Source organism: Catharus ustulatus, chromosome 8, assembly GCF_009819885.2.
Source record: "Catharus ustulatus isolate bCatUst1 chromosome 8, bCatUst1.pri.v2, whole genome shotgun sequence".
Taxonomy (NCBI): domain Eukaryota; kingdom Metazoa; phylum Chordata; class Aves; order Passeriformes; family Turdidae; genus Catharus; species Catharus ustulatus.
In genome coordinates, this window is record NC_046228.1 from 28,956,711 (window position 1) to 29,085,281 (window position 128,571).

Consider the following 128,571-nt stretch of genomic DNA (forward strand, 5'->3'; position numbering starts at 1 on the left):
TAATGACTAGGCTTGTCTCACTGTGAACAACAAAAAGACCTTTGGATTGACAATTGCCTTCACCCAAATCCAAACAGTTCTATGGCCGAGAACAAACATTATACAGTCTGTATAAAAACAACAAAAATAAAATAGAGCAAGACAGGAGGTTGGGCTTTTTCAGTGACCAAAGACACTGATGTCACTTTGTGGTGCTCATGCATAGCAGCCTCTAATGCAAAGGCAATCAAGGCAGAGTTGGCAACAGGTGGTTATGGAGAAGGCAGTCAGCTAAATCACATCCATCATCCAAAATACCCAGCTAAGGATGAAATATATGATCACCTAAATTTTGGAAAAAAACTCAGAGGGAAAAATACTGCCTTAGGTGAATGACTCTTTCAGCAAATACATGTGGATTAAAACAAATACCCCACAGCCTGTTTTCTTCCCACTGCTGAAGACTGCAGACACTCATCATCCCTTTGGGTGGATGCACCTCACAGAACAGTCATTTCTACCCAGAGAAAGTGACTCACATCGAATGGCTGATTACAAGGACTTAGGAGTTTTGGGCAAACTGGAATTCCCTGATTCATTCCCTCTATTTCTGTTTGCAATTGCAGGTACCACTTTGCTTTGGAAGAGGGCAGGGTCTTTGCCCCTTTCTCGATTACAGTGACCCCCTGTGATGTCCCCATTGAATGGAGCATACTTGTGTACAAGCCTCCACCAGGAAAAGCAACACCAGGTAAAGCCTTCAGTCTGCCTAAAGAGAGGGCAAGGAAAGCATAAATTACTCATAGATAACTGTGTTACAGGAAATTTCCCACAAGCCTAAACATTTTGTAGTTTCCTCCTTTAAATTGCCAAGGACTGACCCAGTCTCCATGTGTGAAACATGGAAACCCATCAGATCTTGCCCTCAACACAAATAAATTAAGGATTACATATGAAAATGTCTACATAAAAGGTTAATATTTGGGAACAACTGCAGGTCTTCCAGGCTGCACAGACCAACTTCATAAGCTCTTGGTATTGGGCCAAACTTCTCTCTGCTGCCTCAGTTATTTTTCTGTGGCTTTGAGACAATTATTTGCTCCCTACGTGAAGCAGAGAAGATTTAGCCATTTATTCTCACCACATCTACCATGGCAGTGGGTACTATACTGCCTTTGCCCTAAAAGGCAATTCCTTTCTCTTGCATGATTTTTAAAATTACTTTTTCAAACAGAAAAATCTAAAAGCTGCCATTAACAAGTTATTACGTGTCAAACAGGTACACCTGACTGAGGAATTCAAATTATACTCCTTTGGATTTATAAGTTTTCCCTCTTCATGAGACAATGGCCTAAAACCAACCCAAAGAAAAAAACCTATCATAGAAATAATGAGTCTCCTTAAAGTACTCTAAGAGACAGCAAACAGAAGAAGAAAATTGTAGGGGCATCAGGCATGATAAAAGCCATGCTTTTGCAAGTTGTGGTTTCCTAATTATAGTATTTTTGAAAACATAATTCTACAGCTGCACTGCTAAAATAAAAGCTTCTCAAATTTTATTTTAATAAATTGCCAGTAGCAACATATTTTTACTAAAACATATTTTTAGTTCTAATTGCTGCTTTCAAGAAGAAAATATAATGTTCCCTAACATTAGGGATGTATGATATGCTTTATTTCACATCTTTTAAAAGAGAAGTTACAAATCTGCTTTTTGCCTGCAGGTGACCATGATACACAAGAGGTCTCCAAATCTCAGAAGACTTCAAGCATAGCATCCACTATCTTCAACTACAAGGGGAATTCTGTAGAGACTTACATGGGCATGTCTTCCCATTCTGCCCTTTTCCTGCTCGAGTTCTTGTCCACCGAGCGAGACACACACATCACCGTGTACCTAACAACTGACACCACGTCTGGGCACCTCTACCCAGAGCTGCCAGCAGATCCACGCATAGATGTGATTGGCATTGGCCACTCAACCGTGACTCTGACCTGGAAACACAGCCCTTCTGTCTTGCAGCACAGGGAAAGCATCCAGTACTGTCTCCTAGTTAATGAAAAGCACAACTATAAGAGCCTGTGTGCTGCTGAGACAGCCATCAGATCCTCTGGGATGAAGCTGCCGCCCACCTTGGCTCTGTCCCTCTCTCCATACCTTCTTGAGCCGCAGCAGGTGATGATACTGTCCAACAGTGAACTGAGCATCATCAACAAAGTGAGCAGTGGGGAAGTCAGGCAGGTGTGCATGGGCACCAAGAACACTTACACAGTGCCCAGCCTCAGCCCCAGCACTCAGTATTACTTCGATGTTTTTATTGTCAATCTCCTTACAAATGCCAGCGCTGCATACACCGGGACATTTGCCAGGACCCTGGAAGAACCTGAACCCAAGGTGACAGAGCTGAAAGATGGCAAAGTGATTCATGTGGTCCTGGATGGCAAAAAGCAGAAAATCTACAGTCTGCAGTACCAGGCGAGGCACAAGAAAATCCACTTCACCTTTCAGTTGTGTCGGGGCCAAATACGGGTTCACATAACAAGAAATGGCAAAACAGTGGTGTCTGAAAATCTCTCTGGGCTGAGGCATTTCTCCCTGAAGGGGAAGCTGCTGGACACCTATTTGGTGCAGCTGAGGTCCACAGAGGAATTTAACTCTTCTGTGAAGGTACAGGCATCCCCCCATTTCCACAAGCCCTTATTCCCAGTTCTTCCAGAGAGTTTAAAAATCAAATCTTTCAGTAAACTGAGAACATGCAGGTCTGTGACCATTGCCTGGCTGGGAACACAAGAGGAGAGCAAGTACTGTGTGTACAGAAAAAGGATTGAAGAGGATGAGATCTGGAGGGAACTGCAGAGTGCAGACAGGTGCTCTGGGCCTGAATCTCGGCACAAGTCAGAGAAAGTGCTGTGCAAGTACTTTTATGATCTAAACCTCCAGCGAGCCGTCACCACAGAGACCATCAAAGGGCTGGAGGCAGGGACACTCTACTTGTTTGATGTTTATCTCTTTGGGCCATCTGGCATCCCTGTCAGGTATCACAGCAAAGTTGTGAAGACCAGGAAAAAATGTTGAATGTTTTAAGGGGAAGTTTTGAAGTGAGTGAATGAAGGTTATTATCAAAATCTATACCAATCCAAGTCAAAGCCCCTGCAGTTTGAACTACGCTGACAAACAAAAACTTTAAAGCCGTAAAATTCTAAAGCAAAACACATCCTAGATAATGACACCTCTCCTGTGTAAGATGTGGTGCATTTTTTATTTCCCTCATTCAAACATTAAAAACAGAGTTGTGAAACAAACTCATACACATGGAAATAAAATATCCCAGGAGTACCCATGAGAAATAGATTGGTTACCTAAAACACTTCTGAAATCCAGCACAGAAGTGAAGGGGAAATGCCTCACAAGAAGCACACATCATTTTTCAAGTCCCAGAGAGTTTTCCACTTTCTGTAACTCATGCAGCTAATGAGGCACTGAGAGACCCCACAAATCAGACTGCTCTTGAGAAACAGATTCCTCCCTGCTTGAACAAGAAAGGAGACAAAAAGAAATTGAAAAAGCGGTGGAACTTATGTATAGCTCCGCACACTGAGTAAAGCAGGCTGAACTACATCTTCCCTTATTACCTGCATGCTTTGATTTCATTCCTACAGAGAAACTGTGCTTGGTTAGAAACAGACAAAATTCAGGCCAGGAGCTGGCTCTGGATCCAGCTTTTCTGGGGAAGGTACAAATTCACTGCTGTGCTACTGCCCACAGAGGAAAGCAGCAACTGAGGAATCTTACCATGGAAAGGTTTACCATCTATAGCCTCTGATATCAAGCCCATGTCTATGATTCTGTGACTCCTGACTGTAATATATTCATTATTTCCATCCTTAAGCCAGCCTATATCAATGAAAGCATTGCTTTGAGAAAAATTAAATGTGATTTTCCTACAAAATGTCATGGAGGGAAAATATTTGTAGTAAAAATTCTGACAAATGCATTTTGGTTGTCTTGTTTCCTTGATTATCATCAGTATATGACATGAGACAGTGTAGAAAAAACAAAAAAAAGAAGAAAACAAAATCTTCATAAAATCCCTAAGGTTCATCTTCAATTATCAGTGGAAAGTATTTTGCATGTAGGCTCTTGGCAGGCCTGGAATTTACATACAAAGAGATACAATAGATTCACTAACCCAAAGGTTGCCAAAGAAATCTTGCCCATCGTATTCTTTCTCCTCTACAATTACACTAAATACATACATAAATGATTAAATCCACTATTGTGTATTTGAGTCGTTCTCTTGCAAATCAGGGTCATCAAAGTCACAGTTTACTCTGAGCAGTCATTACATCCAGGCATGTTTGGAGCCCTTGGTCAGGGTGGAATCAGTCCTGTGTGCAGGCTGAGGGCTGTGTTTGCTGCTCAAACAGCCCTGAGCACCCTGTCCAGGGCACACTGGGGCTGCTCAGCCCCAGGTGAGGGGCTCAGGCCTCCCCAGGGATCAGCTGTGATATCTGGGCTTGGCTGGGCTTTGAATTCCTGCAGGCACTGTTCTGGACTGAGCAGGAGCCCCATGCTCTGCAGCCTCCTGCCCACACTCCACAGCCTTTTGGCTGATGGCAGGGGCTGGCAGCTGCTCTGCCTTCCTTCCAAAGCAGGCCCTCGCTTCATTTGCCTCCTGCCAAAAATAGTCTGAGCTCAGAGAGGTCATCTTCACTTAGAAATCTCAATGTTTTCTGCCTCCCTTCTCAATTTCAGGCATCTATATTGTGGATGAATTTCACTTAGCTGCCCTCCAACTGACTGCAATAACAGCCATAACTATATCAGAGGAAGAGCAGGAAGATCTGTCTAGCTGCACATACAATATATTCTTAATCCCCTGCCCTCAGTGTGTCAGAGCATTAACCCTTGCTTTTGCCCCCCATATAGAAATAACACAAAAGTGCTTTGGAAGAAGGTACATTGGCACCTTGACCAGTACCCGTGTTTCTGCTAAAGCAGGTTTTCTACAACAGAGCTGGCCTTAGGCTTCTCAGTAATATCTTGGTTTAGGGCTGTAGTTAAGAGGTGTGAGGAAGGAGAGCCTGAAGGAAGGCAGAGAGCTGAGCAGTCAAAGGTGGCACTGAAGCAAAGGCTTGGTGTTGCACCAAGCTGACTGACAGTCAAGAGCCTGTAAGGAAGGAGTTCAGATTTGGAGAACAGCAGCTATTTCAGAGGGACTTTGAAAAGAACCAGGAGATTCTCCTCTTCCCAGATTCCCCAGCTCCTCTTTACTGCTCTCCCTGGCCATTGCCCCGTGCAGAGGACTGGCTGAGGCAGAGCCCAGCGGGAAGCTCTGAAGAACACAACTTACTGGTCCTGCAGCCAGGCTGGGAGCCAAGCAGGGCAGGGGCCACTGGTGCTGCTGGGAGGGCTGGTGCCAGTCCCTCACTCACAGGAGGAGCTTTCTCCCACACACACCAAGGCCCTTGCACTCAGGAGAGAGCTCAGCTGTAGAGAACATGCTGTTCTGTCAAAAGCCATCACCTCTGACACGAGTAGAGCAGGAACCTGCCCTCCAGGTAGCAGCCCACTTTGCTCATGTGTGCAGCCAGCCATGCTCTGTAACAGAGCCCAGGAGCAGCAGGGAATATTCCTCTCCACTGATCTTTCCACTGTGATTGTGCCTGTGTGCACCAGGCTGCAAACATATATTCAATTCACTCATGCCCAGACCCTGCTCCTCAGGTGGCCTCCGAGTGCACTGTGGTGTAAGCTGGGTTTCAGTCCTGACTGCTGTCCTGAAAGTTTCAAAGGTTTATCCACAACAAAACCAAAGGTGCTGCATTACACCCTTGGTGCTCTTCCCACCCCTACCAGGCAGCTGCTTGTGTGCACAGCTCTCCATCTTCAGCACTCAAGTCCTTTCCTTCCAAAGCTCTTCGGCATCTTTCCTCTTCCCCTCCTTCCCGTTGGACTAGTCCCGGCCATGTCTGACCATAAACCTTTCCCAAGCCACCTCCTTTCTTGTCTTCTTTCTTGCTTCCTGCAGTCCTTCCTGCTCAATTTTTTAGGGGCTCAAATGCCTTCAGTTCAGCCTGTCCTAAGCTGCCATCAGCTCTTCCCATCCCCGCTGAATCTGAGTCACATTGGAATTGCAGATAAATTTTTTTGTGGATAACATTTTGGAGCAATGTTCTGGTCTTGTGCATAATTTAAATAAGTCATCAACATTATTATGAGGCCAAAACGTTTTCCCTGGTGTTCAGTAGTGTGTCCCAGTTTTTTTGTGTAATTCTAGCTAATGTATCTCAAGTCCTGTCACAGCTGAGATCAAAGGCCATGCATCTCCTCCCAGCATTTTTACAGAATTGCTTCCACTGCTAAGACATCCCCCGCACGTGGGAAGTGAGGGTCAGGGTACCAAAAGCAGAGCAAGCAAATAAGAGACAACAGGTTTAACTCTGCATCCACTTTCCCCGTGGGCTCAGTCTCACAAATCCAAACTTGAATTGGCAAAATGAAGGGCTGGTGTGTGAAACAGTGAAATAATAAAGTACAGGCCTAAGTTTACCATTGTGTGTTGCTGTTAGCCACAAACCAGAGCAATGAGGGCTCATCACCTTTCAGTGCTTCATACAACTGCTCCTGACAGAAACTTTGCAATGTGACCCAAGTCAGTAACTGTTAAATCTACACACTTTGAAAGATACTGCTGTCTAAAACCAGTGAGGAGGTTTCAGATACTGGATTCATGGACTAATGGCATTTGTGACTTAATATTTAACTGATAGCAAAAATTATCTATATTGTCATTCCTGTGCTCTTGCTTGTATTTAACAGCCCATTTATTCATTCCCTGTTGCTTTGAGTTTTCTAATAAATTTAGATACCCTTCTAAGTAGACCTGGTAGTTTAATAAATTGTTCCCTATCTGCCCACATTCAGGGATGCATTCACAGCTTTAGAAAAAAAAAGCTCAATTTCATCTTTGAATCTTGCAATTTCTTTTTCTGGCTAATGCTTTCTCACTTGTAAATCTACACACTTTGAAAGATACTGCTGTCTAAAACCAGTGAGGAGGTTTCAGATACTGGATTCATGGACTAATGGCATTTGTGACTTAATATTTAACTGATAGCAAAAATTATCTATATTGTCATTCCTGTGCTCTTGCTTGTATTTAACAGCCCATTTATTCATTCCCTGTTGCTTTGAGTTTTCTAATAAATTTAGATACCCTTCTAAGTAGACCTGGTAGTTTAATAAATTGTTCCCTATCTGCCCACATTCAGGGATGCATTCACAGCTTTAGAAAAAAAAGCTCAATTTCATCTTTGAATCTTGCAATTTCTTTTTCTGGCTAATGCTTTCTCACTTGGAATACTCCCTTCTAGCTTAAAAAAAATGTTAAAATATTCTTCCTACTTTGGCCTGTGGTGCCGAGGTGAAATCCTGCTCATTATTTGCTTTGAAAGACACAGAGCTGAAATGTTGGTTCACATGTACACACATCACCCCCAGTTTGGGCTTCCTTACTATTCCCTGTCGGGTGTTGTGGGTTAAGAATTTATGAGCCATGGACACTGCAGTTAAACATCCTGGCCACATGCATCTTTGCACAAGGCATTAAATCTAATACTGAAAATCAAACAGTATTAGCACTGACAGCAAGTGCAGACTAGTGACCCCAAAATGCCAAAGGCTTTCAGGTGCTGTTTGAGCAGCTGAAGCTCTCTGGCATTTAGAGACAAATGGATGCCTTGGCAGCTGATTAGTCATTCAGCAAAACAACCAACACAGGCAAAACAAAATAGATGGTGACTTTGGGGGAATGAACAAACGATGTGTGGTTGCTCATCAGTGTTACCTCTTTTGGCTGTACAGGACTGAGAAATCATCAGTGTAACAAAGCAGACAGGTCAGTGAGCTTCTCATGCACATCAACAGGGATTCCCTGAACAGCTCTGTCAAGGAATATTAAGCAACAGCATCGTAAAAAAAATAGATCAATTTACTACAAGAGGCAAACGGTGAGTGTGTCTCACTGCTGCAATACATTCCTCTGCCCAGAAACGCGATGGATGAGCCCGGGGCATCCTGGGCTGCCAAGCGCCGCCGGCAGGAGCTGCTGTGGCTCCAGCGGCAGGACAGCATCCCTGACTGCCAGGAGCGCATCCCTGACTGCCAGGAGAGCATCCCGAAATGCCAGGAGCGCATCCCTGACTACCAGGAGCGCATCCCGGACTGCCAGGAGCGCATCCTCAGCTGCCAGGAGCGCATCCCTGACTGCCAGGAGCGCATCCCTGACTGCCAGGAGGGCATCCCTGACTGCCAGGAGCGCATCCTCAGCTGCCAGGAGCGCATCCCTGACTGCCAGGAGGGCATCCCTGACTGCCAGGAGCGCATCCCGGACTGCCAGGAGCGCATCCCTGACTGCCAGGAGCGCATCCTCAGCTGCCAGGAGCGCATCCCTGACTGCCGGGAGCGCATCCCTGACTGCCAGGAGCGCATCCTCAGCTGCCAGGAGCGCATCCCTGACTGCCAGGGGCGCATCCCTGACTGCCAGGAGCGCATCCCGGTCTGCCAGGAGCGCATCCCGGACAGTCAGGAGCGCATCCCGGGCGGCACAAGGAACGCCGTGTTGCCACCAGAGCTGCAAACACGAGAGGGCACTCTCAGGCTGGAGGAGGAGCACAGTGTGCTTGATAAGGCTTATCAGGAACAAATATTTCAGCAAATTTCAGGAGTCAAGCATCTTTCTGATAAAATTTTTAGGAGGAACAGATAGAAGAAAAATCCAAAGAGCTCACATTTCAATTTATTTTTTTTTTTTTTTTAGTTTTTTAAGTCTTCCAAGCTTGAGGGATTTTTGTTAAATAAACCTAACAGACAAGGAATAGTAAGAGACAGGCACTTGCTAAAAGGACCAAAACACCAGTGCTCCCACTGCCTCTGAGATGTTCAGTCAATCACTAATAAGGCTAAATCTCGTATAAAATCGAAACACTGGTACTCAGGACTGTCACAGATTTCATGATGTCCAGGTGGGGAGTCTTATTTCAGGCACAATGTGCTCAGCAAGTTCCTATCAGAGGTACCCCATCTCTTCTCCTGTAGTGCCCTTGTGCTGAGGGAGATTCTCTGGAATATTACTTCCCTGACTCACCAACATTTAAGGACTTATCTCTCACCCATCTATTGAGTTGAATGTCCCATTTATGCTCTGGAAACAGACTCCAGTTTGTCAGGGGCTTGTTTTTTGGGGAATTTGGTCACTGACCTCCTAGCCTCTATAAGAGACTAAGGATTTGCTTACAGGGGCCAAGAACTATCCCAAAAAACCTGCAGACCCTGACCTATACTGCTTTTGCATTGAGGAAAGTTCTCTGAAATTCTGCTTCTCTACCTCAAGTATACAAAAGCATGTGAACAAGGACAAGGCTGACAGCAGAGGGGACCAAGGAAATAAGAGCCAGAGATGCTGTTTCCTTTTGCAGATGTTGGTATCACTGACACAAGAGGGGCTTTGAGAACGTGGCCCAGAAGGTCGGGTCCAAAAAGATTGTTTCAGACTCCCACAATAATTCCTTCTGAAAGCAGAACTCAGACTTCCAGGGGCCAGGGTGAAAGCAGAAGAAAACCACGAAGAATCTGAAAGTAATGAGGTAAAATCTGAATTTTTCAGAAGCTTCTAAGGAAACTAAGGGCCAAACCTGGATCTTCATTTTGCATCCAGGTCTCATTTTTATAAGTTGCCTACTGTTTGTCTGGACAGATTTCTCTGGAATGACATTCATTTTCAAGAGGGCCCGGCAGGAGCCTTGATAAGGGCTGCCAGTGGGATACATCAGTCCTGGCCCTTCCCACAGCATTTTCCAGGCACCAGCACCATGGTGGTAACTGATACCAGCAATTTTTTCATTCTGTTTCCAGCAGCAAGAAGATTATATTTGATTGAGCTTCACTACTGATTAATTTCTGTCTCCAGGGTTCTCTGCCAGAATACAAACCCACTAAGCCCCTAGAATTCCTTAGCCTGTGAGTCTTAGGAGAACTCAGCATGCAGTGTGTTTTCTGCCCCAAGACTATGATCCTAAGGAAATACTCAGTCTGAGTCTCCTTTAGAGGCCTCTGAAAATAACCACACACAGCCCACTGTCAAGGTAATGTGCTGTTAGACCTGGATCTCACATCTGACATATCTGCTACATGAAAAACACCACAAAACCAAAACAGGCCTCAAAGCAAATAGCCAAAATCTAGCTGCCCTGCTTTTCATTTTCCTCTGGGACATATGGTTCAAAATCAGCCCAGCAACACCCAAAGTGTCACTACCCAGCACAGCTGTGATGGTACTAGTGTTGGAAAAACTTCCGTTTTAAAGATAGGAAATAACAGTGCTGGGTCCCACACTTTTTGTGGAGGCAGGTGATGGTTTTAAAGAGATTAAATGCAGCTCCACACTGAGCTTAGGGCATGATCTGTCTCACCCTAGGCTGCAAACACGACCAGAGAGTTAGAGAAGAACTGTTGCTATTGCCTACAGTGATGACAAGTGCTCATCTCCTGAGGCTTCACCCACTGAACCCCATAATTAGGGAGTTAATCCCTTCTTTCCTTTCTCCATTCCTGATACACAGAAAGTGATCCTAAGCATGAGCTACTTGGCTTAACAGTATCTCAGTGTCATGACTCGGGGCCAGGTTCATGATTTTTAGGCATTTGGAGTTGACAGTTACTCATGACTGGGGCTTATGAGCTGCAGATCATGAGGGATCACAAAAGCAAGAACAGTTTGCTTACAGTGACAAACAGGAAGGCTCAAGATGTTTTCTGAATATGGTGGAAAGCCTTAACTTGAATTCTTTGGCCTTTTTTCCTCTAGAAGAATCCCAGCCAAAGAGGGAGCCAATATTAAGCTACTACAGTCAGTGACAAGTGCCTTTGAGGACAAGAGCCATCCACCCACAGAAAAGGATTCTTTTCTTTATCTACAACTCAAGGAAGGAAATGATTTTATTATTGGGTTATTATTGGGCCTAAAAAAATAGAGAAAATACTTCTATTCAGGCAGTTGGTTTCATATGTGGGCCAAACCCTCTGGTTTTGTAACATGGTACAGTCCTCAAAGCCAGATTTTCAAAAACAGAGTGCCAGTTTCTCAGCTCAGACTGAGAACCCACAAATTGGCCAGACCATCAGCAGTGCTTTGCAAATATTATCTCCTATTGGGACAAAATCTTTTCAAATCTGCCTGTAACTCAATGAAACCACAACAGTTACATCTGCAAACAATTTGGCCCACAATATTTTCCTCCCTAGTCATGCTTATGCAAAGGGAAAAAAATGCCACTTCTATAGTGATTACTTTATCCACATTATTCACATGTACTAATGCCCAATAGCAATAGAACTCTTTTCTAGAATACCCAGAAGAATGCAGAAAGGTGTTTTATTTGATGCCTTTCTTTCTTCCATATATATATTTCTACCTGGTTTCAAACAGAAATCAGGACATCCTCCCAAAAGAGAATTTCCACGAAGAAGCAGTCAATTCTAACTCCAAAATACAATATTCTATAGCTAAGCAGCAGACCAATTCACTTTGAAATGGAACTTCTCCAAAAGCAATGTCAGAACTCCCACTCATGCAAATGGTTTTTGTTTGCAAGGGTGGCTGTTCTTGAAGAAAGGACTCAACAATGGAATTGAAAGGTGATTCAGAGCTCTAAGTCTGGTGCTAGAAAGGATATTAGAGTAGAAATTTGCAGCTCACATTTTGTTGGGCGCAGACAGTTCTGACTAAAATAACTGACAATTACGTTATTCAATAGCCTTTGAAATTGGCAGCAAAGCTAATATTTCAGCTATTTGGATAAAACTGCTCCTTGTCTCTAGCGTATTGCTGTTTATTTGCCTCAACTCTATTAATTCCATCCAAAGCAGGTATTCAGAAAATGTGTGATAGCAGAATTGATCAGCCAAAACATACCGAACATTCTTTTCCAGAGGATTGCGAAATAGTTCATTAAGTGGTTCTTTTGCAACATCCTTTGGCTATGCTGTCCCTCCCACCAGCTCCTTATAAGAATCATAGAATTACATCTATTATTGCCCCACTACAGTTTCTTTCCCTACTGACTTGAGATAAATTGTCACAGAGTATTCTGAGTTGGAAAACGCTCAGAAGGATCCTCAAGTCCAGCTCTTAGGGCTGTGGAAGGGGTGAAAGTGAGGGGCACTGTTCACATCCAGCCTTACTGCATTTCCCACAGTCAGAGAGGCATCTCTCCATTTCCTGGAAATTGCAGCATTGTGGGAAGAATACAGGAAAAAAAACCAAAACCCCAAAGTTATATCACAAATCTGAATGTTGTATTCCCAATAGAATAAGGGTGAACAGCATTTGGCTTTTAGAAAATTACGGGTTACTGTCAGAACACAGCTTTGATTTAAGTTCTAGTTGGTTTGGTTCAGGCTTGTGTCCAAACCTTTTAAAAAACAGTTCAGTTAGAACAGTTAAAGGAAGTACTATGGGGTTTACTGTACTTTTTCTTTTAGCACTGAAATGTTTTGACTGGAAGCAATTAGGGTCATAAGCCTTTTTTTTTTTTTTATTACATGAATATTCAGGCCACAGTACTGATCCTGATGGGCCTAAGTGCAGCAATAAATGTGGTGGGTGCCCATTGTTTATTCTCACTCCAGGGTAACTGGACAATTTTACCATTAGGTGGCACCAGAGAATATTTGAACATTACCAGGAAGGACTATCAGAACTGGGGTCTGGGATAGTCCTAAGCAGATGTAAGCATGTAATTAAATATAGTTCTCTTTGCTATGCATATGAGCTCTTTAATTACTTACTACAAGTGATACACAGTTCATCAGAATGCACGTTGCAGCTACAGCCATGATTTATTAGCAAGTGGGTTTTAATCACACATGAGAAGCATTTAACATGAAATTGCCATACAGTTGGATTTAACCGAGATGAACGGCTTTGTAAAGTTTTATTTGTCTTACTGAAAAGAAAAATGTATTTCTGTCCAGACAATTCCAAATGTGGGCTGTTCAAAAAGATCTTTCAAGAGTCCCTGTGCGTATCTGGTATAATTCCAGCAACGTCTATGAATAATTTACCAGCTAATGAGCTCTTTTCTGTTTATGAAATAATACTCTTAAGAATAATAAGGCAGGGCATAAGCAGTAGCCATATGTTTCTTCTCAAGTTCTAGCCAGACAAATGACCTGAAAATTGCTGTAGCAAGAACTTCTAAAGCATATGGCTAAGTACAGGGAATTTGTTAACTTCTTGTGTCAGATCCAAGAGTTTCTAATTATCAACAAAAGATGGCATACCAACCCAATTACTCCTGATATATTCCAGTCAAAGGCAGATTCCAAGTAACCATAGCTGTGTGGGTGTATGTGGTTTGAAATAACAGGAATCACTGCAAATTTTGTGTAAATAAAAAAAGTAGACCCACAGATCACATCCAGACAAATGTGTCCCAGTGTGCTGAATGTACTTTCAACAGGAAGCAGGAATTTTTAGGCATTCCACCAACGCTGATTTCGAGCCACCATAAACTATTAGAGGTACATTTACTTCCCAGCACTACAGAAAACTCCAGCAACAACTTATTTTATTTGTCAGAGAGGAAAACAAATGCATCTTTCTTACATAACAACACAAAAATATGCCAAAGAGTTGAACAATTTTAAAAAAAAATTATTAATTGCAGATTGCTTTTTAAGACCAGATCTCCATCCAGCTGGATAAACACCAGGACACTGGTACAATAAGCATATTTCTGATACATCTGACTAAGCAACTGAGTCCAGTGCCATGTTCTTACTCACAGGAATCCTCAGCCCCAAACCCCTGGACACAATGTGTTTTCATACCATGCCTGAACCATAGAATCCCCAGCCATTCTACTTGACAGCAAGATGGAAAAGCAATGATATATTCACAACAATGGACCAGAACTCATAAAACCTCTAAGGGAAAAACATGAGGAACCCATTTGTACAATAAACAATATTTCATGTTCATACTAGAATTTATTACATCATCTTAAGAGCCATATAAACTGTCAGGGATTATTCCCACTGTACTGGGTCAGTGTGTCAATCCAGGTCAACAACAGCATATTCTTCACTGAGTTAAGAATGTTTCTGGGTTAATTTTATTTCAATCACACATCTTGCAAGGAAGGTAAAGGTCCACAGGTCGTTTCATGGTGAGTTTATGTTTGAATTCAGCATGTTGGAAGTCACTGCTTAGGTCCTTTATTATTTAGCTTCCAGCAACTGCGACTGTTCAAGGTTTCTGATGTGGGTGGTAATAAACATACAAAGTGCCAATTATCCATGGACAAGCCAATGACTGGGATGCTTTCCTCGTGGTCAGCCACAGCCTGCAGGCACGTCTCAGACCTAGGACCTCTTGGGTTGAGTTGCTCAATCCAGAGCAGATTTCATTCACTACAGTGCAGACCTCTGGCTTGCTCTAGGGGGAGTAAAGCCTGAGTAGAGGCTGCTGGAGAATCCTTAACAGGCCACTGGGCTCAGGATTTCCAGCCAGACAAGCTGGTCATGAGAGAGACTGGTCCATTCCAACAAAAGTAAGCAAAATCTATGGAAAATGATCCCCAAATACTTAGAACAGACTAAACATTAAAATAGCTACATGGATAAAATATGCTTAAGAGTCTAGAAATGCAATCTTTTCCTAATGGCTCATGTTTCGCTTGCACAAAACTGAAAAAACTCACCTATTTAACAAATCCTTCCTTTATTATACTGCCTTTAGGAGTAGTACCTGAGCTGTAAGAGTAAAAATAGGCATTTTTAAAAAGAAACACAACCCTGATCTAATTAACAGTATAAGAAAGAATGCAAGAGGTGAAAAATCCCATTTTGGACCTGCCTAAATTTCTATAACTATAGTAGAAAGATTCCAAAAGACGAAAAAGTCATTCTGAAATTTGCTCTGTCTGTGCTGAGTGAACATGACTGATGTATTTCTCTGAAACATGAGATTAAAACTAAACTGTTGTTCCTTATCATAGCAAATAATGCCTGGCACTGTTCATAGGCATTTCCAATATTAACCCACCTGTAAACCAAAGAAAACATTTTCTCACAGCTCAGGAATCACAGTGCCATGGCAGCTCATTTCTGAGACCTAGGAATGCTGCCTGTAAAACTTAACCTGGTGTGAGCACATGAAAGTTTTTCAATAATTAGCTATTGTTTTATCAGCTCCATGACAGAAAAAGAGGAGTTTTCACCAGAATAGCAATGGCATCTAACTGGCAATGCCACCTCAAAACCAGAATAAATATTAGTAGCCAAGAGGTTTTCTTAAGTGTCCTTATACAACTTTTTCCTACTAAATTGTGGGAAAAGTATTCAAAAACCTGTTGCCCCCAGTTAAAACACCTACTTTTAAGAAGGCAACAATCCACCTTCCGAAACACTATTCCTCACTGCATGTTATGTTCCACTTGTCAAGCTTTGTCTCTTTCTGGCTTGTGTATAACAGTCAAACACAAATTTTTATCTCCTTCTTGTACCATATTGTTGGGACTCATGCTTTCCTCCTGAAGTGCACTGTTTTACACACCATAGCTGGAAGTACCACTCCTTTCCAGCAAGAACTGTGAATTCAGTCAGTTAAGCCTATTGATTTTGGTGATCTTGTTTGTACACACGAAGCCAGTTTTAAGCACCACAGTGAACAATGCCTTTCTTTATCATCTCACACTGTCCACAATCACCCAGCTACCTTAATATCCAGGTATGTACACACAATCTGTCAGCTGCAGCTGCTTCAGAACCGTTGTGTCCCTGGCTTTGTGGTATTAGCCAAACATGGATGCTGTACCATGGGGTGCCTATCCCTAGGTATCTGAATCCTGCTCTCCCTCACCTCCTGAGGGACAGGATGTTGCAGGTATGTCTCTTGACCATTACACTCTGCAAGGGGATTCAAGAAGTCTGTTCTCTATATCAGTGCTCAGCATTGCTGCAGTAGCTGTTCATTCACTGGGGGGATTGCCTGTTGTAGAGTATTTTTGGTTTTTTTCAATATACAGTCATCACATACCTTCCATCTTCTCTCACCTCAAGTCCTGTATGCCCTTTGCCACTCCAGCACTGTGCAGCTTGTTACAGAAAATGGGTTCAGGAAAGGTACAGATTAGTTAAGGGAGCATCATTTGCAGCACAGCACCTGTACAGAACCCCTTGGACTGCAATATTCTCAGTTACACCTCATAACTGAGAGCCCTCATCTCCCTGCTCTTACATCACTCTGCAAAAATCACAATGCTCTTCCCTAACTCCAGCAGCTCCTTCTCAGGCATGATGGCTGTATGGAAGGGCACTGCTCTTGTAGCTGAAATCCCTGCTGCACCTGTTTGGCTTCATCTAGCTCAATGGTCTCAGCCAGTGGTTTTGTACTGGATTCAAAAGATTTATTTTAAATATCGTGACAGAGTCAGATAAGACACACTCAGCCCATTTCAGCATAAAATGCAAAACATTCCTAGAGCAAAATGTGCAAAACTCCCACAACTATTTAAGTTAATGATTGAAAGGCCTTCCCCTAGGGTTAACCAAGTCAAGTTAGTTATTCATCTCATTTAAAGGGCACGCACTAGGACCAAAAAGGAAGACTGTTGGATGATTTTGCATTTCATCCATGAAGAGCTGTGTATTATGACCACATAAAGAAATGCAATATGCTTCCAGAAAAGCACAATATTGCTCCATACTTTGGCATTTGTGACAGAGTGCAGCAAGCCACATACCTTGAAGGTACCCAGGCCTCTCAGATGGCTATAGGAGACACCTGCATACCTGAAACTGCTCTGGTGGCTGCTCCAGCTTAAACAGTATGGCATTCAGACAGAATGTAGACAAACTGTACATATAACAATGCATTACAAAGTTACTTGCATTTCATACCTCCTGTATAGACACCTTTATACATTATACCTATCAGGACTTGTGACCAGTAGTCCCAGCCAACTACTTCTCCAAACAGTGCTTAAAAAAATCAAATTTACTTTAATCCCAACATTGTTCCCAGCTTTGCAGAAAGACTAAACCATAGGTGAAGGTAACACTCTCCCTGTATAACTACTGCAGTAACTGACCACCCTAAAGGTGATCATGTTCTGAAAAAGATCCATTCAGGACTGTGTGCTATCCTGTGCCCACTACCTCCATCCTGCCATCAGTTGACTGCTTTTTTTAGAAAAAGGTAAAAGAAAGTCTCTAAGTCATGCAGCCCTGCTATCTTGGCCAACTGGAGAGTGTGCTGAAGGCAAAACCAATTATTCCAGATAAACAACCTTAAAATAAATTCTAAATATTGGACATTAATACTACATTATAGCTTAAGTTTTTCACATAATTCTAAAATGTCATAGAATCTTCTGGAATCTCAGGCTTTTCTTTACTCTTTGTAACCTATTCATGCAGCAAGATAGAGAGCATTCCTACATGATTAGTCTTGCTAACAAATCCATTTAGAGGCACCCGGTTTTTTTTAAGGGCAGTATAAATATTTGTTCAAAACTAAACAAAGCACAGGATTTTTTTTTTTACAGCAACTCTTCAAAAATTAGCATACTAGCATTTTGAGATTAAAGTATTTATTAGGCAAACTGAAGCACATGCTTCATGGCATTATCAAAGAGTATTCATCACGTTGAGATCTCTGGATCAGATCTTTATATATTTCACATGCAACGTCCTTTACTCCAACATATCTGCATGGAAACATCCAAGAGCAAAATGTATTCCTACATGTCCACTGGAGTTCTTGGACATTTACAGTCACTAACCTGACAAAACACTATTACAGACTTGTTTTAGGAATGTTATTCAGTCATTTCAGTGCTTCCTGTCTCTGCCTCTGTGGGCTAGTAAACTTGACTTGAACAGTTTGGTTGCATTAAACTAGCTTTCCTTGCCATTACTATGATATTTTTCTTTCTTGTGAGTACTGTGAGTCATTTCCTTAAATCTTTGCTGGTTTGGCTGCAGTCTTCAGGATAGTAGGAACTGCCAATGCTCCTCTTCTACTCCTGGTTTTAATTGTGCTGTGTGCAAGAACCATTTATCTGTTAGAGTAGATTTACCTCTTTAGTTGAAATAATTACATTTTTGCCTAATGCAAACCATTCAAGTTCAGTTATCGCCATAACTTCTTCAAAGGCATACAAGGTTCCAGTTGTTGAGGGTCTGAGCCCAACATTTTCTGACTGTTCTGATAAAACCCCTGCAGATAAGCAGTTGCTTCCCAAGCCTTTAGAAACATGGCCATACCACCCTATCCTTTCATGCCTTTGTTTAAACAGAATAAAAAGTAAGAAGTCTTTACATCTAATTATGCAAAGTCTGCCGATGCATTCTAATGGCTCAAATAGTCCTCTGTGTACTCCTAGGCCTTGGGCAGAGGAAAACACACACACACATAAAAATATAAAATCAGTATGTGAAAGACCCATCCAGGGAGCCCCTGTGGCAACTAGAGGCAGGGCATTAAACCACCTGCAACACAGAACCAACAGCCAACCAAGGCAGAGACAAAACACAAGGCTGAGACCAAGGGAAGCTCAAACCAGTGCTGATCTGGGCTAAGATTAAAAGAAGCTCCTGTTCCCATGGGAAGAGGGTGTGGGTAGGACCCTAGGGACTTCCCTAGGGTTCAAAGATGAGTAGTTGTGAGAAATAAAAACAACCATGTCCTAAGTGCTAAATATATCCAGGTGCTTCTTACAAAATAGTGACTCACCAAGGGCAAACAATTTTATAGTAATGAAATCACTCATTATACTTGTATGAAAGAAACCAAACAAAACAAGAAATCCTCAAATCTCTGTCTCCCATTTTCTGTTCAGTTGCTGATAGATACCTCAAGGCTAATCTCAGCAGCTATTAGCCTTTACTACTGAAGGGGAAGTGCATCAATTACTTCAGCCATTATATACAATATGAAAGGCTTGAACGACTGAGGGAACCTCTGCAGTGTAAAGGAGATTTTTTACTTTTTTTAGTTGAGGGACTACTATAATATTGAGTAAATCTTATCTGCTCACACAAACAGAAGAATACATTTTTTGAAATGCATCATTGTTCAATGCAGCATTTTAGCTATGCAGGACACTTACAAGAATGTACACTACACCATACACCAGTAATAGCAAACAAAAATAACCAGAATATTCCTAATAAAGAATGCTGATCCATTTGGAAATTGAATCCAGAAAACACTTTCACCTATCTGTAATTTTATTTCCATTAGTTTAGGAAGACAGAGAAAAAATGGCTTCAGTATATATTTTGTTTAAACCAAAGTATTAACTCCCCTTAATCGTAAACTTATACCGGAATTTAGTTCAGCTACCCTCTCCTTCAATAAAACCACTTTTCCCTGTTTGACACTTTATGTGAGTGGAATAAAAAGAATATAAACCACCTAAAAATCACCAGTGAAGATCACAGTGCAAAGAGCAAGTTTCAAAAGAGGAATACTTTTTCTTAATCCAGGAGAGCTTTTCTCCTGTGGCTTCTAAAGAAGACAGAGAACCTTTCTTGTTCTTAATTAAGGAAAGAACATGGTTATCAAGTTCAGGATTTAGGTTGGAAACCAACTTTTCCTTATTTAGAGATTTGTAATGCAGTTCCTTTGACAGCAATGTAGATGTAACCTGACATGACGAGGAGACTGACAGTGCGGGATTATTGCTCTCATTCTTTTTGGTTCTTTAGAGTGCCATACTCAATTCTAATTCATGCTTTTATTCACTAATTACTCTCCTTACAAATAAGCCAATATCAATTTTCTCTTTCTAATTGGCAATATTTAAATTTCTCTTTTTAGTGTTTTCTGATTAGATTTAGAATGTGAACTATGACTTTGCTTCTGAGAGCCAAAACAGACAGGTTTTGCTCTTGCCAGAAAGCGCCCGTGCCATTTCCAAGAGTGAAAATTCCTGGACTTCTGAGCCTTGTACATTTGTTTCTAATTCTCCTAACATTTCAGAAAATACAAGGTTCACATAATCCATCTGTTGAAAAATCTTCCAGAGATTAAGATGTTTAAAACTGTGTGGCTCTAATAAATAACAGTGTATATATAAAGTTATTCTGCACATTGAATGTTACCAAATGTTAACACCTCATGTATGATCAGTCAGACTTTTAAGCCAAGATCCAGTGGTTTTCCGTCATGTTCACCAAGACTTTATTTATTTCCCTGCTCATTCTCACAACCATTAATGGCTGTCTTTAAAATCCTTTGGTGTTGGGGGGTACTAGAAAACTGGAAAAGGTCAAATATAGTGACTGTCTGTAAAAAAGGCAGGAAAGGAACCAATAAATTCAAGACTAGTCAGTTTAATTTCTTCTCCCAGAAATATTCTGGAGTAAAAAAAGTAATTGAAGCAGGTAATTGGCATAGGTAACTTAATAACAAGAGCTATACACAGAAAATATAGCTATGACAAGAATAAATCCTACTAGACTAATGTGCTACTGCAACAAACCAGGAATGTCTGCAGACAGGGGAGCAGCAGCAGAGGCCATAACTCAGGACTTCAGCAGAGTTTAAATCCTATTTCCTGTAGCATTCCTATAAAATACAGCAAAAGTTGTCAATGACATAAAAATGTGCAATAAGCATCTCCTCACAGGACTGTTGTGACCATCAGGATGGAGGGATGTATCAAAATAGACAGATATTCTATACTGGACCTGTATCACTTCTGTGTTTCATTGATGATTCTAAAAGAAAAACGAAAGTATGCTGCTGAGGGGCTTAAAAACTGTAGCTGCAGAAGTATAGCATTAGTGCAGATATCAAAATATCAGGAAAACAATGCTTAAGAAAAACCAGGATTAAATTCATTTGGGACAAGTCCAGGAGACCATGCTGAGGAACACTACCCAACAGCAAAGCACACCAAAGAACAATTAGCTGGATGATGGCATTTGCAGAAAAGGACCTGGAGGTTACAGTTCATCAACACAAGCCAGTAATGCCATACAGACAGGATAAGCATAATAATGAATAATCAGGAGTACAGGTTGAGAGGCAGTTCTGTCCAGCACTGGTCAGGCCTCAGCTGAGGTACTGTCTCCATTTCTGTGCTTGTATTTCAAAAAGGATGTAGCTTACTATGGAAAGGGTTGCAGACCAACAAGAAATACAACCTCTGAGAATGAGCTGAAAGATTTGGCAATATCTAGCTTAATGAAGGTAACTCTTAAAGATTAATCAATGCTTGATAAAAGTATTCATAAGCACCAAAGTCTGATAGAAAGAAGAAATAATTCATTCAATGTGTCCATGGTGGACAGGACAAAAACTAATAGCTTTAAGTTGCAGCAAGAATAATTCAAGTTACTTATTAAAGGGAGAAAATACTTATTGATGGCAAGTGAAACACAGGAATTTCCTGGATAGGTCATGAAGACCTCATAGTTAGAAATTGTAAAGGAGTGAATAAACAAATATCTATCAGAAATGAACTCAGCATAGTTAGGAGATGAACGAGATAACCTTTTTGTGATCTCTTTCAATCTTTTTTTAATGGTTCCATGATTCTGTATTGCTAAAAAGATGGTTTGGAATTTTCTGTTATAAAAAGAATTTATCTGAGGAATTTCTAGGGTTGGAAAAGTTTTTGTAACAGCTGTGGAAGATGCTTTATTTATTTGCTGGTGGGTGCACAGTACTTTAGAACACGATAGAACACATTATATTATTCTGAGAAATTTAAGTTAATGGGACTCATTTGGGGAATATGGCATAACATCAAGAAAGACAAAATATTATATGCTCTTACTTCTGTAAAATAGTGAATGCAATAATGCCTTTCAAAAGACCACCAGCATGAATTTTTACTGGCGATAAACCTCTCTCAAATAACAAATCCCAAATTTAGCACCCATCCTAGAAAAGCATTTCTAGATGCTATCGATGATGAAAGAATCTGTGTGTGTGTGTATGTGTGTGTGTGGGTGTGTGTGTGTGAGGTGAGGGAAAGAGACCAGGTTGAAAAAAAGAAGGCAGAGAATATAGCAAAATAGACATGGTACACCAGAATGAGAAAGATCCTGTTATTCTTTTCTTTGATCAAGCAATTGGCCCAAGAAAAAATGTCCAATGTAAATTATATATGCCAAAGTCAACTTCAGCTGACGTTCTTTCTAGCCATTTGATCTTGTATCTGCCAACTTCCACCCATTCCCCCAATTTTATCCACATGTAATATTATGTAACCATTAAAAATGTGTTTTTCTACTTAGTTCAAGTTTTCTGTGTAAAAGCATTTTATTCTTCCCCTGCAATATACTAGGAAAATAAAATGTCATTTATTCAATTGAAGTGGTTCAGTACTGAATTTAACTACGAATAATAATTCCTAATCACTCTATCCGTTTAAAAGCATTTATATAGATTTCAATAGGAAATCAGAGTTTGCTTCTTTTTTTTTTAATCTAAAAGCACATTAAGAAAGGGTTATTTTCAGTGAATAAAAACTAAGTTGTGGACAAAATTCTTTTTAAGAGGTCTTTGATTGATTATATTATTTTTTTGGTTGCTGAAAAAATATTACTTCTGAGTTCAACTAACTGATGAGAAGTAAGGTTTCTGTGGCTGTATCACAGGAATGGGTGAAACACAAAGAAAGGGACCTCCTGGACTTCCTACACTGACAATCTCTGACTATAAATATCACTAATTTATGAGTGGAAAATACCCAAATACTTGTTTTGCTCAGAGGTGCTAAGCACCTGTAGATGTTGTGGATTGTAGCTTGTGCTGTCAACACTCATAACTTGTGAATATTTGGATTGTGCAACTCACAGAAGACACACAACTCCAGGTGTTGGTCTGGGGCGAGGCAGCACACTTCACTGAATTTCAAGTTGTTTTGGTAAGGACAATGTTCACCTTCCCATCTACAAAAAAAAAAAAAAAAAAAAAAAAAAAAAAAAGAAAAAAGAAAAGAAAAACAAAGTGGTTGATGACTGTAAACTTCTCAGCTGGGAAGGAAAAGACTTTCAATCTTTCCTGAGACTGCCCTGCACACCTGTAGTGAGATCACGCTGCAAGAAAATATTAAGAGAAAGGGAGATTGCACTGTTTTCAAGGCCTACATTCGTATTTTGTTCTAGTATTTTTGACTTTAGGCCCTTTATTTCCTGGAGCCATGGGAAATATCAGAGGATTTATCAGAGTGAGCAGTGTGTTGCCTGCAAGCTGCTGGCTACCATCCACAGAGGCTGAGAATGTCTCACTCTATGCATGTAATACACAGCTGGAATCATGGGTGTTGTAGAATTCATACTATCATGGAACTAAGTGGGAAATATGTGAAGACTCAGTAAGCCCAAACTGGAACCCTCTGAAAATGAGTGCATGTTGAGACTGGGCTTAGTGGAGGTCCCATCTACCTGGAGTACCAGCAAATCTCCTTACAAATGTTAGCATGGTCCTTCAAGCTGATGCTATCAATGAGGTGAGTCAGCTGTAATTTTTGTATTGGCATCCAGAGTGCATCCAAGTAACCTGGTCTGGCCACCATAAGCATGGATGCTCTACCTCTGGAGGAGAGAGGCATCTGCAGTACTGCAGTGTCAGGTACCATGTGGGATTCCAGGCCTAGTGCTGCTGGATTGTCTTCTATCTAACAGAGTGGAAAACAGTAGAAAGCAGTGATTAATTGAAACAGAAAGCTTTTGCTGGAGTGTGTGATAGGCAATTTTTTTTTTTTTTTTTTTTTTTTGATGAGAAAAGATTTTTGTGCTTCAGTAGAAACAAAACAGACCCAAAGAGACTGGGGTGTCTTTGTCCAGGTGATTTGGACAGTCACACTTGGGCAGTGCTGGGCCTCCCGGGCAATGTCGGGCTGCAAGAACAGCAAAATGCCACCGCTGCCACCAGGCCAGTGTGGCAGCTCATGCTAATATTCCCTCTACACCACTGCGTGCTTCTGGGCTCAAACTGTTTGCAAAGTAGTATGAACAGAGCCGGTGTACATCCAGCTGGGATTCTGGGTGTGGACAAGCCCAGCTTTGCTGGAAGTGGGGGATGCGTAACCCAGTCTCTTGCGGTGCAGCACAAGGCACTTCTCGCCTCGAGGAGAGGTCCGAGCGGGGAGCCAGGGCCCACCCCGGCAGGAGGGGATGTGCAGCCACAGCGACTCCAGGACACGCGGCAGAGCCGCGGCGAGCGGTCCCTGCCGCCCACACCGGCGCGGTTCGGGATCGGCTCCGGGCACGGCGGAACCCAGGACCGACACCCGCCTGTCCTGGGTCGCCCGGCCCCGCACGGTCGCTGCCGTCCCGCTCGCAGGGTCGGGAGCCGCCGGATGCGGCGGGACCCCGGCTGACAGGGCCATCCCGGCTGTCAGGGGACCTCAGCCGGCAGAGACCCCGGCCCAGCGCCCGGAGGCGGGGGCGGTGCCGCTGGGGGCGGTGGCATCTCCCCTGCCCTCCCCTGCCCTCCCCCCGCGCCTCCCCGCCCTCCTGCGGGGCCGCGGCGCTGCCCCCTCCCGCCGGGGATATCCCCGGCCCCTCCCCGGCGGGCGGCGGCCCAATGGAGGTGGGGATGCTGTGCGGGCTGCGGGCGGGCTGGGGGCGCCGCCGAGCCGCGGACGCCGCCGGGCCGGGGCCGCGCTCACTCGGCGGGGAGCCGCGGGCAGAGGCGGGCGGCGCCGGGGCTCGGTGCGGCGGCGGCTGGGATGCGCCGGCCGGGCGGCTGTGGGGGCAGATAGCGTCCCGCGGCGAGGCGGCCGAGTGGGGCCCGGGGCGGCGGCCGGCGGGCAGCGCCATGGCGGCGCAGCGCGACCCGCTGAGCGGGTACCTGCCCCAGCCGCTCTCCGACCCGGGCTCCAACAGCGAGCGCAGCGCCGACTCGCCCGCGCCCGGCTCCGAGGAGGACTCGGCCGGGCCGCCGCGGCCCCTGCACAGCCCCGAGTGGGGCGAGGAGCGATTCCGGGTGGACAGGAAGAAACTGGAGGCCATGCTCCAAGGTGAGGGCGGGCGGGAGCGGCGGCGGTGCCCGGGGGGCGCGGGGCGGCGGCGGCGCCGGGAGGGGCGAGAGGGGGCCCCGGCCCCCGCCGTGCCTTGTGCTGGCTCCCCATCCCCGCCGGAACGGGCGCCCCGTCCTGTCAGTCCCCTCCCGGGCGCTGGGTCGGCGGGAGCCCCGCGGGCCGGTCCCGGTGCCGGCTCCGGGCGCTGTCGTGGCCTCTCGGGCCGGGAAGCGGCTCCTCGTGCCCCCGGAGCGGAGCCGAGCTCCCGGCCCCGTAACCCGGGTGGCCGCCCCGATGCTGCTCCGGGCCGGGCTGGGTTGCTCGCGGCTCGTCCTGCGCCGCTGCGGCTCGGAGGGTCCCGTCGCTCAGAGTTCCGTCTGTGGGACCGTGACATCCCGCTGGGGCCGGGCGGTGCGGGCTCTCGGCTTTCGAGGAACGGGCTGGCGGGCAGGGAGCCGCTGGAGCCGCGCGTCCCGGCCGGAGCAGCGGGGACGGCTCCGCTGAGCTGACAGCGGCCGCCGCTGCCCTGGAACCGGCTCGGCCCTTGGCTCTGCTTACTGGGGTTTTTTGAAGTTTTTTTTTCCCTTCCTTGAGGCTACATATTTTATCCCAGTATGTTTTGAATTATCTGCTCTCAGTGGAAGTTACGTAGGCGGCTTTTGACAAAGCAGGAGTAGTAATTGCTGATTTTGTTGCTAAAGAGCACATGAGTAGGTTTGAACCAGTTGAGGATGCTGCTGGGCGGGATAATTCCCCGGGGTGTTCCCCGGCTGTCTGCTCTGAGGAGCCCGTGAGAACCGAGGTGGGTTTCAGGCCTTACAGTGTCAAATCTCAGGGTGTGTCTGGATGAACAAGAAGAGACCGGTGGTGCCTTCAAGAGGGCGCTTTTTCTTTTGGAACTACTGTTTTGTAAACATTTAATGTTACACTAGCATGGTAACTGACATATTTGTGTACATTTTCAGAACAAACAAACCCTTGACAAATGTTTCACCTGGCGTGTTACAAAGAAGCCATTTCAGCCACTTAGTGGAAACTTTAGGTGCTCCTTTCTGGAGCATCCCCTGTCAGGACACCTGCCTTCCTCCTTGCAGCAGTGAAAAGGGGGCAAGCAGGGGAACAGGAGCTGGTGGGTTGGGTTGGTCACTGAAGAGCTGCGGTTTGACTTGCTGACTACAACGATTGGAATTTTTTAAATTGAGATGCTCTCTCCTGGGGGTGAGTTAACCTTTAATCAGTTAATACTTCAGTGCTGGTAGAAGAATCTCATTATGTAATGCAGTAAAGAGAAAGGAATTTGGAGAAACAGAGCAGCAACAACTATTTATAAAGATGTGCTCGTTAGAAGTTCTGCAAGAAGGTGAAGGTTGCCTTAACTTTTTCCTCTAATGGCCAAATAAATTTCTGTTATCTCATCCCTCACACAGTCCTTTCTTCTACTGCCTGAGGTAGTAAGCATGAAGGGGTAAACAGAGCTCCCAAGCAGAAAACAAATACTGTATAGGTTGCCTTACCTAATAGTAACCACTGTCAAAATGTAAGATTTTTCTTTGCTCCTTTTTCAAATTTTATTTCTTATCTTTGTAAGAAGAATAAAGCAGTATAAATTATATGAATGATAGAGCATAGGTAAATGCAAGCCTAATACTGTCTGTTTTTTGATGTGAGGTTGCTGTTTGCCCTGTCTAGAATACACATTCTTCAGGTGCTGGTTTGAGGAGGATTTGTATCAGGTAGTTATCCTTGTGGTGGAAAGTATATGTTGTACTTGGGAATAAGTGGCTTTATGTGAAAACCTGAATTGTCTGGCTTACTGTTAATGCAAAAGTGCTTATGAGGGAACAAGAAGTGAGAAAACTGAATAGTTTGTTGAACATTGTCACCTTCTGTCAGTGTCCTCAGTTTCCTCTCTGTGCCTTATAGGTATTTGTCTCATCTCTTGAGCAACAAGAACCTCAAGCACCAAGCAGCTCTGTCAGGGAAAGCATTGTGGAGCCAGATCTGTAACTGGTACCCAGAAATTCAGAGTCAGTTGTGCTGCTGATTACAAACCAAACTTGATTTTGTTTTTTAACTTCTCCCACCATTCCCACCTTTTGTTTCTGCCCTTCTTTTGGGAATGGAAGCTTAGACTTGCCCTAGTAGGAAAGGGACAATGGAGAAGAAAGAGTGTGGACTATCTCCAGGGACAAACTTCTGTTAGATAATTTGTAGGGTTGTGTTCCTTTGGTTTCTAATACCAAATCCTTCACTGGAAGTTCTTAAAATATGCAGAAGTTGCATTGTGGAAGAGAAACATCTCTTCAAGTGATGATGAGCAGATTTCTTATTTCCAAAAGTTAGCCATTTTATATGTTTTGGTTTTTTTTAATTCAAGCTGGTGTAAATGCAGCTTTTTGTTAATATTAGATGCTAAAGACTCCTCTTTTGCTTTTACCAGCTACTAGATAGCTTGTTTACAGTTGGGAAAGTTACTTTTTAAATTTATAAAAAACTTGGAATATCTTCTATTGATCACCACACCTTTCTTATATTATGGAAGAGTGGAAATGTATTATATTTAGTTCAGTTGTCTTTAAAGCCAAGTTTGAAAGAGCATCTGTTAAAGGAACTGTAACTTATCAGGAAATGTTCTCATTCTTGCTTGGAGGTGCCTTGGTGTTTTTTTGGTTTTTTTTGCTCGTCAACATCTGTTGTTTACTGTGCTAATCATGAATGTAAGAAAAACTATCTGGGAGAAGGAATATGCAGCAGCTCCATGTTCAACTCAGTGTTTCTGCTACTTTTTGCATTGCTGAGTTTTATATGTGTTACTGCTGTGGTTATTTTCATCTTTCCCACAGTTGATAGTTTTGATAGTTCCTGGGGGCTGGGGCTGATCCCAGCAAGGCTCACCTGGGAATAGCAGACTCTGTAGCTCATGGGGCGCCTTCCTGTGAGATACTGAGTAACTGCACTAAGTGCTGCAGCAGGAACTCAGTAGCTCTCTTTGAAAAAAGAGGAGGTGCAGGTAGTTGGCTACCAGTTGTATCGTATGCTGAAATCAAATCTAAATTGAGGTGTCAGAAAATTTCAGTAGATTTGAGGATGCTTCTGCTACCTTTGTTTTTCTCCGCCCATTTTAAAATCATTGTGTTGGTATTTCCTGAATGGTTCTGTTTGGAATAGCAGAAATTGCAAAAGCTGTGGTAAACCTCTTGCAAATAAGAACCATTTTTTTTTCCTTGTGTCCATCTTCTTTGTATGACTGTTTTATTACTTGCACATAGATGACTAGACTCTTGTCCCATAAACAAATATCAGTCTTTACATCGGGGTGTAAGCTTTTATGCTTCATGTCTTCATCAGTTTGTTGGTGAATAGATACTTCTAGAATAATTGGTTTTTTCTAGGAGGTCATTATGACTTAAACAGATTAGCTGTTCTTTTCAGCAGTGGCATAAGATGGTATTTCCTAGTAGTCCAATTAATTACAGCTGCTCTGCACAAATTCTGGTAAATGCTCAGGTGATTTCATATTGTAGGATGATTTACTTAGTGCATGTTTGAGTGTCTGTTACCGTAGGAGCTGAGTATTATTGCAAAGATGCAGAACAGTAAACTTGGGAAAGCTGTCCAAAAAGTACAATCTGTCTGTTGATGTTGCAGCAATCAGTAGGCTTAGACAAGCTGGCCTTGAGCATTAAAAAAGACTCAAAACAAAGAAAGCAGCACCTTTTGTTTTGCTTGTGTGTCTCATTCTTGGTTAGAAAATGTTATGCCAGTCTTGAATTTTAAATAATCCCTTTTCTTTGTCATGTTCTTCAGCAGATGTAGAGGTTTTTTATGTGATATGTGTGGTTTAAGCACTCACAGTTAAATACTTTGTGATTTTGTAATATATTATCACACGATAGTAGTCTGCTAAAAAAACAAATCCGTTCTGCTTTTAATAAGAGTCTGAATCTAGCAATGGTGTGTGGGCCCATATTATATATGCCTCTTTCATTAAAGAACAAAACTGCTCATTAAAATTGTTTTTCTTCACTGTTTTGTATTTTTTATGCATCGTCTTTCACTTTGAGGACTCCTCAGGGTAATTTTAATTAGGGATCTAAAACTTTATAGGTGGTGGGTTTTTTGTTCTGTGTTTTTATTGGTTTTGTTGGGATTTTTTTTTTCCCTTATGAAGTAATTCAGCATATACTTGACTATTTGTTGGTAAGCAAACACATGAAGAAAAGCACAGACCTGCATGCCCAGGAAACTCTGAAGAGCGCTTAAGCAGCACAAGCACCCAGTTTGCTCCAGAGCTCATCTTACAGAGCAGGTTGTGTTGCTGCCAGGTGGGCACCTTGGGAAATAGCAGTGGGTTTGGTACTGGCTGTGTTGGTTATGTCACAGGCCAGCTGGAGTAGGCCAGCATTATAGGAATCATGTCAATCTGAGTTCATGTAATGTAGACTCAATTTCTAAAAATAATAGTGGATCACTGATTGCTTTCCAGGCAGTAAGGACACAAGTGCTGTAACAAGTTGGGTATGAGCAGTCAGTGCAAGCAGCTCACTGAGGTGCCTTTGTGAAGCTCTGTCCTGCCATTGCAATGTTGAGTGAGCTCTCCCCCATCCTAATCCCTCTGTTTTGGTGCTCTTTGCCCACCAAAACAAGCCCTATTTTTCTCAGGGGGAGGTGACATGAATACTTAGATAACTTTTGCACAGTTTAATCCAGGCGAAACTTACTGTAAATCAGTTGTTAATTCCTTTGCCTAAAGGTCACCCTGGGACCATTGTCAGATCTCGATTATACTTATGCAATGCCTCTTTCTGATGCCTGGTTGATAACCAGCTTTTGTTTGCTGATCCATCAGGTGAAACTTGTGTTTAAACAAGTATATTTTCCCTACTTAATGCATAACCGTTGGAAAGTTTACTTCAGTACTTTTCATAGTCTTCTGTACTAGTTTGCTTCATCTACAGCGAATGATAAATCGATCTGTGTGGCAGGCAAAACTTGGGGGAAGTGGAGGGGAGGGAGGAAAAGCACTTTTATTGGAATGTGCTAAAGAAGACAGAGATATTCTAAGAAACCCAGACTTCTGCTGAGTGCTACAGACACTGGTTTTATTAGAAGCTGGACCCTGAAAATATGAATTTTGAGCAAGTTGGCTGCTTAACAGGCAATTGTAATGTTCCTGTGATGGTGTCTGTGCAGGGAGGGGAAGTTCCATTTTAAATTTATTTTGGGGTTTTATGTTTAAATAGCTAAGCAGGAATTACTGATGTTCTCCTGGTTTCTTTTGAGTGTTTGAGATGGTGGCAGAAATCTGTACAATAAAAGTAAGTGTACTGTGATCTTTCAAATAATTAGTGTCCCTTGCTTCCAGCTGAAGTTAAAAATACTCAGAGTGCTGTTGATTTATACTCCTGTTTACAGTTCCCATGTCCCTCTTGGAGCTCCAAGGGTTGTGAACTATGTCTCATCTTTGACCAGATACATACTAAAATGTCTTATTCTTTATTCTAGTAGATCCTAACCACAGTTGCTTTTCCTAGAGGGGTAAAATGTGGGGAGTTTTCTACTAAATGGTGAGATTTCTGTTGGTGGTTTTTATTATATTTTGTTCCTTGTAATGTGTCAGCATAACCTATACAAGGACATAGCTGTGGGGAAATTGGAACCTTCCTAATAGCATTTACATTTGGTTTTTAGCTTATATATGTAGCAGGAAAAAAGAATTCAAGTTCTTTGTCAGGTTTTCAAATCCCCAAAGTGCTGAATAGTCTATTTCTACAAAAAATAAATACATGAAATGAATTTGTGTGACTTGTAGTTCTTGCATTCCACTATTAACAATTGTAATAATACCACTTTCTCAAGTTTCAGTGTTCAAGTAGTACAACGGACCATCATGGTTTGGCATGAGCTGCCGAGTTAAGTATTGCTGGCTTGCACATTCCTGTTGGTTATATTGTAATCTTTACCTCCACTGGAAAATATGTCCTATTTTGAGTACTCATTTCAGACTCTTGGCTTTATGCCTCTCAAACAATGAAACATGTTAGTTTTCTTTAATTTCATACCTGTTTTGACGCACTAATAGCTTTTTAAAACATTTTTACAGTAGTGACCTTTGCTGTGAAGATTCTGTGGTGACTTTCATGAACTTTGAGCTTAAAAACTAGTATGACTACATGAGTTGGAGTTCAGCTACAGAAAATACACACACCTAATAAGCTATCTGAAGGAACGAGCACTTGATTTAAGGGTTTCTTCTTTAAGATGCTATCTGTTAATCAGTGTTGGTTTCTAAAATAATTTTGACTTAAGCAATTCAAACCATTCTTTGAACATAGCCTCAGCTTTTGTTCAGCATTTGTTTTTGTTTCTTGTGTCTGGCTCAGACCAGTATGAGTGTATTGCATGAGGCAAAGTAACTCTTCATGTTTCGGTGGCTTTTATAGCTGATTTATGTAAAGATGTCTGCAGTGATAGTCTCTTTACTGGAATAAATAGTTCCATGTTGAAGTTCTATTGATGTTTAGGAGGAATGCTCCTGAGTGAGAGTGTTATCTCACTAGATAATACAGTCTGAGGAATCTGAGTAATCAATGAGCTCTCTCATGTGTGAAAGCAGTTTTTGGATATTAGGTGGAAAACTCTATGTCTCTGCAGAAAAAGATTGGTGTGATAGGAGATTGGAAACAAATATATAACTGTGAACAGTAGGTGTCTGAATAAGTCACTTGCCTAGTAGCATAACTTGTTTAAATTTTTCTGCTGCAAGCCAGATTTCATGGGAGAGGTTGATGGGCATATAGCAACACTGTTCTGTCCTAGCTGTTCTCCTGATGTGCAGCTCTAATGAAGTAGACACCAGGGCATAGGAACTGGGAAGGAACACCTTCGTGTGCCTGCAGGACTGTTCCTTTGCTGGGAAACCCATGTGTGTGGGTACAACCCTGAAGTGCCTGATGGTAATGCAGGGGTAGCAGACAAGTGAAACTGCAGGGTTGGGATTTCCCTGAGGCTGGAGAGGTGTGGTGGTATAGCTCTGGGGACTGGAGTCCTTCAGTGCCAGGGTCTTTAGGGTGCACAGAGTGGGGTGCTGAGGAGGAGGTGTTGCCCTTTATGTGGAGGAGTGGCAGGATTGCAGGGAGCTCTGCCTTGGAGCACACCACCAGCCATTTGAGAGTGCAGGGGCAGGAGTGCTGAGTGGTTTTACAGGTGGCTGCTGCAGACCATCTGATTGGGAAGAAGCAGCAGATGAGGCCTTCAAACAGCTGGAGGGAGGCTCCTGTTTGCAGTTGATCCCCATGGAGGAGTTTAACCCCCTCTGTTCCCTGCTGGGGTAGGAGCATGGCAGAACACAAGCTCTACAGGAGGTTTCTGGAATGCTTGTGTGACAGCAGGAACTGGTTTGCTGGGCTTTTGCCTTACTTGCAAGGAAAAATTAATCATGAATGTGAAGATGGAGGGTGACCATTTAGAGGGATCCTGGCAAACTAAAGAAATGCCCCAAAGGAATTTCATGAAGTTCAGCAAAAAGGGAACATGAAGTGCTGCACCAGGGGAGAAAATTGTCCCAGGTTGGGACCTGACATGCTGTGCAGCCCTGGTGAGACACATCAGGAGTGCTGGGTCCAGCCCTGGTTTCCCCACTGGCAAAGAGACATGAGCGCTCTGGAACAAATCCAGCAAAGGCCACAACACTACTGAGGGACTGGAGAACTGACACAGGAGGAGGGGCTGAGACATCTGCGATTGTTTAGCTTTAATCTTGAGGAGGCACAGGGAACACCGTATGAATTGTGTGTGTCACAGGATATAAGCAGATGGAGCCAGAGTCTTGTCTGTGGTGCTTAATGACAGGACAAGCAGAAAAAAAAGTCATTTTATGACTTTTCCCCTTTTTCTGAGAAGGAAATAATCCATAAAACCTGGAGGCATTCCAGTTTTTGCAGTTTTCAGCGCTGAAGCAAGGTCACTGCTGTCTATTTTGGACAGCAAAGAAATCAAAGGATTCTTAACTACAATTTCGATTGTTGAGTTAAAATAGTAAATCTGAGATTGGACTGTAATATTAAAGCATGGTGTTTATTAATGTTAGGTATTGAGGATGACTAAAAATACATTTTTAGGTAAATCCTTGATTAGATATCAGTATTAAAAATAGCAGTTTGCATCCTGAAGTGTTCTTCAGAGTTGATAAAATTGTGATTGAGTTAGGGGTCAGTTTATTTTCCCCAGGGCATTGAAAAACATCTGCTGGGAAAACTGGTCTGTACACCCCACCTTTAGCAGTCCTGGTGGGGTTTGGTGGTGCTGGTCCCCAGGAAGGTCCCTGCAGCCCCCAGGAAGGCAAGATGATGGCTGGGTCAGGCAGCTGCTGCCAGGGCAGGTCTTGGTTCTCATGCACATGAGGGGTGCTGGGGGCTGTGTTTTGAGTGCAGGTCGTGGTGTTGGGGTGCTCTGGCCCACGAGAGCACAGCTGGAGAGTCCCTGCAGCCTGGCTGGGCGAGCTGGGACCTGGATCTGCTATGGCAGCATCTGAGTGCTGCTGTTTGCTGCCTTCGGACAGCTTTTGAAATGACAGTCCTACAAGGATGCAGGTGTGGTTAGCTCTGTGTGCCTCTCACCTGCTGGAGGTTTTGCTGATGCTTTGTTGGGACTGGCTCCCTGGGATGGGATAATCTCACTGATGCTCAGTGGCAGAGTGGTGGGAGCTGCCTGTGGGCTGCAGTGGCTTTGCTGGTTCTGGTGGTGTAGTTCAGGGACACTGTGCTCTGGATCACACTGCATCCTCCTAAGCTTTGTGTTGTTGCTGATGGTATGTGAGCAAGCTGTGAAAACAGGACTTGGGAGTGCAGCTGGGATTGGAGCACAGTCCTGTTATCTCTATTGCTTGGATTCCATTGTGTAAACCACAGAAGGACATGTTGCTCAGTTTATCCTTCCTGGAAGTGTCTTCCTTGCACATGTGAGAACAAACAGGTGGTAACTTGTTCCTTAGGTTTATTTTCCTTCAAGGGTGAAAGGTTTTTTAAAAATACCTTTATAAATGTATCACTTGTGGTGAGAAAGACAATAATAGATGATGCATTTAAAAGGCATGAGATTTCCAGTCATTCTGACTGCCTCCCAAATGGCCAACTGCCAGCAGCTGTGTCTTGAATTTGGCATCTTGAGATCAACAGTTTACAAATGCTGTGGAGTAAAGCTCCTTTTTTATTACTTAGATTTTATTTTTTTTTAATGTCCCAGGTTGATATATCCTAGAACTTTCAAGATGAGATTTTGGCCCATTGTTTTAGGGGCTATGAACTTCTGGGGCACACTGGTCTCTTGAGGAGATGCTTTCCAGGACACCCACACAATAGTTAGCCATTGATAAGTGACAGTTTTGTATGCAGCTAAATGTTGTAGCTGTTACTATTTCTAGAAGGGCTCAAATGCAGCCTGGTAGAAGTTTTACTGGACTGGAAGGAATATTCTCTGGTTGCTGCTTTGAGGCTTTGAAAAAACTGCTTTTCTTTGCCATCTGATTTGACCTACTGAGCCTTTTCCCTGAGGTAGAAAGCTGGCCAGTGTTGCTGGTGCCAGCCACTAGGCAGCTGCATTCCCCATTCTGATGCAATTCCAGGGCTTACCTGGCCAGTAAAGGTTGCAATAAAGCTTGTGAAAAATACTCCTTATGTATGAAACTTGATAAACTTGTACGGAGAAACTTTTTCTCAAATATTAATGTATGAAAATAGTGAGTCTTCATTCCTCTTTTTTGCTTTTTGCCTGTTGGGAACATACAGATGCAAGGGAGGCATGAGCTATTCATTTTCCATTTACTAAACTTCTCTGCGGGCCAGGCCTGGGAGGCTTTGCAAAATCTTGGTTCCATTTTCCCCTAAAACTATGTGATATGAATCATGTCTGTAAGAATGGTTTTCGAGGAAAAATAAGCAGCAATCATTGTGCTTATGTGGTTATTGTCAGGCTGGCAGTGTGCAGATGCTGAGGAATGTTTATTATACTGGGGTGTTACAGGTACTTCCCCCATCTCATAGAAAAGTTTTTCTGGTTTGTTTCTTTGTTTTCCTGTGTGCCTGCCCAGCATGCTAAGAAGCTATGGGTTGATAATTTTTTTACTTCTTTCAGTCCTTCTCTACAGCTTTTTGAGTTGCAAAAATACCTTCTATTTGTAGGAGTTATAATGGCACAGGATTTTGCTGTAGCTGCTAAAATATTACAGAGGTTTTGAAAGCAAAAACTATAAATAAGAGTGCCAAGGAAAGAAAAAAATGAAGCCTTATTCCAAAGCATTCAAATGAAGTATATCTTCATGTTCAAATTATGTGCTTAAGAAGATTGAGCTATGTGTTTTCTCACTTACTTGGCACAAAGTATGTGTAAAAACATGAATGGTTGTCCATAGTAGTGATGAGATGACAAGCAGAACAAACCCAAAATGCCATTCTGCTGCTGGTGGAACAGCTCAGATCATGGGCTTCATCTGTTTAAACTTGGTTCTTACACTAGATTTCCTTGCAAGGGGAACTTGCAACATTTTTATAATCAAGCTGAGCTAAGTGTCTCTAGTACAACATATCTGAAAACTGATATTAAGCCAAGTAAATCTGGTCTGAAAGAAGCAATTTAAAAGATAACTGGAGGGAGAAATTGGTAACACTGATTTATCCTGTTGTTTTGAAGTGCTGCTTTTGTTTTCTGGAACATGTACCCATGTCTGTTCTTACCTCACACAGACACAGAGTGGGTCAGGAAGGGGACATCCCGTCCTGCCTCCCTGTTCATCCTGGAGCACATGGCACAGGACTGTGTCCAGCTGGGTCTGGAATATCTCCAGTGAGGGAGACTCCACTCCCTCTCTGGGCAGTGTCCCAGTGCTCGGTCACTGCAGTAAGGAGGTTCTTTCTCATGTTCAGATGGAACTTCCTGGGCATCAGCTTCTGCCTCTTCTTGTCTCCTGTTCTACCTTACTATATAAATCTTTAAATTTTTTTATTGTTTTGATAGTCTAAGGTACCATGGTGAGGTTACCACATATTTCAATGTTTTAAATAGATTTTTGCCTCTTCCTTTTTTGTTTATAAAACATTTTATAATTCTACATACAGGTGATGATTCTTTCCCCCATATTTTAAGCAAACTTTGGTTTGGGGAATGTGTTACCACTCTGAATTAGTGGTTTAACCATTAAGTATGCCTTTTACCTTATTGCCAGTCACTTTGTGTGAATGGAGGTCTTTGATTATGTCTGTTTTGATTGGCTCTGTTCTGTTCAGTCTCTATCTGCAAATAAATTTACGGCAGTGGAATATACAAGATTGGTAACTCAAGACCAAACATCTTGAGAGATGGAAAAAATGAAATCCATAATTCCAGAATAAATATTGAGTCCATTATAAGTGATGCAGTGAGGCATTTTTATGTTTAGTTACATCGATGTCTTCTGAAGATATTCCCCATGACCTTTGTGGTGTGATTGTGTTCCTTGAGGCTGCATAAACTGGGATGCAGAGTAATGAAACCAGGAGCTTTGATAAGGGAGTTCTTGTGCAGAACATTACACTGGTACAGAGCCATGGTAAGGGAAAGGTGAGCCATGTGCTGAACAGAAAGGGGTTTAAATCACCTGTGTTTAAAACCATATCTGTGTGTATAATACTTACATTTAAATGGAAAAACACTTATGTATTTATGTGTAATTGAAATGAAGGGTACATTTGCATGTCACCCATGCTGGGATATGGAAATACTTTGTTTCATTGGAGGAATATGAGACTTGTTCTTCCTTTTTCTGTATGGGTAAGCATGTCCATGGGTGAGAAGTGCTGCAGAGTGGTGAAATATTAAATTGCATTAGATGGCCTTTGTTTATATGCAGCTGGAGCAGTTAAAATAGCATTGATTTAAGGAGTCTGGATGTGGAATACATTTTTAAAATACTGTTTTATATAGTGGAAAAGAATCTTGGTATGTCTTTAGTGTTTTAGTTAAACAAACACAAGTGCTGTTTTTCCTTAGTAAATTTGCTTCCGGAGTGTGTATAAAGTAGTGGATAAGAAAGAATCTGGTTCTAATCTGTTCCATGGGCAGAAATGGTGAATAAATTTGATCAAATCTTTGGTTCTTTGTAAGCAATTCCTTTTTGAAATGCGAACATATTCTGCAGAATTTTCTTTTCTTCATCTATGTGGAAGACATTACCATCATTAGAGTGCAGAATACATGGATTCTCAGTATGTGTGAGATTTTTCAATGCACTAAACAATTGAACATGTAATGATGTTTTCTGAGTTGCTTAGCAGCACTCAGGTTTTTTACTTTAAGTGGTCTTCAGTGACATCTTTAGATTGTTCAGAGACTTGGCAGAAATAAAGAGTCATTCCAGTGTTTGAGACATGAGGAATCGCTTAAGCTGTGGAAAAAAATGAGTAGGCTATTGCAAAGTTTTGTATATATTTAAACATTTACAAACCTTTATATTCTGTGTTCTTGTAAATGTTTGGGGGAACTGAGTGCTAGAAGATTATTCTGCTGGTTTTTAAGTATAATTTTAGGTATTTATCACCTGAAAGATGTAAACTTAAACAACAGATAAATTTTATCCGACTGAAGTTTTTTTACATTAGTTTGTACGTCATTGGAGGTATGTTTTCTGTGTTTATGTAGAAAGCCAGGGGTTAGTGGTGTTTTGACTTGAGAATATAATAAAAATCAATTAAAATGTAAAATGTTAATGCACTTTTTTCCTTAGAGGATATCAGCAGCGTATTTGCAGGAATCTTTTCATTGGATGTCTCTCCTGTATCACTGCAGAGCTTCTGTTGGTACTGCCTTCCCTCTAGGCTTGAATAGCCAGCAGAGAGTTTGAGACTGGTTTTAATAATGTGTTAAAGAGTTAAGTGCTGTCAGCTTCGTGCTGCAGCTCTGTGCTGCCTGAGGCTGCTTTTGGTGTCTCTTCCCTGCTCCTGCTTTCTGCATTTCGAGTTAAAGGAATGCTCATCCTCCGAGTGCAGCAATGCTTGGATCTGGCTGCCGCAGGACTGAGCCAGGCGTGGGAGCAGTGAGTGGCTGAGTTAAAGGAAAGATTTACACAACTGCCCGTGCAGGTTAGCCAGAGCAGAGAGTTAGTGGAGGGCATCAGAGCCAAGTTTTTCAGACGGATAGGAAATTTTAAAGTGGGAAATCTCAGGACCCAAGAGGCAGAGGGAGACGTGACTAAGAGGATTATTAAAGTCCAGTAGCTTTGGATGTGCACAGGAAGAATCTCCCCATACATTGCACGGCAGCCAGGCACGCTGTCGGGAGAGGAACTGCTCAGTGCTTCTGTTCAGCCTCCTCTGCTCTCTTTCTTTTTGTAGTGTTTTATGGGAGGAGAGGAGGAGGAACCACTCACTAGCTCTGTTCTGCCCCTTCCCAGCAGCGTGATGGATTGAGATCGCTTGGAGCTTGGCATTTCTGCACCTGGTACCCAGACTTAGGGCTGCTCCTCCTCATGTGAGTGAGAGCAGGCAGGGAGAGCTGAGAGCCTGCAGGGGCAGGATGAACACAGCCTTTTCCCATCCTCTCCTGACTGCCCTTTCAGACAGAGTATCGATCATTGGTGAACATTACATTTGAGTGGAGGCTTTGCTATGTACCTACCCAGGATGGGTTCTTTGTGCTTGATGTGTGTCCCAAAACAGCCACTCTGGTTCATCAGGCCTGCTTCACTGGGGTGGAGGCAGTGGCAGGATAGTTGGAATATTTGGTATTTGAGTGCATTTTGTTTGCTGCAATAAAGCAAAGTCAGATGCCACACTGCATGTTGACTTCCATGTTAAAGATGTGAACTGGAGGAACATGGTGTGGAGCTGCTGGTCAGGTGTCAGCATGGATTTGCGTTTTCCTAAAGAGAAGACCCACAACTGTAAAAGAACTTTTGCAGTCTTCTGGATAACAGCAGAGACTTTAGGAGTGTAGTTGTGCAAGGGATTAGTATTGTGCTGTTTTACTCATCTTAATTACTTGCAAATGATTTAAAAATAATTGGGGGAATACACGTATTCATCAAGTAGGTCAGTTTTACCTGGGAGTGTGAAGGTAATGGTAAACTTAGAGATGGAACTTCTCATTTTGAAATGCTTTAAAGTCCTTAGTATTTAACATTTTGAAGTAATTTAACCTTACTTCCACCATTTTAATAATCAAAGGAGTAAGAATGTGCTCTTAATAGAGGCTGAGTAATTTTATATTCTGTAAAAGGATCAGCACAAGTGATCATATGGTTCTCTATTCTAATTATAAAATGTAATTATCTTTGTGGTATCTTGTGATTCCCAAGTGATGTAGTCTTCTCAAACATTCTGCTCTTGGGCTATATTTTTTTAGTTCAGAAATAGAAAGTCAATTTAACCTTTGAGGTAGTCCATGAGCTAAACCTTATTGAATTTAAAGTGAGAGTATCTCTACATTTTTAAATAGAGATGAAGAGGCTGTTTAGGAGGAAAACACCTTTTCTGGTAAGTTAAATAACTTTTAATTCAATTTTTTTTAATGTTCTCTAATGAAACTTGTTTGTTCTTTTCTAAGTGGAGGTTACTGCTGCAGGTGGATCCCAGGTCAGTTCCTTTTGCTGAAATGCAGACTGGTTTGGGATATTTCTGGCAAAAACTGGTTAATTACTGCAATATAGAGACTGAAGTGGACTGGACACCTAGGGGACTGATGTCTCAGCTCCCTGATGCTTTTTCTTCAGCAATGGAAGAATATTTTCCTTTTCTGGAGAAACCTCTCTGATCTGTGATCAAGTGGGCTCAATGTGGGCAGTGAGAGCTAGTTAACATTTTACTATGACAGCTTAGGCAACAGAAATTTGTTGATTTTTTTTTTTTTCTAAAACAAAGATTTTCTTCTGGCACCTTAAATTTGGTGATTATTTTTCATTAACTTACAGAAAAGATTTGTATCAATTTCTGCAAATTGATTTTGCCAAGGTTGTGGGTTTGTGGTAGCCAAGCAGTCTCATGATTTCAGGGTAGCAACTTAAAGAGCTGAAAAATATTTTATGGTGAAATCCGGTTAAGCTGTAACAGAATACCCAAATTCAAACAAAATCAAAACAGAAGAAAAAAATGCAAACAGGAAACGTTGCTTTTTTTGGCAGTCTTAATAATAATGGCTTGTGAACTCCAGAAATGGAGTACGCCCTCCAGACTTTCACCTCTGTTAGTTCTAGATGGTTTGGGATTTTTTTTCTTAATTATACATGGTTGAGATAGGCAGAGACTTTCAAGTCTAGTGAGCTTCTTTGACTGTAACTTCTGGCTGTTACAATGTCCCTTCCCTCCACAAGAGTAATTTATAAACTTACATGCTTTTCCTTACAGAACAATCTACTGGTCTCAATACCGCTCAATTAGTGCTAATTGTATGCAGTGCCTCATTGCTTTTAGTAATGTGCCAAAGAAAAGCAAACAATAGCCAAATTCTGTTTTAAGGAACAGCTCAAATAGTTGAAATAGCACTGGTAAAAAACTAGCATGTAGGAAGAAGCATAAATAAATTGATAAAGTCATTGTTGGCACATTAGGAAGCGCAATGCTGTCATGTTTATCTCGAGAACAGCGTGAATTGTGAAGATTGGAGCCACATCTGATGGGTCATACTTGTGCTATTGCATCTGTGCAATAAACTCTGTATGCAGTTGGTACTTCTGCATTATTTCTGAGCTCAAGATTAAGTACTATTGGTGGTATGTATTGTCATTAGAGTACGTAAGGTGCATGTATTTATAATTTTGGTATTTTAGAGTATCTGGATTTCAGTATCGGAAGGTGGTGGTTGAATCTTGGGCTTGCATTTCTCTGAGTGCATAGACTTTTTTCAACTGAAAAAACAGGCTTGGTATAAAAATCACCCACGTCCTCTGCAAACTTAGGAACTTGGAAAATTCCTAGGGATTAATTGCAACTCTAGGAAGACCCAGTTAAATAAAGTCAATAGTAGGAGGCTTTGCTTAATGCTTATCATGTGTGGGTAGGGCTGTGTTTGCCATTTTTCTGCAGGAGGCATAATGCAGTTTATTCTGAGTGGGCGCTTGCACTGTAGGGAGGATTTTTCTGGACTGGAAATGCCCATTCTCCCTGATGGTGTTTGTGTGTGCTGTGTGACAGCAGGGCTGAGCATGGCTTCAGTTCTCTGTATGGGGACTCATTTTACCCTTTCTCAATGCATTTGTGATGTAAGGTCCCTGACTCCATCAGTATAACTTAGCCTTTAACCTTCTTCCTCTTCCAGTGCAGTCTCCTGCTGTTTACTCTGCTTAAAGACTCCTGAAACACAAACTTCCCAAACATTCAGCAGAGGAACTAGAGCAGCAAGTCCTCAGTTTTTTCCCTTTCTGCTTGATTTTTAAGCTAATCCATTTTAACTGCAGGGAGAATGTATTTCTTCTGTTGGCTGCTTTGCACTGCACAAAGCTTTGGTTCACATTGTGGAACATCTTGAAATCTATATAATTGTAATGAAAGAGGAATGTTTGGAATCTTTTGTAGACAATTTCTTTTTTTTTTCTTTTTAAGCTTTCTGGATGGCAAGGAGCAAAGGCTCTCATGGCTTTTTTAACTTTTCTGTTCCTCAGTAGCAGGCATTTTCATATTCACAGACTCCATGATCTGTCTTCTCCTTCCCTTCTCAGGAAAATAATTGTTGGGTTGGCAATTTTGAGTAAAATACTTAGCCTGAAATTTTCAGTTCTCAGCTGGTGGTACAGCTTTGCTTTTATTTTTCTCCTGGCTGGTTTTGTGGCTTATTCAGCATTATTCCAGGCTTTGCATAGTTCTTGCAAACCTGTGGGAATACTGACCTGACTTTTTTGGTCCTGAGTTGCTCTATGTGATTAAAAAAACTGAAATAAAGGTCAGAGGCTCACTGTATTGAGAACAACATAGTTTAAGTGGTTCTTCTGTGGAGGGGTGGGGTTTGTTATATTATAAGAGGAAGAAGCATTAGACATTGTTTTGGGTTTGTTATATATATTAAATGTTTTCTCTATTTTTTTTAAGTTGCAAGTTAACTTGCAGAACTTCCAAGAAGTCTAAATCTCACCTAATATGTGAGATTTCTGAGGGCTTGATAAAGCAAAACTTCAAGGAAGTAATGGAGGACTTGGAAAACGACAGACTTTTCTGTAACTGTGATACTTGCCTGCATGCATTGCATTTTGGTGTTGAAAAATTGCATGACTTGAAATAGCTATCAGAGGGAAAGTGAGACTGAGTTACAGCATGTTCACCTCTTATGTAGATTGTGTGGTTTTTATTGGGGTGGTTTTGTTATTTGGTGGTTTTGCTATTCTTTGTTCATAATTTGCTACTATTATACATTGTGATAGACAGTGAAAAACGAAACCATTTTTTTCAGTATTTTTTAACTGGATCTGCTTAGGACTAGAAAAAGGCTTTGTTGTATGCTTTATTTTTGTTTTTAAAATGAACTACTAACTGGTGTTTACTGGGAGCAGTACCCAAAAGTGGGCACACATTGACCAATCTGTGCTCCATAGTGGTGATTGTTTTTCACTGAAATACAAAGCTAAGATCCCCTTGGCTGTCAAGTGGCAACAATGCCATTATATTTTTACTCTGCAGCAAAACTGAATGCTTGAGGCTTGGTTTATTGTTAATTCTGTTGAATGTAAAACACTCACATGGTTCGTTTTTGGTTGAAGAAACTATTGATGGCTATTGCAAACACATATATAGTCATTTTTTGTCAATGGGTAACTTGTTTCTTTTGCAGAAAGCTGACCCCAGTACATGCTTATTTATATCTGGGAATGCTGACTTTGAGCTACTTCCCCCTACTCTCAAGTGGACTGTATTTCCTTAGGAAGGTTTGCAGTTCAGAGCCCCCTTGCCTGTTTGAAACAAAACTGTTGTTTGGATTTAGGCGTTTGCACAGCGTTCTTGCTTTCCAGCATACAGATGTGGTTATTGTAAATTAAAAATACCCTGTTTGTATAACTGAATTGGAAGGACCTTATTGGAAGTGCCTGCTTGTGCTTTACATCATACGAGTCACACACAGGGATTTCTCGGGAGCAAATGTGGCTCCATAAATAAATAAAAGAGCCCTTTCTCCTATACTGGCTGTCTTTATCATTCCTAGCTAGAATTATTCTCAAGAGCAATCCTTCTAATATTCTCTGTGTATGGCCCTTGACTGTGCTTGTTTTTAAGGCTTTTGGATAATTTTCCTTTTGCCAGGCTTTCTTGATACTTAAGTTGATGTTTTATGCTAGTTATTTCTTGGTCTTTTTGTGAAGAATCTCATCAATACTTCTGTACCTGTTTCGTAAAAGCTTGCTTTCCTGTGGTTTCCAGTCTAGCTTATCTGCTACCATAGTAATCTAATTGTTGTCTAATTATCAGATGATACTTTAAGTTTTTTTTTTTTGTCCAAAAACTGGCTGTGGTTTTGGTTTTATTCACTATGGAGTCTTGAGAGCGACATTGATCATTAAATTGCTAAGTGTGTACCATGTCAGCTCAGCCTCAGCAGATCTGGATGTGTGCATTAATTATGTCAGTTAATTATGATTATTGCAAAGAACACCAATTACCAGGTAACAGGGCAAATAGCAAGGTTTGAAAGTAAACTTCATTTTTCTCTTTGGTTCACTGGCATTCCTTCCAGATTACTCAGCTTTCCATGTCACTTAAAAAGTGAATGTTTTGGCAAAAGCTTTATGAAAGCATGAAACACACGGGCAATATTTATAAAAAATGGGGTATTTTGCAAGTGCAGCGTGGTGAGAGATGTTACACAATGCTCAGCCCGCAGTGGTTTTTATGAATAGGTGGTAATGTCATTCTGTGTTTGGTGATAAGGTATTGTTTTTGTATTTGTTCCTGGAAAAGGAGTTGATCCTTGACGTATTGCAGAAAAAAAAATTGACAAACTTTTACGGAAAAGATCCAAATTGAGTAATCCTGAGCAAATGGTAAAACAGTCCTGAAAACAGCATTGCATGAAATCAGCTGCACTAACATCTTGCTATTTAAGCCTCTTTGTATTTGCAAAAATATGATATTTCTTGAGCTAAAGCCCCCATCAGGAACTGGAGGCAGAAGTGTGCCAAATATTAGTTCCTTACTTGTTATTGTTTATTTTTCTAGATTTTGGCAGAAATTGCACATTCTTTGTTTTAATTTTTCACTTCCCTGCACTTGACATTTTATATCCTTAAAGTTTACAAGTTTCTTTCCAGTTTATTTTGCATGAACTTAAGGGGTTTTGTATTGTATCAGCTTTCTAAGCTGGACTTTCCTGAGTCTTGAACATAATAAAGGGGAGTTTAATTTCAGAAATACTCAAGGTTTCTAGATAAATGAGTTGTGTAACTCTGAATTGCAGTTGTTTAAAACACAAAACAATGCTTTCTTGTTTACTTGTGGTCAGTAATTTAGCTTAAGCATTTCCTGCACTGTATCACAAGGTTGTTTAAATGCAGCTTTGTAGAGTTTTCCTGACTTATATATTTCTTGTAAACAACAGTTGTAGAAATAGCTTTGAGTTCATAAAAATACAAATTAGATAGCAGGGGGCCAGATGCTAGTCTTTGAGATTGTACACTGTAGTCAGTGATTTACTTGTGCTTGGGAAAAAAAGGAATCTGAGGATTTGAGTAACATATTTTGTGTAGGGCAACACAACTTCAACTCTCCACTTCCTGCCCAGTCCTTAAATGCCTCTCTCCATTTCATAAGGTTTGAATAAAAGGTTCAGGAGCCCACAAAGGCTGGCTTTCAAGTCTTGGCGCACACACTCCTAAGTGATGTTTATTTAGAGTTAGTCTGATGCCCACAGCAGTGTTGGGATAGGTTTGAGCAGTCCAGGCATCTGCTGGGGGTTTTACCCCTCTGCAGGGTTGCTTCCTGAGTACTGAAATGTGTGAATGAAGATTTCTCTCTCCTCGCAAGCGTAGCAGTTCAAAGGTGTTACCAGGACTTTACAGTCCCTTGGGAGTGTTTCAGCTGCCCTGTGGCAGGACCTTGTCTCTAGGAGGTGGAAATCACAAGGAATCCAATGGTTAATGCAGCTGTATTTCTAAAGATTCATCTGTTTAGAGATTTGGGGTGGAGGGACCATTGCATTTCTGTACATCTCCCCTGCAGCCAGAAGACATAGCTTGGAAACCAAGAAAAATGAACTTGAACATGTTAATGTATATGAAAGCATGGCCCAAAAATGCACACAGGGTTTGATTGCTGAGCTATACAATTGTTAACCTTTATTCCTATAAGATGTTTATTTATTTTTTAAATGCTGCAACATTTACATCCTTGGCTAATTTTTCTTATTTAAGATATGCCCAAATCTGAGAGGAGTCCCCATGTGAGGAGGGCTGACAGCCTAGATCAGTGCTTTAAGGTGAAGGGGCAGTTAAAACTTCTCACCCATGTGTAGCCTGTAGTGATGTGTGCTTCCAGCATGTCTGTGTTCAATCTCAGAAAGAGCTTTAGAACCTCTGAAGGACAAATCTCAATAGCATTGAGGTATTTGAATGAATATCACTGTATGTTCTGCCAGATAAGGTTTTGGTTTGGGTTTATTTTAACCTTTAGGTGACTGACTTGTGGTCTCTTTCCTTTGACACTGTCATACACAGCCTGAGCTCAATTTCTTAATACTTGATCCATCGTGCATTCTTTGGAGTGTAAAGCACTTCACAGTGAAACTGTAATGAATCTGCGACTTTGCTGCTTGCTTGTGTAGCTTGGAATTCCACTTGTACATGCCACCTTACCCTTGGTTTGGCAAGGATGCTCAGGATTTCTGGAAGAGTATATAGCAAACTAAATACAGTATCAGCATGGTTTATCCTCCTGTCGTTCAACTCCTCTTCCACTGTGGAGAAAATTGTTGTAAGTTTTCTGTAATTATTGGTGAAGATTAACGAGGAATAGATGGTGGAAGAATGTAATCATTGTTTACCTGAATTTCACAAGGATTTTCTACCATTCAGCACATGTTTCATAGAAGATTATTTACTTTGAAAAACTCATAATAATAAGAAATGCTACCAGTAGAAGTGCAGAATTTCTTGTGGAGTTTATTTTTTTGCCCAGAAGAGGCTCTGTCCTGGAGCTGGCTTAGAGCACTGTTTTTCTGGGCATACGCATCTGCTGTGTCTCAGTCTAGAACTCCTTATATCTACAGTGCTGCCTCAGTGGAAAAGCAGGTAGGATTTCCCAGGTGAAGTAATTCAATTTAGAGATTAAAACTAACATACTTGGTTTAATTTATTTTTGTTTAACACCCTAAAACCAGAATGCTTTTGCTTGTTTTAAGGTAGCTGTCCCCTTTTTTGCAAAACAGTCCACAATCCTAAATAAAAAGCTAATAGATTATTCTTAACACCTTATGCAGTCCACATCACCCATGGTGGCATAATTGGAGCTGGTATGGATACCAAGCTTCTGACCAAATTTTACCCCTGTCGTGTAAACCATTTTATCTTACTGCAAACTGTGTCTAGAAATCCTAATTATGCAGCTTGACATTCTTGATCCACTCTGAATGTGTATGTTTTTATTTACATGCATGTATGTAAATGGAATAATTTAATGCTTTGGCAGCTGTTTATAGCAGTTGTGTTTTTTAATGTGGGAGCTGTTCATAAGAAAAATTCATGTAGACGATGAAAATGTAGACATAAAACCAGCTGTGAAAATAAAACTTGTTCACCTTTACCAGAAGGTCTAGATTTCTGTTGTGCTTTGATCTTCTTACCTAAACAATTACTTCATTTCCTTAGTTTCTTAAAAGCAGAAAGATCTTGGTATTGTGAGTAAACTTGAGTTTGGAAAAGTAACTTATATCCCTATATTTTTGTGCTGATACATAATTTGGATTTCTTGCCTAGGAAGTGCATGGAAAAATGGGGGACAAGTTGGTGCACATTTTGTTGTGGTGATACGCAGCTCTAGACTGGGTGAATGGGTGAGGTTATTTCCTCTACTTCCACCCTTTGAGGGGGATCCATCCTACTCTCTCTTGACAAATCTGCTTTACAGTTTCCTCGGTGATGTTACTTGAATAAATTGTGTTGGTTCTTGGGTCAAACTGATGAACTTGCCTCCGTCAAATGCTATGTAGCTCATGACAGTATCCAAGAATAAACTGGCACCATTTCTTCCTGTCTTTAAAGCTACGAATTGAGACAGTGTATTCCTTAAAATGGGATGATGTGTTTAAGTGGAATTTTTACCTTTGTCTTCTTTTTTTGTTTTTTAATTAACTGAATGTATCAGTGCCTTGCCCCAGTGCTTATGCCTGCACTTACTTGAATTTATCTTATCCTTTTCTTCTTGGCTTTTAAAACTTTTTGTCCTTTGTTACTTAATTCTTGTTTATAGCTCAGTTATCCTTCTTATGAAGGGTTTAAAGGGGTTTACATTTTTCTGTATGTCAATTTAAGCTGGTGTTTTTCATTTAGGGGGAGTAAAAGATACAAAAAAGATCCAATTTACCTTTTGTAAATACTCAAGGCAACAACTGATGTCAAATGGGCACTACTTAAGTAGCTCGATCAGTAGTCTAACATATTACAGATTTAGTGTACAGGAGTGAATCAATTTTACCCTGAACTGGAAATCAACTGTTCTAAACTGAACAACACTCTGCTAGAATTCCTCTATTATCACATGCCTTAGAACCTGGAATTAAAATATAGCAAGAAGCCTGAATTGGATTTTTATCTGGGGAAGAATTTACATCTGATGCGATCAGTATATTTTGAAACTGATGAATGCAAAATAGAAGATGGCAGACATTCAAAATTCTTAGGTTATGGGAAAAGGAGATGCCAGGCAACCTGAAGTGTGTGGATTTGCACGAGTTACCAGCTGTGTGGATGTGCAGAAGCAGGAAAACAGACACCTAGAAAAGGGTTCATGACATATCATTTAAAAACTGAGGCTGTTGGGGCTTTTTTCTTCTGACAGAGACAGAAATTAAGAGTGAGTGGGTTTTGGACAGAAAAAGGAAACTCTTGTTTTGTTCTCCAAATATTCCAATTTCATCCAGGAAGCTGGAGAGTGTGGGGTTGGTTGAATTTTAGAAAAGCAGGAGACTTTGTAATTCCAAATAATGGAGGGGTTTTTTGTCTCTGTCAAATGTATTCCAAAATCTTGTTCAGCGTAATGGGTCCAGATACAGGCAGTGTCTCCTTACTGTTGGAAAAGGCCTTGGAGCTCAGTGTTTAACCTGCATTGCAACAGACTTAAACGGTTTCCTGTATAAAGCTTTGTCTTTGACTTAATCTTGGCTTCTCTCCTTTAACTCCACATCTGTGAATGACTCATAACAAGCAGCACCATCAGAAAAATATTGTGTACATTTTTATCCAAATCTGTAGGGTTTTTGTTTCTAATTATTTTACAGCTTTGCTGCACTCTCCCCTCCCATGCTATGAATCATGTAGTATCTGTGCTCAAACCTGACAAGAAAAGTGGTTGTGCATTGAGGGAAAGTTGAATGCTAAACAAATAGAAAGAATATCCCCAACCATCAATCTGCTGAGAGAAGAGCTTTTGTATTTGGCAGGTATCCTCTGTCAGCCCCCGGGGCACTTCTGATATTATGATTTTCTTTCCTCCTGTAAACAGTGAGTCCTGTTAAATGGATACTCTGGCTTGGAGGCAGAGTTGGATCTGTCAGGCACTGGCAGCAAGGGAGGTTCTGCCTCCAGAGGCACTCAAAGGCCTTTTTTTTTTTTTAGCTGTCACATCCAGTGACTCAAGGCAGAGATTTACATTTCTTATTTCTCCTGCCCTTTCATGAACACTTTGGCCCGTTTCCAGAGGTGTGACAGCGCAGGGACTGCTCACTCAACTGTCCTGTCCCAGAGTGTTTACAGTGGCCACGCTGAAAGGAAGGGGCACCCTGGGTCCTTGTCTTCCATATTTTAATTTTCCATACTTTTTAGGGAACCACTGCCCCCGTATTTAGTGTGGGTTGTGTTCATGGCAGCTCATGCACTAATAATAATGGGGGAGTCAGCTGAGGCAGGCAAGGTGAAAGAAGGGCTGTCACGGTGTTTTGGTCTCTGGAAGCCTGGAGTAATGGACGAGTGAGTTGCTGGCGTAAATATTCATAATTTTTATTGCTGTGCAGGGAAGTATTTTATAACAGCAGTATGGTATGTTGGTGAGATTTTCCTGCAGCTGCTAGAGCTGCCCATCTCCAGCTCTGTCCCCCAAAACTACCTCTCTTTGGGTAACAGGTCAAGGGAATTGATAGCATCCAAGCTGTGTTTGAAGTGGGAGAGCACTCTCGCAGCCTTCATGACTGGCTGTGTGCTACTGCTGTCAGGTTTTCACTACAAAGGATTTGGAACAAATTAATACAGTGTGAATTTTTTTTTCTGGCCAGCCTATCATTTTTGCTACAGAGTTCCAAATTTCCTGGGAAATTGAAATGCTGGAAGGCCTGTTTGGAGGTAGGGAGGCAATTAACTAACCTCCTTGATTGAAATATTAAGAAGCTAAACCACATCACATTTCCTTTACACCTCTCAGTATAGGTGATGCTTTTTGGATATGAATTATTTCATTTGGCATCTCTCAGGGAGCTGCTTGGCAAATAATGAAGCAAGACTGAGGTCACAGATGCTTTATTTATATATTTATATAGGCAGAAAAAATGCTTTATAAACATGAAAGTCATAGAATTGTTCTCTTCTGTTTTTATTGCTGTCTCCAGTATAATTTCAAAGATGTTCTTCTCAAAACTGGGGGAGCTGCAGTGCTTGAATGTACTTAATGTAAGGCTTTAATCAGGTTTCACTCATGCTTGATAGCAAGGGATCTTAACAAAGCTGTCTCATTATTGACTTCTTGATAGGCTCACTTGTAAAAAAGTGATTATCAGATGCACAGATAGAAAATTTCTGTCGTAAGAGGATCTAGAAATAGGGTGTACAACTTGGCTGTTACTTAGGTGTCAAAAAGCTGTCCTCATCCATTGATTAATATGGAAGAAAAATGTAGCTTTTAATTAAAAATCTGGGGATAATAGTGTAATTATTTGATGAAAATCAAGTCTTTCTTGCAATTCTGACCTTTCCCAGAACCTGGCAGCTGAGCACACTGTTTGCATGGATATTCTCCTTCATGGTACCATCCAAGTGGTTACAAACTTGAAATGAAAAACTTGTGTTTGTTTGAGACTCCTTACGCTTTCAGGAAATCCTGAGTGAAGTTGTGCTTTGTTTGGTTTTATTTTCTTGTTGACTTCAGTTGAATTTTATTAGTTAAGCAATTTCTAAAAAGCCCTCTGCTGATCCCAGAAGGGCCTTTGATTTATTCTGTCAATCATGGGAATGAAGACTTCAGTCAGGCTTTGAAAATTTGTTTGGAAGCATCAGCTGGCATATCTTCTGTAGGAAACAGCAAGAGTCCTTGAGTGCATCTGAAGGATGACGTGGGAGACTTCCAGGAATATTTTACCCAGTTAGAGAGATGATGGAGCATTTGTGGCTCTAACAGTGAACAAGTGGCAGCTAGTAGAGCTGTTTTAATCAGGTAATACAGTGCTGACAGCTACTCAGTTTCCCTGGCTTTTTTCTGGAGTGGCTGGCAGGAAGCAAAGCAGTCACTTCATTATTTTCATTAAACTCCCCAGTCCTGTGCCATGCACTTGCTGTGCCCCACATCACACCAGGCAGTGTTCTGTGGTTGTGGGCATGAGCTGCACCCACGAGTGCCTTGGAAAGGAGAGATTTCCACCAAGGAGAAAGGGGCTCCAAGAGCAACCCCAGCTTCACAGCCTGCCTTCAAGCTGTGAATTGTCTCTAAAAATAAATAAACAAACAGACTTATTTCTATGCAGATTCTTGGGAGACAATTTTATCCTTAAGGATAAATTTGTTTTGCTAAATTAGAAAAATCTGTTATCTAAAATTTGCAGTTATGTATTAAATTACTGATTTTAGATAGTTTTATAGTTATGCAACTCTTAAGATATTGATGGTGGAATGGACAAGGCAAGTGGCTTTCTGTATAACCTAATTATTTTTTCCTTTTTTCCCCTTTCTGTTTGTTTTTCCCCTTACCTTTCAGTCACCAAATCTGTCAGGTCCCTAGAAATGCTACGAGGAAATCTCTAGGAATATTTGTTGACAATCAATGTCTTTTTGGTCCTCAGAGTATGTGTGTATTTTTTTTTTCTTGCATTCTTTCCTGGCAATGCATGCAGATCTAGTGGAAGCAAGTGTAGTTTATTTTAAGCTTTTCCTTTTTCTGTGTTGCTGTTCCCTTTATTTGTCACAAATGATGGGTGGGTGAAGCTTTGTGAGTTTTGGTTGTAGAGCTGATTTAATCTTAATTTTAGTACCAATCTTAATTTTAGTATCAATGATTAAATTTTAATGTAGTATTCAGGGGAGCTGAGAAGTGTTTATTCTTATAAGTGAATGTGACTAATATTAAGGGGAGAATGAAGATGATGGATGTGTTACCTGTGTTTACAGTCACATGCTGATGACTTGGGCCTTGATCCAGGGAGCTTCCTCCAGCTGGCAAAGGGTTGTGAAAGAGCCGTGGACCCTGGCTGGCCAAGGGGCTCGTTGGCACTGCATTTCAGCTGCAGGGTAAAAGCACCCTGCACTCAGCCTGCTTTGTTCCCAGCACTGGCTTGGTCTGTCAGATGCTGGAGCACAGCTGGCCTCTCTGTGGATAGCTCAGCAGTTGTGTATTGAGTTCCTGCTAACTGCAGCAGATACAGTGGAACCCACCCAAAACGGTCCAGATATTTGACAGGCTACTTATTGTCATTTACTGAGCATGCTGAAATACTTCCAGTTCTTTTTTGGCTGCTCTAACAGAGGAAGAATGCTCTCTTATAAACATTGTAAGTTTCTATCATGGGGTGGTTTTGTTTGGAATTTTAAAATTTATCTGACTTCTTCATAAAAGGTGACACTTTTGCCCTCAGTCCAAGAGTCCTTTTGTCACAAGATATGTAGATAGTGGAGAGCTTCTGTGATATTCCAGATACCGTGTAGGTCTTGACTTTGTCATTGCTTTTTGTCAGCATACTGTATGGACAGGTATAGTTCACTTTTTTCTCATTTGTTGAATGTTCCTGTAATTTCTCAAGAATTTTGGAGCTTTTTTCCCTTTGCTCCATCTCCTTTGCTGACACCATTGGTTGACTCTGATTTGTCTATAGTGAGCATCCTCAAAACCTGAAGATTGCTCTGTATATAAGTTCAAGAGAATTTGAATGTCTGATTTTCATTCATAAACTCTGGAAAACTCCATGAAGTCACATAAAACTTGGAAATAGTGAGATTGCTGTATGTAACAGGTTATTTAATGAAGTTTATTGTAGTTAATGAAGTCAAAAGAATGCATAACCTTATTGAAAAAACAGTTAACAGTCTCAAATATTTGCATTTTTCATGCAGATTTCTTGCTTGTTTAAGCCTTGTTGCTTCTCTTGCCAGACTGTATATTTTGAGTTGTCTCTGTGACTTCTTGGTTCCTAAGCTGAAAACTGGAAGTGAGACTGGCTTTGCAATTACAAGAAAAATGGAAAATTGTTTTGTTTGGATTTCAGCAAATTCAATTTAAGGTCAGGTTTTTCTCTTTAACAATGTATGCTCTATCTTTTTATTCCTAAAGGCATATTTTCAGCAATTTGGCTTAGCTCTGTGGTCATGGGGGTGGAATTCTTTATCTTGGCTTGATATAAGCAAGCTTTCAGAGGATGTGTGGGTTAGTGTCTGACTTGGTGCACAGGAAAACACAATCTCTTTGTCAGGTGGTTTCTGGTTCAATGAAAGACGTTTTTGGTTGAGTTTCTTTGTGTATGACAGCAGCTTGGTAAATTTGAAGAAATAACTCAGGCTTTCAATAAATAACTGTCCATTCAATTTTATAAGTTAGGAGTAAATAAAAATCAACACTGTTATGTAGCTAACATGTTTCCATGGCAGTTTCAGAAAAAACTCAAACCTTAATAACATGAGGACACTCTTGACCTAAGTGTTGTGAAATCTTTCTCATTCGGTGCAAAGGAAAGGTAAAGGATAGTTGAGCTTTTACCTCTGGTGTATTATTCTACAGCTTCTTGAAATCATGTTTGTCTTAGCAAAATGAAAATATTGTCGTGTTACAGAGTATTTTGATACAAGGAATGATTTTTCATCATAGTTGAGAGCTGAAAAGCAGAACATGCTTTTTTGTTCTCTTAAAAATGTAGTCTTTCAATGCAGACAGAGGAAGGAGTTTTGACACTAATCAATGTAAAGGCAGTCACCAACTCAATCATACTCAGTTACTGAGTTTTTGATAACTTCAAGAGTTTGGAAAGAAACTGATGTTTGAGATCAGCAAAGTTACGGTAATTCATTTAAAGACCTGACTTAATCAGTGTATCTTGGGTTCCCTTCCTGTAAAATATGACCTGTATTGTAATAACTTTTTTAATAACTAAAATAACATCTGAAGTGAATGCTCAAATTCATTTTTTCCATGTGAACCTAGAAATTACAATTGGACCTTTTTATGATTTGGTGATTAAGTAGACAAATGGTGCACTTCATGGGTACCATAACAGTTAACACCTGTTTCAACTGTTCCATATTTGTATTGGATGGAACCTCAGCAACCCAATATGTCTTGAAAAGCAAAAACGTTAATATAAAATATTTCATGGTATGGAAGAAATTACAATAAACAGAGTATAGCTTAAAATATAAAATGCTTGTTATGCACATTTACATAAGTTTCATCTATATTTCTGAAACCAATGTAGCCACCTTGTGTTAAAGTAATCCTAGTTTTTCTGAGGGTTGGTTAAATGGTTATTCAATACCATCAAGTAAATACTGTTTTTTAAGAAAACAATATTTCCTGAGTTGGCAGAAATGAAACAATTTGTCAGTCAGAAGTCAGGTACAACTGGGTTAATTAGCATTTGGTTTGATTTCTCTCAAACCTGGGGACAGGGAAGGGTAGAGTGGGGACAGAAGGGTGGAGTGGTCTCCTAAGGCACGTGCCAGGCAATAATGTCGCTTCCTTATGTTGTTTGTTACTGGTGTAGTATTCTGAAGTAATTAATTTCAGAAAATGTGAAACTTTGTCCATTAAAATCTGAAAGCTTATTTCAAATTTAGTGGAGATGGGCTCTATTGTGCCTTCCATGCAGCACAGGTATAGCATTGCTGGCCCCCTCAATCTCCCACAAAAGGCATGTTGTGTTTGATAACTTGAAAACTTCCTGCCTTTTTTGAATAAAGCTTGGTTTGAAAATCTAATTATTATTAAGATTACAAAAATAATTTGCCAGAGTGGATTATCAGATGTAAATATGGTGAACTTCTTAATATGATATTTCAAAGCTGAAGTTTGTTTTGAGGGTCAAGGTTAATACTCTCAAGATTTGTTTAGAAAAGATGATTTTGGGATGTGATGACCTAAGAGATTTTTTTCCTAAACAAGAAACCAAGTTTGCTTTTATCTCAGTTTATCTGATTTGAGGTAAACCTCAATGCCTTACTAAATTGCATCTGCTGGTAGAGAACACTGTAAATGATTTGCATTTTAATGGCTTCTCTATTAATTTCATAACTCTGGAATGCTTCTATTGCACATTTCCCTGCAAAAGGTGCTGGGCTTGTGTTGCTGTAACAAAATCTGTTTGGCTTTTCAGTTATAAAAGAAATGGATAAATTTGCCCTTGGTTTTGGCTATTCCTGCTGTTCTTGTAAGTGCTAGAACATCCTTTGCCTAGTTTGCAGAGCAGAAAGGCTTCAAGATAATTTCACATGAATCATAAACATTTCAGACATACGTTGGAAGCTTTCTTAAACATAAGTACTTAGTTTGGGGGTAAACATACATGCATTTGGGGGTAAACATACAGGTAGTTGTGGGTAGCATCACTAAATTCCTAAACTACTGATAGAATTTAAATTTCTTTAACTGTAATTGCTCCTCATAAAAACCAGAGGAAATTTAGGAAGTAAAATGAAAGAGTAACTAGATAATTGGTACAAAGATTTATATCATAAAAGGAAGAAGGGAAAAGGGAGACAATAGCTGGGAAAAAAACTAACCTCAAAAGAAGTATAATACACTGATTCATGTAGTTTGTCTTCAAGTTTCTAGGCATCTTTTTCTTTCCTAGTGGAATATATCATTCTAAGTGTAACAAAATACTTTAAGCCACAATTGTGGGCGTCTTTTGTTTATTAATTCAACCCATAATGGAGATGGTATTGACTGGACCACCTCAATATAGAAGAATGAGGTATAATCAGAGGCATACCTCTTCCTGGGTTCAGTAGTGCTCCATCTTGGACATGAAGTGACAGAATTCCAACAGATTGCACTATCTCTTAGCATGTGAATAATCATTCTAAGGTACAGACCTTCAACTGCAGTGTCTTTCCAAAAGCCACCATACAGTCTGCCCTGCCTTTTCACAGGTATCATAAGACCTGACAAAGGGGTTATCATAAACTATCTTACGTGCTGAAAAGCACTAGTGTAAGACCATACCTTTATAGTATGTTGTAACAACTAAACCTGCTAGTTACTAGCTAAAGAATTTTTGTGCCATTTGCTCCAACTTTCCTATTGTCTCTACTGTTGTGAGTATTTTTCCTGTGAATCCATTTTGGGATGTTCTCATTCCTTCTTCTTTCCCACTCTGTCCGTGCTTGTTGGATTCTATCTGTTGTGCCATCAGTTGTTGGTGGGGCCAAGCTGTAAATCAGGTCACCAGAATGATTCATATTAAAAATAAACCTACAATAAAAAACTTAGAATCCACTTTGTCAGCATTCTACTTAATGCCCTGCAGAGCATCACTGCTATTATCTTAAGCCATCTCTTGTTTGTATTCAGTTTGGAAACTATGCATTTGCAGCTGGAACAGAATCTGTCTATTCTCAAAACTGCAGCTTCAGCCACACATCTGTCACGTTCTCATCTCCAATTTATCTCATGTACCCTCTGATTAAAAGCATATTGGTCCCATGTTCCACTTGAAATGGAGGGATGGTGTTCCTCACTTCCCAAAAGCATTTCCCATCTATTCCTATTCCTCTCAAGGGGCTGTTTCAAGGAAGTTATGTTTTCCTGCTTGTATCAGTAGCTTGTAAATCTGAAAAACAAATCTTCCCCAGTTGTTTTCTCTGCTTCCAGAAAACCTTGTTCTGGTGAAATGTGGACCAGTTTGTTCTTCTCAAACAGGCAGCTGTGGGTTTTGAAGGTGGGGAGGGCTTTTCTTCCACATCTGCAGCAAGATGAGTGCTTGACAGACTTCATTTGCTGCCTCTGCTCTGGCTGCACTGGAGTTGAATCATGAATTTCTGAACTGTATTAGATAAAACTTGCTAGTGTGTTCCTCTCTGTGGCATTGAAGTGTTGTTACTGAGATTTGAGATGCTTATTTCAAATGTAGTGGCCCTTTCTTCCTCTGGGGTAGAAGTCATCTCGTGCCTCCAGCCTGTATCTGCTCACTTTCATTTGCTACCACATTGCAGAGGCTGAGTTAACAGTTCCTTAAGAGTTTGGAATTGGCTGTGTAGTTGGAGGAAGGGGCAGAACTAAGCAGTTGCAACATAGCTTTGAAGCCAGGGTGATTGGGTGGGCTTGAGGGGTCTGTTTTGTACATGAGATACAAAAAAAATAATGATGTGCATAAATTGCTTCAGTAATCCTGTACCATTCAGGAAGTTCATTTCTACCCTTGGAGTTCTTGGAGGCATCCCTTTCTCCAGGGAAAAGAAAACAATCCTCTTCATAATCAGTTTGAGCTACTGTGTTTTGAACTGGTTGTAGTTCAGCTAGATAAACTGATAAAACGCAACATAAGCTCTATGCAAACAGTTGTATCATTTAAAATGTGATAATTTGCATTAACTAAACTTGCAGTTATGGGTTTAAATACAAGTGGGAGATAATCCAGGTCGTGGTCTTGAGCTCACTGAATAATGTGATACTCGATACAGCAAGTCTTGCACACCCCTAGCTTTCTTTTGATCCTGCTGTTGGTAGAATTGCAGGGCAAGTATGCAGTGTGACTGAATTGTTATACTTACACCATGTGTATTTTGTAGCTAAAACGTTTCAGTGTGTTAGAGCTCCAGTATGCAAATATGAAGGGTTCAGGTTCCATCCTTGGTTAGTGACTTGCAAAAGGTTGATCTGGGTATTACTCAGTTGTTGACAAATGTTTATTGCATGAGAGAAAACAGCCAGAGTTCTTATTTTACAGTAGTGTATACTCATTGAGAATTTCTGTATGTAAGCCTGCAAATTTTCTGTGTATTTAGTAACCTGATCTCACTTATGTTTTACAGCTGCTGCAGAGGGCAAAGGGAAAAGTGGGGAAGACTTTTTTCAGAAGGTAAGAGAGATATTTCAGTTATATAACAGCACGTGACTAGAGAGAAAAAAAAGGAACCGATTACTATGCATGTGACCAACTAATTAAACTTCATGCGCAGTTTGCACCGTATTTGATCAAATGTTTAAAAATGATTTTGCCATTTAAAGTGTCTCCTTATTGCCAGCCATGCATGGAATGAGATGAGAAACAGGTTATTTGATGTATGCTCCTGTTATCCATGTACAAAACCAATTTTACAGTTTTACCAATTCTTTATATAGAAATGTTAAAATATGCGTGATGAACATTTGCCATGCTTCCTTGTGGGGGTTAACCCAGAAGATGATGTGAGGTGGTGATGTTTTCTGTGGATAAATGCTGCAGCCTGTTAGCAAAAAACTGACTTTCAACTTATTGTCATATTGTTGAAAGCATAAATATTTGGTTGAGAAATGCAATGGCCTTTTAAGAAAGAAATGCACAATCCACAAAATGATTCAACAAACTTTGTGGTTGGACAGAGGCACGGAAGGACTGGAAAAAGGAGTCCTGCAGCAACTAAACTACAAAGAGAAACATGGTCAAGAGTAATGACTTGGAAATTATTTTTACAAAGCAGCACGTTATTGGGGTTTTTTTGGTCTTTTTGTTTTGTGGTTTTTTTCAAGAATAATGTGAAGAGCATTATTTATGAGTTATGTTAATGAAAATCTGCATGCTACAGGCTAATAAAAATGATGAACTCTTTTGTCTTTAGTGCAGGGAAGACAGCATAAACTTTGCTGTATGCTGAACTGCCATGACACTTCTCTTTGACTAGTTGTCCATTGAAGTGATTTGCTATATTTTGCTCTAATTTTAAATGGTTATTCCTGAAAGGAAGATGTTAAAGGTTGCTTTACCCTGCATGTTACTGCGGGATGCCTTGATAAAGGCTAGTGAGGAGTATATATGCTGATAAAATGGTTGGATTTTTCAGATTTCTGTTTATTTATATTCTGATTTCTTTATTATTTACTGTAGACATGATGTACCTTACAATTATGTAGCCAATAGTGTAATAACAGAAATTACTGAGTTGAATTTAATAGGAAAGCAAAATATGCTAAACTTTAAGTATGTGAATGAATGCACTCCTTATCCCCACTGATGATGCAGTGGCTATCTTGGCATTTAGGTCTTGTCATATTTGTACGTAATTATTATCTAGGCACAATGAGGGGGCTGCAGTTGGTTAAAGCTGCTTCATTTTAAATAGCATTCATCTTATAATATCATCAACTCCACAGTGCAGATTTCTGATGTTTCTAAGCACATACACACAATACTACAGCTAATAAAACCAGATGGAAACTATCTCCTTTGAGTTCTCTTTTGTTGGAAGAAATCTCTGGACTGTTGCTCATAGCTTACTCACCATCTCTGTCTGTGCAATTTCCTTTAATCAGAGTTAAATTTTTCCTGTCTCATGTGAAATGAATAAGGAAAGTATGTGGAGGTAAAATGAAGACTCATTTCATGTGTTTCAGGTTGGTGCAGTGAGGAAGAAAGTGATTTGTGGCATTAGGAACAAATTGCAAACTAAGGCAGCAGGACACTTCCACAAACTTGATACAAACTCGAAGCTGCAGCAAAGGGATTTTTTAAAAGCAGTTCAGATAATGAGGCTCCAGGACATTATTGGCAGGATTTTGAGTGGAACAAGGAGGGAGAAGTGCATCCTTGAAAGGCCACATCTAGAACATGAGGGCATTATTTGCATTAAAATGCCACATTTGATGTATTCTGATGAGCTACCCTCAATGTACTGAGGTTAGCTATTGGCTGGAAGTGGTGTGGGAGATGGAAGAAGTTTTCATGGGAATGTTGAAATGACAAAAGACAAGGCAAAAATTCAGGAAGGTGATTTTATATGTCAAAGCATGCAGACCAAGAGGGAGGAGAGAAAAGGCTGTGGCAGGGGGATTGGCAGAGGCTCAGTGTGCATTGTTAAGTTGCAGAGAGGCTTTTAAAGAAAGTTAATACAAGGGTTTGGTGCTAAGCTGTCTTTTACCGGTCTTTAAACATGTGAGAAAGCAGTATTACTTGGATTTTCATAGTCAAGCAGAATCTCAGTGGATTTGAGCTGTTCCTATCAACTTTCAGCTTCCAGAGTTTAATAACAATTTAAATGTCAAAGTGCATTATTTCGCTGAGCATTTTACCAGAAACAAGCACATGTAATGCAGTTGCTTGTGGAGTTGCAGAATAAGCCTCAATTCTTGGTGAAATTCAAGTCATATTTCTCCCCTGTCATGGCTGGAAAGATCAGCTGCAAAAGTGCCCCTTCCTCTGGTCCTGAATTCAAGTGAAAAGTAGATAAATGTCCTTTGGTAGTGTCATTTTTAAAAGTCTGAAGACTTTATCATATTGCTCCAGATGAGGGAAAAGCTAAAATCATCTAATGAGGATTTTTCAAAACTACTGGGAGCTACTAATAATTTAGCAGGAAATAAGTAAATAATGGCATTGTTTTCACTGCAGAGCTCTTGGATCTGCAATTCAGTGACAGGTAATCCTAAATAAACATGGATTGCTCTGCTGTTGTCTTACATGCTATTTATGTAAAACATCCTTGTGGACCTTGCTCTCTAAATTGTTGTTCTAATTTATTCTGTGAAGGGAATACATAATATGAAGTTATTACATGTCCTTGATCCAAAGACCATTTTCAGTTGGTGGTGGATTTTTTCCACCAAGTTCCGCAACATCTGGCTCATGCCTCATAGGAAGCAAGTCCCTTTCCCCAGCAAAGCAGGACATTGTTCCAGGGAACAGATAATTTATATAGCCCTGTAGAGATGCATGGCACTGTTATGTAAAATGTAAGAAGGTGTTGATCCTGTCCTGAGGAGTTCATAATCCAAAACAGGTGAGGGTCAGCTGTGTGGAGAGAGAGGAATTGCGTGCATCATTTTGGTTTGCCCTTAGCTCTGTCATCATTAAGTTGGTTCCTTTTCTTCTTTTTAAACCCTTGGGAATTTTAGTGCTGATGATAATCTTTCATTCTGAAACTTCTCAGGATGGGAATGTACCTGTAACCTTCTCAAGAGCCTGTGAGCAGTAGGTGATAGGTGAAGACTGTGGCTGTAGTGGAATTTGGGTGGAGTTCTTGGGCTAACATGGGACTGCATGTGCAGAAGGTAGTGACTGGAAGTAATGCACTCGTGGTACTCTGCACAGGGGCTGGACTCCAGGTCCCATCCAAGCTCTTCATTTCAGTATTACTCAGAGTGTGTGTGTTAGTCATGGGCTTTGGGAGTATGCCTGGAGGGGCTCTTCTGAGCTCTACCTTTCCTGGCTTTTAGAGTTCATTTGCAGAGCTTGGTTTTGTGGGAAGCACCAAATACTACCAGTAACTTGTGTGTTTTACTGGTCCTGAGTGTTTGGCATTCTTTTATGTTTTGTGTCTTGGATTTCTTTTGTACCTTTTATAAGCAGACGGAAGTGATGTTTGTATGCATTTGCCCAGTTGAGGTACTTAAGGGTTTTAAGATGTCTCTGGATTTAGACAAATAGTGTTTTTAAATGCTCATGTTTCTCTTGACTGCAGAGAGACAGTTACTCCCTGAGGGAGACATCAGCATGCTTGGAGTTGTGAAGTTGAAACTGGGCAGATGTTTCAAATGTACCAAAATCTCTTCTGTTCATTATTAGGAGCTTAGGAGTGTAAAGGAAGACTAGTGGTTTCTTTTACTTTTCTTTCCTGTGCTTACATGTAATATTCTAATTTTATTAAATAATTATCACTGTAGAAGATACTGAGGCCATTTTGGAAGCATGATGTGGTGAAACCATCCTTTACAAACAGTCCAGGTATTTGGAAACAGTAGTAGCAAGAGAATAAAAAAGAAAAAAAAAAATGCCCAATCAAAGCCAAAAAAACCCCCTTGTGATTATTTGAAGATGTGAAAAATAGGTATATCTGACTACATCTTTAATCACATTTCTGTTTAAGTCCTCTATACAGTAGTTATTAATCATTGTGCATATTTATTTAGGAGGCTCTGGCAGCAAAAACAGCAAGGAAGCTTCCTCAAGCCCTATTTGCTTATCTAAGACAGTAAAAGAGCTTGGTTTGAGACATGCTGTTTTGTCTTGTATCTTTGAAAAATATCTTTTATCTTGGTCTGGGACAAACCTTCGAACTTTAGCAATATTCTTATACATGAACATATTAATACAGTGTTGATGTATTCATTTTGAAAGTATGGGTAATATATTGTGATACAAGTAGATTTAATTTTCTGTTCGCAGTAGATCAGGCTGGAAGTGGATCAATCTTACTTTTTAATCTCTGAATGTGAAGCATATCTAGAGCTTGAAATGCAAGTGGCTTAGGGCATTTTCAGACATTAAAATTATTAATCGTTGACCTGAGTCTAAGATGTCCCAAGCTAATTATTATCCACATTCAGTAGTAACTTCTGAAGGGCTTTCTGTGTGTCTTCAGCCGTGACTATTCCTGAGCTGCTTATTTATAACTGTAGTTCCCCTAGGGCTGTATTTCCATTTCTGATGGTAACCACTCAGCTCTCAGTTTCTTGCTGTTATTTATCTTGGTGGTGAGACCTCGTGAGTTGGTGGTGATCAGACTTTATCATGGGTCCTGTCTCTGTTTCAACCACAGGAGCCGTTTGGAGCTGCAGGAACGGGTTCCACACATTCCACTTTTTCTGGGTAGAATTCAGGATCTGCACTAACATTAAAATAACTTTTTGATGTAGAGCTTGGCTCATAGCATATGACAAGGATATATTAAGGCCATACATTTCCAGAGCTGGCTTCAAGTGCCTGGCTGGGGTGGGAATGCTGGCATCCAATTTACATTGAGCTTCATCTCATTTAGCTTCTTGGGAAGAGGAAGCAACTGCTTGGAGAAGGCAGTATAGATTAGAGGGCTGAAAGAATGTCAGTGGAAGTTAACATTTGCAGTAAATCTTGGGATTGACATATTTGTCTCCCTGTTGGCAAAACCCCACCCAGTGGAAGAGAGGCTATTTAGGTTGGATCAGTTTCTCTGAAAAGGTAAATCAAGAATGCTTACTTAACTTTTTGCTTAGTTCAGGCAGAGCTGAGTGGTGGGCAGGCTTCATTTTTGTGGAAAATGGCATTCATCCCATCTGTAGTATAGTGACCATTCTGCTAAGGCAATGGAGTGATTCCAAGGATTTTTAGGTTTTCTTGTTTCATCTCCAGTTTCTCCTGCGCTGCTTCTGATACAATGGGCACTATCTTGGGATTTTACCTGTGATATGAAGTCTTAGTTAATAAAGTTCAATTTTATGATACGTTATTGCTATACTTAACACTGTGCAAGATCTCTTGCATTGTAAAGCAATAGAGGAGGAGTGGTTTGTCATCATCATCTAATTGAGGTGCTCAGTGCTTTTCATTCTGAGAGTTAAACCTCCTAAAATGGAGGAGGGATTTCCTTCTCAGAAATGTTGGTACTATTACCCTGGGGAAGAAAAATAATAGAAAGGAGACAAGTATGAGAATGATACAACTGAAAAATATACACTTGGCTTCTGGCTTGTAAGGAGGAAAATTGCTGATTCTGCTTTCAGAGAGGAGACTTGGATGTATGTTGGTGTTTTGAACAGTGTTCTGTGGGGTTTCATTTTTCAGTGATACTTTTCTTAGGATTTTTTTACATTACTTGTGTAATTCATTAATGCTGTACAGACAGATACTTCTATAGAATAATTTTTTGCATGCCTAAATATTTTGTTTGGTTTTGGCTATCCTTTGTCATGTATTTAGAATAAAAGTATTACCTGCGACCCTTGACTAGTATTTCCATTGAGGGTAAACAAAACATTTAAATGAGGTGAAGGACTTCAGTGTTTCTCCATAGGTAAGGGCATTTGGTCGATTGATTTTTGCTCTCACTTAACTTTATTTGCTGTATTTGTAAATTAAGTACAAAGTTCTGTACATGTTATTCTTGCAGAAGGTTCACTTAATGCAGTTTTTTGATGCCACAGCAGTACTGCAATATTTGCTTAAACAATATCCTTGTTTTAAGAATCATCTTAGCTCTTTTCAGGTGAAGTGAAGGTTAAAAATACATGCATGTGTTCTCACCCTTTCTAGGCTAAAAATCCCTTACTGGAAATGGAAACAATAAAAATTCCAAAGCCATATCCGTATAGGCAGCTTTCCCAATTCTATCTCTAGTGATTTAGGGCTTTTATGTACAGTCTGAAAGTTTGGTTTGTGAAACTGATGTCTTTTACTCTGCTGCCTGTATTGCTTTTATACATAATCTCTTCATTAGTGTACGTGGTGTATAAGTTTTGATACACATTGATCTAAACTGTGACTAAGTACATTGCCTATGATGTTAACCTTGATCTCTAATTTTAGCTTCAGGACCTCTTTATCCTGCACATGCTTGCCTTAATTATTGATAAGGTCTTTAGGAAGAGCTGTGATTAGCTTGTGAAGGTGGTAAATTTGTTAGAATCAGTATGAGCTAGGATTAGGCCTTGACAACCCAGAGCCTGTTTGATGCTCTGGGGAAGCCTCAGTCTGCACAGAAGTATTGGCTGTAAGAAGCTGTAGGGGGAAGCACTGATGGTGTTTTGCTTAGCTTGACATGACTGTGTAGCAGTATGCAGGTGGGAAGCAGGCAAGTTTTCCTTCTGTTCCCTTTTTATAATGTCAATCAGAAACATGTCAAATTTTTTTATAGTTATTTTAGCATTTAATAAACTTGAAATAAAAATCAGTTTAACAGAGATGGACAAGTGAGTGAAGATCAATTTCCTGCAGCATTGAAGTAAATGACGTGCAGTAGAAGCACGAACAAAACCATATGAGAGTATTGATCCTTATCCGTGGTGCTTATTCCAGAGGGTAATGTCTGAAATAATTTACATATTGCCTTTTCCAAGACAAGTAAAACTAGGGAAGAAGGACTAGCCCGGCAGTCCCCTTTTCTGAAAATGTGTCTGGGTTTCTGCCAGCTGGTCTATAAAATGGGAAAATGAGGAGCTCTGCCCATGGAGATGCCCAGGCATTCATGTCCTTGTGTGTGGAAAGGCCCTGTTGTCCCACTCTTCCTTCCTGTACAGGAGCACAAGTGGAGCTGGATCCTTGTCCCCCCCGTGCATCATTTGGTTGTGTATTTTAAATACATTGCACTTGCATCTGTGCTGTCAGTACTGACAGTCTAAAGTCAGAACAAAAGCATTTACTGTATTTTATGGTTTAAATTCTGGTTCTTTAATTCTGGAAGTGGGGGTTTTTGCCACACAGGAGCACCAACTAGAAAGTCTGGATGGTGTAGTCTGGAATGTGGGGGGTCTGGGGCCACGTGCCATTGCTGCTTCTCAGGAACAGCCCCTCATCCTTACCTGCAGAATTAGTGCTTACACTGTGGGATCAGGCTGTACTGTCTAACTTCAAGTAGTAGCTGTGACAAACAGTGCATTCTTGATTGGAATTTCGTATGTAGATCACCTTGGGGGAAAGAAACCACAACAGGGCTTGGGATGCAAATCCATTGCTGTACCCAAAATGTTGGCCAGACTTCCACAAGAGCTGTGTACTTGAACCAGGCTTTGGGCTAAGTTTTGTAATCTTTTTTAACTGTTTATATTCCTCAAATTTCCTCACCAAACCAGTAGTCCTTGATGCTGCCCTGCTGATGTACTCTAGCAAAGCAAGTGGTTTCACTACCCTCACCAGTTTTGGAGTTTGAGTCACAGTGGGTAACTTCACACAACCTTCTTTTGAGTCTTGTTCTTCCTTCCCATCCTTGTTCTTGCCTTGCTTTCTCCTCTCCCCAAACAAACAAAAAAGCCCAATAAACCATTAAATATAATAATTCTGGTTCCAGCTACATCCATTGCTCTGTTCTTGCTGCCAAAACTCATGTTCAGGGGTTAGTCATCCTTTCAGATTATGCTGCATCACCCCCTATGCATTGCAAGAGAAAGAGCTAAGGATCACTCCATGTAGAATTTCACTTGTCTGCTGTCACTCTTCACTACAGGTCTTGTCCTATGGAAATATGTTTTCCTTTAATTTTTGTCTAAGTTATATTCCATGATTCAAATAACCCATAATAATAAACTTGTTTATACAGCTGTAAATATATACAAACTGAGGGGACTAAGACAACTTTTCTGAAAACTAAAGATGCAACCTGAACATTTTAAGTCTGTGAAACCAAGTATTCAGAGACTGGAATAACATCGTTTATGGTGTAAAGTGAGATGGTCTCTGAGTTACTTTCCCATGTGACATTGAAGTCCAAACTGATTAATTTTTTTTTTCCTCACTTGTTTGAAAAAAATAATCTCAAGTGAGGAAAAGTGGGGAAGGAATTCCAACTGGGAGACTGCAGAAACCTACTAGTGGATGCAGATTCCTGATTGACCCATTTTTCCTTTCACTGTGATTAATACCTGAGGCCAAGCAAAGGCCAGGATGCCCAAATCTGAAAGGTGGGAAGGTCAGAAATAGGTATCTTACCAATACAAACTGTAAAGAATAATAGTCTGATTTAAAGTGTTTTGCTTTAAATGAAGAAAGGTCTGTTATATATGTTGTTCTTGTTCATCTACTGTGTGTAAAATACTTCCTTTGAATTCTGAAATACTTGTGGGCTTTGGGGGAGTTTTGCTTGGTTGGTTTTGTCTCATTCAGGACATTCCAGTTTCCATCCAAAATCAGCTAAACAAAAAATACAGCATAAGAAAAATCATTTCTTACTGTCTTAATGTAAAAACTCCCCAAAGTGCTTAAACTACAAACTTTTCAAGCTGGAATACAAGGAAGCCAAAAGTTTGTCTTCCAGCTGCCTTACATTTAGAGGTTTTTTTTTTTTTCTTGAAGGCCCCATGATTTACAACTAGGGCAATTTTTTCAGGGTCAGAGTACAGTCTGATTTGTTTTGTTGGTATCTTCCAGTGTCCTGTCCTCTTCTGTTTTTTCTCCACTGAGAATAGCTTACATATTTTGGCTTGTAAACACTACAATTGCACTTGGGGAAAGCAGGGGGAAGGAAAGTTGTAGAAAGACAATTTCTTAGGTTTTCCTTCATTTTAAGAAGAAGCATGAGGTTATTTGCTAGGGAGTTAAACCTTGCTGACAGATATGCCTGATCCCTTGGGTCAGTTGATCCCTCAGGGTGAGGAGAGCATCGATTAATACGCACTCTATCACTTCATATGGAAATAAGCACAGCTATGCGGAGGTGCTGTTCTGCAGAGATCATGAACTCTGAGTCATTCCTAGGCTGAATTTCCTCTAAATGTTATGTAACTCAAGTACTTATACAATTGGAACACATGTATTATAGCTGGAGTACTTGTGAGTTCTCTTTTATTTTTTATGTGAGAGCAGAACCCCTGTTCTCAGAGTATGTGGCATAATGCTGAGTTTTCACTAATAAAGCAGTTCCATTGCAACATGCACTTGAGATTGGAATCTGGAATGATTCCAGATTTTTCAGATTAAAAAAAATATATCTTGGCACTTAAAACTGCCTGGGTTTGGATGGTAAAGCTGAAACAATAAGTTGATGCAACAGTGATCTATGCTGTCTTCAATATCATCCTTACTTTCAAGTTTAACTGCTGTAATGAAAACTCAGTTCCAAGTTTTCCAGAGCTTTGCCACACTACTGTTATAATAAATACAATTCATAAATTGTAACTTAAATACGATGAGAGTTCAAGAAGTAAGCAGTGTTTAATTTCTTTTTAAGCATTCTTATGAAAGCCCTGATTTATTGTAACATTATAGCCTGGAGCTGAAAGCCAGCACAGACTGAGCATTTTGATACTTCAGTAAATGTACTTCATTTAAATGAATACTGACTTTTTTTTTTTTTTTTTTTTTTTTCCTGCCTGTTTAGGGCAGGAGATAAACTTGTCTTTGTAGTGATCAAACTGAGTTGTCTTTTTTGGTCTAATGTGGCAATTTTTAGCATTGCAAAGAGCTTAAGGATAGTAGATGGCCAGCTCTCAGTGGCTGCCAGTCAGACTGCTTTTCCTTTGAAGATATCATATGCATCTTTCTCATATGTCCCCAGAATGTGCAGCTGTGAAGCTGTGGGCTTTCCTTTTATTTTAGTTTAGTGTAAGAAATGGGGAGGATTTAATTTCTATAAGACAGAAGTCTCCAACCTTTATTGAGAGGATAAAGGACTGATGGGATGTAACACTTGCCTTGCATGACATGCATTCTTCTTCTGTCTCCTCTCTTGTGGTTCCTTTCATGTTGGATCTTCTATAATTCAGTCCTGCACCATTGTTTGTTTTAGCATCTCCCTTTTCCTTTTAGCTAGTGCCTTTCAGTTTTCTGTGTGTTTCACTGCCTGTTGAACAATTAAAAATCCTGGCCCAAAGCCTTTTATCAGAGACAAGTGAATTCTTTGAAATAGGTTTTTTCACATCTGGATTGAAAAATGTTAAAAAGTTATATGTATGTTGCTGGTAGAATTTCACCCTCCTGGAAGTGTTTTATTTCAGCTGTAACTTATTATCCAATAGTGCTGAAACCAAAAATACAGTATAATGAAGTCTGGCTGATGCTTTCAGTTTTTCCACATGCCATCCTAATCTGGAAGTTGTTGTGGTGTCCTTGGGTTTTAGATATAGAGGAAAGGAATTAGGTAGGAACTGTTAGAGAAATCTACCTTAATTCTGAATTATATTGTTATGGAAAAATTACTGGAATTGTAGCTGTTTTCTTATTGCATTAGTTTTCTTCTTGAAAGTGGCCTTGCTAATTATTTTGACATTTTAATTGTTTTCATCCATCTTAAGTGTGATGAGAGGTATGAGCTCACAGTTCTTGTTGATAAGATCTTGGTATAAAAGGGAAGTCCTTCAGTCTCAGTAGACATGCCCAGCATTTCTAGGAGCCGGATTTCCATTCATATATCTAAAGTCTTTGGTGTCAAGCAGTTCCTTCTCCTGTTTTACAACTAAATGTGTTGGTGAAGCACTGTAGCTCTGTGCCAGGATGAAATTACAGTATAATATGCCTATAATAGGGCTGATGGAATTTTTACTCAGCCAAAAGCAGCAAGAGAATGAGAATGGACACTGAGCTAAATGACTGCATGGTTTTCACAGTGTAAGAGTGTGTGCATAGTGTTCACCTGTTGGCTGGTTGGAGATGTCCAGGTGGGTTACACGCTGTGTCATAATAAACAAATGCTGTCAAATGTCTGCTCTGTGTGCTAAACCAAGAAATAAAAATTGTGCAGTCTGGATAAGTTTATAATGAAAAGCTGCTTTGGGGTAAAAGTGAGGCAAACCAATATATCTTGACTAATGGAGACTCAAAAAAGACTCAATTTAAATTTGATAGGCTTTGCTTAGAAACCATTTTAAGGTAACTGAAGAAATACTTGTGTTGAATTGTAAAGGTTTGAAACTCCCTCTGAGATGGATGTAGAGCCTGCTGTAGCTATTAGTGGTCATTTGAACTTCGTGGAAGCTGTTGAGTATCTTGGGTTTGCTCTGTGGAATTCTTTTGAATGATCAGAACGCAGCCACACTTAACAGACAAAAGTTCTCAAGAAAACCAGAGAAGCAGTTAATGGCTTGTGCTATTTAAAAGTAATAATAATCAACAGTTTTAAGAATGGTAAACATCGTATTTTCAGCAAATGAATGTGTGCTTTTGCAGGAGAAAAAGTAAAACTTAATTTTTTGAAAATGCTTTCTATTTTAATAGATTATGGAAGAAACAAATACACAGATTGCTTGGCCATCAAAGTTGAAGATTGGAGCAAAATCGAAAAAAGGTATTTTATTTTTGTTCTTATTATGGGATGGGATTCATTCTTAGCATACTAAAACCTCAGAATAAAAAACTGGATTTTTAGATTCACTCATCAGTACTAGTCACCTGAAGTATTTTCATATTAGTCTGCTGATTCTTAGAGAAATCTCTTGTTGAAGTTATCTTGCCTTTATATAGGTATTTTATACACAAACCCTTTATACACAAGGAGCTTGCAATTCTGTGAGTATTTAATCAATATTGTTGTACTGTTGTATTAAGCATGTGTGCCTTCTGCTGTATGATTCTGTATCTGATCAGAGCAGTTTCTTTATTTTGCAGCAGCCAAAGTCAGTGCTTCTGGTAACATTTTAGATGAGTGGGTGTTTTGTGGGGTTTTTTGTTTGTTTGTTTCTGTAGAGTACAAAAATGAGTGTTGGCCAAGCCCAGCAGAGCAGTAAATACTCATTGTGTCCCTCTCAAGGACAGGCTGTGTGCTTTTTTGGGCTCTCTAAGAAACCTAAGTGGAGCTGTTTCTTAAGAATGAGCAGTATTACATTTTAAATTATTTTGGAAGTCCAGCCTCTTAGTGTGAGCTAAGCATACAGTCTGGAGCATCTCTCTGAAATAAATCTTGTTCTGGTCTTAAGGACAGATAGCTGGGACTGATTGAAAGCAACACATAATTTCTCTTTGCATAAAAAAATGAAATTGGGAGTGATTTTTAACATTGTATGCCTTTCTGTCCAGGCTGATATGTATTTAAAAACCAATACAGTGAACTTCAGATAATTTCTCTCAATGTTATATATAGAGTGTATAGGTGGAGGTGTGGGCTAGCCTTAGTAAATGAACAAGATCTCTTGGGAAGAAAAATGATCTTTTTAGAGAGGTGCAGGATTAATAACATTTTTATGGTGTAAAGTGAGATTGTCTCTGAGGTACTTTCCCACATTGTATCAAAGTCCAAATTATTTTCATTTTTTCTTTTCCCCACTTGCATGGAAAAAGAATCTCGCTTAAATGGGGAAAACTGGGGAATGAATTAAGACAGGGAAAAACGCAGGTGTTATGCATGTAGGCATTAGTATGTGGAACTGACATTTATAGTAATGCAAGAGGGACAAGGTCTCTGTGTACCCTCTCCTTGGAGTGCTGTGAGCTGATGCACACCTAATGCACCTCAGGAAGCTGAGGCACAAGAGTTTATTTTTCTCCTAAAAGAAGAAATAGAGTGATGCCTGTACCTTTTTTCCCCCTGATTTAAATGGACTTAGTTCTGAAGATGAAAAGCATGAGTGAAAGGCCAAGAAAAGAAGGGTAAGAGAAGGTGGTTGGTTGAGTTTCTGCATTGGTACTTGGAGATGCAGCTTTAAAGTAAATTAATTTAACATATTTATTAGTGATCTCAAGTAGAAGATAATATAGTGAAGCTCTATCAGTACATGGAATGAATTTGAGTACCATGGGAAATAAAATAGCTAAGAGTTATGAGCTGATAAAACTAAAATTTGAGGAAAGGGAACACATATTACAGCTGGGCATACTGAGTGTATCTACAGTGGGAATGATTATCCTGGAAAGTCTTCATGCCAAAAGAAACTTTAGATAGTGAGATAGTGATGTGCTGTAAATGAGACATTTTAGCAATATGCTATACTATTTTAAAAAGTGTTTCAAATGCCTGTGGATTTCAGGGTGGCTCTAGAGTTAGAACTTGTACTCCCTGGCCAGCTCTGGTGTGATAAGCTGTGTGTATATGCACCTAAGATAGTAAATTACAGCATGTGTGCAAAGAACCCCTCAACCCCAAGGTTCCTATTTCTTGTCAAATTAAGTGTAGTTTGTGTTCTGTCTACACTTAATACCAATTGTTTCCAGTTCTGTAACTTCCCATTTGAGCTACAGCAGCTGTTTATATAGGGGAAAATATTCCAAGTGTTTAACATATTCCTTGCTTCACTTAATCACATTTTGTGATTGAGAGGAGAGTCTGCAACAATTAACTGGCTGGCTCTGCAGGGACTTGAACTCAGAACATGCTATCTCTGCCTGCCCCCTTGGCTGGGACTGAGTGCCTGAGTCATTCAGTGGGGGAGCAGCAGCTATGGATGGACTGTGCTTTACCCCAGCCCTGCGCTGGATCCAGTCATTATCAACACATACCACTTTTTTTTTTATAGTTTTGCAATATAATTTGTCTGTGGTTTCAGTGGCTTCACATCCTGTGTGTTGTGGCCTCAGGTCATTCACAGCTTTCCTTCCAATATAGGGGAAAAAAGTCATTAGGAGAACATTGCTTTTCTTTCTGTGATATTGGTCAATCTGTCATGAAGCTCTTAGGGCTTAATGGTATCATTCTTCTCACTGCTGATGACAGTTTTCATTGGACTCTACTGATGCTGTATCAATAAGGATAGACCATGTTTTGTTCTGAATTGAAACACAAAAGTATTAAAATTTGCAACCAAGGTGTGCATAGTAAGATTCAGCAAGGATATGAAGATTAATTTCTGTACAAGGTCCAGAATCTTTTTGTGATCTTTTAGAAAAAACTGTGCTATAGTGAAGCTGAAGAACCAAGAATAGATGACTTGCCATCTTTTGTATCATTTCTTTTCTGGGATGATATGGATTCTAATCTTATATGGATTACAACTTTTAAATTGATGAGTCAAAAATTCTATATTTTTAAGTATCATAATGGTAATTCATTACCTTACATTTGACAAATATTTCCTGAATTGCAAAAGTCTAATGTCTGAATTTAGCGTAGTAGATTTTTAAAATTTGCTAATTTAAGTTTATTAAATAAGAGTTTTCTAAAACACCTCATTATAAAGCTAAATTTAAGAAAAAAACCTATTATCTACTCTCAACAGTTCCATAAGGGCAAAATGGGAATTTCCTGGTTTTAACAAACACCAGATGCTGTAGACTTACTCTAGTGATGAGGAGGGTTAAAGTATTTTGCAATAAATGTTTAGAAAACACACAAACATATATAAATCTTCCACAGCATCTTTAAAGCAAGTCATTTGTTTAGGTTGCCAAAGAAATCCCATAACATTAAGGATTTAGGGAAGGAAGTGAATAATTTGCAGCACTTCATGACTGACTCCATCAGTAATGAAAGAATTGGCAACTGGCACAGTTTGCTCTGCTTTGCACTGGTGCTGTAGAGCTCTGGGTGCACCAAAGCCTCATGTTCTGCAGGTCTGAGATCTTCTCTAGTCTGGTGAATTAAACACCAAACTGAGAGACAGTAACTTTTGCTCTCAACATACTTCTTTGCTCTGTTGTAGTTACTGTTCCTTTGGAATGCTGTTAATTGTCTTTTAAAGATTTATTCACTGGTATGAAAGTGTGAGTAGATTGCCAAATCCTAAATGGTCAGATGCTGTAGTTCCACAAGCACTTTCCAAACAGGCATAAGCTAATGGGATTTTCCCTCTCCCTTTCTGAAATACTGACCTGTCTTGTTGTTCTGCTGTGCTGTCATTGGTGCTTGCATAGGGGCTTAAAACTAGCCATAAATAATTTTTACTCTTGGAGAGGGGAGGTTCTTGTTCACTTGCTAGGTTCTGAACCCTAACTATATATGCTCATATATATATGCTCAGTTTCCTCATCTTTATGCATTGTATGGATCTGAAATGCTTAATCCTTGGAAGCAGGTGAATGTAATGTTACTTGTCAGCAGAGCTTGTGGATGGGTATTGGGGGTGTTCTTTAGGAAATGGGTATATGGGAGTTCAGATTTCACATATGTTCCTTACTCCTTTTCATTTCTAAAACCTCCCTCCCCATACCCTTGGGTCCCTCTGTTTTCCGACAACCATAAGGAGGTTCTGGGACACGTGTGTGCTCAGAATGCAGCTAGAAATCACTTTTGGGGAGCAACCACTATAATGATCCCTTCAACTCTTGGAAACTTAGTGGCTCTAAGCAGAAAGATCATCAGAGACTTGGAACATGGAATATTTTGGGAAGTTAAAAAAGGTGATAAGGGGAAATGTAAGATGAACTTACAGAGGAGGTAGAACTCTGGAACACTTTAAAGAAGGACTTCTCTTGCTCTTTTTCTTCTTCTTACTCCCATATTTTCATTCCTTTTTTATTTTCTTTAATCTCCAGCTCTTTATCTGTATCATATCTTGAAGTTACAATTTATTTCTTTTCTTTCTCTCTTGAGCTACTGTTATTATATTTTACCTCTTTTCTTATTTGCTGTTTCTGGCTTTGGGGCTTTTTGGTTTTTTCTGTTTTTCCTCTCATCACTGATGCAGTTAAATTTGTCAATAAAAATCTAGTCCATGTTCTGTTTGTACTTTTTAAATTTGATTTTACTTTTCACTAATTCTTTCATCTTTTTTAATAACGTCAAAAAATTTAAACTAGCTTGGTATCAAAGCCTTTCCTACATGCTGTTTTTCATTAGCATGGGTCCAACACAAATACAGAGCATGTCAAATTCATATCTGAGGAGAACAGCAAGGAACACAGTGGTACTGAAGGTGCTGGAAGGAAGGCAGCAGTAACTAGCACTGGGCACTGATGGCATTCATTACCTGGCTGTCTGGTTTCACACTTCTTCATTCAACTTTGCCTTTTGCAAATTATCTTGCAAGCCAAGTGCAGCTGTTTCCTTCTTTGTATCCTAAGCTGTGAAGGTAAATGTGCACAATGAAGTTGATAACTGTGATACCACATTGAGGCAAATAACCTCAGAGAGACTTCAGCCAAATCAGTTAAACCACACTCTTGTTTATTGGAATCTTGTTTAGGTACAAGGAAAGTACTTTGCCTGTTTCAGGAGGTGTTGTGATAAAAGCTAGAGCCTCTTTTGTTAAAACAAATGTCACTGCATAGTGAACTCAAGGCCAAACTTGTGAGTTATTGCCTTAGATATCTAGAGTAAGCTAAAATGTTTGTTGTTTCAGACCTTTAAATCAACTTGCAATTGTTTACCAGTACTGTGATAGAAGCTGAAGTTTATATTTTCAGTTGAAATGGAGAGGGAGAGAACAAACAACTGTGGTGTCAGGCTGTGCAGCCTTAGGAAAGTGTGCAAATAAAATGCCAGGTTATTTCTTCTTTTACCATAGACTTTCTGATAAATCCTATATCTGGTTCTAGGCTTCTTAAATAATTTTTCTTTTCAAAAAATACCTAATTTTCTCAATTCAGTTTGTCAATGCAATCTTTTTTGAAAGGAGTGTGAACTGCTTTTAAAGCTAAACCTCTAGCAGTAAAATAACCCTGGAGTGGTTAATATGAGTAGTTCAGAGTTGTGCCTGCCAGTTCAGCGTCCCATATGCGAGCCCTTCATTTACACACGTGTTCCACGGAGGGATTACATCACTGCTCAAAACACAAGTGGGTCACAAGTTATGCAGTGCTGCTATTGGTGCTGCAACTGAGCTGAATCCCACGTTTGTACAAAGGAGAGACTGTCATGCAAGGATTCCACCCTGCAAAAACACTGCAAAGAACCCACTTCAGATTAATGGATGCAAGTAGGACTTTGTCAATGCTTCTGTCCAAACCTGGTATTTTATTATTATGTACCAGTGTTAATGGAAGAGTTAATCACCCTGCACAGCATCGTTATCTAGGAGTCTTGTGAACATCACTGTAACCTCTTGTAGCATGTCTGGAAGTCTCTAAAGTTTCCTTCCCCCAGGAAACACATAACCAACCAAAAACCACAACCCCAAAAACTCCACCAAACCTAAAACACCCCTAAGCAAAGCAAAGGGCTCAGTGAGGCAGATGTTGAGAAACTTTGAATAGAGGGAAAAGTACTTGTGTGGTATCCAGTGGATTTGGGCTCTTGCTTGAGGAGATTGTTATTGTATTGATGATATTTTGCAGTAAAAGCAAAGTTTGGTGCAATTAATAGAATTCTCTTCTTTCAGTTATTGCTGGTATTGCTGAAATAGGATTTTGGTCTATGCCACTAAATTTACATTACATACTTAGTCTTTTTCTAAATACCAGGTGGCTTGTTGTTCTTCAAATGCTGGCATATCTGCCAAGTGCTGTTAATATAACCTGAAGTTTCCCCAGGAAATTAGCCAAGTCCTAGTTTAGTCAAAAAAGCATAAAAACAACTGAAAATGCCCAATAGTTTAGGCTATTTGCTTGTCTTATCTAACTCCTAAGCAGATGATGCTGTGCTCTATGTGGTTGTGTGAATACCTTTACTGAAGGAGTGGTGAAGAATTGGAAAATTGGAACAGGAAGGTGGTAGAGTTGCCACCCTTGGAAGTGTTCAAAAACCCCCAAGCAGTTGTGGCACTCACTGCTATGGCTTTATTGACAAGGTTGTGTTCAGTCAAAGGTTGGACTTCATGATCTTGGGAGGTCTTTTCCAACCTTAAATATCCTGTGGTTCTGTCATTATATAGAATAATGACTGTTAGGATCACCTTGTTTTTTAGGTCTTTGATGTTTTTCTTTAAGCCTTTACATACATGTTACACCTTAATATAGTTGCAGCCATAACAGAGGGTTTTAGTGGTTTCCTTAAATTACTTCCTTCTTATGGGCCAAAGACATAAATTTTTTTCCTTTTTCACATTATATTTATCATGCTTGATTTTAACTTTGTTAAAAAGTTCTTTGGAACTAGCTGTGTTGTGGAAAAACTGCAGAAATTAAAGATTGTGTATTTCAGAGATGGTTTAAGTTGTATGAAAACATTTTCTTCCAAAAGCTACTTTTCTTAGTTCCAGTTGATTTGTTCTTAATTTTTTCAATATAGAAGTGAATATTTTTAAATATAGAAGTGAATACCTTTCTGAAGACTATGCCCGTGTAAATTTTGGGGTAAAAGTACTCATGTTAATAGGATTACAAGTCCTCCTATAATTTCATTCACTTCTTAAATTGCAGTCTCTTCATTTGTAGCCATATATAACTTCTAAAAGGGCATTAAAATGTTGTGAATAATAGGAAACAGAATTTCATGTGCAGGAATTGCTTGTCTGCCTGCCACTACTTTTCTGAGTTGTTGATTTATCAATCTTTAGAGAAAACACTCTTTACTGTAAATTACTGCAGAAGGAATTGATATTTTGTGTTTCTGTTAATGCAGCAAGGCACTGAATTTTATTTTGCACCTAAGTCTTAAATGCTGAATCAGCCCCACCTGGGAAGGTCACAGAGTGACCATGACTACCAAGTGCTTCAGACCTGTTAATGAACCAAAGACTCTAACAGTGGTTTTTCATAGTTTGGGTCAACTCCTGCTCTTGTCCTACTTTCATATCTTTGTGTGCTGTTTCTATTACAATAATTGTAACATCTGCTGTTCTCACAAAAAAAAAAAGGAAAAAACAAGGCAAAAAGAAAACTGAAACAAAACCAAACTGAGTGAATGTGGGATATAATCAACTAATTTTCCTACCTTAAATTCAGTGCTATAAATAACCACATAATTGATTTAGCCTTAAGTTCCAATTAAAAAAAATGGAATTAATCAGACCCTTGGAGACCTGATATGTGGAGTTTTTCTGACAAACTTGAGCTTCTCACCTGCTAAGATGCTTTTGAAAATTGTGCTAACTGAAAGGCTGTGCCCTAACTCTTGGTAGGAACCTAACATGTAGGGAGTGATGACTCTTCCTGTTCCATGGCCTTTAGCTAGGGATAAAGGGATTTAGAGCGATGCAGAGAAGAGAGCACCTAAACCTCTGAAGTGCCTGGATGATTAAGCACTTACAGACAGAGGTAACTTTTGTATTGGTCCATGATCAAGGTTTAATTTGTTGTCTCAGCACTGATTTCAGTGGGCACATCAATGGAAGTGTTGACTCAACTTGCCCAAAGTCATCCTACAGAGTCATTCTTAGAGAAAACAATGTACTTTATCCCAGCTGGAGCTCTGCCAGCCACTCAAAGGATGTTCCTACTCCGAGCTTTAGTCCCTCACAGAGCTGGTGGGTGCCTTCCCTTGATCCCCACCCTTAAAGACAAGGAAATAGTCCCCTGTCCATGGGTGGTGCAGTGAGGTGAGGGAGGTGGTGGTTTGGCTGCTCTGGGCACCTGTTCCTTTGGGAGAGGGGCTCTTCACCTGGTTACACAGTGAGCAGCAGAAAGGTGCTGCGAGAGGGGCTTCTGAACTCCCTTCATCAGCCTTTCCCATCTGTAAATGGAAAGGGGATCCCAGTGCAACAATTTGAGACACCTTCATGTAACAGCAGTAGGCTCAATGGGTTTTGGTCACCAGGCCCCAGAACAGACTCATTCCATATGTTGTGAATAATGATAGAGGTGTGCTCACTTGTGCCTTTTCGAAGCACTTGGAAAGGCAAGACTGGTAACGACTTCTGCTAGAAACAAAATCAGGAGATATGATAGGTGTTACAGCCGGCAAACAGTACAATTGTGTTCTCTCTCTCTCTCCTGCCTTGCTGCGTGCTTCCAGCCAGTGCCCTGCCTCCGTAGCTCCCTGCTAGGCAGCTCAGCCCTGCAGCCTGGCATGCCCTGGTGCCAGTCCCACTGACGCAGGGGGCATTCAGCTCCACTGGCTATGGGTTCAGTGCTCTTTTGTCAGCAGAATTTTTCCTGAAGCTGTTTAGTTTTGGTTGCCAAGGTATAAAGTTGTGGGTCTGAGTTTATACCAGATCCATAAAGGTTTTCTCAAAAATCTTGGCTTTTAAATCCCTTCTACTTGTTGGTGCCCATGACAACAGAACCACTGGTTTGGGTATTCTGTGTCAGCTCTCTGTGTGTGCAGCAAAATTCCTTTGCAACTCTTATTTGACCTCACTAAAAACAGGAAAAAAGATTCACCCTGTTATGCAATTGACCAGCTAAGAACTGAGTATATAAGTAGATTTCTTTTTAAAGAAAAAAAAAAAAAAAGCTCATATCTTAAAAATAGATGAATTGCACATAGGATTCTGCAATGGAATTGAAGGTTGCTCATGCCAGGAGATAAAGGGTGCTCTGCAATGTTTCTTGAGAATGCTGGCAGTATTTGGGGAGAGGGGAGTAAGATGGTTTCTTATCAATGCAGTTGCTTCATAAAATAAAATTTCAGTCAGATCTGGTACATGGTCTGGGAAATGGCAAGGTTTTTTCTGTCCCTGAATGGCATTAAACTTATTTCTGTGCTTGAACTTGTTGCAACAAAACTAAAGCTATTTGTATTGCTCTAGTACTTTTTCCTTTAGAGAAGGCATTGCTCATCCTCTTGAATATTTTTCATGAGAGAAGATGAACTCTTGGTGTTTTTTGTTCTTTTGTTGCCATGTACTTTTTCTTGTGTTTGGTTGGAGAAGTGTTAAAAAAGGGCAAGTGTCATGTTTCATCTTTTACTAAGTGTGACATAATCCTACTTCCATGTGTTTCAATCCTAATGGTTGAGAAGGATTAAAGGGGTGTTGAGGAGCTCTTGCTGCCAAAATAATGCATTATTGTATGCAAATATCTGGCACAAATGTGAATAACTGGGGGTGCTAATTTCAACTCACCAATTATGCATTAAGCATTGTTCGGTGAATGGCAATGGTATGTCAGGTTAGTAAACAGGATTTGAACTCTGGTTTTGAATTGGAACAAAAAATGGCTTCAGCAGAGGAGGCCAGAACCCTACAGTTCTCAAACACACAGAGAAACAAAGATGTGTGATGGAAATCTCCTTATGAGTCTTGTCACAGTGTAGAGGAGAAAAACAGCAAAATATATGCCCTTGAATATTACTAGTGAGAACACTACATTTTTATACTTTGAAGCAGTTATACCTGATCTGTGATATTTTGTAGCTGACTAAAAAAATTAGTGTTTCCAGTTTCTTGATACAGTGTTTCTGTGGCTGCCTTCCCCAAAGAGGCTTTCACTGGCTGCTGCATTCCCCAACCCTGATCAAGTCCTATAAACCTTCCGAAATTACAGTGTACATAAGTATCATCCTCTCCCTGCAAATTTGATATATTACTAGTAATATTCTGATATTTTTGTGTGCTTTGATTTCCAGAATTCTTTATACTGTGCATTCTAAATATAGACAGAGTCCATGCCAAAGACCAGGTGCGAACTTACAAAACTATCATTGATAGAAATTCTCTTTAATTACTTCCTCTGGAAACTGTAATTTTAATCACATGATTTTTCTGAAGTAACAGTAGGAGGTAAGATCTGAAAACTAGCTGTAATTTAGTTTTTAGAGTTTTAAACTTTTCATCTGTACAAACTTCACCTTGTATAAGACTGTGCTGGTTATTCAATTCCTTCATTATTTGGTAAGACTGGCATTGTCTGTAAAGCAAGTCAAATCTAGAGAGAATGTAATTCTGGGCATAGTGTTCTGGTGACTTTTTTGGTCCAGATTTTTAATGTTTAAAAAAAATTGTATTTTTATGGTAAATGCTTGTTGAGCACTCTGGTAGTTTTGGCTTTGGACTTGGTTTTGTTTAGCTGGGAGACCAAAACCATCTGGCAGTGCTCTCCAACCACGGCCGGTCTCAGAGGGCTGTTGGCAACATGTTCTCCCTGTATTAACTCCTGTGAAAGGGAAAGAAGAAATGAGCTCTTGTTAATGGCAACAAAGCTGTGGGAAAGGACAAAGTTGGGAATGAAGTGGAATGAGGAGAGACATGGAGAGGAAATGAGAGGCTGATGAGGAGACTGAAGCCAGTTGGAAGGAGATAGGTGGGATGGCAGGAAACGTGAGGTTAGAGTGGGAGCCTTAAAGAAATGAGGGTTTTGAAAAAATACAATAGAGAGTTAGTGACCAAGATGGTATAAAGATAACGGGAAAACAGAGGAAAAGGGGGAAGATGGTGAAAATGCATCTTCCAAAAAACGGAGGGGAGGATTACAGACTTGTATTCATAGGTGTGTGACATGAATTTCCAATACATATCCTTGTCTTGGAAATTAGATCAGACACAATTGAGGTTCTTAATGAATGTCCTAGGGACAAGCTGGTAAAAGCTGTTCTATTGATGTGTATTTCATTACAGTCCTAGACCAGTGATTCAGTGTCTAACATGTCACTATTCCCATCTGATGTCTTTTTGCAGCTTCCATAAAGATGCAGTTTTGATGGCTGCAATTTAAATTTGTTAAACGTTTACCAGATGTCTTGTCTTTCATCAAAACATATGGATGACTTAAAATACCAGGAATGCAAAATATGAATTTCTAGTCCATGGGAGCTGAGGATATTGGCAATTTCTACTAAAAAATCACAAAACAGAATTAGAATGTGTGCAAGTAAACCAAGATGGCAATGAAAAGGATTTATTTTGAGCAGCTTTCATCCAGCTGATTGGATTTGTGTTCAGTGCAATGTCAAATAATGTAAAACTTTGTTTTGAGGTGCTGGAGGAAATTAGTAGCCAAGAAAGTAAGCTGCAGAAATACTGGACTTCAGGAAAGTGCAAGCAGTTTTGTGGAATTGGCTTTAAGTCTTCTGATGCCAAATGGCACACACTGAGATTTCCAGCAGTAAATTTGTAGCTATGCATGTACAAAATGCATTCCTGTGTAAAGTTCCCCTCTGCTGTTCCTGCTGCTCTGAGTGCAGCGAGCAATGAAGCTCATGTTGAGCTCTCCTGCCTCTGGGTACTGTCATGTGGAGGGTTACAGAGAGTGAATTAACTTGCTCATAGATGCACATTTGGTCACATCAAAGAAAACTGAATTGTCAGATTGAACATGTGCTTTCTGTGACGGGAAGAAATACTGAAGGTGGCTATTCAAGTGCATAGTTGTTTTTATTTTCTTCTTGAGGATTTACTTACTAAAGGATCCCTTTAGGAATGCCATGATAATGTACAGAGGTGCATTTGGGAGGGGAGCAGGTTTTGGATTCCATCAATAAAGGCCAAGTTAGTTCCAGAATGATGGGGTTGGAAATAAATAAACCAGAAGAAACTACTATAGAGAAAGCCATTTATAGCATGAATTATTGGTAGAATGCCAGACAAAGATAAGAAAGCTGTGACAAAATGGGTTATGCTTTTAATCAGCTGACTCATTATATTGGAAATTACTTCTTAGCAGTATAAGCAACATATCAACCAAAAGAAGAAATTGTCAAGAAATTGGAGACTCTTGGCCATTAACTCTTTTTTCCTTGTCATCCTGACATACATTAACAGACACATTTTTTTGCATATTTTCTGCCTCATCTTGTGTTATTTTTGCAACTAAAACTTGAAGCTCAGTCATTGCCAGCAGCAGCTGAAAATGAACATCTGGTAACTTAGACCTGAGTGCCTAAACTACAGTTTCTAAACCTGTGTCTGCAATTGGTGCCCTTTGGTGTTCTGTTATCAGCTGGCACAGAAAATATGTGAGCAAGAGCTGTGGGGAGAAGTGGTGCTCTCTACTTCCTGATATTAGTATGAATTTTTGTCTAGCCGACCTCTTTCAGTTGCCTTAATCACCCTAATGACATGGATTTTTATTTTTTTTTTCATAGGCAGGCTAAAGGTAAGAGAGAGAGTGTGAGTGAAGTGTGTGAGGCCATAGCTGCTAACTAAAATATTGACATAAATCTATGCCCAGCATTGGCCTTCAAGCTGGCATGGTGGAGTGTGGGAAGTGCTAGGTATTATTTTGTGGTTTCTCTCCAGCAATTCTCTGATTTTTAAGTTTAGTGTTTGCTGGTAATTTCTGAAGTAACTCTCATGGCTGTTATAATAGACAAATGTTTATGAAACTCTTTTGTTTTAATGCTAATTGAAATTTACCCAAGTAAAATCAGTCGATGACAACTTTATGAATATTGCATAAATTTATTATTGATCAAATGATCAATTTTTAGGGCTTTTTTTGCTGTACTTGTGAGCTAGAATTTGATTTTGCTACAGTTAATGGAAAATTTGTCTTCTTTCACAAGTATTTAGACAGCTGAACTGTCAGCTAAACTGTGGGGACCATTTTCAGCTGACTTACATTGTTCGTCCACAGCTGTTGCTCTACATTTTCCTGGTTCAAATTGGTGGGACATGAAATGTTTGTAGGAGATGGTTGGAAAGGGGCTGTAATTATTTTTTTCTTTAGAGAAACAGTTACTGGAAAACTAACACAGGAATTTAAAATTTTTTTCTTCCAACTGTGGGTATAGAACTTGAAACAACAATGATTTTCTTTGACTTTTCTCAGCATTTCAAATGAAACAGCACTGCCACCATTTTTCTGAGTGGACATTCTGTCTGGAGGCCCAGGCTTCCTAGGCCTCACTGTCTTCTAGTCTAGTTTTTTTAATAACTTGCCAAGAGTGCCAATATTTGCATATTTTGCTATCTGAAATGTGTGCATGCAGATGAATTGTCCATTTTTTCTTTAGCCAGTGGCTGCTCTCCTCAGGATGAGATGTATATGTGGAAAAATTCTGCTGTTTTCTGTGTTTGTGATGTTTGGCTTGTGAATATTTTGAGGGGAAAAATCTTTGTAGTTTAAATACTTCTCCAAGTATTCATTCTGGCTCTCAATGCTAAGTTTCCTAATTAACCTACATAGCAGCTGAAGGACTTCTTACCTCAGTGCAACTCTGTAAATGTCAATAATTTCTGTAATGTGTTGCTGAGGCAATCAGTCTGTAATTGACTTGGAGATTTAAAGTGAGTCTCTTGCTGACATTGTGTTTATTGTTTGGAGTGCCAGATTAATTACGGCATGTATTGTAGTTGCTGTGTTATGACCTCCATCTGCTTTTTATTAACTTTCTCTGTAAATGAGAAACTGTCAGTGCATACTGTTATATTCTGAAGAAAAATTCCCCCAAACCCCACAATTGTGTACTTTAAAAATTAAAGAACCGTTGTGTTTAGGTCACAAGTTTATTTCTTTTGTTTCTGGAGCAGCTGACTCAAGCATAGATGACTCCTCCCTGTTTTGCAATAAATAAATGGACAGAAAGACCATCCCAGGCCGTCTGAAACTCAGCCCCTGGAGTTCGTGTTGGTTCTCTCTGATCCGAGCAGTTAGACACGCACAAACCCACAGCATCCCTTGTGCCAGCAGCTGGCAGCAAATCCCTCATTTACTGGAGTCACTTATCCAGCCTCCAGACTGCTGCCACTTCAGAAAACAGCCCCAGCCATCAATTCTGCACGTTTCGCATGCAGAGAAGGTGACAGGCAAGAGGGCTTTTAAAGAAAGTCACATTTGCTTGAGCCTTTTATCTCCTTTGTGCTCAGCTTGCCAATGTTTCTGTGCTCAAGGCAGTGTGTGCCTGCAGCCGTGAGAGCTTAAAGTCATGGATTTGTACTGGTTCAGAGGAAGATAAAATGGTCACATTGGTTCATGTTTTAAGGAAACTCTAGGTAGCAAAGGAACCAGCACGTGGGCATTGTACTTTACTACACTTAGACAAGAGTGATCTGAACTTTGGTTATTCCTGTAATGGTAGAAAGATTTTGGGCTTTTCTGTTTTTGATCAGAGCTTGCTGTGTTTTGTGTGAAGAACAGTGATTTACTTACCCTTGGCCAGACAAGGGAGGGGTAAGATACAAACACAGTTGTAATATGAAGAGAATTATCAAGGGGCTTAACATCCAGTAAGTGTGTTTGGCAGTAACTGTAATAAAACTGAAATTTCAAGCCCTGGAATGTAGTAATATAAACTTATTGCTGCAATTAAATTACTTGAGAGTACAAATTTGTCACGATCTTTCAGTGAAAATTGGAATTAGTTGATGTATTGGTTTTGGACTTCTAGGAGCTTCTAGCAAGCAGATACCTTGCAATGTGGTCTGCTCTGCATTTGCATGTAAACTGGAGAGTGTGTTCCACTCTGATGCCCATCTTTCTATTTCAACTCAATTTTTAGGACACAAAATGCAATTTATCAGAGTGACTGCTGAAATTCACATTGCAGAGATGCTCAGTAGGTGATTAATTTCCCAGAGGTGAGTTTTGCTCTTAGTGTAGTATGGGGGAGAGACGGATAGACAGAAGTGATGCAGAGAAAATTCATCTGAGAACAGCTCAGGAATGATTTCTTGATTTGAAAGGCAACTCTGGACATCTTTCACGTGTTTGGGGTTTTTATTTCTCAGTATACCACAAAGAAATTACCCTTGCAGAGGAGCAGTGTGGGCAGTGTTTGCTTGCTCTGAGCCCCTCCCTGAAAAGAAAAGCAGAAGTTTTTAAGTCACTGTTCTTCAGGAGATTAAGGTTCTCTTCCCAAATCAGTTGCAAACTGCCTGTTATACTGGTGAAAATCATTTAATATCTGTGAATAAGAATAACCTTTTGATGTAAGATATTCAGCTCTATACATATTGCTATATACATATTGCCATGCTAAAAGCCAATGGTCGATTATTACGTGATTAAAATGTGATTCAGTATTCACATAACAAACTAGAAGGTTTTAGTATTCACAACCAATTGTCAGCACATGGATAATGTTTTTGTTGATTTAGGTGTATGCCAAGTAGGTTTAGAAGGAAGATGGAAACACTGCTTTCCTTATCTCTCTATTTGTGTTTTTCTTCCTGCAGACTGCAGCCTGCACAATAGTAGTGCATGGAAGAAGCCAATACATTGCCATGCTGACTGAAAAAAAAATGCTTACCTTGTGCTTCTGAAAAATAATAAAATAAATAGTCATGTTCAGTCAACAGCAGAAACTTGTTGATAACATAGCAAATTTTGAGTCAAATTTCATACACTTAATATTATCATAACTTTGAAATGTGTACTGATCTTTCAAATTTCAATCCCAAGATGGAGGAGAGGTATGTTAATGATCTAACACTGTAAGAAAATGACTTCTTACAGCTCCAAAAAAGAGTTCATTAACTTTTTCTTATTTAGTATCTTTCTGTTTTAAGCAATGTAATTAGTGTCTGGTACATGGAAGGAAAACTAGGCAGCTGAAGTGTTCTGCTTGTACTGGAGTTGTTTTTTGTAAGAGCCTACTAAGCCCTTGAATCAGTATTCCTGTGGACTCAGACTGGGTTTTTACTGGATTGTCATAATTTTCATCTAATTCATGTAGCTGTTGCTTCTTGAATAGCTCTCGAGAAGACAATTTAGATGTTTCTTTATTGGACTTGCCGTTTTTCTTTGTTTAGAAAAAGTGGAGCAAACAAAAAATGATACCTGTTCACCATGTTCATCAGGAATACAGTTGAAATAACCTCTAAAAATATAATAATCTGGAAAAGGAAAACTTTCCTGGGGAAAATTCCTTTCACAGAGCATGATACTAAAGCAGGGAAGGTAAAGTATTTGTAATGGTGATCAAAAATATTTTATGAGCTCCCTTTGGCCTTAGTCACCTGATGCCTGATGTCCTGTTGGGTGGCAACTGTTTTTATCTTTGCAATAACATTTCATTCCATCCTGATTCCCAGAAAGACAGGTCTGTTTGTCCTGCCCATTCAGACCGATATTAATCTTTGCTGCAGACTAACTGCATCCTTCTGGTCAAGCCACAGAATTCATCCTTGCAGTGGCTGTGTCCAAACCAGCTCACACAGTGGGGTGCAGTCAGTCAGAGCCAGACATTAAAAGGTGCAACAGTAGCCAGGGATTGGATGTGGGAGCACTGCAAGGAAAGCTGAGCCTGAGGCGTGAATTTGAGATCACGAGTCAGATGATGTTTTTTATTTAGAAAAATGCAGTCACAAGGACTTTTTTGAGAATATGTGTGTGAGAAACTAAAATTATCTCATGGCTTATGCATCAGAATTGCAACCCTGAGTATGAGTCTGTGTGCAGTGAAGATAGTGGTGTTATTTCTGATAGAAGTGTTGTGGCTGTTTTCTAGGTCCTCTGTTAAGCTGATCTTACAATACTATACTTTTTTTCTTCTCTATGTTTCTTATTTTCTTTCCCAGGCATTGTGATTCTGTGTTTGTGCTTTGACATATAATGGCAACAGAGATTTAAGTCATGAACTGTGAATTTGTTGTGTCCGTGCTGAACAAAATAAGACTTTGTGTCCTGCTGAGAGATTGCCTTGCTTTGGGTGGCTGCTTGGGCTGAAGAGCAGCTACCCAAGAGGCAGCAGAAGGGCTACATGGCATGTGCCTTTTTGTGGCTGACTGTATTTGCAAAATGTCCCTAATGGCTCTTTTTAGAAGTAAAATAAGAAGTTTAAGCTAGTCATGGTGGTAACTGAAGTTGTGTAACTGGAATGGAGTGTCTTCGTGATTACAATTAATTAATTCTCATTTCTTCTTTTCAGGTTTTCTTCTCCACCTTGGCCTTCCCCTTCTCCCTTGAAATCTGGTCACTTTTTTGTTTAAATTACCATATGATCTGTTACCTCTTCTTTGTCTTCCCTCTTTGCTTATGCTTTAAGAGAAGTCTTTTCAGCTTCATTTCCTCTGTCAGTGGTCCGAAATCCAGTCATCAATAGTTTATTTCTCCAAACGTTTTATTGTACAGGTAATCTATTTTTTAAAGCTTATCTGATGTTTCTGGCTAATTTTCATTTAATTCTGGGCATTCTGAACATGAATTTTCGGTGTTCTGCTGGGATGTTTCAAAGCTGCTAGGAGAGCCAAATGTGAGATTCAGCTATGGTTCATGTACAAGTGCATCTCATTTCTTTTAATTTGTGAGACTATATCAAACTGACATTTCACTCTAAGAGCCATTTTAAGTATCCTGTTGCAGATATTTGTGTTTTCTTTTGAGCTACACTGAAATTTTTGAGAAACATGATTCTTTGCTCTACCAGATGCTGCACTGGTTTTTTTTCTGTGTGTGTAAGGTTGGTGTGTCAGTCTGTGCTTCGTGAATCTGTGAATGTATGTGTGTATAAATGTATTGCTATAAATGGTGGGGAGAAGTGAGGAGGGGATTGATTGCTGACTGCACATCACACAGTTGTCACAGGGCAGGGTTGAACAGCAGTGCTGTGGTAGTTAATGCTCCTCAGGTGACAGTGTGGCAGCACCTAAACTGCAACGAGAGTGAAGGGCTGCATGTAAACTGCCTTCCCTGGGGGAAATAGTGTGCAGGAACAATGCAACGAGTGTTTGCTTTTTCTCAGCTTCCTTCTCGTGTCCTGAGTTTAACAGCAATTCTTCTAAAGATGGTTTGGAGTTAGGTGCCAGTAATGGGGAAAGTTAAGAGTGAAAAAGTGCTGAGAAGACAAGGAGTCCTTCAAATGTGTGCACACATATAGCTCTAGCTCTTCCCAGGAACGTTTCATAATCAGTTGTTTGTCCACAACAAACAGATCCCCCAGAATGCCCAGAGCCTCAGGATATGTCTCCTCTGAAGACACCATTAATTGCTCACAGCCCATGTTGAGTTTTATGATGTTCTGGGTCGGCTTTTGATCATGCCAAAGTTAGCCGGCTGAAGTCTTGTTCAGAGAAAATGATGCTGCACTCTAATTTCAGCTAAAAAACAAGAAAAAAAGGCAAGCCCCAAACAAAAAACTGGCATGTTGTTGTTGAGTGATACCTCTGAGAATACTCAGGAGTCTGCAGTAGGAAATGGCTCATTGCTTTATGCCTTAATACATGAGTAGCTTTTTCCTTCTGTGGTTTAGACACTGGGAGGAGGAGTGCCCTAGGATGTATTGGAGAGAGGGTAAGAATTCTTTTAAACTAGTAAACCAACAGCACTGAGTGCCCAAGTGATGAATTTACTTTATTTTTCAGTCGAGCTCCGTTGCATGTGCCCTTACTCCTGAGCATTTGCTTCATGCTTTTAGCCTTAATATTGCTTTTCCATGGCAATAGTTTGAGCTGATTTCAAGTCTCTCTTGGCTATTACAGTCATCTACTTTGGTGAGGGAATATCTGCTCTTAAACTGTACATGCAGTATTTCGTGATTTATGAGCATTAAATAAATTGTTTCAATTTAATTATCCTTTTTTCTATATTAATAGAAAACCTTACTTGACTTTTTGCTTAAGTCACTTGTTTAATAAGTCCATCTCTTCATCTTGTAGGGTGATCAATGTATTTGCCCTTTTAGATGAGAACATACCAATGTCTATGTGTTAATTTGTTTGGTTTGTTTTTCTTTTTCTTTTTAACTTCTCACATAGCTTAGTGTATTTTTGTTGGTACTTTTGGGACAGACGCTGTCATAACTTGTCCCTTAAAAATCTGGGTCTCTTTTGTCTTTCTGTTTGAATGGCTCAAGTTCTGTAATGCTCTCAGGCTATTCAGATCTTAATCAGCCACTCGTTGAGAATGACTGTCATCTGCCCTGGTGTTGCCCAGTTGTCTGGCTATTTTTAGAGTAGTGGTATTTTGGTATTTGTGTTACTTAACTTACGGTTGTTCATCCTGTAAACAAGCTGGATGCATGGCTGTGGAGAGCTGCCCTGGACATGAAATGTAACACTTGAATTTCGGGAGAAGCCTACACAGTTAAGTGGCTTCATTATTTGGAATATTTCTTGCCTGGCAGAAGTTGGTGTAGATGCATTTGCACTGGCACAAACAAACTTTTTGCTTGGAGGAATTTTATTTTGTTTACTGAAGTGTCACACACAATAGTAGCAATAAAGCTGGAGGCTTGCTGGTATAGCTGTGGACAAAGACTGGGGAGGTGAAACTCTGCCAAAGTGTGGAGTGAGGAATTTGAGGATAGGAGCAATAAAAGACCACTTGAAGGCAGAAGTCTGGCAAAATGAAGACTGTTGAGAAAAATGTCCAGCAGTGTCTGTTGTGTAACTTCAGCTATGTAAATATTCCCCCATTCTTGGAAGTGGGGGGAGGGAAAGACCTGGTAAAATTATTTTTTTCTTTTCCAATCCTAAAGAAAAATATATTGCCCTTCAAAGTTGGTGGAAAAGATGGATTACCATAGAATGGCATTTTTAATAGTTTGCAAGACACTAATTGTATTGTTTCTTAGGAGTTAAAGCCTTTTCCAAGGCCTGATACTACATTTTAAATAAAGTGTTGAAGCCTTATATGCTTCTAGCACACAGACCTCTTCTGAAGCCTTTGTTCTGTGTTTACAAATAGTTTGCAAAGCTTTGGTGTCTCATGTCTTTATTTATGGTAGGCACCTGCTCTTTGTTCTCTCTCTCTAGTTTTATATGGAGTATACTTCCAGTTGTGCTGAGGAGCTTAAAAAAAAAAAGGTGATTTATTTATTTTTTTTTATCAAGCCCTATGTTCCTTAGGGATGAGGAGTGACTTAGCATCACCTGGACAAAAGTGGCTTTGTTGTGGCCCCAGCCAGGGGAGTTGGTTTGCAGTGGATCAGTGGAAATAATGCCTGGAGTGCTGGGTTGTGCTGGTCTGCACTGTCAGTACCAGACATGCATCACACTTGTTACACTTTTGTGCCTGACAATCCTTTTCACACTTCTGAGAGTGCCGTGTCTATTCTTTGGGACTTTGGCAGTGCATTGCTGCCATCGCACCTGTAGGTGTTTCAAATGTTAAATGTAGAGCTTTAGCCAACCAAGATTTTTGTCTTGGTGCCTAAGACAAGGTAGGCTTTTTTTCCTAAATTAAATGCAGCTGTTAATCCATGGAATCAGCTGCAAAACAAACAAACAATTTGATTCCTATATTAAGAAATTCTGTTTCTGTAATACACAGAAAATCAGGTTATTGTGATCTAATTGTCTCTCTAAATTCTAAACTGATTCCAGAAATGATCTGATTATTTGGGTACCTGTGAAATTTCCTGCAGACCATACATAGTTTCAATGTGCTTTCAACTCATGCAAGACCAATTCAAACATTTCTAAATCTTTTAGTTACAAGTAGCTCTTTTCAGACAAAAGGATGTTGTATTTAAATAGCGTTTTACTGAATGAAAGAGTGAACAAAGAACGAATTTCTTTGACTTACACTGACCTGCTTCATGAAGTCAAGTAAGGAGAGGGTACTTAGACCAATTTTGGAAGATTTGGTAGTATATTTTAGTATTGTCACTGGCATCAGTGGATTCTTTTTTGCTTTGTGGGTTTTTCCTTGTTTTTGTGGGGTTTTTGTTTTGTTTTTTAACTGAGAAATTGAGCTTTTTTCATCTCAAAAGAGCAAACAAGTGTAGAAATACAGGATGTTTGGCTGAAGCCGCCAGTGTCAATAGAAAGATGTCCTACTGAGATGAGAAATGGAAAACATAGGTGTTCTAAATTGTATTTTCACTCATGAGTAAGAAAATAATATTCTGGAATTATAGTAATCTCCTTTGGTACTAATAAGATGCAGGGCTTGATTTCAGGTATTTTTCCTCCATGTAATCAAATGTGTATTTAAATATAATGTTTGCAAATATGTGAGAATCGGCTCCATGGTGGTGATGGTGTGGGCTTGTTTTTCCTGGGTGCATCTAAAGAGCACTTGGAGCACACACAGTGTGCTAGAATCTGCTGCTGGGAATTTCTGACTGCGACATCCACTTCAAGTGTCATTCACAGCTTAAATGCATTAGAACCATATGGCTTCCTGTCAACTTAGAAAATTTGCCCTTAAGACTACTTTGTTGTGTTTTTGTTTGACTCTGCTCCATTGTGAAAGGCTGAAGTAGCAGATTTTTGAAGCTTCTGTAGGCTCTGTGTGCGTACCGTGTTTTTGTGACTACGGTTTTTCCATTTTAAAAAATAAAATATATCTGTTTCTCGGAACTCAAAATGCTGCATTTTTCTTGATTTTCATGAAACTTGGCAGCAAATCCTATGTTCCTTCTGCATCCTCAGCTGAATGTGCTGAGAAATTCTCAGTGGTAAAGACTACAGGCTTATTTTTACTGTTGGAATGAAAAGAGTATCCAGGCATGACTTAAAGAGTTTGAATTTTCAATTGAATAAAACAGGTTTACAGCCTAAGGTTGTATTATTTCACATTTTTTTAGTAGGGAAGTGGTTTCAATCATTGAGATGATGGGAAAGGCAGATATGTTCTGTTACTGCTGTTTTCTCTTGCCGTTGAGACTATATTTATTTTTATATTCCCTGAGATGCATGTATTTGTCTAGCATAATGAATTACATTAGTTCAAGAGTCAGAAGAGGATTGAAAATTTTTTTTTTAAGAACACTCCATTGTAACACAGGAGAAAAAGGCACTTCAGAAGGGCAGAGGACTCAAGAACAGGGGCATCACCTGCAAGATCATCCCCCTGTTTCTAACAGAAATGTGGGTGGTAGTTGGGCACTTCTTCCTTTGTTGTAACTTGTTTTGATGGTAATTTTGCACTGTGGCACTTTGTGCTCCTGGACACCAGATGGTGCTGCTCAACTGGCTGATGTGTGATTTTCACACTTGGAGTAATTGTTACTGATTTAGTTCCAAAGTCGGGTCGGTACTTGCTGACCTGGTGTATATTATGGGATGCAGAACTGCACCTGCTAGCTCAGCCCAACACCTTTGTGTTGTTTAAGGGCTGAGGTCTGAAAGTTATCATGTAAACCAAGTGGGCTGTAGAATTAATATTTTAGATCTCACTGGGCAAAACCACCATCAGCTGGTGTTGCTGCTAATTTATGTGCTTGAACTTCAGCAATTTGTTTTAATAAAGTGTCATTTGAATTTCGTTTGATAACTGCAATCAGAAAACTTTGGGTGGAGACATCTTTAGTGCCAGGATAGGCACTGCAAAGGATATTTGTAGATACTAATTAAATATAATGAACTGATGATGAGGGAGGCTTTGAGTTTGGTGAGCTACCAAAAAGATTTGAGTTTGTTACTTTTGGTTTGAGAAGATATGGTGGTTTAGCTATGTAATTGCATTGCAGACAATGTTTATGATACTGTGATATACATTTGGAATTTGATTTCTATTTATTTTAAGTTGGTTCTCATGTTTTAATAAGTTCATCTGGTAATCCTAATTGTGGGGCTGAAGGGATGGAATAAGAAATTTTGATCTTCAGCCGAATCCCAGAGGCTGGTGGTACAATTTATAAGTAGATTTTAAATAATGGGCTCAAATTTATTTCAGCAGTGAGGAATTTTTTATTATAGATATTTGACTGTATGTTTTTACAAGTTTATTTCTTTTATAGATCCCCATATTAAAGTTTCTGGAAAAAAAGAAAACGTTAAAGAAGCAAAAGAGAAAATCATGTCTGTCTTGGACACAAAAGTAAGAAAACTTTCTTAGAATGACACCTTAGCCCCTAATTTTGTGGTGACATTGATCTCTTTAATGGGCACATTTCAAGAGAAGGTATTTATGGACGCTCTGAAGCAAAGTCTCCAATAAATGTCTTGCAGATGTTGATATTGGTGTATACCCACATATTTAAACATTTTGCAAGAAAAATACTTGCTTGAAGCAGCTTTTCCAGATCTGAATTATATAGAAATATTTCCAGCCATATGGCTAAAAGCATAAGTGATTTGTTCATTGAATTGGCGTTTTTACTTCAAAATCTGAAATATAGCTTCACTACAAGCAATAGATTATGCAACCACTTCAGAGAACCTAAAATTTCGTTTCTGTTTGAAATTTGATTTTAGGAGCATTTATGCCATTTTATATTTAACTGTTACTCTGTTCTTACACTCTGAAACATCAGGACCAGAATTTCTAAACCATCTAGATTTTGGCCAGGGATCTCTTCTGTTCATCAGATATTATTCTCATTTATCAGCAGCTCTTTTGAGGCGATGTGTATGGCTTCTGTGTAGTTGTGTGGCACCTTCCTGTTTCTCTGAGCAGATTGCCAACAGGAGCACTCAAGTGATAAGCATTACTTTTTGAACAACTATTAACAACATCATTATGAGCTGTTAACAATAGAGCTTTTAAGAATAGCTGTAGTCAGTGTTTCTGTATTTTAAAAATTAATGTACCAAAAAAAAAAAATTGTTTAAGGAAGTAAAAACATTGTTACTTGGTTCCATGGATCCTTTCAGATCAAGCAGGGATGCACATCTTCAACTGAAAAAACCACAAAATTAAAAGAAATTGGAATAAATTGCAAAAGGACACTTAAGTTGATGGAAGTTCAGGGGTATTTTAAAAGCCTTAATAATTTTTTGAAGATGTATCTTTTGGAGTATTTATCTCCATGTAATTTCTTCACTAGAAAGAAAACAAGACCAAATTAACATCCAACCAGTCCGTATTAAAAATCATCCTTGAGTAGAAGTTAAGTAATAGCAAAACCACTTTGGAAATACAATTTTGATGTCATTTTTGAAGTTACATTAATACTTAAATACTCGGATTCTGCTGTGACCAAGTCTAACTGTGGGTGCTTAATTTCCAGAGCAATCGGGTAACCTTGAAGATGGATGTTTCACATACAGAACATTCTCATGTGATAGGTAAAGGTGGCAATAATATTAAAAAAGTGATGGAGGAAACGGGATGCCATATCCATTTTCCAGACTCAAATAGGAACAATCAAGCAGAGAAAAGCAACCAAGTAAGTACTGTTTAATACTGACCTCATTTGGATTGTAATTCCTGAGAGTATAAAACATTTCTAAACTTATCTCATCATGGGTTTTTTGAGGATGGTGTGTTCATGTTCAGGGAAATAGACTTTTGGTGTTTACACTGTGTGGAAAGTACAGGGCTTCCTAAGTAAGCAAATCTGTGAAAACAGATGGAAACAATTTGTGATGGCTCATGAATGATTTTAATTTTTTGAAGCTAAAATTACTTTGCACATACAGAAGTCAGCAACTTAGTGTGAATGGTAGAGAAGTGGTACCAAAAAATCTGCTTTTGGAATTTTTTTTCCTGTTCCAACACAATGACTTAGCATACTGATTGATTTTTTTTTTTTGGTGTTTTTTGCTTATGGTGTAACTTAGTTGAAAACTAAACTTAGCAAATAGCCAGCAGAAATGAATGTTCTATTGTAAGAGTTCAACTTCATTAGAGTAAGTCTCTAAGCCTGAACTGTGCATCTTTTCTAGTGCTAATATTGATGGAATGTTTACTTTCAAGTCTCTCATCCTTGTACTTGGAGTTCCCACTTGTGCATCCTAATGGCAGCTGAGCAAAATGCAATAATTTCAAAACATTCAAGAAAATCTACTGTTGTCTGAATATTAGCACTGAGCACATGTATGCAGTACTAATTCCATTATTTGACCTAAACCACTGTATTTTTGATGTATCCTTTTTTTCTAGCTTAAGTACAGATAACCTAAGATTCTGCAGCATTTTTTTAATATTGGCTGTAGTTCTCAGCTAGTGTTTGGAGAACAATTAGGATGTCAACAGGTATGAATGGTGTTATTTTCTTCTTTGATATTTTTTTTTAAGGAGAGCACAGTTATCTGAATAATTTTTCCATGCTTCACTTGAAAATATGATCCAATGTTTTTCATAATCTTGCTCTTCCAGGTGTCCATTGCAGGACAGCCAGCTGGAGTGGAGTCTGCAAGAGTCAGAATTCGGGTAATGCTGTAGCTGAGTGTAGTGTCCCCTTGAAAACACCTATCAGGGAAAAAATGCACAGTTTTGAGTACCCTGGGGTTGTCTGCCCTGTCTGGTGACAGCAGAAGTGTAGGAACAAATGTGAGCATCCATATGAGAAATATGCCACGGGTATTTTAACAGTGATTCATGTTCTGGCCAAATTTTTAAGTGACCCAAAGTGGGTCTTGAACATGAAGTCTACACTCTAAGAAAGACGTAAATTAATTCCATACTGTGCAGAAAATTACATCTTAACTTACCCACCACAGATTGCCTGTAGAAACTCAGGCATCCTATGTGAATCTATGACTTGAGAAAGGCAATTTCTACTTCTCACATTTCAACTATTTTCATGTATAATTTGTATAAATAATCCAGTGTCATTCTCCACTTGTAGCTATTTTCTATCTTTTTCTTTTAGTGTCAACTCTTATGTGTATTTTGGCATGGATAATGAAAAATCAAATAAATTACCAAAAGCTTACTGCAATTCTTTAGCCAGACATGTCACCCAAACTTATTCCAAATGCTCCTGCTATTTTGAAGGAAAAAAGAATCAACCAAACAAAACTCAAAAAAGCCTCTGCAAAAAATCCCCACTCTAGTATCCCTGGAAAAAGAGGTGCCTTTTTCCAAGTGTCAATATATTTTTATCCATGAACTCTGGGCAGAGGATGTTTTGTCAGTTAAATCATACTGAACAGTACGTTATGACTGAGGAATAAAATTGTTGTATGTTGGTTTTCAATATCTCCTCTTCATTGTTGTTGTAGGAGCTGCTTCCATTGGTACTCATGTTTGAATTACCTATTGCTGGAATTCTCCAACCCATCCCAGATCCTAATTCTCCGACCATTCAGCACGTATGTCAGACATATAACATTTCAGTTTCCTTCAAACAACGCTCTCGAATGTATGGTGCTACAGTCATCGTCAGAGGGTCACAAAACAACACTAGTGCTGTGAAGGTAATCTCTGCTCCACAGAAGGTTTCTGAATGTCATATATTTATAATTTATGTATATAAGGTGGTATATCTTGCCTCATCAGCACATGTTATTGTATAATCACTTGCAAACCCCGAGGGTTTGAATTTTTTCCTGTACTTATACAAGTGTAAAAATGCATAGAAAGTAGTTTTAAGTTTAGGATTTTGCATCGTTGGTGGTAAGGTTATAATCCACTGTTCACCTCCTGTACACTTGTTCAGGTTTTTGGCAATTCTGGAACACATGCTGATCTTACTCATCTTTTAATTCAAAAACAATACCAACAAAAAGCACAAAATACATTTCCCGTCTCAAGTTATTCATGCTCTTCTCAACATGTGCACAAATATATAACCTTGAAAGTTACCCAGTCAGTCAATAAAAGTGATCTTGTGAATCCAGCACTTGGAAATGTGAATTTGGCAGCCAAGGCAATGAACTGCCAGGAGCCTGTTCATCTTAATAAAGTAAAGAAGTGTTCTTGTTAGGAACTGGCAGTATGAGAGATTGATATGGTTGCAGATGGGTGTATCTCAAGCCAGTAAGAGCATCTGAGCCCAACACAAAGAGGCAAATTTTGCAAGTAGTGTACCTACCCAGATAAATCTCTTTTGACTTTGACTGCCTTTGTGGCCACAAAAGGTCTGTTGGGACCAAACTGCCTTTTACAGAGTGCCAATTGAATGCTGCATTTATTCATAAAGGGGGAATAGTGGGCAGAGTTTAGTTCATTTGTTGTCTTCAACAAATCAGTTGTGGTTTTAAACCCAACAGTGTTTTCTTATCTTGCCTATGGAGTGCATGACAAGCAAGGAAGCAGTCTGAGATCTCCTTTTGTGTGTTTGTGAGTGTTTCACTGGTTTCTCCCATTTCCCCCCAGGAAGGAACAGCCATGCTGTTGGAGCACCTGGCTGGGAGCCTGGCCTCTGCAATCCCTGTGAGCACACAGCTCGACATCGCAGCGCAGCATCATCTCTTTATGATGGGTCGAAATGGCAGCAACATCAAACATATCATGCAGAGGACTGGTGCTCAGATCCACTTCCCTGACCCTAGTAACCCACAAAAGAAATCCACTGTCTACCTCCAGGGCACAATTGAGTCTGTCTGTCTTGCCAGGCAATATCTCATGGTAAATTCTTTCAGTGAAACTTGCATGAAAAAATTACCAGACCATAAAAAAATCCTTTTGGTCTGCATGTATTTACAAGTCACATGTAAATTAGCCGTAGAGAGGAAGGATTGCTATTCACACTGCAAACAGCTGATTCAGTTTTTGTCAGGGTTTTGTCAGTGTTTGTAATTTTTGAAAATATTTGTAATCTCTTGTAAGGTGACTTGAAAAATAACCTTGGTAATATAAATGCAATGTAAGTAATTTAAACTTACAGTAACAATATGCTTCTGAGTAGAGGCAGATTTCTTGAAATATTCTGTGGGTGTTGGGTGACAGGTTGTGTTTTATTTTGCCAACCTACCTTTTCCTTGTTTGTCAGGTAAATTGGTTTCTTTTGAGGGAAAATGTCAGGAATTCCTTAGTTCCCATGTAGGCAAGTTTCAAACAAAATTGGGAAATAATAGGAAATAATTGCTTATTTTGATGTCTTACATTTTTATAGTACTGCAACCACAATTCTATAAGGCCTTTTATAAAAATAGCTCTGATGGTGAATATCAATATTTGTAGAGATTTTTGTATATTGGTCTTTAAACTTCCCAGGAGCATTTAGCCATTATTTTAGTACTAAAGTATGTTATAGTTATAACATACATTATAATTATATATGTTTTTAAATATTGAGGGACAAAATATGAGGACTGGACCATTCAGTTTTTGGGGTTTTTACTCTAAAGCTTTAGTATTACAAGTGTGTTACAGATGTTATCCATATCACTAGAAAATTTTTACATAGCTGATCTGGAATGGGGAAGAGAAAGGTAGAAGTTAAGACTTAGGCAGTGGTGAATTAGAGATGTTTTACAAGTGTGCTCTTTATTTCAAACAGTTTAATGGGAGACTTTTAGTATGGGTGTCCTGCCATCATTTCCTGTTCTGATTGGAATGTCAAATATTCAGTAAACATTAATTTCACCCTTGTTCTACCATACTCTTTTTTTCAGAGTCCCAGGACAGGAAGATACACCTCTATTCTCACATACAAGGAAATGGCTTTCCCTAAAATTTCATCCTTGCTATTTTTTCTGAACTTACCTTACATCATGATGTGCAGATGTGACAATGTCTATAGTTCATTTTATTGCTGCCATTTTCACGGGAAAATGACCAGTGACAAGTGCTAGGAATTTTTTGTGCCTTTCTTTTCAGGGTTGCCTTCCCCTCGTGCTCATGTTTGATATGAAGGAAGAAATTGAAGTAGAACCACAGTTTATAACACAGCTAATGGAGCAGTTAGATGTCTTCATAAGCATTAAGCCTAAGCCAAAACAACCAAGCAAGGTTTGTACAAAGCTGATATTTTCCTTTTAGGCTTTCATGGCAAAGTTTTAGAGCTGATGAGTTGATGTGTGCTCTTCCCTCCCATTTTAACAGATCATAAACTTGCAAGAACCATATGTATTTTCTACTTGAAATATCAGCTCTATTTTAGGGTGATTTTACTTTCATTAAATGATTAATAATAACAAAATAAGCTTTTGTATAGAATACATTTATAAAGGCAGTGGGAGGTGTTTATTGTAAAATATTTAGGCAATATGGATAGGGAACTCTTAAAGTTACCTGTGTTGCACCAAATGCCAAAACAGGCAAAAGTTTTAAAATTTTAATGGTCATTCCATTGTGTCAGTATGTGAGCTTCCCTGTGTAGGGATATATAAAATCAATACAAAGAAACATCCTGTAGATGATGTACAAGAAGCAATGGGGTTCTGTAATTTAATTTTCCAGAAATGTATTACCTTATTCTTAGACAGCTATGAATTTAGTAGGTGAGTTTAATATGAACAAATGGGGCTTTGTCCACTTCAAGGTATAAAACTGGTAAAAGAGAAGATATTAATTATTGATGCAGTTATCTAGCTCTTGAGGTGCTTAACATTTGGTCTACCAAGTAGCACCAAGGTACTCTGGTAATTAATTTTCTTAGAGAGGTCTTCCATCATTCTCATTGCAAATCCTTATGAAATCCCTTATGAAAGTTTTACTCTCCTAAACTTCAGAACCCTGAGTTTAAATAGTTGCTAACGGGTGTTAGCTCATCCTGTCTCACATTGCTGTGATTGTGTTAGCTATGCAAGGGTGTGAAGAAGAATTATCTGTGTTGCAGATCTGTGTTATGAAGTGTTACTCACTGATTTTCCTTTTGTTGTTGTTGTTTTCTTTCCCTACAGTCTGTGATTGTAAAAAGCGTTGAACGAAATGCCTTAAATATGTATGAGGCACGCAAATGTCTCTTGGGACTTGAAAGTAGCGGAGTCACCATAGTATCCAATCCCTCCACTGTCTCATGCCCTGTTGGTCTGTCTTGTCCTGGTTTGGATATTTTGTCCTCAGCAGGACTAGGACTCACTGGGCTGGGTATGCATTTATTATGTTTATATTTCTTTTAATATAGTTTTGTTTAAACTTAATTCAGTTGTACTAGAAAAAAGGACCAGATGTGTGTTTTGCATAAGGAATTGTGTTAAAGCATTGGAGAATTACAGAAGCCTCTAGCTTCTCAAGCACTTGTTATCAAACTTCTCCAAAGTGTTTGTAATCAGGTGTAGGACTCATCCCTGTAGAAAAAAATCTCTGGAAGTGCACAAACCACTCAGCTGAAAGGGAGGGAAATACAGGTGAAGTGGGCCGTGGGTTTTACAGCCATTTGGCTGTGTGATGTCTCAGGCTGTCCTGAATTTGGGTGGGTGCTTAAGCCTGGCAGCAGTACCAGGAAAGGTAATATAGCATACACCACTGTAATTGAGGGATCCATGTGCTTCTAGTTTAGACCTTACCAGTAGGAAATTTAGGATAAAAATGAGTAAACTTCTTATCTTAATTTTATAGAAGCAGTTCACGACCAGCTGGAATTACCATTTTATTTTCAAGCTCTGCAATTATCTTTATATCAGAAACATATAGATAGAAAAAACCAAGTAGTCTCAGAAGAATCTACTGACAGATCTTGACACAGGTCCTAGAAATTCTGAGTTCTCATGCAACCAGCATTGTCCCTTGTGACCTGCCATGCAGGAGTGCTGCATAGTTCCATCTCACATGCTTCCCTGGGGTCACACAGGAGAAAATGTTTGTGCCATTTGTGGGTTTTAATGCTACTCCTGTGGCTGCTCTTGTCACATGCACTTTGTGAGTTTGGATTTTTTTACCTTTCCAGTGTGTAGGGCTGAACTGCTTTGTGAATGCTTTTACACAAAGAGCTATTTTGGGGAATGTTTTGAGAGTGATCAATGCATTTGTGGGTTGATTTGCAGCCTGTATTGAAGGTGCAAAAAGAAATTGAAGAGTTGTTAGTGTGCAAGTAGTGGTTAATTCACAGGAGCTTCTGAGGAAAAGGTTACTGTGTGAAATGAAAGTGAGGTGGTGCAGTGCAGTTGCTTTCTTGTCTCTGTGATGCTGCGTTGAAACAGACCATCAGAGGCAGCAGAGGGGATACAAAGGGATGCCAGGGCTGAGGAGCAACCAGTGCAGACTCTGTTGTGACAAGAGGTAGGGTCCAGTAGAAGGATCTAAAAGGTGCTCCAATTCTTATTGGATGTATGATGCCCAGTTTAAGAACAAGAATGCTTAATGTGCACCAGAAGAACAGCAGGTTTAATGTAAAAATTGGTTTATGAAATACAGGTTGGTGCGAATTAGCAGGGGACTTGTTTCTTTTCAATTGTGACTTCTGTGAAAAATGTTTTCCTTTAAGTCTAATCTAAATACTCACTTGCATAATTTTTTGCAGGCCTTTTAGGTCCAACAGCCCTGTCAGTCAACACCTCAACTGCTCCAAACTCTCTGTTGAATGCCCTTAATAGCTCTGTGAGCCCTTTGCAGAGTCCAAGTTCAGGCACGCCCAGTCCCACACTGTGGGCAACATCTCTTGCTAACACAAACACCACAGGTTGGTAGAAGTTTAATGTGAATTAAATCAGCTGTGCAACACCAAGTCATTAGAATTGCAGTTGACAAGTCAAGATTAATTAGTTCTTTGGAACCTTAATTCCTACACTTACCTTAGCACGGATGAATAAATATGCAAATTTAAGGTTATAACTTAATATATGACATGCTGTTACAGGCAGTGTTTTCATCTGCTTTATGTAGAAAACAAAGTTAACCTACCCAGATAAAGCTTTATAGTTTTGGCATGCAATTCTGATGGAAACTTTTTAGTAATGTATCATAGCTACATAAAGATTTAGGTCAAGTAGTATAATGCCTGAGGAAGTTAAATGAGATGCTTAATTAGGACATAACCAAATTTTGTTACAGGTTTTTCTGCTATTCCACACCTAATGATACCATCTACTGCCCAAGCAACCTTAACTAGCATTCTGCTGTCTGGAGTGCCTCATTATGGTCAAAACGCTCCTTCACCCCCACCAGGCTTGACTCCTGTTGAAGTCCATGTTAATGGCATGCAATCAGAAAGTAAAAAAGGTTCATCTTCTTTAAATGGTCACGTAAAGGTAAGTGATACTATACTGGAGAATCCAATTGCTTTGTACTAGGCCTCCACTAAGAAAAGCTGAAGGAGAAAACTAGCTATATTAGTAGATTTGTAAAGTTTCTAACTTTGAAAATACACAGCAGAGTTTTCAAATATGGCTTAAAGATTGATAAATAGGACATTCAAACATACTGTTCTCCTCTGACAGGAATGAATTTCTCATTCTCCCACACAGATAGAAAGGGGAAATTGTTTCAATATTTCCTTTAAGCATAAAAATCACTTCAGTGATTTGTGACAATCTTTTCAGGCTTCAAATATCAAGTATGCTGCACTGTCTGCCGCGTCGCTGGGAGAAAACGTGCTGAGCACAAACCACAGTGATGGAGTAAGGCAAACTGGTGCTCATGGTGCCTCAGAACAAGTAGCTGCCAAGGCAAATAGTGAAGAAGGTGAGATTTTGATATTGCATTCCTTTGTCTGGTAGTGTTTGTAGAGTCTGTGTACAGTTCATGATACAAAAATATAATTATATTCTCTCTGAATTGGTTTTGCAACCATGTTTAAGGAAAATATTGCTGGATGTCCCAGATTCATTGTCAAGGAAGGTAAATAGAACCTGTAGTAACTGAGCTGTACTGTTGATAGAAACACCTTAAATCAACATAAATGTACTTGCAACATTTTTCTTAATCCCTAAGAGCAGAGAGAGCGAACCTTTGAGGATTTTATTTTTTAGAGCACCTTAACTAAAATCTGCTGCTTTAAATTATGTTTTATTTTAGCTTTTTTACAAAAGAAAACAATGTTACCAAGAAGAATTTTTGCAGAAATTTGTGTTGATCTAACCTAGATGATGCTGGGAAACAATTTTGTGTGTTTTGCAACAGCATTTCAATTATGCTGCCTTTTAGAAGCTAAAGTACTTGACTTTCTCAATCATTTTTGGAGGGGGAGAAAGCCAGCTCCACTTCAACTTGAACAAATATGTGTAAAGGCCTTGTTTCCCTTGTCAATACTGATCAAGGAGATCATCTCTTATTTGGGGTTGTGGTCAATGCTAATTTGAATAAAAGGTACATTGCCAATTTAAGGTGATAAGTATTTCCAAAAATATCCAAAGATATTTGAACATGAAGTGGGGGGAGCTTGCTATTCCAACAGAAGTTACTTGAGCACCTGGCAAAGTCTATTAAAACTGGGTATGAAATCAAATTTCTTCAGAATACTTAGTCACTTTGAATTGTCTGTCTTCACATTTGTTATTAATTAATATTAATTAAAATCAATATTTGAAGAAAGAAAATACTTAGTGCGACTGCTATGTATGTGAATACTGGCACCTTTTTAATGCATTTGAACTTGCACATCTTGACTGCATAACCTTGATCCAATAGCTATCCCTGAATGCAGTCCTGTAAGGAGGAAGAGGTTTTCTCCCATAGTTATTCCCTCTGAAAGCTGCCAAGAGCACAGCAGGGTGGTTGTTTAACTCTCCTTTTCTTGACCTCGTAGGTTGCAATGATGCTTTTGTAGAAGTGGGCATGCCTCGGAGTCCATCTCACTCAGCAAACACCAGCGACCTGAAGCAGATGATGAGCTCTTCCAAGCAGGCCTGTGCCAAGAGACAAACGGTGGAATTACTGCAAGGCACCAAAAATTCCCACTTACAGTAAGCTGAGTGTATAAACACAGATTAGTGGAACTTTCACAACATAAAATTCCTTCATGTTTTTGTGCACAGAAGGAGTGGTTCAATCATAAGATACGCAAAGAACTGATTTAATTTGGCCTTGCTTTTCCGTCACATTAGGCATTAATATAGCCCGCTGTTTGTCTGATAACTGCACACTTTGAATGCTTTTTGTTCATCCTGTTTGTGTTTGGGTTTGAAAAATGTCTTTCCTCTTCCACAGAAGAGTGGAGATCCTTGTTAGAGGAACTTTCATTACCTGTTTCTAAAACATATACTTTTGCACTCTCCTCCTTTATTGCATGCTTAGAGAATAATTTCTGATAGCTTTTTTTCTTTGTATGTACCTGAGGGTGTTTTCTTCTTAGCGAAGCTGTGTTCAGGGCATAGCAGCATGTTCTCAAACACTTGTCTCAGTGTCTCAGATGATTTTGGTTGGGTTGACTCTTTAATGACCCAGCAATGGGAAAGGCTTGTTGGAGTCATACATCTTGGCAGCACAGGTTTGGTTCTTGAAGGCAGTGTTTTTGTCTGATGTACTTATGTTCTCACTGTTTGTTTGGGAGCTGTTTATCACCACTCTATTGAGACATGTGTTTTCTTTTGCTTCATTTATTTACACTATTAAGACTATGACATGTATTTCATTAATTCTGCTTTCACAGTTTAAAAATCCAAGGAATCAGATTCTAAAACATGATCACCTTTTGAAGTATGAGTTTATACTGTTCTAGAGTTCTAAAGTCTACGGTACTGTTCTAAACTCAGCCTAAAATGTGACTGAGTTTTAGAAAAAATATTACCCCAAGAGGTAATGTAGGCATGTAGGACTGCAGTTATTGAAGCTGTGAAAGCAAGTAGGACCTATGTGAACTTTTAGTCCCTATTATGCAAATCTATCTTACAATTATGAACCTGGCTGGCCTGAGCAAGGCTGAACAGGGAATCACACTGTGTAGGTTTGCATGCAATAATTCCAGATACCAGACAGCTCAAAACTGAGTCTATAAGCTACACCTCTTATTTGGTAATACAGGAAGGAGAAACACTTGCTTTCTTTCACTGACAGAGAAAAAGGTACAGGAGAGCTGAAACGTTTGGAACTATTGCTAAAAACACTAAGGTTTTTGTGTACAGAACTCGGCTGCCAAGCTGCCCAGGGTGAAGCTCAGTTAGCAGAGCTGCCCTGGAGGTCCCTGGCGGTGGGGCAGCCCAGGGAAGGCAGAGCTGACGGGTGCCCTTGTCCCCCAGCAGCGCGGAGCGGCTGCTCTCGGAGGCAGAGCTGGGGGCCCCGGAGAACCCCGTGGCTGACAAGAAGGCCCCGGGCAGCGAGCGGGCGGCCGAGCGAGCGGCAGCAGCACAGCACAACTCGGAGAGAGCGCGCCTGGCCACGCAGCCCTCCTTTGTAAATATGCAGGTAGGTCTCCCTGAGGGAAGCCAAGCAACCATACATCTTGCTCATGGCAGTGAAGTTGCCATGGAATGCAGAGGTACTGCATTCTGGCACTGGAGACTGAATTGTCATTACCAGTTCAGTAGAAGCATTCATCAGCTGTCTGGACTGAGGAGTGGGTTGTCAATGCAAAGTCTTGTAAACAGAAAAGCTCTTCTGCTTCTGTTGAGTAAGAAAAATTTACGTACAGAAAATTGTGTGGCTGTATTTGTCTTCACAAGCATCATTTCCCTGTTAGAAATCTTACATTTTCACTTGGAGAGAATTATCACTGCAAAACACACGTTACAGCTTTCCATATGCAATGACAGGTTGGTTAATTACAACCTACAAATACAAACTGCTGCCATGTTACTGCAAATCTCCTCAAAGAGGGAGGAGACCCCTTTGACTGTCAGGAAGCAGTGACAGCGTTGTTTTCAGAATAGATCTGTTGAAGTGAGGACATAGCCAGACTGTATGGAGTAGAGGAACAAGAGGAAGGCTAGTGTTTTGCAGCCCTTTTCCTTAGTTATTCCTTTAGTTATTTTCAGTAGATGATGCAATGCTTCAGGCTAGTACAGCATTTTTGTAGTTTTGTGCTTAGATTTCCTAATTTGTAATTCAGCAAAATGTAGCTTGTTTAATCAGGGGTATTTAAACTTCACATCTTCTGTTGACATAGGTAGAATATAAGCAAAAGTTCTTTAAATTCTCTCAAAACTTAAGTTCCTTTCCTTTCACAAGTTAAGTGCATGGAGCAGAACCAATCCTGAAGGATTATTAAAAATAACTGTGGTGCCTGGATTTGCAAAGATATATTACCATTTTTGTACTGTTGAGGAATGTTTTAAATGCTAGTAAGATAGTTAAGGAAGAGAAAAATACCTTGTTAAAAAAAAAAAGGAAGAAAAAAATTGTAAGCAGTTTGTAAATACTGCTGCAGCCTCACTCATGGAAATCAAATAGTTATTTAAAATCTTTATCTATGTTTGAGTGAACACTTTAAGTGATTAAGGCTCTAACTGGGCTACCGTGGAGTTATTGTGCATTATTTCAGGTTTCTCCTAGATATATTCAGTGGCCACATTGAAAACCCTTGTATTCACAGAGATGAGTGAGTACTGGAGTGACATTGTTAAAATGGCAATTAAGTTATCTTCTGCGTTTTTAATTTTTAGGCATTTGACTATGAACAGAAGAAACTACTAGCAACCAAAGGTATGTGAATGAACAGTGACTTCTGAAAGGTTTGTTAACACATATGAAATTATTTCCTGAAGTTTCAGTTTTGTAATCCAATTTTTAATAAAATCTGGAAGTGGTAGTGAAAAATTCCTATTTAGGTTTATGCTCCAAAAAATTTCTAAATACAAACATAGTATAAAATACAGTATAAGCAGCTTGCAGATGGGATGTGTAAGTACATCCACGTGCAAATGATCAATATGGTTTTTGGAGAGCTCATTGCTGTAACACGTCACTTTATTTGGATGCAAATTAAACTTTAAGATGTTTGTCATATCAGCTAAATGGCCTCATATTTTAGGGATAAATTAAGTTGTAGAATTGGTAAGGGGCTTAACCTTTTGATCCTGTTATAAAATAAACCAAATTACCCATTCACCAAAAGAAAAAGAGAACAACTTGCTTTGAAGCAGATGCGATTCTTTTGGCATCCATGCAGCCCTTTGGAATTGAACTGTCTTCTGGCAGAGTAGATTGCTTTAAGGAAAGGTGTAGGATTCCAGGTGCATAGCAAGTGAAGGTGTTTAGGGTTGGCTGTTTGCTGGGCTGTAGCTGTTAGCAAACATCACTTCAGTATTATCCTTTCAGTACCTTTACTAAGGCTGATATTTACTGATTTGTCTCTATTTTCAGCTATGTTAAAGAAACCAGTTGTAACAGAAGTGAGAACTCCAACAAATACGTGGAGTGGTTTGGGGTTTTCTAAATCAATGCCTGCAGAAACTATCAAGGAGCTGAGAAGAGCGAATCATGTGTCGTACAAGCCGTCCATGACAACTACATATGAGGTATGTGAAAGTATATGGTAATGGAAGTTTACTTCCAGTGAGTGATAGTTATCTCTCTTGAGAAATTATTAACTTCTGTAAGAACAGTCTTGAAGATAACTGTTCTAATTTTTTTTATGGTGAAAAATATTTCTTACATAAATATTAAGGCATATGGAATACATTCAGCCCACCACACAATATTATATCTGTTTCATAGAAAAGTCACAGAGCATAGACGTCTGCTTCTTAAAATACATTTGTTTAAAGCACCTTCAAACAACTTACAGGACCAAACATCTCAGAAGTTGCAAAAAAGCAATAGGGAATTTGTAACCTAATGAGAACAGCGTGTGTATGACAGATAAACTATATAATGTGTATCACTGCATGGTGGAGAACAGAGAACAAGAAGCTCATCTTTCCTTCTGTGGGCAGAACTGGGACAGCTGTCTCTACTTGCACTATTCACTGGGCTCAGAATTTTCCCAGGCAGAAGGCAGACAATCCAGCAATTCTCTTTGGAGTCCTAGCATGGAAATTTTGCAGGGAATTTGTTCCTTTTTTCTTCAAAGGCATGCTGAAGTTGCTTTTTAGTGTGCCTCCTTGCTATAATCCTTACCAGCTTCCATGTAGACACTTTTTTCTTTCCTGCTTATTTAAAATGTAAATTATATATTTCTTGAAGAAGGGGACTTCCTATTTCTCTAGGATATACCTACCTGTCAATGCAAAAGAAAAATTCAGCCAGGATAAAAATGTGCCTTGGCATATCAACTTTCTGAGCCATTCAACTACATGTAGTAGGCTTGGCTACACGTAATGCAGTAGTAACTAGGGGAAGGAAAAAGCTGCAACCAAAATCTGCGTGTTTTTTGGGGTGCTTTTCTATGTTGTTTGGTTGGGATGGGGTTTTTCCCCAGGCTCTGATGTCTAAAATCTCTAAATAGGTCTGCGATTCTAACCAAGAACACAGTGCTTTTTCAGGGGTGTCAGTTTTACTAAGTAGTGTAAAAGATTGCCTCCTAAGTCATGCTTTTCAACCGCAATTTGTTACAAGTTTATAGAACTAACTTGCTAATTTCCACTATTTTTTATCTATATGGTCGATTTCTTTTGGGTTCTCATGGAATACTGCTGCCTACATTCTGACCCACAGTGATGAGAGTTGATAATAAGTATTTCACAGGTATATGAAAATCTACTTTAAAAGATGCCAGACAAAACAAACTACAGATTCAGAAGGCATTGCAGAATAGCTGTTGTAGTATTGTGTGCAAGACTCTTGTCAAGTAGTGTGTTCTTGATCCACTTATCTTCAGATAAATTTTCTGTTATGTTCCCTTCCCTGTGAAGGGATGTAGTCAATAGACTGCTTTGTCTAGAATTTGTGTGGGAATTTGTTACCGTGGAATGTTTTGGAAACAAACTTGGAAATACTGAGCAATTTATTTTGAATCATGATCTTTAAATAACTCCTGCTTAAAAACTGTAAACTGCATATGTTTTAAGCACACCTGCTGTTTTTGTGTCCGGTTTGCGATTATTTGACTACTGATCAACTGCCAAAAGAATGTTTGTGAGCATTAAAAGCTGCTTTTTAAGTGAGCTGCTTCAAAGAAAACATCTGAGTCACAATGGAAGCTCTGTTTTCAGCCCAAATTTTCTTGTATTTGCAGGGTTCATCCATGTCTCTGTCTCGGTCCAGCAGTAGGGAACACCTGGGAAGCGGCAGTGAATCTGATAACTGGAGAGACCGGAATGGGCTTGGACCCACTGCTCATGATTTTGTCTCCTCAATTGGCAGCCCCAAACGGAAACAAAACAAATCAGGTTAATAAACTCTTATTATCTGTTTAAAAGAAAATAATCGTATTGATACCGTTATTTATTTTGATATGAATGTATCCTGACTTCAGTAGGGATATAAATTACTGACACCTTGTTAGGTAATTACTTTTTTTACAAATTGGGAAGTGCGAGTTTGTGTAACATAATAATACAAATAATGGTCCAAAAGGAAGACTTTCAAGGGTATTTTCAGCAAGGATGTCTGGCATTTAAAAAACTCTTTGCTGTCGTGGAGTCAGATTTTCAAGGTGTACTGAAACCAGACCTGCAACAAGGCTTATTTCCAGACTGCTCTCATTCTGCTCTGTTGCTGATGCAACAGCAGGCAGGGCTTTATTGGACTTTTTTCTCACTGGTGAAGTCATAATCTGGGCTGAAACTGGATTTTAAAGCATGATTCTCCTCATGAGGATAAAATTTACAAGAACGTGTAGTGACAGGGCAATAGGGAGTGTCTACAAAGAGTGTATGTTTAGGTCAGATATTATGAAAAAATTTTCCCTGTGAGGCTGATGAGGCCTTGGCACAGGGTGCCCAGAGAAGCTATGGCTGTCCCTGGATCCCTGGAAGTGTTCAAGCCAGGCTGAATGGGGCTCTGAGCAATCTGGGATAGTGGAAGCACATGGCAGGGGACTGGAATGAGAAGATCTTTCAGGTCCCTTCCAGCCCAGGCAATTCAATGAAAAGAAACCTCTCCATGTGTTTGGCATGGCCTAGCATAGTTTTAAATACTGGTTTCTGTGGATACAGGCTGTATGTTTTGCAATTACTTTTTAAATATTTTTTGACGTTTACAAATTAAAATTTTGTTGAACTCTTTGAAATTTTATTTTTTTAATAAGTTAATAGATGCCTTTCTGAAAGAGTAAAAAGAGGTAGAGAATACTAAGTCCATACTACCTATCTGCTTTATGGGGAAATAAGGACTGTGGCTGTTGTTGCATCTTCTTTTAACAGTGAATAAACCTAAATTCCAAACTTAAAGTACACAGATAATAAAATTTGAACATGGTAAGAAAGGATAGCTACAATTAGAGAAAATATTTATGGTTTTAAAAAGCATTTTAGTCGAACTGTGAATGGCTGTGCATCATATTCTAAGTACTTCAAGAACTAGAAATGACAAGTTTATTTGAAATCAATCTATTGATGTTTTCAACCTAACTGGACAAAAATGGAAGTTCTAGTTAATTGAAATAATTAAGAATTAAAAATGGTTTACATGTGTGTTAGAAGAAAATTAGAAATACAAATATGTTGGCAGTGAAAGACAGTGTTCTATGGCAGCTGTAGCTTCCCCAGAAAATAAAATGTGTGGATAAAGGATAAAAGAAGCAGTGATGAGTTAGCTGGACAAAAGTAGGTCTATAGAAAACAAACACTGGAACTTAATTAACAAAAAAAATTGCTTCATGCTGTTCATTCTCTCCGACCAGCAAGAGGGTATTTTTTTCTGAAAAATAAAGATTTAAGTACTTTGTAAATGCAATGATCTAGCTGAATATAATGTTGGTGGAAAACCATATCCTGTGATGTGTCTGAAATGTGCATTTTTTCCCTTGCAGCTGAACACTATCTCAGTAGCAGTAACTACATGGACTGCATTTCCTCGCTGACAGGAAGCAATGGCTGTAGCCTCAACAGTTTGTTTAAGGGATCTGATCTGCCTGAACTCTTCAGCAAGCTTGGTCTGGGCAAATATACAGATGTATTCCAGCAGCAAGAGGTTGGTGTTCTTCAAGGGGCACCTTTGTGTTGGTAGGATGTTTTCCAGCAGTAGTTGTTCTGTCTCTTCACCAAAAGCCACTTAGAACTCACTTTGTGACAGAATTTTCATGAGCTGTTCTTTCAAAGCTGGAGCGTACATCTTACAATCGTGCTAAATACTCAAAACATCAAGACTCATAAATAAATGACTAATTTATTTTCTCTGCTTTTCCAGAACTGGTTACTTTTTAATTTCTCCTTCTCTGTCAGAAGTGTAGCAAATTGAGGAACTGTGTGAAGCAGCTATTGAAAAGGCATATTTGCTGTTTACATGAGTAACTAAAATGGAGCAGGGGAAAAAAATTGAAGCTATTCTGAACCACATTTATTACTTAATACTTTTGTGGAAAAACTTGTTTTGAAAAATTTCCCTATTTATTTTTATTCTAGATTGATCTGCAGACATTCCTCACTCTTACTGATCAAGATTTGAAAGAGTTGGGAATTACCACTTTTGGTGCCAGAAGAAAAATGCTGCTTGCAATCTCAGGTAAAAACACAGACTACCATTATTGATTTTAAGCATTGTTTGTATTCTTTCTCAAATTGTGTGTTTATAGCCAACAAAGGAAAAAGCCTTGGAAAGACTGAAAAGTAAGACTAGAGTCTACAGAGGTGAGTAATGTTACCTTGCCCTTCACCAGAGGTGCTTAAACCCAGGCTTTATGGAGCTTTCCCATTACCTAATAGCAGCTCATTTGCAATAGTCCTTTAAAGCTGGAGCTTGGTAAAAAGTTCATCTCACACCTTTATGCCCCAAAATTATGGGTCCATGAATCTCTGGGGTTACAGGCACTGCAGGGTCTGAACAGCACTTCATACCAGTCACAGCTGACATTTTCAACCTTTTGCTTCCCTGTCCTCCATTTTCTGCAGAGCAGTTTTTCTGCTGGGAAAAAGTGCCTGTTTTGTGAGGCTTTGTGGGGTTTTTTTTTGTTTTTTGGTTTGCAAATATATTTAGTTCAGTAGGGTCTTGAAAATTATGTAATCCCTCAGTGATTTTTATCTGGCACAGATACAAGAACAGGAAAGCGGGGAAAAGAAAAATATTTTACATGATCTATTACTAATATGAGATTAGGGTGCATGTTTAAATGAGAGGTGAGCATCTGATTTTTCTGAAATTTTTGTTAAAATACTGCTTCAGATTTATGTTTAAGAACTGTGCATTGAGAAATGCTCAAGTTGATAACAAGCTTTTCTGTCCATCTCAGTCTACACTGCATGATTGTGCCTCCAGGAAGATTGCCATCTTTGAGTATTATCACAGAAACTTTAAGTTTCAGCTATGTCAATTTGATCCAAGTCAATATTGCAAAAATTATCTACTTCACACTTTGTCAGTGCCAAATAAGAATTTGCCCAGGTAGATACCTGCATCCCAAGGAGCCTCTGAGTCTTAACCTGATGCTCTTTTTATCCTGTTGTTAACTGAAGGAATACCTCACAGATATTTTCAGTGCATACTGTGTCTAAAATACTTTGTTCATTTAAACAGAAGTTTTGCATTTGGTTGAGATGAAAACATGAAAATAAATTTCTGATGGGAGATTTCTGTGGGTGTGCTTGACCTCTCCAGAACTGAACAAAAACCGAAGAAAGCTCTTTGACCCGTCAAACATCCGTGCCTCGTTCCTGGAAGGTGGAGCCAGTGGGAGACTGCCGCGCCAGTATCACTCGGACATTGCCAGTGTCAGCGGGCGCTGGTAGCAGGACGCTGGGCTCAGAAATCAGCTGGAAAAATGGACATGGCAATCCTGTGGACAGCCTTCACTGCACACCACCCTCTGCACTTTGGGAGTTTGGGTGTCAAGGACCAAAGCGTTTTGTCTGCACAATACTGTGCCAAAAAAATCAGAGAGAACACATTTTGTCAGTTGTCTTTTGAAACACCAAATGTGGGTTATGTTTTACTCATGTAGATTGGACAGAATTTGCAATAATAATAATATAGGTTTCTTTGTTTAGTATTTTATTACCTATAACTATAATGTATGCACTGAATTTTTTTACTTTATTGAATGAAGGAAGAATGAAGATCTGGGATGCCAGAGAGCATAGATTTGGCTTTATCAAGATGGATTTTTCTGGTACTGCTTAAAATGATTATTGAGGTCTTTCTGCACTTTACATGTTCTGATTTCTTGTCCTGTGGAAATTTGTTTCGCTTTCATTTCCATATCGATTTTTATATTGGCACTAATCAAAATTTTCAGGTGTTCCTACATTGTCACATCTCACTATAATGGTACTAGAAACTGGTTCTTATGCAGATTTTTGTTTTTCCTCTCTCTGTCTCCCAGGTAGTTATCTGAAGAGATTGTTCCAAAATCAAGTCACTTGGTAGTGGACCAGTCCTATTCTCTTATGAAGCAGTCTAGTGCTGCCTGCAATAATACTCACTGTAACAAATGCAATGAAAGACCAAAATGGACCTTGCAATATTAACCCTTTGCAGTCAACATATTTAACTGCTGCCTTTATGCTAGAACTGTTTTTAATGGTTGTCTCAAAGCAAAGGGCTATTTTTAATACCCTGCCACTAAAGGACACTTATTTATATCAGACTTTTATTTTTAGATTCTATACACCTACAATGCGTAACAGATTAAACTGATCTACTGCAGATTTATGGTAGAGACCAAAAGGCATTCATCAAACTAGAGCTCTGGGCTGTCAGTTTGATTAAACAGACAACTAATCTAATTTGACAAGACAGCACTGTTGCCATTTAATAAATGACGCATATTACTTACATGACTATGCATGCAGCATTGAAGTGACCTACATAAAATAGGTGTAATAGCATCTGTTTTGTTCAATCTAGATTTGTAATTGTCAGCTGCAGAAGTGTTTGAAACTCTGGAGATGAACTATTTCTGAAACAAGTTATGTTCAACAGAAAGAGTCTTTGTTATAAGTGGCTAGAGCTAAATTTTTCATTCTTATACTGTGAAAGTCCGAAAAATTTGGCAATGTTATTCCTCTGTCTTTACAGATGTTGTGTTATGGGTTTATGAAGGTTTCAATGTAATGAAGGAATCCATAAAGTGCCTCTTTTTGCAATGCAATGTGTAGTTTCCAAGCATTAATTGAAAAGCATTCCCATGAGAAATATTGTGAATTACCTTACCTCTACTGTAATGTATTATTTATGTTCAGTGTACAAGCCTTTTGAGATGGACATAAACCACTGTCAGGTGTTCTAAACAGAAGGCATTAGAATAACATTTACAGTAGTTGGGGTTTATGCAAAAATGGGTGAGAGAGTTTTGACACTTTCCATGGGTAATTCTTTTAAGATGAGAATGCAAAATGTTGTATGGAGAAAATTGAACACACAAAGGGAATTTAAAGAGACTATTACTTGAGGGCATAGATGGTCAAGCAATAATGTAAAGTCTTTTGGTTAGCTAAAAATTGCTGCTCAGTGCTCATTTCAACCATATCTACTTAATGGTGTATAAGTGGGTGACTTCCCCTGTAGATCAAGTAGCAGCTTCGTCTGGTTTTAAAATGGTACTGCAGGTGTGACTGGCTGAAGCTGTATCTGGTACTCACACAGTTGTTCACAGCAAGTTCTTGTGCTCAATGCCCAGAGTCAATATACACTTGTCTAGGAGAGATTTGTGTGTGTGTTGCACAGGCAAGAGCAACTTCATGGAAACCCTCTTGGGAGACACAACTTCTCATTCTAAAGTTATTTACACTTGTGCTTCCTTCTAAGTATGGAGATAGTCCCATTCACATGGACTATTTTTGTGCTTACAGATAAGCTGTTGTTTAAATGTTTGCATTTGCAAGCCCAGTGCTTGCAAATCAAATTGTATTCTGACTCATAATTTTATAAAATATTTTTAATGAACTAAATATTCAGTAACACTTTGTACAGAATTTTCTGCAACCCCTTCTTGCTTATTTTGCCTAAACTTAAAAGCATCCAAAAGCTGTGCACTCAGATTTTTAGTCTTTTGTAGGTACATGCTATGCATCCAGACGGTACTATACTCAGAAACTGATTTTCTGACAGCATTAAGTTGATGTGGTCTTTTGCTGAGCAGTGCGTATTTCATTTACACCAAAGTGAAGAATTCCCCATGAACAACATTCTTTTTCAGTAGGGCTTCACATGAAAAAAAAAAAATCAAAAAAAACCAAAAAAAAACCCACACTGGAAGAAAATTCTCACTTTGATTCCACAAAGGGAATATAACAGTACAGTGGATCGTATTGTTAGTGTTACATTATGCACAAATATTTGACTTGCTACATAAAATGTTAGTTTTAAATCTGTGCCTTAACAGTGACCAGTTATCTGTAAATATAGAGCAGATACAGATTGTATTTTTGTGGGTTGTGTCCTTTTAGTGATTTTTTAAAAAAATGAAAGTTGAAATTAAAACCTTAAAAATAAAAATTTTCAAAGCTAATCAGTGTTACATAAAATAAATTTATATAACTCCCTTGTATTCTGATTGGTTCATGAAGTATTTTTATATAGACCCAGTTCCAGGGATGCTTGCTTGTTAATAAAATATAAAAAGCAGTATTTGACATAATGGCAACATGTTTCTTTCACATGTTAATGAGTCATGTGTTTTACTGTTCTTTTTGTATCAAATACAGTGTCTTTGTCGAGCTTTTAAGTGAGAATGCTTTTATGAGGTGCCTCTCCTTAATCTAAGAGGAGTTAAATTATTATCACAGGTTCAATTCTTAGCAGGTTTTAGTGGTTTGGCTCACAAGCCACTTTCTTTGGTCCTCTCATTTTAATCACTTAATGTTTTTGTCAGATTAGCAGAGGGTTGTGTGTTTTTTCATGGTGGTCATGTACTGTCACTTCCAGTGAAGAAGTGAGGGGGAAGGGAGTTCTTTCTTCAGGCTGCTGGTTCACGACCAGTCAGCCTGGCGAGAGGCACAGCTGTGGCACTGAGGTGATGTGCACACAACAGCCGCAACCAGTCCTGTCTGTTTGCTCCTCAGCTGCTGGTACAACAGGTTCAGTATTGCTCTACCTCACTCAGTGCTCTCGGGCATCTCCTTATCCCTGCCTAACGTGGTCTCTGTTTTATAAACACAGCTCTCCAATGGCTGTGCCTGGCTCCCTGACCTTGCAGAACTATTAAGAGTTGTTTTTCTGAATACCTCCTGAAAAGTGCAGGGTGGGAACAAGTCTACGAAGGAAATAGATGAACAAACTCTTCTGCTGAGAGCAACTTAAGGGTGTGGTGCTGAGTACCAATTTACCAGGCATTAACATAAATCACATGGAAAGTTACAGGCTGCTGGATTTGCAAATTGTACGGTGTTTCTGATGTCTGACCTATAGTGAGCTAGGAGGGTCTGAAGCAAGGTAGTTTCCTTTGTGGACCTTTTATTTGGGCATGTTGCTTCCAACAGCTTCACTCAGCAGAGTGTAAAGCTGGTGTGGGATACAGAAGGAGGTGATGGAGCATTGGAGCTTGTTGGCCCCTCTCCTTATGGTGCAAGCAGTGTTCCCAACAGCTGGCGTGGCACAGCATCAACAGGACTGCTCCCTGAACAAACCAGGCATGTCTGTCTCTGTTACCAGGCAGTGGAACAAAACTGGTGATTTTTCAGTCTGAACAAAAAGTTGCATTCTAAGAAATGTTGCCAATACACAAGAGAAAATGTATGGAGTCTCCAAGCTCTGTGAAGATTCAAAGTGAGGCATCTCTCTTTACTGCTGAATCCCACTCTAATCTAAGTTGCTGGAGGACTCTTGTTTTTCCAAAGTCCTAGAAAACATGGTTACACAAGTTTTATGAGTACTGTTCTAAGTACAGGTGTGGTGGGCAGGGCTATTCAGAATCTTATGCTCGATCTTTAAAGTAAAGCAAGGAGCATTTGATTCCAGGTAAGTCTGGACACTGTTGGAGCTACATTTTATCCTTGAAGAAGCAGCTTCCTTTGCATCACAGATACTTGAGCAGAAGGAAGTTTTGGTTTTATTTGGAGTTATTGCAAAATTTTTAAGGGTATCAAAAGGTGCAAAAACTGGGAAACTTGTAGAAAATTTGCAATATGCGTGGTTGGTGTCTGTTATGTTGTTCACAGCTGCTTCGAAAGTGGTGAGCTGTAAGGATGTCTAAGTAGGTAGGGGAGATATTTTAGCATGGTTAAAGATAAAAGAGCCCTTATTTTGAATGAGTTGTAGTTGTGACTGAGGACTGTATTTTAATCTGAAAAGCACACAATAAACTTGTGCTTTGGTATAAAATTCCTTTATTTATGGGGGGGCTAAGATAGCATCTGGAGCAGAAGTAACAAGAATCCAGAAATTACAAAAGGCTTTTTGTAGATTATATGTTTGTATTAAGGAAAATATGAGTTTTATCTTTGTTTCATGTGCTGCAGATGTACTTTTTTATAGTGTTTATAGTTTTAATATTTTACATGCTTTCATCAGTAAAGCAGACTTTAAAAATTAAAGTAGCAGAACAGTCATACTTGCCAATTTTGAATATTGACACAGCTCTTAGGACCAGTTAAAGGTTAATTTTTTTCCTCTCACTTTGAATAAAATGTACTGTTAAAGAAACAAACTCAAACAATGTAGAAAGTGTTTGCATTAGAGCATCATCTAGTGTCAAATTTCCACACTCTCTTACGAGTAAGATTTGGGGAATATTTTCTTTGAGAAATGCAGAATGATTCCAGATGTTGATGAAAATATGAAGAAAGATTAATACATTGTGATGGAAATTACTGAGTTTGTGCCAAAACTGTGTTGCAACTTCATGGAAATGAACAGATGGAAAAAGCAAAACATAGTATGAGAAAAAAAAAACCCAAAAATAATTATATAATGAAACAAAAATTTGTCACTTCTCACAATGGTTGATTAATGTTTTAAGAAATAATGTTATATAATATTATAACCCTATTATTATATTATAACCCTAGGACCATAAACTGATATGGATAGTGCTACATTTCTTTGCTGTGATTAAAATCATGGTTTGTCACCCAAGAAGGACAGAAGAGTTGAGGCCTGAAGTGCACATGGCAATAACTTATGGTCCCAAAACTAAAGCCATCCATGGGAACTGCAATCTCATGCTGTGTATATGCAATACAGAAGTGAAGAGGATGTGAGTGTTTTTGAGATTAAGAACATAAGAAACCTTCTGTAGGCAGTAAATCTTATTGTATGTTGCACATGAATATACTAAGGGAAAACAAAATGGAACCCAAGGATAATTTCCTTTTGCTTAAAAGTAATCCAAAGTTCAGATAAAAGATTCACAACTCTTTCCTTTAGCAGGAGTTTTTCCACCATGCAGCTGAACAATGTTTTGGTTCCTCAAAAAGTATGCTTCTGTTTTCATGGCAAAGCTCACCTCAGAGAGAAGTTGCCAATGCATAGTACCAATAAAACCCCCTTACTCTGAAGTAGCTTGAATAAGCACAGGGTGCTTAGTGCTCACAGTTCAGTACTAAGAATGCTGATTCTTCCCATACTACACGATCTCTTTATGAAGCCCAGGATCTAGAGATCAGTACCAAGCTGACATGGTGAAGTTAAATTGCTGACAGATTTGAATCATGCTTGGAAACTGGATGGGAGACAACTAGGTAACTAATTGCTGTGGGGCAAGAGATGTTTTGGTGCAGCTATATTAAAACTAGCTTTGTGCTAGCAGTGTTTCTCTTTGAACAAAATGGTGACAATAGCCAGCAAACTGGAATGCTGAAGGCATTTGTCATTGTAAGAGGGCTCGTCCTGAATATGCCTCCAGCACTGGTTATCTTCCATCTTCACTGAAAGTGGTTGCAGATGCTCCACTGTTGACTCAGTGCTTTCTTTCCATTATACTTTTGGACTCCAAATACTAGGAAGGGCAAACTTTAAAATTTTGCATGCAACTTGATGAGCTTTTTGCTTGCACAAGCATAACATTTTCTTCTCTTCCTAGGAGTGATTAGTGTGGACAGTATCCAGAACCACTGGAGTGGATGAGAGCTTTGAAAGTCTTTTTTTGAAGGGATTTAAGAGTCATGAGTAGAGACTGGAAATAACACTTCTGGCACTGCTGCCTTTCCTGGCTGCTGCTGGTGTCTGCTCACCTCTCCTAGATCTTGGCTCTCCCATGCTTGGCACAAGTTTCTGCTCTCTTCTGATCAGCCCTCAAGTTTCAAACAAGTACTTCTGGGAAGTTTGAGGCATTTTGCTTTTCAGGCAGACTAGTCTTTGCTTTTTGTGTTGGACTTCAAAACTGTAATAATAAGGATACAGGTGCTGATGGTCATTTTTGGCCAGTGTGAGGAAATAAAATTGTAAATACAGCATAAACAGTACATTGTGGTTACAAGGAGTAGATGAGGGCATAATTTCTTTAGGTGGACTTGTTTGTGAAGATTAAGTAAAGGAAATGTTTGCTTGGTTGACTCTTTAAAAAAAAAAATAAAACATTCATTATAAGGAGCATCCTTTTGCATGGTGGCTCTTATTACAGTTTAAAAATTATTTTGCAGAGGTGATTCCACTGGGCCCTTGCCTCAACCAGTAATAAAAGCACAGTTATTCATAGAAGGATTCTTTAGGATCCATCTCCACTTTAACATTAATTATTAGAGTATAACAGCACATTCCTTCCTTGCTTCCCACCTGCCTGTAATATTTCTCCTGAGGCCAATGCATCCATGTTCTTCAGTTGCATTTTATGTATGGTTATTCTGTGCCCTGGCTCTGCTGCAGAGACAAGGTAATGAACCCCCCAAACAGAATTGCATCTGATCTAATTCCTTCTGCATCTTCTTGCTGTGTAAACACATCAGGAAGTAGGAAGGCATTTCTGGACTGAACAGATGTGTTGGTCTGCTGGAAGCTTTGAAACCCAGTATTTTCAAGTCTTCCTTAATCTTTGTGATGAATTTGTAAGCTTCAAGATGTTTTACATCTGGTTCTGTTTGTCAAATTCCTTTCAAATGTTCCTGGTTTTGTGATTATACCATCTGTGATAAAATGGGCATTAAATCAAATACTTCATAAAGATGCATTGTCTGTTCAAAGCTACACTAGAAATTGAATATTTTGTATTTTGTATCTTTGGTCTATTTTGGGTTTAAGTGAAATTTTATAGACGTTTCAGAATTTGTGTTTATACATAAAACTTTAGAATGTTATGACAAAGAATCACAGAGACTCTCTCTGTTCCACCTCCCTTCCTGAAAGCAGATAAGTCCATGTTTCATTTTAAAGCATTTTTTTATCTAATTAAGATTTTACAAGCTCACAAAATTTGGCAGAAAACAAGTCAAGTTTTTATGGTTCCTGAAGGCAAATAACTTTGTGATAAACACTCCAGTGCGTCTTCGTGTGCTATCCAACATACGAGGCATGCAGAAATATCAAAAAGATGTTGAAAGCTTTCTTGCTTGACCTCTTAACTCTTCACCAGGTCAACTTTTCCTCTGGCTTGAATCTGGTGAAATTGTTCTGTGTCTAAGCACAGAAAAAAAATCTGTGGTAGAGCAATACTTCCTTCCTCAGTGCATGCTGTGACCTTGCCTGTCTGTTTTGAAAACAAGTTCTCCAGGCTTCTAGACCTGAAAGTGTGCTGTATGAAATGTCTAGTTGCTACATGTTCACCTGCTAAGAAATGAGAGGCTTTGCACTCCATGGTGAACAGGCTTTTAATTTGTCTACCCAAGGGAACCAATTATTTCATGTGTTTCATGCTCAAGCACGGAAGGGTAGCATACCAAAACAGTATAAATTTTCAGGTATTTCTTTTCCCATAAAAGCTATCACTTGCTATGCTGCTTTGGTACAAGTAAAGTTCTTTCAGTTCCTGGTAAATAAAGAGGACTTCTCCAAATTTGTCAAAACAAATGTTACGGTTTATCTCCTGGCAGCTACCCAAGTCTCCATAAAACTGAGTTTTACTCCATGGGGACCCATAACTGAACCCAATGCTGGCATATGCTTTCTTAATGGTTTATTTTCTATTTGCAGCATTCACAACTCTCATTATGTAATAATCTTATGAAAAATGAATAATGATCCTATGAAGAATGAATAATAATAATAATAATAGCAATCTAACGAAGAACGGAACCACCATTATTTGGTGGGGTAATATTGCTATGTTATAAACAAAGTGAGGAGTTGGATGGTCAAAGGTTAACATGAATAACTATTAGAAAAATTGTGAATGATAGTCTCCATACTTGACTTTGGGAAGAGTTGCTGCAGCAGGTCTTTAAGGAAGAGAAAATATTGCAAACATTTGCTTTGCCATTACTTAGTTGGAGTGGTAATGCTTAATGATTAGGGGAGGAAACCAGCTGTGGTGCACTTTTTAAGAATCATCATTGAATCACTACTCTGAAGAGGGAGGTAGTGTTTCATTAATGTCCTTAATATCTCTTCATTAAGTATTAAACCTATATTATAGAAATACGGGTTCGCTCGCCTACTGAGAAAGGGTTTTAAAGTTTTCAGTTAGTGGTGACAACAACAATCCCCACTCTTCATATTCAGTGATGGACCACTCTTCAGTGGGGTCTGGAATGGACAATTTCTCTTCTAGGCAAAAAGTCAAAGTATGTTTCAATCAATTTCTGACTATTTGTCATATAAATCACATGCCATCATACCTCAGATTTCCCCAATGAGATTCTTAGGTTACAATCAAGTCATGCTTTGATTTCTGTCCCTGTGGAGTGGCTAGATGGGTTCCTTTTACTGGAGGGTTTTGGATCACTGTAAACCTATTTTTCACCTTTTCCATGATCTGGTTGGCTGGTTTACCTTCCCTCTCACTGTCCCTCTTTGCAGGGCTTCCAGCTAATCTATCACTGTCCCAGACCCAAGCTGGTCTCACAGAAAAGGGTTTTTTGCTGGGATTTGGGTGTCTCACAGGACACTGCTCACAGAGGGTTTATTTCTGTGGCTGGTACGATGTGGTCAAGGTGTGGTGGGCCAGCTCTGGCCAAATATCAGGTGCCCAACTCACAGCAGGGCTGGGCCACATTGGCTGATGGCTGGCGGGTGACAATAAGAATGGAGATATCCCTTAAGCTGTGTACTGTCACAGGAGAAACAGATTTGGCCTGGGAAAAACTGACTTCATTTCTTGACAATTACAGTAATTTCATGACTATAAGGCTCACCAGATTATAAAGTGCACTTTTTTTTTGCAGCAAGGATCCGCCGCTGGCTCCCCCCACACAGTTGCTGGCCGAGGCCCCGCCTCAACCCAGCAGCCGCGGCCCTGCTGGCTCCCCATGCGGCTCGTGGCTCACACTTCCGGGTTGGCAAATTTCCAAACTTTGTCCATATATAAGGCGCACCAGATTATTAGGCGCACTTCCGGGTTCGGGCCAAAATTTTAGTCAAAAGGGTGCGCCTTATAGTCGTGAAATTACTGTAAAATACATTTGGATGGTGGGAAACAAAGGGAAATTAATCCTGTTGCCACCTGTTTCCACCCCCTCAGCCTCCCTTTGCCCCTCACCCCTGGTGCCCAGCAGCTTTTTCCTGCCTCAGCCCCTGAGGGGCTCAGAGGGGCGTTAGGAACCAGTTGGAACAGGCCAGATCCAGCCGTGATACACCTGAGGGGCTCAGAGGGGTGACAAGAACCAGCTAGAACCAGCCAGATCCAGCTGTGACACACCTGAGGGCTCAGAGGGGCGGCTGGAACCGGCTGGAGCCGGCCCAATCCAGCCGTGACACACCTGAGGGGTGTTAGGAACCGGCTGGAGCCGGCCCGATCCAGCCGTGACACACCTGAGCAGCGCCGTGCTCCCCTCACGCAGACCCTCGGCCCACTGCTGCCCCAAATCCCACGCTGGCCTGAGGTGTGTTCGGAAGTGGCTCTGGACAGCTCGGACACAGAAGACGCTGACAGTGGTCAGAGAGTCGCCTTCAGCCTAAGAGAGGCAACACCTGGGGCTGCCTCTGCCCTCGCACCTGCAGGCCAGGAGCTGAGTGCACACAGGTGAGGATGGCCCAGCAGCCATTTGGGAGTCAAGGTGTGCCTGGAGGGGCTTCTGGGGAGCTACCCAGGTTTGGGTCATTTTGGTGATGAGTTACCCCCACCCCCTTCCTTCCCTGGGCAGGATGAGGTTCCTCAGCACCCTGGTTTGGGGTTGTGGACAGTGTGGGAAGCAGCTGCCTGAGTCACCCAGAAAAGGAGAGTGCTGACCCTGGTGAACAGAGTAAAGCAGGAGGAGCAGTGCACTTGGAGCACCCACAAAGGTAAGTCTTCTCTTAAAATTGTGTAGAAGAAACAGGCTGATTCTAAACCCATGTGTCATCAGGCAGCATGGTCCCTCTGAGCTGTCTGTTGCATCCATGATGAGGTGTTTCATATCAGGGGTTTGGGTCTGCTCTTCCTCAGCAGTATGTTGTCTCTGTGCTGGGTCATCCTGGAAGTGTTTTGTGTGTGACCACAAAGGGGCTGTAGAGGATATTTAAGTCACCAAATGCTTATTTGTAGCCAGGTGTATTTTGAATTGCATGTCTGGCCTCATCCAAGGCTTGACTTGTCAGTGTGAGTGCAAATTCATGAAATCCAAGAGCACTCTGAGGAGGGTCCCCTGCGCTGCTGCATGCTCAGTCTCCAGCTCTGGGTGCTGCCTGGGCAGAGGCAGGGTGTGTTTGTGTAGGATATTCTGTGGTTTGAAATTACATTCCAGTGCAATAACTCGTGTGATGAATTTAGGGCTTGGCTTTGGGAGAGAATCATGTGTTGCTCGCACAGGTCAAAAGTCATCCAAATCATAGTTTACAAAATGCTTGTTTAAGAAGCAGGTTTGGGGTAGGCTGTCAAATGTATTTCGTTACTTGGTAGCTGTATAGATCTGACCTTGCATCTTTATCCCTTAATCTGTGCTGATTTGTTATGTTTGCATGCATACGAAAGCAATCCAAAAAAAGTCGTGATTCAAATTGACACCACTTTAAAACGTCTGATAAAGGAATTGCTTTTTATTTAGTCACCGATATTTTTGTGAGGCATGGGAGGAAAGACAATAGCAGATGGCAGAAGTTTCCAGCACCATGCAGTGTGAGATGTAAGCCGAGCTCTCGCAGCTCCCCTGCTGTGGCAGCAGATGGAGGGATTGGCAAAGGGGAGGACGCTGCTTTTGTTCGCTGCTGCGAGAGCCGGGCTCTGCCGGGCGAGCCGGGCTGAGAGGGAAGGTGACAAACGCCAAGGGAGGGCACGCCAGAAGCACCGCAAATATGCAGCAAAACTCCTAATGATGCTTTGAGGTTTACCTCTCTCTAGAGCTTTTATGGCTTTTTCCAAGGCAAGAGATCAGAATTGTGGCTTTCCCTCAGCCCGTGCCTGCGTACAAACACACACACAGAGGTGGCATTTCTGCATTTTGTAAACCTCTGCAAAACGTTTAGAATCTTCACAGTGTGTATTTTCTGAGACAAAACAAATTTAAATACAGGAGATCACCTCATTCAGTTAACTGCTCTCACCTGTGCTTGCCATAAAGTGTTTAAAATAGTGTCTAATTGTGCTAGAAAAGGAACCCACTTTTTTTGATTTTTCAGAGCTGGTATAAAATTTTATGGAAGTTTATAGGTTAGTTGTTACTTTACACCATGCATTGTGTTTTCTTGCAACCTATTTTCATTCAACCCATCCAAAATACTAAGATTTTACCATTCTTTTTAAGTGATCTCTTTGGAAGTGATAATTGAAATCGCCATTCCAATAGTCACATTAGCATGTGCAAATCTTTGATTTTTAGGTTTGTGTTCATGAGGTTGTTTATTTTAGGGACTTCACATTTGCTGATACGGTGCAATGAGACATGCACATCCACTGTGCTGTTCGACTGCTCTGTGGGAGGCTGAAAAGCTCCTGGAGTCACGAGAGAGTACCAGGAGAGTTGCTCATATTTAGGTCAGAAGCAATAAAAGAAAGCTTCCTGAATGTTACAGTGAAAGATTTTTTTTCTTCCTTTGCACGTAAAGCTATAGTATCTTAAAATTGTACTTGGTGGGTTAGTACAACACAGATCTAGCTGAAGCTTTGTCTGAGGACAATGACCTGTGAATTGTATTTTTAAATCTGTCACTGAGCTTTCAGGTAGCCAGGGGCACTGTCTGGACTCGTCAGGACTCATGAAGCAGCTGTATTTTATGAGTCTGGAAACCTGCTGGTAACAGTCTCACAAACAATATCCTTTGGTCGAAATGATAAACTTCATTAGGTCAATATAACTACATGTACTAAAGAATTTTAAATGCATTTTACAAGACTACATAAAAACATCACATGCATATAGCTCTACAGCAAGGACTGAGGAAAATCATCTAGTACTTATTAAACTTTCTTTCATCTCCTGAATTAGGTCAATGTTGTTAAGTATTACTCTCTTACTTTTTAACCAAAGAGAAGTTAAACATTTTCACAGTTTAGAAATTTCTATACTGAATAACTCTGCATTTTATATGGCTTGTGAAATTTAAGTAACAGCTGCTTTGTTTTTTTGTATTTGAGCACATGATTTCTGGAGCTTTGGGAAGTCAGGTAAACGACTTGAGGTTAGGGAGCCTATGACTAACGTTTTATTTCTGTGAATGTTGTATTGTCTTCTAAATAACTTTAGTTCTGGTCATAGGGAGAAATTACAGTGAGTTGTTGGTATTCTGGATGTATTTATCCCTGCTCTTCTCAGTAGTGAATAGTGCATCAAATGTTGTACTGGAGATGGGACATTTAATGCATCTCTGTTGCTTGTACAAAAGCCTAAGACAGATTAAGTATTGTGATAAAATCTGATTTTGAGAGTAAATAAAAGTGTGGGGGGGGGGTGGTGGTGTTTTTTTAAACCACTGAAAGGTATTGTTTCCATGTATGCGTGAATGTGGGATTTTAATGCAGGTTTCTACAATGTGATAATTTTTGCCTTGTTTTAAATTTAAAAGATTAGCAAACCATTCACCTTTAGAATACCTGAATTTGCAAAGAGGAAGATTTTCCTGACACTATATGAAGAATGCATTTGTGCTCTCAAGCAATACAAAGAGGAGAGCAAGAACTTTTATAACTGCACAAATATGCACTATTTTATTTAAATTAATTTCATTTTTAGTACATACAGCTGTATATGCTACAAAAAAAATAAATTTTGTAAACCTCTGCTTGGTGGAAGCAGGCAATGGCATACCTCAGAACGGCTGGGATAGGTCAAGGTCCAGCTGGTCCAAGGCTGTGCTGCCAAAAGCCATGAATATCCCCTAGGATTTCCTCTTGGCTCCAGCAAATTACTCAGAGGTTTCCACACAACAGGATCAGCTTTCATTTTGATAGTTATGTTGAGAACATGGAAAAAAGATCCACCATTTGATTTTCTAAATGTCTTTTTTTATTCTGAGTGCATGTGAGGTGAGCGTAGTCTGGGTGCCTGCCTGGGGCAGCCCAACAACCCTTTTTCATCCCAGGTGTCCATCCCTGCCTGCCTGTTTTATAGGCAGGGGCAAATTTCCATTGCTGCTGCAACCCTAATGTAGCTTTTTCAAACTCTTGGCTTAGCAAGGCTTGGGGTCTATGCTCTGGGGGCCTTTGTGGAGAGCTTTTTTCTTCTTAGGTTTAAAAATGTTAACCCCATTTGTCATTCTCACCTAATATAGCCTGAGTAAAATACGTGGGTGAATATGGTAGGTGGGGAGGCAATGTTATCCACATGGATCTGTGTTGCCCATGCAGTAAAAGAGAGCTGAAACAAAGGCCTCAGGCCGTGCTCCTTCTTTGATGATACAGGCAGTAACATTCTATGCATGTGTGATGCTCTCATGGTACAATGCTGGCATAATGATGGGGTTTTGGTTTTTGGGGGTTTGGGTTTTTTGTTTGATTTTGTTTTTAAATAAGAAAAGTGATGGGTTTGTTATTGAGCATTGCAAATTTCCTTTTAAGTTCTCGAAGAAATCTCCAGAGCTTCCTCTTCCCAAAAAAATGCTGCCCTTGATTTACTGTTGACCCCTGTGAGATGAAGTCATCAGGAGAAAGTTCTTGTTTTCCTGTATTTTTTTTCTCACACAGCCTTGTTGCTTTATTAAATTCACCAGAGTAGACATGTGTTTTAAGTCTGATGACTTGTATTACATTAGGAAATCCTCCCACAGCACAGACCTTTCTAAACATTGTTTGTTGACTTACGGGAACAAGATCATTCCTGTTGCTGGGGCTGACATTTGTGTGTGGCAGCCACATGCTCTGGGAGACAGGGACAGCTTGATCCTGTTTGCAGAGTGATACGAACAACAACAAAATAACAATGTTGTTGTCTGAGAGGGGTCTTTCTGTGTTCAAGTGCAAGGCAAGGCAGCTCTGAAGAGGCAGCACTTCTATGAAAAAGATGTGTTTGCAGCTGTGAGGCTCCTGAGAGCCTTGCATACAAGCGTTTGGGGGTGGGCGGCACGTCTGTATCCATCAGCCTGCCTGAAAGAATCAGGGCAGGAGCATCCGATTGAAAATCAAACAGGCACCCACTTCCTCTCATCCTAATCTGCATCCACCAAAAAAGAAGGAAAAAGCTTAGGCAGAGGGAGTACTTGGCATGTCCCCAAGGAATTCAATAATCCCAAATGTCGTGTGAGAGCACTTCACGATCACACACTGGCACTCGCTCCCGGCGGTTGCTGCCAGTTTCCCTCCCACGCGTGCTCGGTCTCGGAGGTAATGTGAGTCTGGATGCTGGACAGTTAATCAACTGCAGGAAAATTAGAGTTTTGGAGATGGTTCTTCTGTTGTGAGGTGCTTGGTGTTTAATAAAACACAGCATGCTGCCACGTATTGCATACTTGCAGGACCCTGCTGGCTGCCTGCTCTGTTGGCTTTTGGTTTTGGCTGGGGTTTAGCATTTCTCTGTGTTGAATTTCTCCTGTTGCCATTGCTGAGGGGATGATGGGCTGTGCTGTGCCAGTGAAGGCAGCTGAAGTCTGGCCCTGCCTGCTCTGGGTTTTCTCCAGGGCTGCAAACCCTCAGCAGTGCAGCATCCCGTTGTCCCTTGGTACCTGCGAGCAGCTGCCAGGAAGGGTGGCATTGTGAGGCTGTTGCAGGCAGAGGGTGCTGGAGAGATTACCCCATCAGCTAAGGGTGCACAGGTGTTTCTTATCATGCTGTCTGTGCGAATGGGAGGTCCTGAAGAGTTTTGCTAACAGCGGCTACAAGTCTGCGAGTGTGGAGCCAACATTGTGGAGCCCTCCTGTGGCAGACTCCGTCCTTGAGGACAAGGATCCCTGCGTGGGAAGGGCTCCCAAAAAGGGCCTGCCCTTGTGGCAGGGTCATTCCCTTGAGGGCAGAGGTGTGGACAAACACAGGCCAGTAGTGGAGAAGAGTGGAAAGGATCTCTGCATGCCAATCTAGCACCTTAGGCTGTCCGCACCTGACAGCAGTCATGAACCTGGTAACCTGGGTAAAAGCCAACCCATCCCTAAATAACCTTGGAGTCATTATTTTCTTATGATGAAATCCCTAAAAAAAATTTGCTCTGAAAAATAACTCCAGTAAGATTCATGTGCAGTGTTTTGCCCTTTGCTGCCTAGATTTTGTGTAACAATAGTGGTGTCTCCTTCCAGCAGGGGTGATTTAGGGAGTGGTGTGTAAGTGATGTATGTAAATTCCACATCAGCAGCTATGGGCCCAATACAGGGACCCTGTGCTCTGGGCCAGCTCACGTTTTGCTCTGGAAAGGCTCAGTTTTCTCCATCCCACTGGCTAATACATGTGTACAGCTGTTGTGATTTTTTTCCCTTGAGCTTTAGCTTTGGTTCACTTTTATAATTTAAGTAACTGTATGGAAAGTGATAAAGAGTAGAATGTGTGTGTGTGTGTGTGTCCTGTGATACGATATCCAAAGGAGACTGCAAGTGATACACCCTGACTCTCATGGAGAATTTTTCATGTTGGCTTTACTCAGATAGAAATCTCAATTACTTTACCTTTTTCTAAGTCATTTAAATAGTCTTGTCTTTAAGCCATATGTCATTTGAAAAAATGTACCAGTAATCTTGTTAGCTCATTTACAGCTTCTTACAGAGCTTGGAAGCTTTGCCAGCCTTCCTTGGGCTCTGATCTCTGTCATGGTAAAGCACTCACAAGCTCAGCACTGGAAATACATAAAAATTGCTCTTGTGAAGGGGTTTTGTTTTTGTTGTTGGGGGTTTTAATTTTTTTTTATTTGGAGTGATTTTAGGAGCATAAGGAGAAAACATTCACATAGCATATAAAATCACAGACTTCACCTCCAGAAGGGTTCCTTCTGTGCACTCTGGGGAAGAGCAGGAAGAGTTCCTGCCAGCCCAAAAGAGCTGGTTGATGTTGAGCAGTTGGAGCTGTGCATTTTACTCTGGGGTTATGTTTACAGACCAGAAAAGGAAGCCATAGTTTGGAAAACAGTGGAGTCATGTAGCTGGAAGAGGAATTCAGCATTAGGCTGGTCCAGAAACAACTGAGGTAAGGATTTAGAGGGGTAATTTTGCAAAAGGAAATTGCTCTCCTCCTACCCGTCGCACAAAGGCAGAGGCAGGGAAGGGTGGCCAGACAGAGGGAGAGGAGGCGCGAATGTTTGGTACTGACACGGCAACAGCGTTGTCTGGAGAGCAGCAGAGATTTTGTCACTGTTTCAAAATAAACAGAGGAGTTTGGACACAGGAGAAAAACCAGCAGCTCCTCAAGACCACATT

The 128,571-nt window shown here is 39.9% G+C and overlaps 2 protein-coding genes across 6 annotated transcripts in view; both read left to right on the forward strand.

The window, feature by feature from the left end:
• The window catches only part of LOC116999705 (protein NDNF-like), an 8,087-nt gene extending 4,113 nt beyond the window's left edge, over nt 1–3,974 (forward strand). For all 3 annotated transcript variants that reach the window (XM_033066646.2, XM_033066648.2, XM_033066649.2), the window contains 2 exons: nt 606–730; nt 1,704–3,974. In XM_033066646.2, coding sequence (XP_032922537.1) covers nt 606–730; nt 1,704–3,055 — 1,477 coding nt within the window. In that variant the 3' untranslated portion in view covers nt 3,056–3,974. The remainder of the gene's footprint in view (nt 1–605; nt 731–1,703) is intronic.
• A 20,856-nt stretch (nt 3,975–24,830) lies between these two features.
• BICC1 (BicC family RNA binding protein 1) lies at nt 24,831–114,398 on the forward strand. Of its 3 annotated transcripts, none has more exons than XM_033066348.2 (21): nt 24,831–25,032; nt 57,398–57,444; nt 69,172–69,241; nt 92,144–92,223; nt 93,356–93,514; nt 94,447–94,500; nt 95,295–95,489; nt 96,391–96,642; nt 97,837–97,968; nt 98,862–99,048; nt 100,421–100,579; nt 100,951–101,147; nt 101,439–101,580; nt 102,644–102,800; nt 104,073–104,238; nt 105,435–105,474; nt 106,135–106,289; nt 107,948–108,101; nt 109,685–109,845; nt 110,277–110,376; nt 111,466–114,398. In XM_033066348.2, exons 1-21 carry the CDS (start codon nt 24,831–24,833, stop codon nt 111,594–111,596), a joined length of 2,940 nt encoding a protein of 979 aa, XP_032922239.1. In that variant the 3' UTR covers nt 111,597–114,398. The 3 variants fall into 3 exon arrangements, with proteins under 3 accessions (XP_032922239.1, XP_032922240.1, XP_032922241.1); XM_033066349.2 differs by having other exon boundaries at nt 104,076–104,238; XM_033066350.2 differs by lacking the exons at nt 24,831–25,032; nt 57,398–57,444 and adding an exon at nt 86,387–86,589 and having other exon boundaries at nt 69,170–69,241.
• Nucleotides 114,399–128,571: the final 14,173 nt, after the last annotated feature.

Bases quoted from the DNA above. Each gene is read 5' to 3' on its own strand.
- BICC1 (XM_033066348.2), top strand. From the start codon at position 24,831: ATGGCGGCGCAGCGCGACCCGCTGAGCGGGTACCTGCCCCAGCCGCTC. The intron at 69,242-92,143 runs GTATTTTATTTT...TTTCTTTTATAG, and splicing joins TGGAGCAAAATCGAAAAAAG to ATCCCCATATTAAAGTTTCT. The intron at 99,049-100,420 runs GTATGCATTTAT...AATTTTTTGCAG, and splicing joins ACTAGGACTCACTGGGCTGG to GCCTTTTAGGTCCAACAGCC.